Source organism: Agelaius phoeniceus, chromosome 1 (genome assembly GCF_051311805.1).
Source record: "Agelaius phoeniceus isolate bAgePho1 chromosome 1, bAgePho1.hap1, whole genome shotgun sequence".
NCBI lineage: Eukaryota > Metazoa > Chordata > Aves > Passeriformes > Icteridae > Agelaius > Agelaius phoeniceus.
Genome location: NC_135265.1, coordinates 66799669 through 66922646, shown reverse-complemented (window position 1 = coordinate 66922646; position 122978 = coordinate 66799669). Strand labels below are relative to the sequence as shown.

Here is a 122978-nt window from a genome sequence, read left to right as displayed (position 1 = left end):
CTTTTTGGGCTGCAGGCACACACTGCTGGGTCTTGCTGAGCAACCACCACCCCCAAGTCCTTCTCCTCAGGGCTGCTCTCAATCCATTTTCCCCCAAGCCTCTGTTTGTCCTTGCAACCCACATGCAAGACCTTGCACTTGGCCTTGTTGAACTCCATGAGGTTTGCACAGTCCCATCTCTCCAGCCTGTCCAGGTGCCTCTGGATGCCATCCCTTCCCTCCAGCATGCTGACTGCACCACACAGCTCGGTGTCACCAGCAGCCATGCTGAGAGTACATTCAATCCCACTGTCCTTGTTGCTGAACAAGGTGAAAATGCTCTTGGTTGCCTGTGGGGCATTCCCCCCTTATCCCCAGTCTAATTACAGCCACTTATAAGAGATCTAGCATAAGCAAGGGGTTGATGTTTAAATAATTTCTGTATTAGTTTTGCACAAGAAAAACATTTAAGTCTAAATTCTGTTACCAGGACCTCCTGTCTGTCAGTTATTGGTACTTTTTGTAATGGTCCCCAACATTTCACACACGTGAAAGCAGAAAAGCTGTAGACAGGACTTGCCAGTGTTTGAGCCAGGCTGCAACATGGTGTGGAGTTGCAGTACAAGCACTGCAAGCCAGTCACTTAACACTTCATTTTGTCATAAAGACAGGAGAGAGATGCTGTCCTGTGCTCTTGCTATGAACCAGGAAGCTGAAGGAAAGACAACAGGATGGAACAAAGAGACCCAGTATGTTTGTGAGCCCTGCTAAAGGACCTCTGAGAACATCCTTATGCACCTGCTTCCCTGCTTATTTTACAAAACAACACATGCAGACCCACTGAGTAATTTTCTGTTGAAAGGACCTCCTTTGGTTGTGGTCCTTGAAGGTGTTGATGCTATGCTCAAGTGCCAGCCAAAATACCTGAAACTGCCTTCTCCCTAACACCATCACAAGTACCAGCATGCATGTTGAAGCTTATAGGGATTGTGTAAACTTCATTTTTCTTGTTTGTTTAAATAAGGTTGAGCCAAACTAGCAGTGTTTCTCTGTGATACTTACTTGCACCTGTGTCATCCCACTGATCTTTGTGTCTCATGTGGACTCTTGCAAGCCTGGAGAGGTGCTGTGCTGAAATGCACTCTCCACTTTGCACGATCTCAGGTGTATCACTACATAAGCACTGCGTGGTTCACCTCCCCTTTGCTCATATGAGTAACAGCCAGGTACTTAACTTTAGGCAGCTAGAACACTAAAGGCAGGAATCCAGGCATGGATAACCATTGTATACCACTCTCTTTATTTCTCAGGCAGAGGGATTTTAACAGGCATGGAATTTTTCACTCAGTGTTTTTGGAGGAACCACTCCAGCACTAAATGCCTCAGTTCTCCCCTTTTTGTCTGCATGTGGCTTCTATTGATAAGGGTAGGAATGACATGAATTTTTCTAAATGCATCCCTAGAGCTGCATTGTGCATCCTGCTAAATGTTGTCTCTCAAGAAACATGCTCTACTTTGGTGAAAGCTGTCTCAGTTGTTTTAGGCAGCTTTCCCCCAAAAAGATACTAAGAAAAACCCCAGCAATCTAGAAGAAATCCCAGAAAATCTCCAGGACAAAAAAGTCTCATATTCATATCTCAAATCATATTCAACTCTGTTACACTCTGGTTTCCACTCCTGCAACTCAAGCAAAGCTTGTCTCTGCCTTTAAGGTGATAGATTGTACCCCCAAATGAAGAGATCAACTACTTCAGGCTCAATAAGCCCAAAACAGCCAAGTTCCTGCATGCCTTGTTTGCAGCATTTAGCACATTTGGAAAGCCCAGAGATAACCTGGTTCCGGAAGAGGAGCAAGGGCCAAGCAGATTGCTCAGACTGTCACAGGAGTTCTGTAGCAGGACTGGGTGGTGGTCATGGAGCAGGACAGTCTGCCAGGCTCTGTCTGCCCTCCATGAGGTGTTACCATGTGATGCCCACAGGTATTTGCATCTGTCAGGTGTGTGACGCCTGTGTACATTTCGTGGGTACATGAGCGAAAAACATTGTCACAGAACCTCTTGTCTCTGGGAGGCATCCATTAAACATTTGGGTTTTTAACCTTTGCCATTCTGGGGCTGCTGTTTTGGTACAAAGGGCATCCTCAGCATGGGTACAGGTGGTGCTTTACCTCAGTAGGGCCCTTGTAACCCATTTGAAGCCAGAGCCACAGGAGGCTGAGATTTGAAAGCATCTTCTCCTCCTCTCTCTCTGTGACTGTGCCATTACAACTGGAGTTTGTTAGACAAAGATACCTGTCAGAGTAGAGGGTACAGGCTGGTGAAGGGCTTCTCTCAGGTGCTCAATGCAGGACCAGAAACCACACTTGAAAGGGACAATTAATGGGAAGAGAAGGTGCTTACTCAGGGACCATCTTACTTCAGGATGCTGCTTTGCCTGAGGAACATGCTTTTAAAGTCAATGCTGCAGCTGTATAAACCTACAATGAGGCTTTCAATTTCAGCTTTTTTTTTTCTCTTTCTCTTTTTACAGAAGCTCCCATTGCCTTTACATTTATGGATTTTGAAGAGAAAAGCTGTCTACAGCTCTAGACTTTTTCCATCTGATTTTTTTGTCTGTAAATGTAACATACAGCTAATCTCATCCCAGACACTTGTACATGAGAGGAGTCAAGGTGAAGAAAGACTGCAATAACCTTTAGAGCAGTTTTGTTTGTTGTACTGCTCAGATGATGTAGCAAGGTAATCGCCATCATAACTTTCCACTGTGCTTAAACAGCTGTCATGTTTATTATAAATAAATCCACACCCTAAAAGTAGCATCTAAACACAATTGGCTGCATTTTCTTTACTAGTGTACAAAGTTCTGCTTTAAAAGCTATGTTTAATTGGAGAGCATAACAATTTAAGCATACAATTACAATGACGAGTTTAATACCAGTAATGTAAGCAGCATGCGCCCCCCACAGCTTGTCTGTTTTAATAGCTAGTAGTATTTTAATAACTCGTGCTTAAGTTGTGGTTGGCTAACTCCTCTAAAATCACTATAAAATAGAGCAATTTACAGCTTTAATATTTTCCTTGATTTTCCTATCTGCAGTGAATCTTTCCAGCTTTTTTAGTCATTTTGTTTTGCCTTATTCCCCTCTTATACTTTTCCCCCCCTTAAACTTACAAGCCTTGATTATTATTCAACATGTCAAATGCCTCAATATGATTTGGCATACAGCTGAGAAATCCCAGTTCTGTAAACAGGCATAGTGTTATATACTCATAAACTCTAAAATTTTGCATCAGTCTCTCTGGGTAATAACTCACAAACCACCTTTTTTTTTTTCTTTTTTAAAGGTTTTAAAGTATGTGGGCTAATTATCAGATTGATGTTGTTCACCTGAATCTCATCTTATCCGTAACTTAAAACACTTGGTAGAAGAATTACCCTAAGAGGTTAACAAAAGCTAAGGGAGATATACAGAAAGTATACTAGAGCTAAAAGACAAGGTAATCTTGCTGCAGGTGAATTAATTTAGTATTTTTGTGAATTACATCTTTGTCTGGCTTGAATTTTTAAAATGCTGAACAATCCACTGCTGAAACAGGATGTTATTAACTAAATTCCTGTGGGGCTCAGTTTGACATCTCAGACTGAACATGCTTATAAAAACATGGTTTTCATAAAAATATAAAAAGAAAGAAAATATACTACATCAGAAATAACTATTTTTAAATTACTGTTTAACTGTTCTTTGAAAATACAATTTGTTTACCAGTTTAATGACAGCTTCAGTGCATAGAACCTTATAATTCTAACTAGCCAGCTGCTCTCATTACTTTACATGGTGCCTTGCTTTTAACTGTGATTTCACATTTATTGAAAGACTACAGTAGTATGCTGCTTCTGAAAACACAGCAAAAATATACATAAGACAGAGGTAAAAAAAAGTGTTCAAAAAGTTAAAGATACTTGGTAAACTCAATAATGATATCAAAAGAAATTTTTTTACCCTGATCAGTCCTCTGTGCCTACTTAGCTCCCTTGCTTGGCACACACATTTTGGGTCAGGGTTCTATTCCCCAGTACTAGGTGGTTTTCAAAATATCTTTATTTTTAAACCAGTACTGCTCTGGTTTTTCTTCTTTCCAGATTAAAGAATAAGTTGTTTTGGGGATGAATTTGGGAATGCATTTCTTTGCGATTTCTTTTCTTACCTCAGTTTGGAGATTTTGTTTTGTAACCTCTCTGTTGGCTGATTGTTTAATTTCCAAAGTAGTGCTGTCATGGGGAGCTATGTTTACAGAGAGAAAAGTCCCTTGGGAGAGGGAGAAAGACCTGATGGAAATGGAGTGCAGAGAGGCAGCCAGGAAAGGTTCATTCAACACTGACCTGTACTAAGCAGCTGGGATGTTGCATTCCTAGACAGGACCAGCTGTATTCATGGGTAAAGAGAATTCTGCACCAATAACCAATTGGCCTGACCAGCTTGCCAGGCCCCTTTAAGCAAAAACCAGTTTCACTGTAAATGCTTTTCAGGACCACATAAGTTAACTCTGACAGCCATGTGATGCTGAGCAGGCTTGGTGGGGGTCGCCTGAGCCTTCCTGCTTCCAGGCTGAGTGTTACAGGGCATCAGTTCCTGGTGTGGCTTTTCTGGGTTGTCCTTATGTAGGAAGGCTGGGTAGTCTCTACTCTTGATACAGGGGATCAAAAAGCAACGTGAATTTAGCAAGTTTCATTTCTCAGGTTTCAGGTTTTTCATTTCTCATTTCAGAGAAACTCAACTGATCTTTCCATTCATCAAAAGGATCATGGCAGGTGAATGAACCATTCAGGTGAATTATTCTGCAAATTGTCTTGCTTCCAAATTTCTGTTATTTCTTTCTTTCCCTGCCATTTCCTTCAGTTGACCATAATCTATAGCCACCTTCCTTCATTTTTTTTCCATTACCTGATTAGTCTTTTCTTTCTTACAGATGGAGCATTTTCTCTCAAAGCTTGAGGCAGGAGTTGTGGCTGTAAGCGGATTGCACTTGCTGTCAGAGGAGGCTGTTGACTTCCAGAGGAGCTGTGCCTCCATATTACCTTCTCCGAGGTGTGTTTTGGGCTCAGTTCCTTGTGCCATTTTAGAGATTGTGTGGGGTTTCTTTGAAATTAGATGCAAAATATAATTCACTCAGCACATAGCTCCAGAAAGGTGCCTTTGGGAAAAAACTGTCTTGATGTTTTGCTTCCTTATTTCTCCTCAAATCCCAAACTACTTGACTTAGCACTCACACGGTCAGCACAATAACTTATTCTCCCATCTGCAGGTATTTGCCATTTAGGGACCATTTAGTCAATATTCAGCACTCTCAAACCTTAGGGCCTGGCCTTCATGCTCAGCAAAGCTGTTCCCCAGAGGGAGCCCATACCGATAGCTCTCCATCCCCTCATCTGGTTTGGATTTTGTGGGGATGGAGTCATGCTGGTAGAGCAATGCTGACTTTATCATCCCAAAGTCTTCCTGAATCTTCATCCCTGAATAGACAGCACCTGAGATGTTTTCTGCCACATGGGTGTAGCTCTGGATGTTTTTCATGTCGCAGAGGTTGTCGCTGTACTTCAGCACGGGTGGCTTGTAGGCCTGGTAGGACACCTTGGTGGTGGTGGTGATGACCGTCTGCAGCGGCGGGGCCATGGGAGCAGGGCTGGGGCTGTACCTGCAGGGATAGTCCCCACTGCAGTAAGGGTGGGGAGCACTTGTTGCCATCTGCCCATAGTCACCCCTGTCTCCGCTGACGGTTTTCCCCCACGCTGGTTTCAGTCCGTAGTGTCTGCCAGGGTTATCAAAGCTCTTATCATGGCTGGTCACAGCGTTGTAGTGCGGCCCGTTCAGACTGAGGGGGTCTGCATCAATGGCAGGACTGGACAGATCTTTGTAAAATGTTGGGTAAGGGCTTGAGCTTATAAAGGTAGGAACACCAAACTCGTAGCTGCATGGCATGGGCATGTAGATCCTTGGATTTGGGCATTTAGGGTATGGCGATAGCTGGTCCTCTTGGAAGTTGGCTGAGTCATAAGGTGCATTGTAGAGGTCTGTGTTCTGCAATGAAGGGTAAGACTGGGCTGGAATTGAAAAATTGGTGTCTGTGAAGATACTGACTCTTTCTGGGCCATCCATGCAGTGAAAATTCTGTAGGTTATTGGTGTAACCACTGCTGTCAGGGTACCTTCCTGCCTGACAAGGAGAAGTAGATCTTTAAGATACAGGCATCAATACTGCCCACACACATGTCTCAATACTTGTGCTATTGCTAGTTTCAGCCCAAAATTAACAGATGTTACTTTGTTATTAGCACACGTTAATAGTACAATGTAAAGCTTTGTTTTGCCCTGGGATCCCCAATATGTGCTTATCACATCTTTTTAATTGACAAAAAAAGTCTTCATTTATGTCACCTTTTTATTTCACTACTGACTTTGACTTACCTCTGAATTTAGAGATCTCTTTTTCTGGGAGTGGTGATAAGAGGACATTTGCTTCTTAATGGCACTTCTTCTTGCCTCTGCCTCCAGTTTGCTCTCTGGCCGGGGGTGGTCATGGACTCCTTTAGCCTAAATTAGGATTAACTGAGAATTAGGTGTGTACCTAGAATGGGGGAAGATTAGAGAAAATGCTCTAAGTAGCAGGAGGGGTAGTCACAGCATGGTCTGTGGCTTGGCATAAGAAAAAAGGAAGGAGAAACTAAACAAGGACAAATTAATTGTGGAAAGAAACATATAGCATAAAGCATGATTTGGATGTAGATAGAAGGAAAAAGTAAGGGAGAAGTCAGCGAGGACTGCAGAGCCGATGAAGGAGCAAAAGTGCTACCTAAGTTTGTGACATCCCGGAGTAGATAATTAGAACTAAGGGGAAAAAAAACCCAAAAAACCCCATAGTTTGATTGATTTTGTGCAGTCCAGTAACTTAGTTCTGCCCTATAAGCACATAGATATATGTATAGCATAAATAGGCTTTAAAGAGGTTTCACGCCACAAGATGAAAAATATTCTCTTAAAGCAATATACCTTCTTGAACAGGAATGAAAATTATATCCTGGAAAACCCTCTGAAGATGCTCTGCTGTTGAAACATCTGTGGGTATGCAGATCTACATAACCAAAGTTACACTGGCATATGATGAAGTCATGGACACTACATTTCCTTACTCATTTGTCTGAACAGAGCTACACACAGTCCCAAACACAAAGCAGGAAGCTAAAAATTTCTTTTAAAACACTATCCTTTCTCAAGCAGAAATTAACTTCTAAGCAAGGATTTATCAACTTTTTTGATAGTAAAGTCTTCCAGTTTTGCATGTCTGTAAGACAACATTTGAATAAGAATAATTTGGAGAGAATCTGGGAATATGGCCAGTTTTCTTCCATTTACTGACCGGAAAACAGAATTCACTGCTGTGTGAGTCAGGGGAAAAAATTATCCAGGAGAAAATGTAATCTCATGGAACAGAAACTTTTTTTTTTCATTTTTGTTCCAATATTGTTAGAAAAGAAAAATCAAGATGAAGTTTCAAATTTCAGCTAAGATTCTTATTTTTTTTTCTGTCAAGATTTTAAATCCTTCAAAATTCAGAGGCTAGTTTCACATGAAGTAGAATTTTTATGTTTCAACTCATGTGAATTAAGTAGGACTTTTTTTTTTCCTATTTATTTTAGTAGCAAATAAATATTTGGAAATAACATTGGAGACATCCACTTGTCATATGCACCAGGGTGCAAGACAACCTTTTTGTTCATATTTGTGTTCTGTAAAGAGGAGAATTTTACCCATCAGTTTTATTGTAGTTAAAATTGAATATTGCCAACCCATAAGTACCACTTTCAAAGAGATAGCCAAGTGTTATTGTTTTATTTGTTCTTATGTTTATACTCAAGAGAAATTTAGTCATGGACTACACCTCCATCATGCTCATCATGGTCTGTGTTACATAAAAAGAGAGGGGGAAGAGGAAGAAATATCTCTGAAGTTTCTCATTTTTTATGTAGTGTGAATAAATACATACAACTTCTTTCTACCTGGAAAAATATTGCCTTTCCATCAAGCCTCCAGAAGTTTGTGACTGGATAGCCGCTGTGTCCTCGGCAAGGAATCAACTCCAGTGCAGAGTTACAGTTGGGGCAGGCTTTCTCTGTGAACAGACAGAAACTGCTGAAGAGATTGGTTAAGGACAAGGATGCTGCCTGAGAGTAAACAGAGATCAAGAGCAACATGATCAGACTTTTCCAAAATTCAGATTAACACGTATTGTTCAAGGAAATGCAATATAGACTACCAAGCATAGCTAAATGGTATGAACTAGAGCTGCCCACTAGATGTACACACTAATAATTTAAGGGATTTAAATCCATATCGCCTTAAATATTTGCAAACAGACATTGATGAAATTTGGAATTAATCAGTCATTGCAATTGTGCCTTAGCCTGCACGCAAGTAAGAGTGACTCCAGCTTGGAAATCAAGCCCGGATGAAAGAAACGGGGTCCCTTGGGCATCGCAGCTCTCTGGGTGCCTCTCACTTTGTTGCTTCTGCCGAGCCTTGTCGCATATGGCGGGGCGGAGCTGCAGCCTGGCCCCGCCGGGCAGGGCGCAGCTCCGGGCGCACACCACCACGCCCAGGCAGGACTTCTTGAGGATCTGGCAGTTGTGGTTGTTGGTGTTGCGCATGGCCCAGCCGCTGAGGTGCCGCTGCGCGTTCTTCTCCTCGCTCGAGTAGATGAGCCGCACGTAGCCATCGGGCCACTCCTGGAAGGCGTCGAAGTGCTTGGGCTCCTGCAGCACCGCAGGTGGGGTGGCAGGGCAAGGCAGCAAGGAGAAAAGCAAGAGAACGTTTTTAGCATGTTATAACCTGCTATTTTTGCCTTGTTATAGGATACATTACAGAGGAGGAAAAAGCTTTTTCTATGACCAGCCAAGCAGCAGAAAAAGAAATATTGAAATAATAGCTTGTTCAGAAGTGCTCTCTATAGGGCAGTCTGAGATTCTGTATCTGAAAAGAAAGTCAGGATCCTTTCCTCTTTCGTATCACGACCCACTGTAGCACGGTCTGCTGACACAAATGCCTTTTACAGGGAAGTTATCAGCTGTAAGATGTCAGCCTTACTCCCAGCAGTTACTGACCAGTGTGCCCAGACAGGACACAAGCCACCCTGATCATGACTGCTATTAAGTTCTCCTTGTTGTGGGACAATGTAGCTGCAGGCAGGAAACTAGAAGTTTTAGCTATGGAATGGCTTTCTAAAGTGCATCTAATATGATTTGAATTAGGCTTTTCCCAAAAAATAGAGATAAAATAATTTGTCATTGTAAACGTACTTCCAATATATGTGTAGTGGCACAAACAGAGAATATTTCAATTTGGGATTTCACATCTTTCTGGAGTTCATTACAAAAATATAATTACTAGAGCTACGTATGAAGATCTTCAACTGCAAATATTTGTAATGCAATACATATTTAACATATGTATGTACATGTACATTTGTGGGAGCAATCCCAGCAAATAGAAGGGAACTACCAGCATATACAGCATTAAGACATTCATTAACACATAACAGCATGGGTTCTGTAAACTTAAATAAACTCTAAGATGAAAAAAGTTGCAAATTAAACAATGCATTTGAAACTCGCAACTGCACAAGAGTGGAGTGCTCATTGGCATTAAAGTGTTGCATCAATAAACCAAAGAAATAATTAGATAACTCGGGTAATAGTAAACAGTCAATTCAAGCTCCAATTCAACATTTCTTGAACGAGGAGGAGGAGGGAGAAAGAAACTGTCCAAATGGAGCCACAGGTTGTTATAGGAGTTCATATCCAGCTAGGCAAAGCTGTGCATCAAATCCATACTTTCATTATAAGTGACTTTATAAAGACTACAAAACAACACAAAGTGAAAAGAGAAGCAAAGCAGATGTAAAACAAAGCTTTGCTTAGCGCGAGGTTCCACTGTTCCCCAGCTCCGGGTTAGAGCTGGACGGAGACTTTCCCCGGCACCTCCCCGCCCACCCGGTACCTGCGGCAGCTTGAGATCGTTGATGTCCCAGGTGAGCTTCATGGCAGACAGTGGCCGTGGGTGACGGCTCCCGCTTTTTTATGCCGTCGGGGCGTCGCCGAGGTGTGGGCGGAACAGCAGCACCATCACCGAACCCCACCGCGGCCCTGGGTGCGGCAGGAGCTGCGCTGCCCCTCCGCACCGCAGGCGGGTTTCGCTACCCTCACCTGGAGGTGTGTGACGGGGGATGGATGCAGGGGTTGTGTACGATCCACCCCGCAGCACTGGGGGCCGTGACCTCGGCAAATTTGAGCTGGGTTTGGAAGTCTGACCTGGCAGCAGCCGCGGGGCTCTGCCGCTCGCTCCCGCGGAGCTGCCCGCAGCTTGTAAAGCCTCCGGAGAGAGGCAAAGATGCTGAATAACCCGTTCTTTGGACGTAAACGAAATCGGCGTTACTTGGCAGGTTGCCCCTTCACCCTGTGCTCTATAGCACCTGGTTTAAAGTGCAAAGTTGGTGTTGGTGCTGTTGTATTGATAGGCGCATTTTAACTTATTGATAATTTACAGTTTTTTTGTTACCTTTTTATTTTCGGAAGAAACGGCCGATGGGGTCTGAAGTTTGGAGCTTTTTGTTTGGTTGGTTTGGTTTTCGTGAGCTTGTTTTTCTTTTTATTGGTTTTGTGGTTTGTTTGTTTGGGATTTTTTGGCGTGGGGGGAGATTATCGGAGGGAAGAGGGAGAAGGAGGTTTTTTTTCTTTCTGTTTTACACACCAGAAATCAATCCACAACAGCACAGAGAATGAGCCGTTGAACCCCGAGCGCTGCAATCACCCTTTAAACGATCCCACCTGTTCGCAGCTATTTTTCTCATTCGCTTCCATCCTCTCTGGTCCAAAATTTACTGATCCTAACCCTCAGCTGAGCACGATAAAGCCCACCCAGCAGCAGCACACGCCGGCTGCGGTATCCTTCGGTCGAGAGCAGCCCCCTGGGGGGGCTCTGAGCTCCTCCTTTGCACCCCTGGGCTCGGCCGGGGCCGTGTCAGTGCTCCAGTGCCCGGGTGCGAGGGGCCCGTCCCAAGTGCCGCACAGCTGCGGCTTTTTAGGGCGAGTGCGAACCGGGCTGCTTGTCCTCCTTTTTTCCCACCCCCCCACTGCTGGGGCATAGAGTGAGGGCTTGCTGAGGAAAGGAGAGTGCTCGGAGCTGTGGGAAAGGCACCGTCCACCCAGCAGCAGCGGGTCCCGGCCGTGGGGAGTGAAGCAGCCCCCGCGCCATGGCCCAGGTGAGCGGAGAGGGGACAAAGAGAGAGGGCACCCAGAGAGAGGGCACCCCGCGCTCCCTCCGGGAGATACCTGCGGGACTCCCCGCGGCCGCCAGAAACCTCGGGTTGGGAGGTGTTGGGGGGGTTTTGCAGCTTAGGTAATGATGAAGGAAAACCAGCGTTTTGGAAGCGAGGGGATGAGTAAGTGCTCTTCAGCTTTGGGGTGGAAAAAGTTGTTTGGGTTTGTTTTGGTTGGCTGGGTTTTCTTTTTTGGGGGGGACAGGGAAAGGAGATTTTTTTTTCCTGTATTTTTCTCTTCCTTTTATTTTTATAGGAAGAAAGAAGTGAAGAACGAAATAGAGATGTGAGCGGCAATATGGCAGACAGAGCAGAAGACTATGTAAGGATCTTTTAAATGCATCCTTGGCTTTATCTTACATATATATATAATTGTTATTATATATATTTAAAGGTGCATTTCTTAAATGCATATAGCATGACCCAGAGCTTTTAGTAATTTTATTTAAAGTGGGAAGTGCAGTAGTCCTCTTAATCTTTTCTTTAGTAAGTGGGAAGAAATTATTGTAATAGTTGGGGGGCTTACAAACTGGCTATACTAAATTGCCTCTTTCCTTACTTGGTATCTTTTATGATTATTCAGTTTCAAGGGTTCTGTCTCTTTTGGACATTAAGACTGATGTTTCACTTCAGATGTAGGAGAAAAATAAAAGTAGAGAAACAAACAGTATAAAACAAATAAGTAGAAACTTGCAACTTTTAAAATAGCATTACAAGTATTTAATCATAATTAGTGCTGCTCCAATTTCAATGCCTGCTTATTTTACTCACTAATTGTTTTCTTCCCTCTACAGCTCGAATCATTGCTCATTGATGCCTTTAAAGGGAAGGGGTTTCAAAAAATTGATGAACTGCTTCAAGAGAAGGAAGTAGAGCTTCCCCAGAAATACAGTGAATCTCTCTTTAACCAGCTGGACAAAGCACTGAGAAAGGCAAGTACCATAAATAATCTCAACTCTTCTAACAGCCAACTCAGAGGGTAGCAGGCTAATGATGCATGGCCTTCTGTGTTTCTGTAGGAGCTGGATAAGAATGAATTCAAGAATGTTTCATTGCTGCTGAAATGTATTCAGCTCTACCTTAAAAGTGATCTTCAAGAAGGGAAGAGCTTGTTTATTGAGCAAGGACTGGTAGCAAAGATGAGTATAATACTGCATGCAATTTACTAATGTGATTTAAGGTTGTTTGCATCAGTAAAAGAACTCCAAGGAAGTGAAAACTAGAGGATGGCTTGTTGGCTACACAGAAAAAATATTTTTAACAGATTTAAAAATATATTTAATATGGTTTTTAAATATATATAATGAACTGAGTGGGGAAAAAATATTTACTCTCTTATTGCTTTTGGTGTAGCAGCCAAATTTATGGCTCCACATATTACCTGATTTAAAGGGTTGGGTTATTTGGGGTTTTTTTAAGGTGATAGTAGAAGGAGAGCATTAATTTCTATAAGTCCCATTAGTGAAATGATATAGACTTTCTAAATGCATTTTAAATGCTCCAGCAAAATACATTTTACTAAAATACAATTTTAGTAATAGAATTGATGAGTACTTTGTGCTTTTATGTTTTTAAAAACTGAGATATTCTTTATGAAGGTCCCTCTCTAGTTATGTAGCAAGCTTGATGCATTAAATCTGCAATTGTATTTTATCTTCTGGCACTATATTGATTTCAGCTGGTAATAGTTGTAGTAGCAGAAAGGCAATTGTGCTGAAGATGAGTAACACCTGGATCTAACACAGGTGCTAGGAAACAGCTAACACATGCTCTCTCTTAGCAAAGAGCTAACTGAGGAGTCTCAGTCCAAAATGCTGTATTCCTGTCTTACAGTTGCTCAAAATTCCTGGAGATATGGAGATAAATTAATAAATTTTTTCCAGTCTGATCTCCGTACTTCCAGTGGAACATAGGTTTCTAGTTCACTATTTGTGTGTGATGTTATGCAATGTTTAAAACAATAAAGTATTAAAATATTTACTTTGAAAAAGCTTGAAAAAATTTTACAGTGTTTTGCTGTGAGTTGATATCCTCTAGAAATGTCTACAGTAGTTTTGGTGCCACTAGCAGCATGTGTCGTGTCTGAGCATCACAAGTAGGTGCCTTGGACAAAAAAGGAGGGCTAGGGAGGGAAGGGGGAAATGGCACTTTTCATGTCCTTCTGGCAAAATTTGAACTCCTTAAAGCCATGTAGCTTTTGACACAGTACATAACTCTGAAGTTTAAAGAGTAACAAACTCTGTAAGGTTTCCTGCAGGCATATATAATTTAGTATGATTAATTCCTCTTCTCAGCTTTTAACTCTCTTTTTTTTTTAACTTTTACCTGGTATCTTGGTTTGAAAGAGCAAGAATGTTTGTGACCATCATCGACCCAAATGAGAATAAATTTTTGATGCTACTGCTTGAAGACTTCTTTGATTCTGCATTGGTATGTTTTGCATTTAAGGGGACAGAAGGGTTGCCTTTATTGGATAAGATAGCTATTGTTCACAAATAATTTCCTGTTAGAAAAGAAATAATTGCATGGACCTGGTGCCCTCGGGCTGAGCCTGGGAAGCAGCCTAGGTGGGAGTGGGTGGGCAGTGTCTAGGTGTGTGCTCCAGGCTGGGGTCTGGCTGAGATTTGACACACTTGGGAGAAGTACTTTCTCATTTTCTAACTTGAAGAATTTGTTTTTGTAGAAGAATTTGCAAGAAATGCTGATGCATTTTGTAAATAAAGGCTTGTGAGCCAAAGTTCTCTTTAAAACCCACAAGTTACTGACACTGAGCTGCACTTCATATGAAAATGTGTTTGCTAAGGTGGTCCTGGCAATTTGTTCCTACTCTATTTGAAACATATTATTTAATTCTAAAGAGTGATCTAACTTGCTTATAACTCACATTTAGGTTTCACCTTTAAATATTCATGACTTTAAGGGTGTTAGAGGCCTAGTGATGTAACACTTGTAATAGGAAGAATGCTTTTTAATTTTTTTTCTCCAAGCTGTTTTCTCTCAGTCTTATTGTCTGTAGCTTACTGGAACTGTGTCAGTTTGTGTATCAGAATTCATATCAATACCTATGGCTCTTTTCAGGAGCTCTGCTAAAAGATATTTGCGCAAAATCAAGCTTCCTTCTTTCTGTACTAACCACTTTGAAATTATAAAATAGCCATTTATTTTCCCAAAAATGGAATTTATTTTGAATTATGTCTTCCTGCTACATTTCTTCCACATACTTTCACTGTGGAGGATGAAGTGTTTTGTGTTATGGCATTGTTTTTAATTTTCCTCAAGGGACTTTAACACCATTCAGATACACATTGTGATATCTAGTACTGTATAATCATAAAATGTGCTTTCACATTGGCCCACATAAAAATAAGAGCAGGATGTCATGATGTGGGTTTTCCAGGGAACCTGTAGGCACTGCCTTCTCAAGTGCTGCTGAAATCCCTGGGGGAAGTGGGTGCTTGGCTACCTTTACCCACCCTGCATATTGTATGATCAGGGTGACCATATGTGACACACCTGGATCAGGTGGCTTTTTCTGATGTGGGTGCACTGGTGTTTTGGGTTATTCTGATGTGGATATGTACTGGTTTATGTTATTTAGCATCTGAAAGTTGGGGGGTAAGGAAGACATGCATTAATGGCTTGGCACTTTATGTACTGCTGTTCTCGGGTGGTGGTGTGCTAATGAAGGCTTCTTTTACTCTTTCCATCAGGTGATTTGCAAATGCAGTAATGAAGGTCAGTATTTTTTTTTCCTTCCATTCCTCAATATTGTGAATCTTAATCTCGGGAGCATATTTCTTAATTCTGCTTGAACTCTATCCCCTTTCTCTTTTCTCTTCAGCTTCCTACTTCTTCCTCTCTGCAATATATTTTTTAAAAATTCTCTAGCTGATTTCTCTTCAGTTTATTTTCATTAACATTTATATTGGAGCCCAAAACCTTTTTCTGTTTCTCTTTGTTTTCTTGCTATCTACATGCTGAAAAAATCTGCTTATGTTATCTTGTTTAAATGGTCAGCATCAAGCACTTCACTTGATCAGAGTAAGTGGCTTCTGAAAGGGGTTCAGTCTAGACAGTCTGCTCTTGCACATCTCTTTGTTCTGGCTTGGGATATCATTCCCTTGCTGAAGGCAACCATCTCCACAGAATAATGTGGTAACTCCTTCAGCCTTTTGAACTCAATAGAGGGATGTCTGTCTGTCTCTCATTCATTTCAGCAGCAAAATTTTCTGCTGTGGCTGGTTTTATGGCGGGGGGGGGGGGGGGAAGCAGGTGCTTTCAAAAAATATCCGTGACCAGACATCCAGCCTCACAATCCATGTGAAAATGAAGCATTGCACTGTAGGTCAGGTAATGTGTGCTTATTTGTCCTTGTACCGTATGCTAGTAGGAGCAGAGTGGCACAAGCATCTTCTGGCTAATACTTTATTGGTTTGCTCTGTTGACTTTGACAAAACCTGTATATTCAGATTTTCTCTGGTGGCTAGTAATTAGCTTCCCCTTTCTGTGCCTCTTTAAATAGTTACTCAGGTCAGAAGTTAGTGTATCTGGAGCAATTTTTTTTTAGATAGAAGTTACCAGTTCCCCTTTCTATCTAGGATTAGATGGTTGGAAGCTTTGTCTTAAAATTAATTTACAGCTGGGATGTTTTTATTCCTTCAACACAACAAACTGTTGTTGCTTCAACTATTTTTGTATGGACACCACCCATTTCTAGCTGTACCTTTCAAATTATTTTTCTAGGGAAGAAAGAGCTAGTGAATTTATTTTTGCCTGAACTAGGGCGCCTAGTGACAGAAGCAAATCTTTGCTGCGCTCTGCACCTGGAGGTAAGATTCTTACTAGGAGGAGAAAATTGGATATATTTGTGCAAAAGTTTGTGTAACTAGATAAAAATATGTGAAATTATGTTATTCATTTATTTCCCTTCATTTTCTACCCCTTCTCTTGTGGGGGGTGAAAGGCCTTGAGGACCCTCAACTCTATACTTGACAGTCTCCCACGGGAGGAGAGAAAGAAGTTCCCTCTCTCTGAGGAGATATGCTCGCTCACGTAAGTGATTTTCCCCTCCAGTTTCTGTACCTCAATACCCTCTTCTCTGCATTAGGAGTTACTTATTTCCATTTTAACTTGTGGCATTATGCTGTTTCAGGAAAGACCTTGCAAAAACTATACTGGAGGTTGGTGGTAAGTTCTCCTCATCTGCTTGCTTATTATAGATGAATTATAATTTAGGTTTTTGTCAAGAGTTTATTTTTAGGGAAGCAAGTCAAATGTGCTTTAACAAAATATAAATTAAAAATGTTAAATACAGCAATGCATTAGCTCTTTCTGGTTGATATTGATAATGCATATTGACTAATCAGGCAGGCTAAACTTATTTATGTAGAAAAGTAATTAGATCAGCTTTATGTATGTGTTTACAGAATATGCTGGCTGTTAGTCTTAAAAAAATTAAATTTGAATTGCTTTGTCATGATACGGACAAAATTTAGTTAACAAGGTTAATGGCCTCTTGAGTGAGATCTTTTTTGTTTTCTCCTAATAATAACACTTTCTAGAATATTGCCATGGTATATGGAATGTGGCCTAATTCTGGTGGGTTAGTGATGAGTCTCTGCTCTCATCCCCTTCCCAAGCACATCTCCCACTTAAGTGTTGTGGTTTGCAGTGCTCCCTATCTCTATCTCACTGAGCTGGGGGAGCTGAGGATGCCTGAGCCAACACTTAGCTGTTAGCCTCCCCTGTTCTCCTAGGAGGAACTGAGGCTGGAGGATGGATGTGACTGTGCAGTATAAAATGGCAGGAGTAGCAATGCTATAACCCTCTGATGTGCCAGAGGAATGATATTTATCCTGTGCTTATGATTACCTGGCAGATTATGACCTTCAGGTTGCCCTTTCAGAAGCACTTTGTAGGTTAATGATAAAAAAATGGAGGGATGACCTTGTTCACCACTGGTTTGAAGATAAATATCTTGCTGAAGCTTTCAAAGAGATCAAGGATCGAGAATTTGAGACGGTGAGGGTCCTTATTTTGAAAACAACATACTTGATAAGTGTGTATAGGGGCTAGTTTTGGTTGAGTTAAGCCAGGGTGTCCTTGCAAGAAGTTCCTACAAAGCTGATTTTATAAATGCACAAAGATATTTATGGATGGCATGTTTTACTTTTTTTTTCTTGTTAATATGGTAAATATTAAATGAGACATTGTTAAAACAGCTCCTACTTTTAAGTTATTTTACCTATAAAAAAATAAAATAAAAAAATATAAATAATGCATAAATAAGTTAATTTACAGGGTTTATATATGAGTTCTTACTGATCCTAAGTTAAGTCTAACCTTTTGTAGTAAATTGAGGGTTTCTTCCCAGTGGTCTTTGGTGTTCCACAGCTTAAGGCTTTTAATTGGGCAGTAGGGGTTACACAGCAAATATTAATCTACACAATAGAATAACTTTGCAAAGGAGAAATAGCTTGATTTTTAAAAAAAATAATGTGTCATTTGTCTTGAAGGACTGCAGAAAATTTCTTAACCTACTAAATGAAAGGCTTGGAGATAAAAGAAGGTAAGCTGGGAACCAACAGAATAAATTGGTGCCATCATTACTGCAGAGGGAATAAATGGAATTGTGAAAAGGGTTGGCTTAAACATAAAAAATATTTTATATCACATGTAAAATTAAGCTATTTTTTTAAGAAGGAAATTTTATGGATTTTTATGGTGATTCTTTTGAAAGTAAAATCAATGAAGATAATGCACCACCACTAAAATACTGTAGTCTCTAGCTTATCCAAGCTTAATTTACTTCTAGAAAATTTAAAAATATTCTTTGAACAATGAGATGAGTAACCAATCTTATTAAAAATAAAATAATTGAAGTCAGATTCTAATGTTGAATGTATCATGTAAAGTCTGCTTCTCTTCCAGGGTCTACTCATTTCCTTGCATATCTGCTTTTGCTGACATGAATGAGGTAATAGCTCTTAAAGCTCTGACATATTCTCTACAGCATTTAATGGCTGCTGAAATGTTGCTTTTTGTGGTAAATGTTTGATGTTTTTTCCCCTGCCTCTTTTCATTGAAGAGCTGAATTTCTTGGAGCATAGGGTGTAACCTGCTCTAGCTGGAAAGTTTGCTTGTTTGTCACTTAGCTCCCAACTTACTGTTGCTGACTTTGCTGTTGTATCAGCCAAGTGATAGAGGTAATGCTTCTTTTCATGGTGATGACAAAAGAGAGTTCTAAAAAGAAACAGGAGGACAGGACAACACTGAGTCCTCTGGCAGAGCTGTTTCCAGACTGCCAGGAAACAAGATTAGCCTGATGCCTTTGGAGAAGAGTTGCAGATCCTGCAGTTTGCTTCACTGGTCTTCTGTTGTATAAACTGTGGCACCATTCCTGACAGTCATATTGAATCAAACCCATGTAGATGGAAGCTGATTCCACAGTTTCTGCTTATTTCAAGTGCTCAGAAACAGAGCTTCCACAGCTTCTTTCCTGGCACAATCATGGGAGCATTTGTGCATTTCTACTCCCATGGCTGAAGCAGAGCCACATCTAACATGGGTGGGGTTGGGTGAGCAGTGGGCTGGCACCCCACAGTGTGATCTGAACTCTTGTTTCTGCAAGGTGTATGGATGTTTATGTAGGGTAATGCCTTCCAGTTTTCTCTCACTAAAGAAAACTGTGACTGATATAGCAGTTGTGGGGCTTTTAGGGGAACAGCAGTGCTGCTCTTTCTCCCCAGGTGAAGAAGCCGTCGGATGAGAAACTGGAGGAGTTTTGGATTGACTTCAACGCTGGCAGCCAGAGTGTGACTTTCTATGTGGATTGTGATGAGGTAACAGCAAAGCCCAGGTGGCCTTGGGTTTGCCTAAGCCAGTGGGCACTCCCTCAGCCCTTCTGACACGATGGCTTTGGTTTTCAAAGGGAGCTCTTTGGGACTCTGTGAGGCTGTCAAAAGAAAACGTCAACACTTACAGTGTGAAGGGTAAGATTTTTCCCAACATTATCCTGTTTGGCTGGGGGTCCAAGAGACACATGGAGGATGCCTGAAATCCCACCATCACCAAGGTGTTCCTGCCTATTCTCCTCCCTCTCTGCCTTGTCCTTTGGTCATCCTGCACTAACTCTGTTTGTTGGATAGAGTGTGGGCCCATTCTGCACAATAACACCCCCCCCCCCCCCCCCCCCCCACCCAAACAGGACACCTTGAGGTGTCAATTTGTTGGTGTCCTGGGGAACAGCATAACCAAGACTCAAAGGGAAGGAAATGAGCAAACAGAGTAACTGGAAATACACAGGCAAAATGTAAAAGGCTGTTTTTAAAATCCCAAACAATTACTCAGACATTCTGGGATTAACAGAAAAATGTCTTGATCTAAAACAAATGTAATTGATTGTTTTGGTTTTTTTTTTTACACAGAGAAGGATAGAAAAAAGATTGTTAAAATTTTTATGAAGATACCCACGGCTATTAACAAAACAGAAGCAAGAAAAGTCAAACTGGTTTTCAGTGATGAGTTTGAAATATTAGATGTACTTAGAAAAGTCCTGGGAGATGAAAGACTGATGGTAAGCTCTAATACGGGGTTTTTTTTCTTAACTGTATTTTACACTGGACAAAACCATTCACGTTTGTGGGATTTGTGTTTTGTGGTTTCTTTATTTTCTCTGTCTCTCTTTTCTATATATTTGCCTTCCCACAGTGGATTTATGACGCTTTACATAGATGTTCTAAGCTTTGGCCTGGAAGAGAAATTAGGTGTTTTAGGAAAGAAGTTTCAAGATACTCAAACTTATGGTTTAAAAGCTGGAAGGTTAAAATTATTTGTTGATTAATTCCTTGTGTTATAACTTTTCCTGAATTTCTGAAGTAGAAAATAAAGCCTATGGCATTTAATTACATAACTTTAAGTATGGACATGCTCTTATATATGGCTCCAAGTGTTACATTGCACAGGATGAGCAAATAGTTACACAAAAACCTGGAGGTGTGCTGAAAAATACAAATCTTAGACTGACTTTATAGACAGGAGTTCAAGACAAAGAATAGAGTACTTTTAAACCTCAAGGTTTTTTATTAGCTAATGTAAAAACATAAATTGTGTATGATTTCTTTTCTTTTTTCCCCCAAGTGTTAATATAGTTAATTTTTAATATAGTTAATTTTTGATTTGTAATTCATTCACAGTCTGTGGTGTTTGGAGAAAAGCTTACATGACAGTAAATAAGCATAGTATAGTGGCTGTCATTTGCCCTTAAAGGAGCTAAGATCTTTCTAAATGATCAACTCAATTAGTATCCACTGATTTGTTGCTGGCAATTAGCAACTGTTAGTTTTGTGTTAAGTAGCTGACTTTACTAGATAAAGACTACTCTTTGTAAGACCACTTTTCACATGAGATTAATTCATACCAACAGATATTTGAGTCTGAAGATGAGATTGTCCATTCTGGGAAGGAAGCCATGCAGAATGAAGCAGGTGATTTTTTTTTTTTTAGTGTTTTTTCTTTAAATTTAAATATCTGTTTTCATATTATCATTTTCACTTGTAGTTCACAGCTTACAGTTAACTTCACTAAAACAAAAAAAAGAAAAGGAAAAAAAAACACAACGAAAAACCAAGCCATGCCCAAGCTCAGTCTTCTGTTCCTGTCTTGTTAGCCTGGTAGCTCTGCTTGTGGCAGATGCTGAGTCCCTCTAGCCCAGGGAGTGAGGTCTGGGCACCATGGCCATGTGCTGCTGGGGTTGCACGAGCAGGGGAATGCTCATGGAGGCAGGATCTGTGTGCTGGCAGGTGGCCTGCCAAGGCACATTTCAGCTGCTGGCTGGCCCCTGATGTGCAGAAATGTTTCTCCATCTGCAGGTGTGGTGGGATGCACCCTCCTGTCCTCCCCTCTGGCTCGCCTGATGCATGGTTTCTGGTTTGGCCATGCCATGGGGTGGCCTCTTGCCTCCTGAAAGCACAGGTTCTCTGATGGGCCAGTGCTTGCACCTTGGCACTTAACAAGCTCTCTCCTCTGTGCAGTGGGGCCCACATGGTGGGGCAGCCTCCACTAAAGCTTCCTGCAGGGAGCCAACTTCTGTTTTTTCTGAACAAGGTGATGTTCAGTGAATGATGTGCTCCAGTGCCCTGTCCCCAAGTGCAGTGGATGATGCCTTGGAGGTGCCTGAAGCTGTCATGGAAGAATATCAGGGGGAGCAGAAGTGCTCACCTGCTGCAATCCCTATTTGTGGGTAAAGGTGAGCAGCAGCCCAGCTCCTCTGCAGGAGGCGACCTGCTGCTGTGAATACCTTGTGCTGCAGGGCTGTATCTGTGTGTGCCCCAGCTACAAAAGTAGCTGCCTTCAGGCAGAACAGGCCCTTAGCTGTACCTGGAATAACATTTATTTCCATATTCTCACCACCCTACAGTCAATGCTTTGTGTTTCTTTGAACTGGGCACATTAAGTTTTCCATCATCAAATGGTGGTGTTCCTGTGCTGCTGCTGGTGAACATCTTCCAGGATCATTTGACAGAGTTTTATTATGTTCTAAATTCAGGAGTTGTTGAGGTAACTTGGAGCCTGAAGTACAGATTTCTGTGTCTGATCCAAAGGAAGGTCTAAGCCCAGCACTTCCCAAGAAAAAGAGAGAGTAACTCCTTTCTTTCCTTCTCATGAAATTCTTCTGTAAATCCCCACAAAAGCTTCTTCAGCTCAACTTTGGTATCAAATTTTTTGGAAGGTGTTTTTTTTGTTTGTTTGGTTTTTTTTTTCCTGTATGGTGATCTTTTAACTTTGAAGGCTGGGATTTGCTCCTGCTCCAAAACTGGCTGTATTTCAGGTTTTAGAGTGATTCCATTTTGTGTGGATTCTTTCTTGGTGTAACTTGACAGACATTTCCCCGTCTTCTAAGGGTGTGAAATCACAGCTCTTCCTACTGCTATCACCCACTGTCTTGAAAACAAGTGAAGTTTGAAGAGCTCTTAGGATGACTGTCAAATTCTTTCTGTTAGAATATTAAAAAGAAATTTTTATTTTTTAATTTCTTCTAAGTTCCTGTGCATTTCAGATTTCTCCATACTCAAAAGAGCCACTTCCACCTCTAAATGTCTGGGGCAGCAACTTCTTCAATAGTCCTTCCCATTTTCCTCCAGTTACAGCCTAAAAAAAGCTAGAATGAAAGTCCTCCAGCTTGTGGAGATGCAGATGAGATAGGAGTTCTTTTATCAGTGCCCACCATGGAGCACAGGGAGGTGCAAGGTGGGCGCTGCTACTTGAAGCAGTCAAGGAGGATAAAGGGCAGAAGGTCTGCAGAAGTTAGTCTGCAGTGAAACAAATTTTGCAGTACCTAATAGAGATTCAGTGGAGGAAAGCATAGATGGTGGAAGATCCCCCTACTTTAGTCAGACACAAAGGCTTGTTCCATGTCCTCCAGAGCTTAGGAGTCAATGTAGCCATATAAGGAGCAGGATGATAAACTTGCATGCCTTCATCCAGTATTGATGAGCCTGTTTTTTATTCAGCATTGCAATTCTTCACTGGGTACTTTGAAGACACTTGGGTTTGCTCTGCTAAGTGTGAGCTTAAGATGTGCCTAGAAGGTTGTACTGCTGCAATTTATGCATGCATGTGTGGGAATGGAAAGAAGGGGTAGTGAGTGTGTTCAATTGCTGCAATGGCATTCTCCCCCTGGTTGCTGTTCTGCAGAAACACCTGTGTCCTCTAATGCACAGAAGAAGAAAGATCCTTCAAACTCTGAAAATGTGGAGACTCAAAAAGACAACTCAGCCTCTCAGCACAGACAGCAGCTAACAGGGACTGTAGCAGTAAGTGTTTGGCATATGATGGAACAGTCCTTGTTCCCCTTTTCCCTTCTTCCAGTCTGCTTTTTTTACAGGTGTGACTAAAACCTTCTTTCAAAGAAAACTGGTTTGTGCCTATTCAACTCAAATACTTATCTCCAGAGCTGCAATTTCGGCAATTTTTTTTTTAAAAAAAGAAAAAAAATTGCTTCCTCTTGTAAGAGGACAGTGGGATGCTTTTAGTGAGAAACCCGTAATCTCACCTACATGCAGCTTCAGAGGTTTTTATGTGTGGACAATGGCATACCACTAAAAAAAAATGTAGAAACCCCCACTTCTTTATTGATCATATGCATGTTTTCTTCATGGTTTCATATCTCCAAGCAGAAAATGGTCAACTCTGGTGTTACCATGGTTACAGCAAGTCAGCAGACTGACCTGGAAGATGCTAACCAAGGTTGGGCATGGCTCCCTTCAGTACCTTAAGTCTGACCCAATTAAATGTCACCCAGGTGACATGCTGAAGGCTATGATTTTGTGGGTCTTACAACAAAAAATAGATAAAGTTTCATAGTAGCTTCAGAGGGTAAAACTATAGTTTCCTTGCTTTCTTCAGAAAAAAACTCCAAAACTCCATCTTCAGGGATGAAAGCTAAGCCTAGGTGAGTGTTTTGCTGACAGAAAGTTCCAAAGTGAGTTTTTTGTGGCTCTTTTGTGTGTGTGTGTTTGGTTTTTTTTCCCCCTTTGGTTTTAATGCACATAACTTTGAGATTATTCCATCAATTACTAAATTGAAGATTCTGTTTTGCCACCTGAACATCAAGGCTGTTTGCCTGGAGTTACAATGCTTTGGAGTTGCTGAACAGTTTGGTTACTAGATTGGCAGCTGCTTTGGTGTGACTTTTTTCTCATCATGGATTTAGTCCAAATGCAAGTTGAGCCCACAGCTGATTTACAGACAGTTAAACCTCAGCTGTGAAACCTGAGCTTACCCAGTGTGGGATTGTTCCTTATGGGCACCATGACTTAGTGAAAAAATGACGTGAATTTGAATTCACCTTGGCTCAAATTCACCTTTTTAATCTCAGACCTTTGCAGGACAGAATTTCTTGTAGTTAAGGCGCTGGACTTCTGTAGAGCTATTGATTACCTTTCTTCCCTATACATTAAACTGTTGCTTTGGTGCTAATTGGTCCAAGTTTGGGTTTTTTCCCCCCCACTTAGTGCTTCACAAACATTTTGGTCTTTAGATGAGCAGCTCCTTTACATGTCCTCTTGTCCCCAGTGAGAAGCCCCTAGAAGAAGAACCCATGGATGAGCAGATGTCAAAGGTATGTGTGCCTTGGGGATCCCCCTGAGAGTCTCTTCCCTACCCTGTATCTCTTCTTTCTGGTGGAGCTGCAGAAGAAAGCTGGGATGGGTTGACCCACCCATGCCTTTGAGCAGTGTCCTGAGCCCCCAGAATGTCACACCTGATGTTCTGTGCCATTTAGCACCAGGTGTGAGCAGCAGAGGCACAGCTGCCAACCTCATCCTAGAGGGGCCCAGCCAAGTGATTCAAGCTCACTGGAGTTTATTCAGCACATCCACAGCCCCAAAGCAATGTGCAGTGCCTGTGTCCAGGAGTGCAGGGATATGTGGGACATTCTTGCATGTCACAAGTCTTGCACACCCTCCTCAAGAGGGAATTTTTGCTTCCTGAATGGAGGCAAGCCTTGGAAGTCTACAGATGTGTTCATTCAGTTTTGTATCTGGGCTCTAATGACTCTCCTATGTAGGAGCTTGCAACTTGGGTAAATTACCAAGTAACTGAGAGTCATTTGTAGTTGCACTTGGAAAGTTCTATTGGTGTGTCCATGTATTAAAACAAATAAGTAAATGCACTATGTGAGAAAAATTCAATTCCCAAAGCAATATTTTTGAGTTTGGGGACTTATATAAGAAATCCCATTTTAGACTTGTTCTTGGGTTTACATTTCAGGTGCTAGTTTCAAATTTTTTTTAAAAAATATTTTTTACTGTCAGTTCAGTTTTGCAGCACTTGCCCACTCTACAGTGAATTCAAAGATTTTGAGCTACTTTCTCTCCCCCCACCCGCTTTACCCCCTCAGTTTCATCTCTGTGAATCTCATACTTTATGGTAGGAAAGTACCACAGGCAACAGTTGCACCTGGAAAATTGTTGTAGAGGGAGGAGGGAAGTTTCCTAGCACACCTTTTCTCTGCTTTTGGCAGGCTCTAGAACCAGAACATGACTTTGGGTATTGTTGTTTTAGATCCTGCAACTCTCTCCTTTTCCAAGGGATGTTACCAGCAAAAAGAGAAACAGGAGATCGAGTTTGGCCAAGAAGAGGGCTGAAGGCAGGTATGACACACAAGCCCTGTGCCCATGCAGGGACTGGTGTACCAAATCATTTTAGACCTGTTCCACCACTCGTGGGGGTGGCCTGACTGCACCTAGAGCAGGCAGAAAAACAAAATGAGGCTATGAAGGGTCAAAACTTGTCTCTTGTAGGACCCTTTGGGTGCCCAAAGTGATAAAGATCTCAGAAGCTAACCCTAGCCTGCCAAAAATGCCCTCTACCCCTGTGATACTATATCATGGCATGTTGGCTTTTTACTTGCCCAACCATAATCCTCCATTGAGCTGAGTTCTGAACACCACCTTCTTTCACAAATATTTAAGTAATATTGTGCCAGTTCCTTGACATTGTTTCTAGGGTTTCAGGATGGCTTCTCTCTCAATTTGTCCCTTTCCCTTGCACCCCCACATCTGTTTGCATTTGAGGTTGGGGGCACTGCAGGAAGAAGCACTTGAGGTGTTGGGGGCTCTATGCAACCTGTAGCACTAAAAGTCTGCCTTTTTGAACCCTCCTCGTACACTCTGCCAAGTGTTGTGTTCAAGGTAAAGCCTGCTGCTGTGCCGGTGGGCAAATGAGCTGTGTGTGAGGATCTCTGCTCCTGTTCTGGGGCTTCCATGGGAGTCCTGCTTCAGCCCGCAGTCTCTCAGCTCAAAAAACCTCCTAAAACCCCAAGTGCTTAGATGATTTTTGACTGACTGCAGGCCAGAATAGGAAAACTTGATGCAGAGCTTCATAAGTTTTTTTGTTTTGTGTATTTTAAAATAATTTGATGCAGCAAATACAATTTGATGCAGCAGGTTATAAAACAGGAGCAGCAGTGTAGAAGTTAGGGATGAGGAACTTAGCTTGGTCATTCTGCTCCCTCTAGTGTTTCATCTTGAAATGAGTGTTTACTTCCTTCAGGAAGCTTTGGCGAGGATCTCAGCTCTTTAGTCCTCCCATTCTTTTACTAGTAAAAAGAAGATATACTGTATATTTAGCAATTGTTGTAATATTTTTTTGAAATAGTTACGATTTGGAGAGAGCTCTAAAACTACAGTTAAGTTTAAATGTTGGAGGGTGTGAAAACAAGATCTAGGTGTACACAGAGAAGAGATTAGAGAACAAATATTAAATACTAGAATTTTCAAAAGATAATTAAAAGGAATTTTTAAAATACTTCTGACGTTATATTTCCTCCTACCATGTACTACTATGAGTGATGTGAGAACAAAATATCCTCTACATAAACAGGGATAGGTTAATTTCTAAGTTTTGAATATTTCTTAAAACAGTTACTATTTAAAAAAATGAGAATCAAGACAGACAGCAAGAAGACCAAGTAGAAAAGGAGCAAGTATTTTTTAGAAGCTTAGAAAACAGTATTTTTAGGCATAGAAGGTATCTGAGGAGAGGGGCTCAGAAAGAAACCGCATTATCACCTCCCTGCTCTTAATGGAATTCTATGGGATGATTCTTCACTATTGTACATCACTGCCATGTTTATGTTGTCTTGCAGGAAGGAAGTCTATGACTTTGAAAACTCAGACTCCTCAAGTCGTGAAAAGGTAAACTTGAGACAGAAACTCAGCACCTAATGGTTTAGTAACTTGAAGCAGGGGGCATCATTTACTGCAGAAATGCTGTAAGAATGAACACGTTGTTATAGCAAGACAGACAACTGGGAACCTGAGATTTTTGTTTTCTTTGTGTAGTGGAAATGGATTTTTTTGAGTGGCAAGAATGCTCATCACTACGTGAGTTTTGTGGTGGATGATGCAAGATAACACCAACAGACATTTGAGCTGCTGCTTCAGTGAGGCCATGGGATGTCTCTGTGGTTGAAGGCTGACTTCTGTGCTTTGCTGAATATCAAAAGCAGATTGCTGAGCATTCACTTTGTTCTCCTAGGCTAAATTGAAGAGACTGAAATCCCCTTCAAGCTGTGCTTTGCAAGCTGGGAATCCCTGGTTAAAACTCAGTCCTCGCAAAACTTCTGTTGAGAATTCTGCTTGACTTACATTTGCAGACTCTCAAAAAAAAAGTAATCACTTTGACTGTGGGCTTTCCCAGGAAGCTGTGAACTTGCTCCTGACAGATGATTCCATCAAGGTGGCTGTGCTGGACAGACCTTTTGGCTTTCAGCCTCTTCCCTGATGTGGGGGCTGTCACTGGTGCTGCTAACTGTGAGGCAATGGGTGCTGAATGGAACACCCCAAATTTCTCTATTATAAACTAGACATGGCCCGATCCTAGCAACTGCCACTGGGTGTCAGCATAAATCTCTGCTCCATGGCACCCAGCCCTGGTCCCAGCAGCTGTCCCAGGGCTGTCCAGGGGCCCTGCACTGTGCTTACAGTGCTGCTGTCAGCACTGCTATTGATTTAAATGACATGTCTTGTGACGTTGGTGCTTAAAATGAGCATTATTCACAAACCAAGGAAAAGAGAAAGGAACTCTGTTAAAGGCTCAGCTGTTTGTCTATTATAATTTATGACACTGTTTCATTCAACAAATCCCATTCTGTTAAAAAGTGACATTTCTGAGCAGGAATGGTAATCCATTTCCCTTCTGAATTCTGATCTATTTTCAATATATAGAGTATTTTATGGGGTAACTGGGCTCTAAGACAACTCTCTGTTTTCAGGTTGCTGAAGCCAAAGGAAAGATTCTTGCCCAGAAAATTTCTTCACAAAATCAGAGGTACAGTGTTTATACATTCAGTGTTTATGAACTTTTTGCTATGTGAATAAGGGTTCATAGCTTTGGTTAAGATCTTTTACGTTAGGATCCAAAAGGCTGTGTGATTTTTTTTTTTTTCTAATACAGTAGTTCCTTGCTTAGCTACCACACTATCTGTGGATGTAATTGATACCAATATTTTAATTAGTACCTGAGAATATAAAGGTTACTGGAGAGACTAGTGACTGCTGTCAACTTTGACAATAATATGATTTTAACTCTTAAACATCATCCTTTTCTGACCGTATGCAAAAATGACTGATTTAATTTTTGAAAAATGCTGAAACTCCCTGCCTTGCTTTGGCTGCCTTCCAGTCATAGCAAGCTTCCAGGAACTTGCCACCTCTATGTATGCAGATTAATTTTTATTTTAAAAGATGCTGATTTCTAGATATCCCTGAATTGATACTTTCAAAAATCCAGGCAAAGAAAAATTTGGCTATTGTATGCTCTTTAACAGTTTGGTTCTTCTGCTGAGCTCTTAGGGGGCCTCCTGCCCCCCCTCTATTTGTCTGTGCCCATTTCACAGTGCTGTGGTGTGTTATTGCTGTGTTTGCTACTCTAATCTGGGTCTTTGTTACTTGGCAGGACTTATGAAACCAGAAGCAAGAGCAAGGAATCAAGCACTCTTGAGAGAAGGCAGGTAGGTTGTCTATGCTTTTGCATCCCCAGAGCCTTTGATTGTTGCCTATTTGAATGCTGTGTATTTCTACCTGTATGAATCTGTTCCACCCATAAAGAAGTTGAAGGTCTACCCAGTGCCGAGTTGGAGAAATGTTATTCTGACAGCTCTAAATACTCTGTCACTTTGAAAGCAGTGATCAGGATGCACCATCACTGCCAGACCAGCTGGTGAATTGTCTGTGTTTGTTACCTGTTCCCCCCTGATGTGCCACTGGATGCAGCTCAGACACACGGAGCCTTTTCTCCTTGCAAGAGTGCTCTTATTTTAGGCACAGGAGAGAGGGAGAGACAAGGAAGGAGGATACTGTAAAAATCCCATGCTGGCAAAAGGCAAGCATCTGCCTCTTGGTGTTTTTATACAGCTGTTTCAACAGCTGGCTGTGGCTGTTTTGGCAGATTTCACAGCTTTTTACGTTGTACTGTGGGGAGGAAGAAATGGGATAACTTAGTAGCAGCTGAAATGGAATGGCTGAGGGGCTTCTGAGTGAGAAGGACTTAATTGTGTCTTTAGTCCAGCTACAGGAAACACCTTTTCTCTGAAAGTAACAATGAAAATACAAGCCCTGATAAGAGTGAGAAAAGCTGGATCCTTGACTCTCAGATACAGCCAGTGCCAAAATCTGTTGACTATACCCGAAAAAGACCCAGGGTGAGAAGTAAATTAAAAGGTAAGCTTAGTGCCCTACTGACCCTTAGCTATGCATGATGTACTGTGCTGCAGAAAAGTAAATGCTGGTGATGGTTTGAAAAAGGAGAGTTTGGCCAAATCCTGGCTTTCCTGAGTGGGAGAGAGCAGGCTTGAGGCCAGCAGCCTGGGGTACCCTATAGAGGAGAGGCATTGCAAACCTTTGTGCTTGAACTGGGTTCCTGTCTCCTTCCCAAATTGGGGTTCAAATGTCCAGATGACATTTGGTACCTAAACAGACTCTGTGGGTGCAGCCCTCTCTGTGATGGTGCTGAAGAGCCCGTGGGCCCTCAGCTGATGGCAGTGTTGGTGCTCTTGACTGCACTAGGAGGAAGATCTCTCTGAAGCTACCACACCTCCTCCCTGCAGCTTTCCCCTCCTCACCTCCCCAGAAACATCACTGACTTGGCAAGTAAACCATGAAAATCCTCACAATTTGCAGACCAGGGCATTCTGCTCCCCTGTTTATGCAGTAATAAGCCAGTCATCCTCTGAGTGTCAGATGTGATTCTCTCTGATAGTATTCTCTGCTTGGGCCTGACCAGCAGCAGACCTGCCCTGCAGCCATGCTCCAGGGCTGTGTGCTGCTGTGACCACCAAGAGAAACCAAATTGTCCTGAATGAGATGGAATGCTTCTCTCCCACTCCTGGAGAAATGATGCTTGCTCAGGTAGCTGTTGGATTCTCCAGGGCTTAAAAAGCAAAAGAAAGTTGAGCTTCAAATTGTTCTTTATACTGTATTTCCATTGTCACTGCAGTGTCAGCCCACATGTCTTGCCTACGACTTGGGGACTGTCAGACAAGATGCTGAGCCTGTCTTTTTTTTTTTTTTTTTTACTTTTTTGGCTGCTCTGGACGCAGCGAGTTGTGTATGTTTGCATCGTTGCATCTGTCTTTGTTAGAGAAAGGTGTTTTATTGAAATTTAATGGAAGCATTGTGAAGTTTTATCTTGTAAATGGCTAGAAAACCAAAACTGAAAAGGTTTGCATTGTGACTCAGTTAACTGGATAAAGTACACCCTTTACATTGCCAGTAACCAGGGAAGTTTTTCTTGTTGCAGTGCTTCCAGTATCTTCTGCAAGTAGTGGCAGCGACTATGAGTCAAAGAAGGTAAGAAGGTGTCATGCTTTAGTGCCTCAGATTTAAAAACAATATGGATGTAAAATGTGTACCAATGAGTGAGAATTACATAAACTGGTATTATTTTAGTTCTCAAATGTTCTGATGGAGAGATTTGTCTGCTAAGTACTGTTGAGACTCTACTGGTCTAATGGAGGTGATCTTAGGAAAACATGGTAAACCTCATAGAAACAACTGTTAAATGCTGCATATCAAATATATATATATGTGTGTGTATGTATATTTGTATATACATATTTGAAACACAGGCAGTCTGGGAAAAAAATCCCCAGAACTAGTAGTCACACTAAAGGCTTTTATTTTCCCCTGGAAAACTTTTCTTTCTTGGCTACAGTGCTTCTATTCTGCTTATGAAAAACATCATCAAATGTACATCTCCAATGCCTAAAGGGAGAATTCTTGCATACATTACACTTCAGGGCACAGATCTCCTTTGGTGCTGGATAGATCCACCAGTATGTTAGGCATATTTAATGTATATATCCACTCTTAGTGTATTTAAAAAACAAACCATTCATTCAAAACTCTCCCTTCAAAACAACACCCCAACCTCTACTTCTGTAGTAATGTTTAAATAAGGCTTAGACTTTTGTCTCTTGTTTTGTTTTAGGAGGGAGAATCAAGGCAAAGAGCTCAAAAGGAGACGCTAAGGAAAAAAAGCCCATTTGGTTCAAAGGGAGATGATTTACCCACAGTGAATCTTGCTGGTATTTTTATTTTAATATTCTTCAGTGCATTAGAAGAGTTTTGATAAGTGTGGGTCTGTACTTTCTTGGATGAGTTCTTTTGGTGGTGGGTTTTTCTTTTTGATTTTGCCACTTTTCCTTCGCATTTTTCCTATCCCATAAATATTTGCTTTGTGATATTTCTTTGTGATAGCTATAAAGGGTAGATACTGTCTGTGTAGATAGTCTCTTGTACAAGGAGAAGATAAGCTGATGCTAGTGAGAGGTGAAGGAATGAACTGACAACCACTAAGAAAACAGCCTTTGGACTGAGTCTGAGCCACCATCTCTTCCCTGTGTGACAAGATAAAGGAGAGTGTAGAGGGCTTGGGTTTTATTTTCTGTCACTAAATTGTGATTTCCAGCCAATTCAGGATTCAAACTTTGTTGCCTGTGTTGTTTATTACTGTCTCACACAGATGAAACGCTCTCAGATGATCTTGGAGGGAGTCCACTTCTACTTGGTGTGTCTGCCAGGAACCCTTCCAGTGACGTGGAGAAAGCCACACAGGTACAGAATGCAGTGCTTAGCTTCCTCCCAGCCTGCTCTCAGGCTACCTCTGCCTGAAACCAGTGATTTGTGTCCCTTTGCTTCCCCTAACAAGACTAGACCCTGGCAGCTTGTCTGCAGGGTGGGTACCTTCTTATTTTGTTTCCTTTCTCTCCTTAGAAGTTTCATAGTACACCTGCCAAATTATCAAGAGAGGAAGAAAGTAGCAAGCGGAAGGACTCAGGTGTGTTACTCTTGATAACACGGAAGAGTTGGGTAAAAGCAGAAAGAGGTGGTGCCAAAGCTGTTATTTTCTTTCAAAGACAAAATAACCCTGACTTTTTTGAGGTTGCTTTTTTTTTTTTGTCCTAAATTCTGTTTCTCTGTTTTGAATGTCACGACAGACTGTGGTAAGATGCTTTTACATACATTCCTGAATTCATTGCGAACTCTTAAAACCTGTCCTTGATTATAGGGGGACTTGTAGTGTAGATTTACAAGCTAATGACCCAAGAGACACACAAAAGATAATTTGTAATGTTTCAGAAGTGAACTGCAACTTCAGTTTAAACAAAACAAGCATCCCTTCAAGTTGCTGAGTTTTTTAATACCTAAGAACATGGATGTAAACCATTGCTATAAGCATTTGTTAAATGGAGACTTGGATAATGCTTAATACTGCTGTAGCTTTTTTAATAGGTTAGTGGCATATCAGGATCTTTTTTTTAAAATGAAACTGAACTTTCATAAACTGACTCAAAAGCATAGCACAGTCTCTTTGTGGTTGGAAACAACTGAACTTCAAGTCAAGCAGCAATGGGGCTGTTTTCATCCTAATAATTCTCAGTCCTGATGTAGTTCTAGGAGTCTGAGTTACTGATGTGACAATGGAGTGAGTCACTGAAATTTTGGTCTTGGACAAAAGTATCCCTTTTCTCATAAGCTGGCTCTCTTTGTGTTCCCAATGTATCTTTTACCTGTCCAGCATTTTCTGGACGCACCCTCACTGCAATAACACATCTGTTTAATTTGGGAGAAAAGATAGATGCTGAGGACTTCATTTTTATCACTGTTTGTGATAAAATTTTACAGTTGGAGAGGACTTGTTTTCATGCAAGGGCACAAACAAGGTTATGCTCAGAAGTTTCGGGTGGGGTTTCTGATTGCATTTGGACTCTCTCTGTGAACTTTAAATCTACTCCATGGTGCTTCTCTTGGTCTGACTGTCTCCCTTGTTCTGGGCCCCACCACCTTCCATTCTGCCTTATGGAGACTTCAGGGAGATGATTTGTCAGACAATTTACTGAGTTCAGAAAAGTGCACAATGAGACAAAAAGATGGGGCCTAGTTTGTTTCTCTGGGTTTTAGCAAATTTTCCCTAAAGTAGAGACTGCAAATCCCCTGCAGCTTTGATTTGGATTGTTTGGGTTGATTCAATTTTATTTTCAAAAATTTTCTTCATAAGCAGTTTGAGAACTTGGGTGGAAAAGAGAATGGGAAGAAGCTGGACACCAGAGGTTTTTGATGGTTGGAGTAGAAGGCCAAGAAGGAGAAATTTCCTTAAAATTTCCTATCTTTAAGATGGAGACATGGAAGATTTCTGAATACCTGTATAACACTGGGCAGGCTAGTTCCCCGCTTTTGCAAGGGAAGATGCTTGCAGGTGAAGTCTTATCCTGTCCTATGTGATGCCAGACCATAAAATGAGGCTGCCTCCTTTTCTGAAGCATTGGTAATTCCAGTGGTGGTTTCTCCTTGAACAGGTACTGTCATGTACCTCATGCAAAAGGACAGATGTCTTCTGAAACATCTTCTATTCTTTTTCTAGATATACTGAGTGGCACTACCATAAAAAAGCCTAAATTTTCTAGTTTGGAGAAAAATCACTTGCCCTCTGAGATTAACCATACGCCAAAGAAAATTTCTGATTCAGTAGAAGAGGAAGTGGAGATCCAGAAAGGTAAAATCCGGTTGGGAATGAAGGTGAAGTGCTTAAATGCTTTCAGCTTTTCTTGTGGTAGAAATCATAGTCACGTGGAAGCTTGAAGAGATGTATTTGTAGAGAGGCCAACTTTTCCAAAATCCAAAAGTGAAAATTAGCAGGAGATATTGCAGCACTGCCAATGGCAGTGGATACTATGTATGTAGAGGTGTGAATAAGGAAATTTGGGTTTCACTTGGTCAGCTTCTCCATGACATCTACACTTCCTACTCTGAGTATGATTTTCCAGAGTTATTAAAAAACCATTGAACACAGGAGCTGGAAAAAAAGCATGCAGGTAATGGATGAAGTAACTGCAAAATACTGCTAACTCTGAGCACAAGAGGATCAGGCTTTTCCTGCAATGTATAAGTAGAAGACAGGAGCAGTGGTGGCCTGACTATTTTCTGCATTTACTCTGTGCATTTGCCTCAGTCTCTCTAGATAGCTGTGTTGCTCTATTGTGCCTATCCTTCCCTGCTGCTCTCTAACAAGTATTTGTCTGGGGATTTTTGAGCCAGTTTCCCTCCTACTTGTGAGCTCTAGAAGAATAAGCCCTAAATTCCAGCTCTCTAACAGAAGTTGTTGCACATATGAATGACAATCCCTTCAGTAGCAAGAAGATTTATATTCCAGCAAGCCTTCCAGCATAATGCTAACTGGGCATTTGCTTCCTCCTAGGTCAGGAAATGGATGATAGCCTAGATGATGTGTTTTTTTCCAAGATGCTTCACGAAGACTTGAGTGATTCAGGAGTGATTTTTGCCTTTGAAAGCTTTATTGGCCAACTGAAGAAATTGTTCTGGGTAATGTGAGCTCTTTCAACATGTGTGGCAATTGAGCATATTATGTGAAATTACCTTTTTATCTCAGAGAGTTGGTGCAAATATCCCATCTTTAGTTTGTGTTCAGGAGTAAGGCTTTGGTGGCAGTGTTTCTGTTAGTCTGGAGCTCTTTAGAAGTATTCTACAGAACTTGTGTATTCTGAGAAGTGTTACAGGGAAGACCTAAAGAAAATTTTAATTAGGTTTTTCCTAACACAACACTGCCCTGAAGTCACATAGGTTACATTGAGGCTTGTTGGTGTAACTACTGCGACTGAATTAAATCAGAGCATATCTGCAGCACTGATGTGTGCCATCTTACTGCAGATTAAATTTGATTTAAGATGGTTTTTGCAAAGATGAATAGCAAGTTCCTGCAGAGGAATATGTTTTCCAGGCAAAGGTTTTGCAAGTTAGGCTTCTAAGTTTTGACTCGGGCCATTGCCTATCCCTAACTCTGCATTCCATGACTAGTCCCGGTACAAAAGGATTGAGAACAACACACAGGATGCCCTGAGATCTTCAGAGAAGAACCTGTCTGCTCTGCTGAAGCAGATACATAAGTGCAGGTAAGTTTCTGGGCTGGCTGAAAACAGCTTCAATTTTGTGTCAATTTTGGTTGATAGGGAAAGCCAACCTGAGAGCTGGATATTGCACTTATGGTTTGTATAGCTTATGGTTTGTGTGTGTGGTTTTTTTGTTTTGTTTTGTTTTTTGGGTTTTTTTTGTTTGTTTGTTTGTGTGGTTTTTTTCTCCTTTTTTAGTGCAAGAAGATTTTCAGAAGTGTAACTCCTGGGGTTGATCCTAATTTTCCTGTAGGAGGAGAGGATGGGCTAATTCATGCAAAGCAAGCTTGAGTTACAAACAGTTGATGGAGCAGTCCTTGGACTGTCTTCTGGTTGTCAACTTAGTAACTTATAAATCTTTTAAGGAAGAAGCCAGGCTGTGACTTGCTTAATGAAGTGGAGGAGAAGAAAAGGAATCTCTCAGATCCTGAATTTCTTAGATAGGAGCTAGATAAAAAAATCAATTCTAATATTTATGAATTTGGTATAACTGAGATACTTACACTTAGAAGTACAGTATAGGATGTAAGTATCAGGCCTCTGTATCTATTGCACATTCACTTTTTAGGATTTAGATCAAATGTAGTATGAAATAATAACCTTTAAAGTCAAAAATCCCTGGTGTCAATGGGACCTCTATGAGCAGAATTTGCTGTCATTAAGGTACATGGAGAAGTTTGAGTTCCAAAAGAAAAAACAATTGGATGTTTTGTGGTATAAGATAAGAGTAGATGGCAGTGAGATACTTCAAAGCTTGATTGCCAAGTAAGTAACTTGGATCTAACCAGGATCACAGGATAGTGGATGCAGGGCTGTGCCAAAGTTTTCCTACCTCAGTGCAGCTGGGAATGGTGGTAAACCTAAGTCAATAAGGATGTTACAACCACAATCCTTCTTAAGGTTTAGAAATTGCTGGCATCCTGTACATATCAAACCTAAGGCAGGAAGAGCCTCCATAGAGACTGTTTGTGTCAAGAGAGAATCATAGAATGGTTTGTTTGAAAGGGACCTTAAAGGGATCTTCAGCACAGGAAATCTCTGCTGAACTCCCTAGAGGCTGGGAGAGCATGCAGTGCAAGTATTGCACTGGGAATTCATGTGTATCCTCTGTCCCAGTCTTCTGTTCCTGGCTGCTGTTTGGGATAGGCTATTGAGCTGTATTTATCTGCAGTGTGCCTTTGGTGCAGCTATTCACATGCTCTGTGACATCTGAGAACAAATCTGCCCCATGTAGCTCAGCAGTGAAATTTTCCTCTGCCTCAAGGTAGCTCTGGTGCTGAAGGGGTTGTTGTCCACCTTGTGTGACTGCACGTTAAAGTGGCAAAATTTTCTGCTTTCCATCACTAGGCTGAATAAATTTGAGACCTTCCGGAAGATTGTTGTTGAAGAGCTTGCCAACCTTGAGAAGGATACTCAAATTCTAGCAGCCATGGAGAAGGAAGCACTGGTGTGTACAGCTTCTTGTGTGCCAGCCCAAAAAGGTGCCTCTTCCCAGGTAACAGGGGGTTTCTTTGGGGTCTTTTTAGGATTTCTGGAATGCGCAGCTGCTCAAACTGAATACGTTCTACAACCAGCAAAAGGAAAGGTACGTCTCTGCCAGCTGTCCTGCATGCTCACAAGTCCTCTGATGGTCATAGAGGGCACTGGTGGTACCCTTGCTGATAGATGGGAAAGGATTCTAAACCTAGTATGGCATCTTCACTTGGTGAACACCACTACACTTGGTGTCCACTGATGGAGCTTTTGCAGCCTTGTGAGGGCTTTCAATTGGGATTAGAGTGTAATGAGGGAACCCTCTATGGGAAGTTGTGTGGGAGAGGAACCTTGCTCAGGAGAGCTGTACCAGGATCTGGAATAATGTGCAATGCACCCTCTCAATGTGGACTCTGTCTAGGGGTCAGAGGAGGTGGAAGGAGGTGATCATTTTCTGTATAAAATACACTGTTGGCATAAATGCTGAGTAAAAATCTGCCATTCTCAGGTTTATTTTTGGTGGTAAATATATCTGTTCAAACTCCACCAGTAAGTGCTTCATGAAAAACCAGCTAAGATCATTTTTCTTTTAGAATTGAATCAGTTGACTCAGCCCTGGGTGAAACAGCAAAGAGTTTTACCAACGCTGTCCAGAATACAACGGTATGTGTGATAGAAAAGCAGCTCCCTATGGATGGGGGACTGAGCTCTGGCCTGGCTGATTGGTGTCAAAAGTGACAAAATGAAGCTGAAATCCTGGGAGGGGAAGCCTTCAGTTGGCTAATTCGTGGGCTTGTTCTTTATGTGACCTCTGACCCTGATGCATGGAAACCATTGAGAAAGAAATGTTTGACAAGGGGGAAGAGGTCACACAGTACTTTCCTGGGGGAGAAGATAAAGACAAGGGCCATCAGGTAGTGATGTTTCTCCTGGATTCGCACTCTGGGGCAGTTTCTGTGTAGTTTGTGACCCTCAATGCATTTGCCCCTTGGAGTTATACATCCATGACAACCTGTGGCTAAGGGCTCTGCAGTCTAACAACACCTTGCATGCATTCTCTTATCTTCTCTTTAGGTCTGGTAACTTCTAGCCTTGAGGTATTCAAGTCTGATTTTTTTAGAAAATTTTTTTTATTTAACTTACATCCTGGTTAAATATTCTGTTGAAGTTCTTAAGCTCTCCAGTCTAATCACTATTTTATACCCTTGTTTTAGTTTGTAAATTAAGACAAATACTTCACAAACTTTGATACAATGCTTAGTTTCCATCTGATTCACCCCATCACATGGACATCTATTTTTGTTACTGCTGCTGTTCCAGGTCTATGTGCTGATCTGATGGCTTTGGGAGTTTAGCTTTTCTGCAGTAAGATTGGTGGATTACTGTCATGTGTGGGATGCCATGTGCCTGCACTTCACAGGGCTGAGAAAGCTCCTTGTGTTGAAGGAACAACTGTGCCTGTGGTCACCACACCAGACTGAGCCTGGGATTTTAGAAAAGATGCTGAAAACCAAGGGCTTGTATATTTTAGCAGTTAAAGTTGGAATCCTGGACCTTTCCAAAGGGAAAATTTTCCGCTTTGAGTTGCTGAGGGACACAAGTGTTCCTGAATTAGGACACTGAAAGAGCAGCAGGGCTGAGAAAAGAGCACTTGTGTCATGGGAGCTGCTCGTCCTGCAGCACTTGTTCCCACATAGGTGCTTGAGAATTAAGAGCTGAGTCTAAATGTGCTTCCAGGATCTTTGCAATTTCTTGTTTTGAACAGTTTCAATGTTTGTATAAATTTTTGTGATATTTTCTCTTACCTTTTTTTTTTTGTTCTTCCCTGCAGTATGAACTCTCAGTGAAGAAGGAAGAAAATGTGTTCATTGTTCCTTCTGACTAGCAAACTCCTGAACTCATTATTGCTCATGGCATTTGAGCACTTTGTGTGCAGCATAGAGAAGAAGGTTCTGTGAAGGATGCTAGTCTATTTTAAATAAAAAGAAAAAAGAGGAGGGAAAAGCATTATGTTGAGCCTTTTTTTGGCCTAAAAAGAATATATAGTGCTAAGTGGTCCAGTTGCGACCCTTGTGTTGATAACAAGTTTTTCTGAAAATTTCAAGGTTGGGTCCTTTATATATCAAAGAAATTTTAAAAATGAAGTAAAGATGATATTGCCATCAAATTGATGGATATATTGGCTTACTTTGACTGTTCTGCTAACACCTTTATCAAGTGTAAAAGTGCTTAACAATTGATTCAAATAAAAAGTTTTTTGCATAGAATGACAATCTCACTCTTTCCTTCAAATTGATGCACTCTAGAGTACCTTGCCAGATATTTAGAGTTCTGTGTACCTTGCATAGGATGTGGTAGGTATAGCCTCTCCTGTGTGCACATAAGTGTGGGAGCTGCTGGCTTGACACCATTGCCACTTAATTCTGGATTGCAGAGCTGAAAGCAGAGAGGGATCTATTGTCCAGATGCCTGTGGGCAAACTGGAGACTGCAGGGGCAAGAAATTTGGAGAACTGAATAGAAAATGGGAAGTGAAGCAGGAGAATTTTTTTTTGCCACCAGTGACTTTTGGCTCCAAGGAGAGTTCAGAATACAGTGAACAATGCTGGGATTAGATGAAATAGCATCAGAGGTCTCTGGAAAGTAAGCAGCAGATAACCCATGCTTATTAGTATTGTCCTCTGCTGTGACAGAATGTGACAGAGTTCCCCAGAATACAGTTGTTCTTCACAAGAGAATGTGTTCTTGCAAAAACAGCGTTAGTGCTAGTGCATCTTAATGAATTTGTGGGAACGTGGCAGATTTCCAGGCTTTGGGTTTCTATCTTCTTAGAGAACCAACCTAAGATTGCTGTATGGGTTAGAGTTGAGGGAATCCTCCCCTGCACAAAATGTACCTTTGTTACAAAAGCCCAAACCCTGACAAGGTTTGTTTCATAACTGAAGTAGGGTTGATGCTCTTCCTATTTGAGAAGGTCATACAGGGTAGCACCGGCATAGAGAATGGCAAGAAGCTGCTGCTGCCATTGTGTTACCGTTTTATGCTTATTTCTTTATCTTAAGTAGTCCTAACTAGGCTTGGCATAAGCTGAAGTTTTTTCATCCACATCAAGATGCACTTGGTGCTTTCTTCCTGGGGTGGTTTAAAAGAAAAGACCTCTTCAACCCTGCCCTTTCCAAAGGTTCAGATCTACTGGTCTACCCCTGCTGTTCCTAATGTGAAGGGCTGGTTTTGCAAACACTGGCTTGTGCTTGTTTCTTTGAGGGCTGGCCCTAGTGACCTGGCTACACTGGATCCTCCTGCTACTCTTCAGTGTCCTTGCAGCTGCTGTTTGATTCTAGGCTCTCAAAGCACTTAGCTGAAGCAGCCATGACTTTTGGGAGATGAAGCTATAACCTCTGTGAGCAGCTGTGCTTTAGCCTGGTAAAATTAGTTTTGCTTCTTGGCAACAGAGTTTTCCTCAGGCTCTGGTCCAACTAGCATGGTGGTATACTCTGATGGCCCCAGCAGCGTCATTAACCCAAACAGGCTTTAAGATATCAGCCTGAATAATCTGATCCCATCACTATCCTCCTGTCTGGATGAGCCAGGTCCTGAATTTGGGGCTTTCACTACTTCAGTAGTAACCCGAGGTTCTGGCTGTAGGAGTGTGATAAGGCTTGAACTGCCCTGCTGCTTCTTATTGTGATCCAGAGCTCACACTGGTGAATGTAAAGGGATCCTTTGTGCTGTGTGGCTCCCACTCCTCAGTTCCAAGGTGAGCCTTCCAGTAATTCCCACATAAATGCCTACATTCCTTGCTTTTATTCTCGTCTACCTGGCCCAAAATGATGATGCAACCTGGCTAACAAGGTGCTTGATGTGAAGCAGACCTAAGAATCGAGATGAGCTGCCTGCACCAGTTGCTCCTGCGCACTGAATTCGGCAAAGCCACAGAAACAGCGCTGAGAACTCACATCCTCGGGGCACGTCACCTCCTTTGGGATGGGTGTTGGCCTATTTAGGCTCCTTCATCTGCATCTCCAAGCAGTTTGCTGCCCAGAGGGAAGGTTTGAAATAGGAAGGGGATGAGATGGGATGTCTCTCTCTGATTTAAGGTGTGGGTTTTTTTCCAAACTATAACAGTAATGCTAGATTTTTTTTTCCTAATTTTTTTTATCAGATGTTTTGGATGGATTCATTGCTCTGTTAAGTTCAAGCTGCTAAGTGTTTAAGCTTTGTCAGCACTGTGAAGTAGATGTGTAGAAATGCTTGTTTTGCTACATTTCCTCACCCTTCATGAATATTGGCAGAAGGCTCTCTTGGTGTCTCGTCTAACTGTAAAAAGTTAGGAATACTTTTCATCTAAGTATCTTTGCTAGATAACTTAGAGTGCATTTCTGTATCTCTTATTGTTGCATCTCCACATAAAGCTTGGAAGGTGAGTGTTCAGCACTTCAGAGGGCATGGAAAGGAAAAATCAGGGTTCCTTACTTAGTAAAAATTGCCACAATGTATTTGTATGCACTTAGATTTGGTTTTAACTCTTTTATTGGAAAAGTCTGAACCCCAAAAGGGTGTTTTAATGATGGGTAGGGGAGAGCAGAAAGGGATGTCACACTGCTTAAATACCTTCTACCCCTGCACTCATCTATCCCTTCATATGAAACACTTCAGCATTTGAGAGGCTCAATATGTTCCAGCTTGATAACCTGAGAACTGCCTAAGGTGAAAACTCTGGACTTTACTAATGGTCTTTCCATCTGTAAGCAGTAGAAGTGTTTGGAGACCACATCTGGGACAGAAATGACAAGTTCTGACTTTGGACAGCCCATCTCATACCACTTCCTGCACTACTGGGTCATTTAAACACGTTTGACCTTAAACCTCCTGATGGTCTGAAGTCCATTTGGTTTCTGCAACAGATGTGTAATTGGGTTATCCTAAAATTACCTTTTGGAAGGTAGGTAGCTGACCTTGGCAGGTTTCCTTTGCCCTTCCCAATTCATGCTTTTTAAAGTGCTATTAATCCAGATATTTCTTTTATTTTCTTCCTTTCAGTGCAGATATAGATATAGCTCAATTTTCAACCTGTTCAGTTGCTTTGATGTGGTGGTGTTTGCAGGGGTCCCAGGATGAGGGAAGAGATGAGAATCTTGACTCCAGGTTTCAGAGGGCTGATTTATTATTTTATGATATATATTATATTGAAAGAAAATTAAATACTAAAACCATACTAAAATAATAGAAGAAAGGATTTCATCAGAAGGCTAGCAAAGAAAGGAAAAGAATGAAATTATAAAGGCTGGCTGCTGAAATTTCACATTGTGCAGGATGCCTCCCAGACCCAAGATGGCACCACTTGCAAGTAGGGCTGCTTTGACAGTGCCAAGTGGCTCCTGAAATCTGCAGGAACCTGGGATGGTGAGTTTTGTTTGCCAGGGAAAAGGGCCGGAGTTGTTGTTCAGGGGCCTGTGGCCCGGAGTGGTCTTGTGACTGACCTGAGTCCCAACACAGCTGGACCTGTGATTGGTCATCAAGTAGAAACAATTCACACAAGACCAATCGAAGATGCACCTGCCACATTCCACAACAGCAGATAATTATTGTTTACATTTTGTTTCTGAGGCCTCTCAGCTTCACGGGTGAAAAAATCCTGGCAAAAGGGTATTTCATAAAATATGTCTGTGACACCTTGACACTTCTGAACCAGAACAACAAAGATGTAGGTGCTGAGGTGCAAAAACTATGTATCAATACCCGGAAAAAGAAATGGGAAATAGAAAAGTTCCAGTTAAGGAGAATTGCTTTATGCATTTTAAGCTCTAAATAGGGTTTAATATTAAACTGACTATAACCCCTGCTATTTATGCTGCATCTCTTTTAGGGGATGATGCTGTGCCAAGTGCTTGTTTACCTGCACGTTTGGATGGGCCAGTGCAGTGGCCCATCCAAAGGCTACAGCTAATTCATGTCAAGGCTGTGTAAAGCCAGAAAAAAGGACATCCTTTGTGGCTGGAAATGGGCAGAGGAGTTGTCTGTGTTTACCCTGGCCCAGAAACAGCCCACCCTGCTATTGGTAAGGCATGCTGAGGTTAGCTGGAGCACACAGGGACAGGTCCTGCTTCTGCAGGCAGTAGAACTGTGTCTAAGAGAGTAATGCACTGGAAAATAGACATGTTTCTAGGAACAGCTGAGAGCTATTGTGTATTTTCAAAATTTGAGGTTTTGAGTTCTCTATTGTCTCTCCCCTGTTTTCAGCCATCATGTCCCAAGTGAAAACAATCTGATAATCAAATGAGATCTTGATGGGCAAGTACAAGCTTTGAACAAATGAGTCCTCTACTTCAATTTTACCTTTGTTCAAAAGCCCACATTTTTATAGGTAGAGGGCCAAAAAAACTGTATGGAAGCTTTACACTAATACCAGTGAAGGTGTTGTATCAAGTTATGGAGATTGTTTTTGAATCTGATGTGAATGCCCTAAAATGCTTCTAAAAAAGCTGGAGAACAAAAGCAGTCTCAAGTAACCAGTTACCAGCCCAATCTGATGCCTAAGGAGAAGTGGAGACAGCTAATAGTAAAATTTGTTTATTTACAGTGTTATGTATTACAGGAAAATCAGTTTAAAAAGTCAATGCTTCTCTTTCTTCAAAGTAGCGGCATTTTGAAGATGTTAAGACATATCTGAAGAATTTTAAACATACCTGATTCCAGCCTTCATGGCTGATCTGGATCTGCAAGGTCAAGGTCTGAGACCATCTGGTTTTTTCCTTTTTTTTTTTTTTTTTCATTTTCTTTTTTTTTTTCCCCAGCCCTTTGAATTTTCAAGTAAGGCATTTATTTTCTTTTCTTTTGAATGAGGTTTCAACAGAACAAAAGACAATATCTGTGGGTTTGATTGCCATAGTAAACTTTAACACTTAGCACAGCTGACGCTTTCCACCTTGATAGTCAAATGCATGCTTTGCCATCAAAAGATTATGGACTCCACTCGGCCTAAAATCCATGCTGGGCCACACAACCCTTGTGTTGCCTGCCTTAGATGAAGGGTCCAGCTCATTGCTTTGTTCACTATCTTGTCAGCTCCTTCAAATTCCTCTGCCTTTACCTGGGCTTCCAGTATTAAACTGATTTCTACAGAGCTCTGAAGCTCTCCCTTTACTCAGGGCTGTGTAAAACACCCTCAGTCAAACCCAGTAATTTCTTACGTCTTGGAATTTTTACAGTATCAATCAGAAATGCCTGTAAAGGTTCTGGAAGGGCCAGAGAGCAATAGCATATGCATACAGTGTCCAGGCTTTTGTGAATGCACGGTTCTTGGCTTTTTTTGTTCGGATTTTGTCTTTTGGGTGGCTGCTTTCCCCCTTATTGAGCGTTAAATAAAACAAAACACTGACTTTCAGTAAGTGAGGTTTCATGACCATCTTCATGAGGAGGGGAGCAAATGTGAATATGCACCAGTTACATCTAGGCTGGTGTGGTGGTGTAAAAGTGTTTGAATATTGCAGTTATTTTGGTCACCCAGTTCATGATGATGAAGTTCAGCAGTCAGGCTGCTAAGAGGTACTGTTTCTGCTGTAGCATTTTGGGAATTTCTGTTTTCTGCTGGAGCAGAAAAGTTTTGTCCACATTGCAATGGAGCTGGAACTGCCTGGAGACAGATGGCATTCAATGGGACTTACAAGCACACAGTCAAGCAGAATTCTGACACAAGACACCCTTCTTCATGCCCTTTTCTCCTCTTGCTTTTACTGGACAACCCCATCTGTTCTTCTTCCCCTACTGTACCACTTCCTCAGCTTCTTTCCTTCCTATCCACGAGCCCTCAGGTCTGTGGTCTCTCCTGGTGAGGCTGGCTGCCCTGTATCCATACTGCTCCCTGGGATAAACCTTCCTCCTGCCTTTATGCCTGCAGTCTCCAAGACCTCCTGACAGCAGATCATCTAAATGGGGATATCTGGAGGGGATAACTGACCCTCTAGAAGTGGAGAAAAATTGGACAGGAGGATTTGGGACAGCCTCTTCTACATGTGGGCCTTCTTTGGCTGCTTGGGCCCTCTGTGTTGGCTAGGTATGTGTTTTGTCCTCCTCCTGCCATGGGACTCTGCAGGGTGACAGGAGTGAGAGGACATATTTCCTTTATGGAACTGCTTCAGTTCAAGGGACTTGCCGGGCTGGAGTGACTCTAAAAGTTGTTTTTGTCAAGAGAATTTTATACACAAGAATGGAAGAGATCCGAACTACTTCACTGTGAGGAAAAAAAAGTCTGTGTCTATTTTTAGTAGAGGAAATTAAGTGGGCCAAATGAGAAATGGGTGAGGGCAGACTCATGAAATTAACTCTGGATATTCTTCATTTCTAAGCATTTAAGTGGGGGTAAATGCAGTGAACTGAAGCAACAGAGATGGTGATGGACTGTTGGGAGACACCTTTATAGCTGCAGACAGCAGAAGCTGTCTGCAGCTTGTGCCTCAGTCCCATCTGTTTCTCCAGCTAGAGACCAGTCTGAGTAAGGTCCACCTGCCACAGAAACTCCTGTATAACCTGCTTGGCTCATTGCTGAACTCACAAATTTTCTGCATCTTCTAGTCTATTAATATGTAGCATGACAGTTTGCTTTGAATTAGCAGTGTTTGTATAGGATTAACTTTACACACATTTACACTCAAGGGATTTATCTGCCTTAGGTTTACATGACCCTATTTCTTTCAAAATCCATTTACCTAGAACTTCTGTTAAGTTAGCACATCCAAAGTGACTTGTTTTGCTCTATGTTCAGAATTCCATTCTGGGCAGTGCCAGGGACTACCAGCCCAGCCTCCTGAAACAGAAAGCTCCTGCCAGCCTTCCTGGCATTTGAATCAGGTTGCACTTGTGTAAAGCAAGTGACTGTGAAGCCACAACTGCCTGAAAACTATGGGATGGTGCACCTGGGCTTTGCCCTCTATCATGTCCTTCCCCAGGGCTCCCACAAGATCAAATCCTACCTTGCTAGTGTGCTTTGGGGAATTGCTGAGAAGAAGAAAAGAGGGGTATGGTGATGGAAGAGGTACAATTCTCACCTTTCCTGCCCCCCCTCCTTTATTTTCCTGGCCTTGGCTGCAGTTCAGCTGGATGTACTGGGTGCACTGTGAAGCCTTGCCTCAAGACCTCTCACATGCACAGAAAGTGCTCACCATGTTAGTCTGAACAGAGTCCTAACCTTTTGAAGGCATTGATGGATTTATCCATCAAGTGTTTCATAAGGCGTTTTTGTGTCAGCATTAGAGATCAGAAAGGTTTTCTTTTTCATATGAGAAAGATCTTGGCTTTCTTTGTTCTGATGTTGATCTTTGACGAGACAAGTAATTCTACTCATTTTGTTAAAACCTAAATAGAAGTACATTAATAAGTGTCTGGTACAAAGAACTGATAAATGTAATCAAATAGGTTTTAAGCTAAAGCTTGTAATTCAGTCTTTTTTCTTCTTTTTCTCTTTAGAAAAAAACAAAAACATAGGAAACACTATACTTATTGTGCCTTCTTATTATTCTGCAATCCGTTGGCAGCAGCAAAGTAGTCCTTATGGAAACCATTCTTGATTTCTGTTGTGGCAGGGGTTTCCTTTACAGCTGTTCTTGAAGGTGCTTTCCGGTATGTCTATAAAAGCAAAATCCAAAATAAATATTTGGACTAGTTTAAAGCCTGCCAAAACAGTGCTTATGGTTAATTGTAAATGGAGCTTGTCTGCTGTTTGTTGATGCAGACATATGTATTTGCTTCAGACTGCATTAGGAGTATAGTAGCCTTTTCACTGCTGTGCGTGATTTTACTTTACTAGCCTTACTGTAATACTTCTCAATGTCAAAAGAGATTTCAAGCCTTGTACACTAAAAGCTTTATGTATGTAAGCAGGCTAGAGCACTCCCTGCTAAAGATGTTGAAGTAAACAAGGCAAAGACAGGGCTCTTTTTTTTTTCCCTAAGGAGGAGAAAGACTCAAAAATTTGCCCACCAAAGCAAATTCAGGCATCCTATGTACTAAATGCAGTACCTGACCTGCTATACAAGTGCAGAAGAGTTGAGCTGCAATGAGGAGGTCATCACTACTGAGTAACTCTCTCTCTCAGACATGACTGTATCTGTTATTCTTAAATGATGTATGTATTTTAAGACTAACATATTTTAAGCACTCATGGTCATTCTACATCTGAGTCCACCCAGACTGCTATCCAAAAAGTTCTGTTTTCCCCCATCTTTGTCAGAGAGCTCTCAGAAGACTGCTTACCTTAATGTAGAAGTTGATGAAGAGGATGACTAGTGTGGCCATGTAGGAGGACTGGAACATGAGGCAGCCAAATGGGAATCCACATGGCTTCACAGCTGCGCTGAGGGTGTGCACAACAGTGAGCAGAAACTGGATCTGTGGAGAGAAGATATGCAGGTGTATTTGCTGAGAAGAGGTCAGTGCTAGCTTAATCAGACACAGCAATGTCCCCTGGTCCTGCTCCATAAAAGTTTGAGTACTCTTGAAAAGTATCCCTTTATAACCTCTGAATGCATTGCGGGGGTTAAGTTAAAATGGTGCTCTTGTGAAATTAAATAAAATCCTAAGGGGTCAGAGGTTTCTAAAAGTAAGGTTATAGGTCTAGTTGACAAAAGGGAAGCTTTTTTCCCTCTGAGATTTAGTAGATTTTGTTCTATCTTCCAGTCCTTGTGACAGGTACAGTTGTTGTCTCTGTTGCTGGGCAGAAACTGGAGGAAACTCTGAAGATTCCTGGCAATAGCTTTAGAAGTCTGAGCAGAAAATGCAAAACTCAGGTCCAAGGAGTTCAGATAGGTTATCACTTGCATTAATGGAGTTAAGGAGGGGGCAAAGGAAGCAAAAATGAGACAGGGAAGAAACTGCAGAGACTTTTCTGTATTTAGAACTGTCAGCCATAGCCCACACTGATTCTCCTCAGCCAAATAAGTGTCCCCTCAAACCAGTGTACTGAGGTGCATTTCCAGCACTGCAGTGTTTCACCTGCAGGGATGGTCTCAGAGAAGCAGTTCTTGCTAAGCAAATTTCTACACAGGCATTTTAAAGCTCACTGCAAAAATCTCAACTTCCAAATAATATGAACAGGCTCTAAGATAAAAAAAGTAAAAGAAACTTTATTTCATATCAAGCCTTATATCTTGTTGATAGAAGCTTTTGATGTGGCTCAGCTCCCCAGGTACAGCAACAGGTGGAACAGACTTTTAGTAATCAGTCAATTTCTGTATCGCCTAAAGTTTGTTTACATCATTTTGCAGTTGTACCACTGTGTCATGGGTTAACCTGGCTTGGCTGCCAGCTGCCCACCCAGCAGCTCTCTCCCTTCTTCTCCTCAGTAGAGCAGGGGGAGAAAATAGGATGAAAAGAGTTTATGGATTGAGATAAAGTTAGGGAGGGTAATCGATAAAACTTACCTATTACTGTTATAAACAAATTAGACTTGAGTTAAGGATGATTAGTTTCAAGTGCTGCCAATTAATAACACAGAAGGATAGCAAGAAATAAAATTAAAACCACCTTCCTCTAAACCCCTGTTTCTTCTGAAGCTCAACTTCACTTCTGAACTTCTCTACTTCCTTCCATGTGGTGCAGGGGGATGGGGTTTGTAGTCAGCCCCTATTGCTTTGGCTTTGCTGTTCCTTTCTCCTCACACTCTTTCCCTGCTTCAGTGTGGGGTCCCTCCTATGAGAGAGAGTTCCAATGTGGGTATTTCCCATGAGCTGCAGTTCTCCACAAGTTGCCCCAGCATGGGTCCCTTCCTTCAGGGTCCAGTCCTTCAGGAACAGGCTTTTCCTATGTGGGCCCCCATGGGGTCACAGATTTTGCCAGCCAGCCTGCTCCAGGGTGGGCTCCTCTCTCCATGGGTCCATAGGAGCCTATTTCCCCACTGGCTGTATCTTCCTTCAGGGCAGACATGTCCATTGCTGCAGCGTGGGGTCCTCCATGGGCTGCAGGGGAACAGCTTCACCAGCATCTTCACCATAGGCTGCAGGGGAGTTTTTGGTGCTAATTCCCTCCTTCTGTTCCAACCTGGGTAATTGCAGGGCTTCTCACATTTCCTGTCTTCTCTCTCAGCTGCTGTGCTATGTTTTTCACCCTTGAATAAATACAATATCATGGAGGTGCTCCCAGCCTTGCTGATGGCTCAGCTTTGGCCAGCAGGGGAGTCTGTCTTGGAGCTGGCTCTGTCAGACATTTTTTGTGACTTTTAAATCAGTTTTTTCCACAATTAAGGAGCAGTCATTTTCTATGCAATGGTTCAAAACTAACAGAATTTTGTGGACTAAAGAGTTTCTACTGTTTGTTTTCTACAGAAAACACTTCTGAACGTAATTTCCTTCATTAAATTTTATCAAGCTGCACTAGTGACTCATGCTGTATGATAGTTTAGTTTAGATAGTTCAATTCTAACTGGGTTAATTGTGTAAATAACAATGTTTACCTATAGTTCATTTAGTTCTCTCTCACATTTTGAAGGATTTCTGGTAATTAAAAATGAGAGTAAAACAGATACATACCAGTTGTGCCTGAGTGAGGTATTTCTTCCACCAGAGATATTTGCGCATGGAAGGGATGACTGACAGTCCATAGTAAGAATACATAAGCACGTGGATAAAGCTATTCAAAGTGGGTCCAAAGAAGCCTACAAAAATCCATTAGGGAAAAATAATTAAGTACCAACTGCTAAAAAGTGAGAGAGGATATTATTGCTCGTTGTATTGCTTCTATATTGAATCTCTTGCAAATGTAAGTGTTCCTGTAGGGGGATAGAATATAAGAAAATAAAGATAGTGTAGAAAGTAATCCTACCCCTAAGGAGTTGCAGCTGGGCCAATTATTAAAGATTAGGAGCAGGCCTGACTTTAACAGGCCACAGCTGTAACCCATGAGAAGAAGAGTGCTATACAAGAGTGGGTTGGCTGCTTTGTGAAGAAGAAAGAGGCAGTGCTCTGAGGAGCTGCCTGTGAGAAACACCAAGAAGGTGTGAAACTCTTCTGATAAGTAGACAACAGTATGGAATCCCTGCAATAAGATGACAACATATTCCTTCCATGCTTATTTCTTGCTAAAGACATTCCTGATGTGTAGAGGTGCTCTCCTAGGGACAACTGAAAAACCAAACGGTACTTCCTAGAGGGTTGTTCTTATGCTGAATTTTGTCTTTTTATCTGGTATTTTTCTTCTCCTCTACTTTTTCTTATTCTGTAGTTTACAGGCTATTTTTCCCCTCTCCTAAAGCTCTTCTTGCTGAGTCTTTCCATTATTCCTGTAAGCTTTAAACAATGCTGCTGATGTCTTTGCTGCTGGTATGTAGCTTAGGACCCTGGGAGGCTTCTGTACTCCTGCTCTCTGATGCAGTAGCAAGGGCTTTACTCTGAATTAAACCAGCCTTTTGTGCCTGTGCTTGATCACCACTCTTGTTTTCTTCATTGACTCTTCTGCTAGATGCACGTTTATAGAATTTCATCCCCGATAATACCTTGCTGCTCTTATTAGTTACATTTAGTGAATACTAGTTCTAGAGGAAATTAATTATCCTCTGTACTTTGCAGACTGTGGAGAAGCAGCAGCACTACTCTCTGCTGTGTGCTTGTGAGTTTGATGGCAGTGCTACAACTACAAGAGGGACTCACCAGTTGTTCTGATTTTGCCACTGATTAATTACTTAGCTGCTGGTTTAATTACAGTAGTGCAGCACTAGCGTAAAGCATGGGGACCACACATTACAAAGCACGAACCCCCACTGATTTGTTTACACCTCTAGAAATAGCTCCTAATCACTATGAAATCTCTGATCCCTGCTTCCAACTCTAATGCTGATTTACTTTGACTTTTTGCTGTCCACAGTAAGTGCCAACAAATGTGAATTCTGCTTTTAGCTCCAAAAAAGACCTGCACAAGTTTCTTTACAAACGTTGCAATGGGCTGAGGTAACTCACTCTAATAGGTTGCAGGAAAACTGGGTTTTTTCTCAATTTTGAAAGCAGTTCCACAGGAAGCCTCTAGCTGTGTGAAGCCCTGGAAAAGTGTGCCTGTTGTGAGACAGCTGAAGTAGTTCTCTGCTGTTTGGACTTATACAAATGCCAAGTGACCAGCCTGTGGTACCATAGATCCCTTCCTAACAGGGAAGATGATGACAGCTACTATAACCTTCTGAGGATGTATTTTCATAAGAAACAGAACAAACTCAAACTGGTATTTTAATTAGTGACTAAGTAAAGTATCTTGCTAAAGCAGAGATTGATGTATACAAGAGTTGAGCCTGTAAAAGGGCCATTGATTTTATTTGTTGTGATTGATAAAGGCTTTACCAGGGTACTGACTTCTTCCTGCATCTGCTTTTAGAGTAGGTCTTGTGTGCGCTAGCTCCTCTGTGCTACTCAGTACTGTGATGCTTAAAAGCGGTTTGAAGAGAAGTAAATACATGGGTTTGTGGCAGCTAAGTGAAAAGTCTAAAGCCTAACACTCAGGTATTTTTGGCCTGAACTTTTAACCATGCTTTTAACTTTCCTGTGTTCTGCAGGTGGTCAGCAGTTCTGAAAGGCTCTGAACCCTAAAGGTGCCCTCACATTGCACAGTGACACAATTCCTTTGCATGGTGATGTGATTCCTCCCCAGCTGCAGCTGACTTAGACCCCAGGTGATGAAGCAAACAAAGACTTACTCTGCCCACAAGGTATCCAGTTCAGAACACACCACCAAATGTTAAACATAGTGGCATGGTGATACACATGAAGGAAGGTGATCTGGCTGCTTTTCTTTCTCAGCACAAAGAAGATAGTGTCCATGAATTCAATTACTTTGGAAAAATAATACCACCACAGCACCTTGGCTACCTGTACATGCAAGAACAAAGGAGCAGGAGATCAATATCTGTCCATACAATTGCTTAAATATTACTGTACTTCTTCACTCCCTAGGCATGCAACTTCCCAGAAGGCATTAGTATGCTATTAAAGGAGAAGCACAACCTCTGTCTTCAATTTTAATTTGCTTTTCAATGAAGCAGTTTTGTAAAAAAAGACACATCTTTTAAGAAATAGTATAAATATATAATTATCAAAATATAATTTAAGAAAAATAAACTTTGAGAAAGGGTTTTCTAATTGTTTTGTTGGATTTTTTTCCAAAGGTGTAGTTTTGTGGGTGAGTTTTTGCTTCATTTTGGGGTTGTTTGTTCAGTTTTTTTAAGGGTGCTACCATTTCCTTGACCCTGAACAGATTTTGCTGCCAGATTCTTCTTTTGAAAAAAAATCTAAATTTGATACTCAATACAATGAAATCTATCCTCTAGAGTAGAGACATTTTATCAGAGCTCAGGGTATGTCCTAGGACAGTTAAAGACAGTTAAAACAGAGAGGATGCTGGGGGCTGAGCTGCTTTTGTCTCTCACCCGGATATCAGCCTCCCCTGCACTGTGGAGGTTCTGGCACTGCAGGTTGTAGCCGCCTTCCCATGTGGCAAGGATGAGCTGGAACAGAAAGCAGAGGAATTACATTCATGAACAGATGGAACTTCCCCCTGCAGTTGTTCTGTCCTCATTGGTGGGTACCCACTCCTTCCATGAACTGATGCTGTTGAACCAGACAACTTGCTAATATCTTGTATTTTGAAAGGGGAAAGGCATCAGTTAAGCTGGAGAGATGAAATGATGCATTTCTTCTCTTTCTCTGGCTTTAGAGCCTTCAAGGCATGCATTAAAATCTCTCATTATTTAATGCACCTCTAAATCCTTGCTCCAAAGAAAATGCTGGAATAGTGTATCTTTGTCCTGAAGCAGTATGAACAGAGCTGCTTATGCAAAGCTGTCCTTGAGAAAAATTCCCTGTTTGCCAAGCAAACAGAAGGCAAATGCAAAGTAGTGTAATGGGAGAAATATTTCCTAATGCCATACATGTCTCTATCCTCCACTGTTAAATGCTGGAGGAAGTGAAGGAGAGCAGGCACGGTGCTGAGTGGAGGCGTGGATAGCACACAAGCAATTTCTTAGATTCTGCACATGTCACACGGGGAAGCAGAGCAATGAAATATCAGAGTGCAGCATTGGGATGGAGCAGGTTTCTAGAAAAACCATATGGTAGTCTCCAATATGGAATATTTTTATAGCAACAGCCACCTAAAGCACTCAGCAGCCCTTGTGGAAGAGGGAGCATCATCTCTTGCTTATAAATGCCATGTAGAATCCGTTGATTTTTAGAAGGTCTTGCTAATTTTCAAGTAAGTGCAAAGTGGGTTTGGGGACAAACTGGGCAACTTGTGTTCTGGAGTCTTTCTCACCCTCTACAGACACTGCAGAGAGTGAAGGTGGGAGAAATGCATCCAAGTGCTATGCTGTAAGCAGAATTGCAAGATGCTGAGAGAAGGGGGTCACTTTCAGCTCTGGAGCTACGTTCACAGGAATGATGTGTGTCAGCACAGAAGTTTTCCCTCTAGTTCACAATGAAAAGAACTGTTCTGTGTTGAATCTGTGTCAGTCTATATAAAAGTGAAGCAGAGACATCCTCAGTGATCAAAATAAATTAATTCCTAGAGTAAATACATTAAAAAATTATTATTGATAATTTCCAGAGGATTAGAAAGCAGCCTACAATGCTTATTATAAATTCACATTAAAATGCACTGAAACCTGGAGAACCACAGTCTTTTACTATTTTTCTTCTGAATTCACACTCTGTCATTGTCCCTGTAATATGAACTTAGCTGTTTTAGGTGGCCAAAACAGCCCATAGAAATTGCAGAGAGAGATGACAGTATACAGCTAATGAGTGTTTTATAGATAAATTATATGTAACAATTGAAACAAACATATTCCTTTATATTTTTCTGCTTTGCTGAAGAAACTTCGCCTCAAAATTTTCTGCTGCAGTAGGTAAAATATTGGTTCACAGAATTTGGTGGAAAATGTGCAATTTTCAATATTTTGATCAGTCTATTTTACAACTGTTCCAATTTGTGAATTATTACAATGGATTGATTTTTGAAAAATCTTTTGCATGTTGTCTCCTGGTGTATTAAAGGTCAGGAGTGAGGGCCAGTTGATTGCCCAGCAGGTCCTAGGTAAAGCCCTGAGAAAGGAAGGTGGTGTCTTACCACATGTCAGGAGCTGCAGTCTTCAATGGAGATACCTTGGGGATATTTTTGTTCTGGATTAATTGATGCTGGTTTTTTGTTTGCTTTTTTAACCATCTGGTAAGTAGTAGAGTGAGCCTTGCCAAAGAACTCTGTTGTGCTTTCACTTCTATATTAAACCTGTTTTTGATGATACCTTTGCCAGTGATTTGTTAAATGACCTTAAAACAGGCACTCAACAAAAATTGGTGTAGTCAGCAGGTTTGCAAGTAGTATCACTGACTATTTACAAAAGCATGGAAGAAGTCCAAGTCCTAAGTTCTCAGACAAATGGCTCAGGATAACTGGTGTGATTGGAAAGCTGTGGAGAAACATCTATAAGTTGCTAGGGGCTGTATAAAGGCTAGGAAGAAGAAAGTGGTCATTTGCAAAGTGTTAGATACCTTTCCAGAAGCTGCCTGCCACTATAGAAGAGATAATATTAAAGATAAACAAGGACTGGAAACTGAGAAGGAAAGCAACTGAGTTACTACTGTCCTTTAAAATAGAACAGCTCCAGAGACAGCTACAGGAGGAACAGAAAGAAAAACAGAAGTTGAAGGAAAAACAGACCTTTTATGGACCCTTTGGACCCCTGTTTATGCGGGCTCCAAATCCTCCTGACACTGTGCGGATTAGTGAACTAAACTGCTCCTCCACAAGACTGGGAGGGTAACAGATGGAATGGTCCCTGAGATAAAAAACCAGAGTTCTGTACCTGGGGCAGAACAACCCTGGCTGTACAGACAGACTGTGGAATGAGAGGCTGGAAAGCAGCCCCATGGAAGGGGACCTGGGGGTCCTGGTCAATGGCAAGCTGAACATGAGCCGGCAGTGCCCTGGCAGCCAGGAGGGCCAACCCTGTCCTGGGGGACATCAGGCACAGCATGGCCAGGCAGGCAAGGGAGGGGATTGTCCTGCTCTGCTCTGAGCTGGGGCAGCCTCACCTCCAGTGCTGGGGGCAGTTTTGGAAGGCAAAATATGAAAAAGATAGCAAGCTGTTAGAAAGCATCCAAAGGAGGGTAACAAAGATGGTGAAGGGCCTTGGGGGCAAGCCTTACAAGGAGAGACTGAGGTCACTCAGTCTGTTCAGACTGGAGAAGAGGAGATTGAGGGGAGACCTCATTGCAGTTACAGCTTCCTTATGAGGGGAAGAGGAGGGGCAGGCACTGATCTCTTCTCTGTGGTGACCAGTGACAGGACCAAGGGAGCAGCATGGAGCTGTGTCAAGGGATGTTTAGGTTGAATATCACTAATAATGTTCTCACCCAGAGGGCGGTTGGGCACTGGAAGAGGCTCCCTGGGGAAGTGGTCACAGCACCAGGCCCAACAGAGCTCAGGAAGTGTTTGGGCAATGCTCTCAGGCACAGGGTGTGACTGCTGGGGTGTCATGTGCAGGGCCAGGAGTTGAATTCAATCATCCTGATGGGAGTCTTCCAACTTGACATGTTGTATGAAGCTTTCCTGCCAGCGCTGAACAGGTGAGCTCAGTAGTATCTCAAGGTTTTGGGTTTATTTTTTTCAAGTATTTCATTCAAAGGTCCCATGTTTGAAAATGAGATGAAAAATCCCTTAGAGGCTCATAAAGAAAATATTTCTTTTCAATGTCCTAACTTTTTAATTTGGTCATAAGTTAATCAGCAACTTCTTACAAATGGTCAGCATGTAAATGCAGAGTAAGCTTTGTGGTCAGAATATCATTCTGTCAGACTGCATGATTTTATTTAATTTCTTTTGTTCATTCTTCCCTGAATTTAAAAATGCCAGATTTTTCAGACCATTCTGAAAATGGTCTGAAGACTATTTTACTTGGCAGAAGAGTTTCCTCCGGTTTGTGTCTGCATTTCAAAACGCAGTAACTTAGGCTGGAGATTTTTTTTTGCTTATTTTAATCTCAGTCTTTCACATGAGCTTTTCTGTAGCTCAGCATTTCTATTCTCTGTTGTAGGTGCCTGACATACTGCTGTGTCTCCTTTAAGGAAAATAATTCACTTTGAGATTTGACTCCTCTGCTTTGCAAGATAATTTTCAAGATTTCTGGCTAACTTCCTAATTAAGAAAAAAAAAAAAAGGAAAGTGGAAATTTGGAAAGCAGTGAGTAATTTTTATGGGATCCTGGTGATCCTAGGCCATCCCATTTTTATGGGATCCTGGAGATCCTAGACTCTCCTTTGCAAGTCTAGCTGGAAGAGGTGGAAGGTAAGCAGCTCACTCCATGGTGCCAAATGAGCCAGATGCATATCTGGAACAGAAGCCAGCACCTTGACAGAAGACATTTTGGTCTCAGATCTCTTTCTTTTCCGATACCAAACCCATACATTACTTGTACTGTTTTGGTGCTGTTCCCTTTTGTATACTGAGCAGTCACAACTCTGCAGAGCTGATGGTGTATCAATCACTCAGAGATGGTGCAAGTGCAGGAACTATCAAAGAGATGAGAAATCCCCTCTATCTTTTGAAACACAAATTCTCTCCCTGTAACAAACAATTCTTTGGATTCTTTGCATTCTTGGTAGCATATTCTGAAAATAGTATTAAACAAGTATTGTTTGAAGCTATTTGGAAAAACAGATCACGTAAAGAGCAAAGTGCTGACTTGTGAAAAATTTCTGCTAAGTAGCAACATTCTATTAATTAGTATAGTTTTCATCTTTTGCTGTTTGCCCTAATGTTGTTCTTAACAGATTCCTGTTTTCACACTAATTACTTCTATTCATCTACTCAAGTACAAACAGCACAAGAATTCACGAGTTGTTTTGGCACTATAGTCCAACTCCTGCCTTATTTTTGTAAATGGGGAATTAAAGTGTTCAGAATTGAAAGTTGGCTCCTTTGTCAGAGGTTTCAGGGGTGGGCAGCAGGTACCAAAAGATGATGCAATCCTCTCACCTCACTGAGTAGCAGACTAAGCTCTGACAGCCTGACCCAGGGGCCTGTGCCCTTCTCATTTTAAGCTCTCAAATTCAAAAATCTCACAGCTGTAGCTTGTTTTTCATCTGTTCCCCATAGGCTAGAAAGGAAAGTGATGTGATTTTCTAAATGGATATTGTCATTTCTACTGACTGCATGTTCTCCATGCTCTTTTGAGCTATAGAAAAATCTCTGTGCATGGTTGGACTTTCTCAGAGAGGAAATGCCTGGAAGCAATAAGATATTCCCCCTTGTCCCAGGGCAGGAGGAAGGCAGAGGGTGAGGCAGCAGCACTGGGCCACATCTGGCTGGTGAGCAGTCACCAGAGGTGTTCCTCAGGATCAGTTCTAGGGCCAGTGCTGTTCAAATACCTCTCAGTGATCTGGAGGCAGGAATTGAATGCCCCCTTAGCAGGCTTGCTGATGGTATGAAACAGGGAGGTGCTGCTGACTCTCCTGGGGGACAAGAGTCTTTGCTGAGAGGTAGAGTGGAGCATTGGGCAGTCATCAGTGGGATGAAATGTAACAAATCCAAATGCTGGATCTGAATGCTGGGATGTCCTTACTTTCTACTTCTTATGTAACTTTTCTGCTGACAAATCTTATGGCTACTGCTTAGCTCTAATTGCAGTTCTGCTATCTCTGAGGTCTGCCTTTGGCAGCTTTCCCAAAACCCTCTGATTTTAAGGATTACCACAATTCTCCATCTCAGTCCAACTAAAAAGAAACTTTTGTGTTGTTTATTAACTGCTTTGTGTTTTATAGAGCTTTACTATAGTATATCTGTTTAGTACTTGTTTAAAGCATCTTTTTTGTTTGTATTAAGCATTACTATATTACAACACAGCAATTTTAATGTTGCAAAAGTTTAGTTAGTTTAAAGGGTATAAGTTATATTTGATAGTAATTATGATTCCTTGTTTGAAAAAATCTCGCTTGTTTTAAGGACTTAACTCAAAACTTTCCTCCATGTCTATACTTTTATCTACTGTCTCTGTAAGATTTTGAGAACTTTCTGTGAATCTGTTTCTTATTTCTCTCTCTTGTATGATGAAAACTTTTTTGATAGTTTTGTCTATTATTTGTTGCACACACTTAAGTATGTAAGATATTACTATTAGTATCACCCTTAAAACACTTAATACATACAGACCTATTTTACAAAGTTCCCTTAGCTAAGGTGTAAAGCTCCATTCTTTGAATAAATCATTGACTTATGACTTATTGTCTTCTTTAATTTGAGTTGTTAAATCTTTTAGTTTTTATATGTTTTTGTGGATGGATTCAGAATGGTTGGATAGGTTCATATAACACAATCCTTTAAATTCTAAGTGGGGGAGGAATGGCTGGAGATCAGCCCTGTGGAAGGGGATCTAGGAGTGCCACTTGGTTAGTGCCATGGCTTCCCCAAATGTAAAAACTTAGTGGTGGTGTTGTGCCAAACAGACCCAGGTGCTGAATAGGAAACACTCCACAAGATTTGTCACAGGGGAAATATTTTGTTGTTCCTCTTTATGATGCATTCAAGATGTTTTTCATGGGATAGAACTGTGAAAAGTGTGCTTTGGGCAACTGCTTGGTGAGGCTCTCCAGCTCTCCATGGGTCTGGTTAGAGGTCAAAAAATTGCAAAGATCTGCTAATTCTGTAATCACCAACTGGAGTTTGCTATCCTGACCTGCAGAACGTACTGCTGGACCCAAGTTGGATGTCTCCTCCCCCTGGAGCATTGTAGCTAAAAGGATACTGGTTATTCCAGATGGAGGAAATATGTGGTCCTATGCTTTCTTCCTGTTTTTAGGTCAGAGAGTTCATAACATGGTGACAAAAAATAAGAACCCCTTCCCAAGTGAAGTTTAGATAATTGTTTGAATTTTTTTATCAGCAAAAACTCTTTCAAATGTAAAGCCATATTGTTGAGAAAGTACCAGACGGTTCTATTTAATACTCCTTAAGTAAATGGGAGCCTGATAGAAGGATTAGTGAACTAATGACTTCAAAATTACTTATGAATAGTAATTACTTTGAGTATTGCTGTTGTCTGGGATAGTGGGACAGGCTAAAAGAAATCCTGTCTAGGCTTATTTTCCATGAGTCTTTTATTACATCTGATCTGAATAGCTCCCCTATCATATTTTGTAGTACCAGTGGTGGTATTAGAAGCTGTGCACATATGGAAAACCTCATCATATGAAGTTTTATTCCTGATTTCCCATAAGGTTCTACTGAATTTTGTTTGAATGTGCACAAGAGATCCAGAGCACTGCATTTTTCCATGATCAGGTTAAATGTTCAACTGAAATGCAGAGCTCAGAAAGGTCAGTATGAAAGACAAGAAGAACACAGGGGATGAAAACTGAGCTGTGAAGACAACATGCCCAGCTGGAATAACTGCAGGCAAGGACAGCAGAGTCAGCTCCTCAGCTCTTCAAACAAATTATTTGATTAAGATAGAACACCTGGTAATTTAACTCCATTCACACAAAGTTCTTACTTGATCAAAAGATCAGTTTGCTCTTGCCCTAACATTTCACTGCTTTACAATGCACTCTTGGTGACCTTTTGCTCTCTAGGTTTTTCTTTTTCCCTCTTCTCCTTTTCTTCAAATGATAGAAGAGTGCATCTGATCTCTTCTGGTTTCTCACTTTGTTCTTTTTCTCTTTCTGCCCAAATAGTCTGTACAAATAGTCTTTCAGTACTAAATAATTGTTTCAAAGGAAGCCTTCACTTCAAGCACCAATACTGATGGATCTAGAATCTTTCCATATTTCTGTACTTAATTTACATTTGTTGACTTCTGGACACTTAATGAAGGAGTAAACAATAATTTATCACAATTTTACAAACAAACAAACAAACCCAAAAAACCCCCAACCCTGAAACAAAATCAAAACAAAACAAATACCAAAAGCAAGATTATGTTGAAGTTGTATTCCTACAGTAAAATTCCAGGACAGTTCAAATTGATTAAGATCTTTTTCACCTTTCCTCATCGTCTGCACTGTTGAAGGTTTACTTGGAACTTGTGTTAGACAAGCTCCATCTTCTCAACACTTGCACAGATAGGAACTAAGTCCTTCTGATATAAGCCATTATAATGATGGAATTAAACAGAGTTTTAGTGCTCCTTCTATTTTTTATTTGTTCATTTTGTTTTACCCCATTATGTCTAATTCAGGCATTATACTTTCTAGTAATATGTGAGATATAGCCTCAGTTGCAGTGTGCAGGGCTAAAAGTGGTGGCAGATGGCCCTGATCATTCTGGCACTCCTGGGAATCCTCTCACCACATTGGCATCTATGAATATGCAAGTTATGGCTAGAATTCAGAAACTGGACTTAATGTGGGATGAATTTTCAGCTCCTAGAAACAGCTAAAGTGCATTTGGCTTACTGCTTTTTATTTTATTTAATCCTGCAAGGTAGAAGACTTTTTTTCTGGCTCCTCTAGAAAGGTTAATGCACTAGGCTGGCAATACTTGTGAGTTCTGTTCTTTTCCCTTTGCTCTGAAATGAGGGGTCCTCACAGGCAAGTCCTGCTTCCCCACATGGGTGTGGTTGCTTGCTTACAAATCCCATGGATTTGTAATAAATCTGAGAAGCTACCTGGGGATACAGACAGCTTGAGACATCACGCCACCCCTCTGCTAATGACACATATCTCTAGATCTCCTTTTTAATCTGACCCAAATGGTGCCAGTGTCCTGGTTTTCTCAGTGCCTGATCAACACAAGGACTTGGGTGAGACCTTGATGACCAGCTGAGATTTGATTTAAATAGGGCAGAGGTGATACTGCTGGGGAAAGCAGCCTAGGACTGTGGCAGAGATTATGTCTATTCCTATTAGTGAGAGAGAGTATCCTCACCTGAGTAATTTCAGAATTCAGAGATGAGCATCAGTCTCCTGTGTTTCCAGTTTCAATTTATCACTGAACTTGTGACAGTTTGGTCTCTGGTGCCTCAGGATGCACCCCTGAAGTGTGGTTTGTAAGCATATGAAACAATTCTGAAATGTGCACAGATGTGATGTTTTTTCACAGTAAGCTGGTTTACTGCTCATAGTGGGTAATTTTAGCATCTTAAGCAAAGATTTGTGCAGAGAAAAGGCATATATTTCTTAAGGGAAATTGTTAAAAGTTTTGATTTTTGTTGAAGTAAAAAGGTGCTGGCTGTTTTTCCTAATACAGAATTTGACAATGTTCTAGAATTTCTTAATGTTGGATCAGTAGAGTTAATCTGGGTCTATGAGCACTTATGGTACAGAAAAGTGCACAACAATAACAAACTTCTGATGTGGCTTTCTTTGGTAGCAGTAAGAGTGGAAGGAATTGTCTTTTGCCTCCTCAGCAGCCCACCTGCAGCCTGCCCAGTTTAAGCACAGGACCTTTGTCTAAGCTTCAGGTACTTGAGAAAAGGTGTGCTCCAAACCCAAGTGCCAGCTTCACCATATTCAGCTGGGGAAGGTAACGTCAAGGCAACTTTGACAGCTTCAGGAAAATCTATCTGCCTAACTCAGAAGTCTAAAAGTCCAACAAGCTGCCCTTCTGGGAGGCCTTCAGAGGCACCTAACTCTTTGTTGACTCAAAATTTTTGAGATATCTCATTAGGATGAGGGCAAAGCCATTTATCTTTAGACCTTGTCCCTGGGGGATCCTAGAGGTATCTGGCCTTATGCTAATGGCACATCTTAGAGCTGCCCTGGAGCTGTTCCTCCAAGTGCTTTGCGGATTGGTTGACCTCAAAGCTCAGAGATAAAATCGGCTCCCAGATAGTTCATGCCCATGGTGCAGTGCATGGAGCTCTGGCTCAAAAGAGGAATGTACCCTTGGAGATTTAAAAACAGCCCTTTTGTTATGACTCATTGCTGTAATCTCCGCCTTCTTGCCTTGAGGTTGCACAAATCAACTGTCATGAAGTGCCAGCTATAACTAGTCAGGAGATGAGGGTGAGGAGATGAAGAATTGAAGCACAAGTACACTCATCAGCAGGTTTACCATGTTTCTCATTAAATCCATCATGTGGGACAGCCTGTATTTGGATATACACCCTTGTGAATGAGATATTTTTTTCTTTTGAATGTCTAAGAAGCAACCCCTACATTCTGGAGCTATTGCAAGAAATGCTGTGTGGCACCCTATAAACAAAACAAAGAAAGATTGTTGGTTATGGGGGTTTCTTTTGGTGGGGTGTGGGTGGGTGGAGGGGAATGTGTTTTATCTGTATTGTAGAGCTTCTTATTTTGTGATTGTTCCCCAGTACAGAGACCAGAGGGATTTAGATGCAGTGAGAGGATGGAGGAATAAAACAATTGTTGTGGATGTGTCTAACCAGGAATTGATCCCAGATCACAGCCACTGGAAGGATCAGCTGTGTTTACATAAGGAACCACTGTGCAGAATGTGCTAAATATAGGTAACTCTTGCCTTAATGAGCTTAGTGTCCACAAAAGACTGAGAGAATAAGGGGCATAGAGAGAAGCTTTGGAAATTAGACATTTTGAAATATTGAATCACCATGATTTTATTTGGTAATGAAGAGAATTTCTGCTCTCCCACTTGCCTGTTTTTCTTCATCAGGGATGTGCAGGCTACCTCAGGCAGTACAATACTGCAAGTATTAACTTCCATTCTGCTCCTTCACAGGAGAAGCTGTGATGGAAGCCAGAGAAGTAGACTAAGAGAAAATACAGAGCCAGTAAAATGGAAGCATGTTTTGTACAGTGTAAAACCAGCCTAGCTGACAGTCCAAAGCTGAGAGAGAAATCTGCATTAGAACAGCTGGCAGTGCAGATCAGCCATCATGCTCTCTGGTTTCCCAAATTTGCAGAATGTGAGCTGTGAGCTGGCACTGCCAGCCATGCCCAGCTGCCATCTGGGAGGTGTAAATCAGCAGCCTCCAGCCTCAGAATCAAGGTTTCAAGGGACTAATCTGAGGACTAACACAACTCAGCAACTGTCTGCAGCAAAGCTAGCCTCAGGAAGGATGGAGCAGGAAGGCAGCTGAACAGGAGGTGGCTAAATACAGTTCCTACCAGGATGTGAAGGTGGCTAAAACTAAATTTGCTTAATTCATGCAAATGAGACCTGCTGAAATTGTCTTTGTTCTTCCATTTATTTACTTGTGGCAGGCCAGATCAGACTGGAAGGGAAAGGGGGCAGCAGTATTGTTTTCTATTCAGTTAATCCTTTTTGCTGAGTCCTGCTACTGCAGCCAGTTATCTGCATACCTCCCAGCAAAATGGGGATTTAAACATCAAAGTACTAATTTATATTCTGGAGGACAATCACTGTGGAATCATCAAACCTTCCAGCAATTGTCCTGGTTTCTGCTTTGCTCCAAACCTTATCCTGCACTCCCAGACAAGCTAGAGCAGCCTCTGAAGCAAGCTGGAGCATTGACCAGGATAAAGCTCTGTGTAATACAGTCAGTCCTTTGCACAAAGACACAAACCTGAACTGCTCCTCAGCCATTTGACCAGGCCAGTCACTTGCTGTTTAGCTCAAATTAATTTAAAACTTGAAGTCTTTGGGTGTCCTGTTTGGCTTCTGAAAAGTTTCTTGTCCAACCAACAGAATAAGGTGGAAACTGTGGCTGAGAGAAATGCTGTGAGGCTGTGCAGGTAACAGAGCAGTGTCAGGCACATGCTGGCACTGAAATCAAGCACACAAAGTCAAGTACACTCTTCAGCCAGGGCTTCTCATGCCCAGGGTCACTCCTTTGGCAAAAAAAAAAAAAAAAAAAACCAAAAACCAAAAACTAACAAAAAAAGGTTTTGTGGGTTTTGTCTTCTATTTTTTGTTTTTTAGGGCTTCGAGTAATGTATGTTAACACCTTAACATTAAAAGTATCACAGTTATCAAAAGGCTGAGAATGGGCAGCTCCCAAATAATATCCAAATAGTGACTTTTGATTTCTGCTTCCCTGCAGAAGCAAAACCACACATGTCTGCTGAGGGGCACTGTTTGAATCCTCTGCTGTTGCAAAATCATCAGAAGCATTCAAACCTCTCTTCTGATTCTAAATATATCCTGAATTATATGAGCATGTGTTTTTGTGATAAGTACTTGGGAAATAATCTATGTGACCATATTCAGCCTCCAAGCCCCACAGCCCTTGCTTTTGGATGAAGTGCTAAGTTTTTAACATCTGTCTTTTACTGTCTGACTGTATGAGGAAAGCTTCTTAGCCACACAGCAGAAAAATAGCACTGAATTGCCAATGTCATAGAGAAATCAGTACTTGCTCTCATTTATAAATCTGTTCATGCTTAAGCATGGGCCTGGAAAAATCATTCCACAGTCAGTCATACAAATTAAACCCAATCTAAGGCATTTTCACAGGTGCTGAAGGACAAAGTATAGGCACATTTGAGCAGAGTGACTGCTGCAGATTCGAATTTATGCTTGTGGACACAGTCCTGGCCGCAAAGAGCTGTCCCCAGGTCTGGAGTGTAGCTCAGAAAGGACAACGAAAATGTGCCAAGATCTAAGATGAGAAGGAACTTTTTAATATTATTTTGCTGTTGATGTAAACTTTCCAAGCAAAACCACCTGTCACTAGTATATTTCTGCTAAAAAACTGTACCTTGGTTGCCTCCCCCAGCCATGCTGCACGGCAGAGCACTTACCTCTATCAGCATGTAGAAGGAGAGCAGCGTGATGCCCAGGTTATACACGATGAGGTGAGGTCTCAGAGAGAAAGGAGGCCTGTTCTTCATGAACTTGTTGCCCAGCCATATGCAGAGTAGATATGCTCCAGTAAGGAAAAACGTGGGAAGGTAAGAGTCCAAAAGGAACCATCCTCTAACCCTGGTATCTAAAAAAAGAAACACACGGAGCGTGCAATTAAGAAAATTATGGTAAAGTATTGCTAAAATAAGGCAGAACACATAATGAAAAGAATCTGCTAAAAGTGTGAGATGGAATCAGCCATTCTTTCCTCACAAGAATTATCCATTGCTTTTAACTTATCAAAACTGCATGCTAAGTCTCAGAGAATGTGGGCTGAAAACTGCATGGAATTCCCTGATAATTTAAGGTCACCTAAATCATCTCATTTTAATTGTAAAGAGAAAGCAAAAGGGAAAATCCCATTCTTATATGCTTTTAAGAAATTATTTAATGTTTTCACTTAATATTTATTTAAATCCTATCTGAATCTGCTCAACAGACAATTTGCAGACACTATTAAATCCAAAGTATGTAATGTTGCCAGCTCATGTGTTATTTTAATTCTGCACATACCATACAGGAAGGTATATAGCATTGACTAGAAAACGTTCATACATGGGGAAGACATTTCCAAAACATCAAATATGAAAAGCAAGTGGCAAATGTTTACTTTGATGGTTATCAAAGACTTTTAGCTGGGCAAGGGCTTGCTTTCTCACAGTTTCTGTCCCAATTGCCTGGTCCTGAAGTGAAATATTAAGGTCAAATCCTGCTTGCCTTATTCACACAAGTAATCCCATTGGAAGTAATCAGATAGTTCAGTGTATATGAGCAAAGCCTAATCCCAGATGCCAAGCTGGAGGCACCACTTTGTTGTCGTATGAGCAACTGGATGTCATGAGTGAAAGGGGTGTGATTTCTTTTCTCCTTTCTTTTTCCAAGACAGAGAAAAATCTATAGTCAATTTTCCATAGCAACATTCTTCAGCCATTTACCTATGGAAAGAACAAGGGGGCATCATGGCTTATTTTTAGAATGACTTGTGGAGTAAGTGAAGAAAGAAGTCAGTGAGGAGTCATTGTGCAGGTCTCACAGAAAGTTGTTCTTTCTGCTCTTAGAAAGATGTTTTTGCTCTTGGAAAATATTTTAAATTACTTAGATTACTTTTTTACAAAGGCCAAGATTGTGTTAAAATTGTAAAACAAAAGCTATTCACAGTGCATGAAAAAAACATTTTACTGGTTTTCTGCCTGTGCTGAAATTGGAAAAAACTGGGCAATGGATGATGCACCAAGTAAATGTGCCCAAACAATTAGTAATTGATTGGAATTTTGCTGTACTGTATTATTTCCAACAATTCCTTCCTCAGATATACTTGCATACAAGTATATGTAAAGTGAAATTTTACATATGTTGGAGTAACCTGCATATGAGCCAGGCTTTGAACACCAACTTTCTTTCTCATTACATTTTCCCTCTGCCTCCCCCCTCACTTCCACTGCAGTGGCTGTAACAGTCAGCTGTTGAGTTTGGATTCCATGAGGCTTGTTAGCCCTTTTCCAGGAAAGACTTTCAACCAGGCCACCATTGCCATGGAAATCCAATGCTCTCCTGCTTTTGACTCTCCCTTTTGAACTTCCAAAAACCTCTGGGAGCAGAGAGGTGTAGGATTAAAGCAGTTACAACAGCACAATCCTTCCTTTTATGGCAAAGCCTTGCTTTGTTGAGCATTACCAAGCTAGAACGCCTGTTGTCTGTCTTCAGATCTCAGTACTTCTTAGGATCACCTCAGTGTGAGAAGGAAACACTTCCAACAATCTCCTAAAGCTCACAAGCCATGTGTGAAGCACTGGAATGAATATTTTAGAAGTGATTCTGCTTTCCTATGGGCTCTCAACATGACACAGGAGTCACAGGATAGGCAAAGGTTAAATGTTTAAGTGTTGATGTCTTAGGAGTGTGTGTTTTAGGAGCATAAGGACTTAATTTATTTAATTGCTATCCTAAATGAAGATGTAGAAAGCAGTCATGTCAGCAAGACTGCTATCTAAGGAAAGGTCTCCCATCCAAGGATTGCAATACTTGGTGCATAAAGGTTACATGCACAAAGGTAAATTGGCATCAGTAGATAGCAAAGCTGCAAGTGTGATCAAAAAGGAAAAATATTCAGAAGCATTCAGAATACAAATTAAACTACACAGAATAAATTCTGCCCCAGTGTGCCCTCCGAAAGTTTTCATTCTGCTGTGAGTGGCCACAAGCATGTGGCCTGATCCACACAAAAGCAGAACTCATGTGCTTGTTCAGGTCAGCATGCCAAGTATTTTAAAGTTCTATAGTATTCCAGTTTCAAGAGAAATTGTTTAAACATGTACCCTTCCTGAATATTTCCCACCACGACCTCAATACCTTGAAGAGTAAGACAGTTTCTGGCAGAAAGTGGTTTATAAAGGGCAGCCAAGGAACGTGACTCTTTTGTTTCCACTTCCACTTATCCCTGAATGACAAGCAGAGGGAGGTTTTTATGTGTCAAAAAGGGGGAGGAAAGGGAATGTATTTCAAAAGAAGTTATCAGAAGAATGAGAGATGAAAAGTATTTCTGTTGACCGACAGTTAAATCTCCATGTTCAAGTACTATAAAGTTACACTGTCAGTAGGAGAAAGGATTATTTTTACAGTATTGAACTTGCACAGCATCTGAAATTGAGACCAAAACAGTGAATAAAGTCACAGTGGGAAAGCACTGGACTACAGCAGGGGAAGGAGCAGGCGCCCGCAAGCTCCGATCGCTCCGTGAATAAGCTCATTCACGGTCACTGGCCATGATGTGCCAAACCCTTGGGGTGAAATCCTGGCTCCCTTTAAATGAGTGGCAGGCCTCCCAGGCTCTTTACATATCAGGCCTTTATCAATGAGGTTTAGAAACATTTTGATTCAAGTTTCTGTATAGCTTTGGCCACTCAGTGTCTGAGTAGATTCACTCCTTTTTAAGGTGCAGAGGGTAGATGGGTTTGCCCCAGTGCCTTGCTAGTGATCAGAGTCTATTAAGGAAAAGTGCTTTTTACTTTATCATAACTTTATCAAAATACATCTCTTCTTGACCACCTCTGTTTCATTCACAGATAAAACAAACAACCAGTTAACTAGATTTAGCTCCTGCAATTCAGTATTACTTAATTTTGCATAACACCAAACAATACTCTGCAAATGAAGGGTTGTGGTGGTGTTCACAGGAGTCCCAAGATAAAAGAAGAGACAAGAATCTTGGCTCCATGTTTCAGAAGGCTGATTTATTATTTTATGATATATAATATATTAAAAGAAAATGATATATTAAACTTACACTAAAAAATTGAAGAAAATATTTCATCAGAAAGCTAGCAAAGAATAGCAAAGAATGGAATGATAATAAAATCTTGTGACTAACTAGAGTCTGAGACAGCTGGACTGTGATTGGCCATTAATTAAAAACAACTACATGAAACAAATCAAAGATGCACCTGTTGTATTCCACAGCATCAGATAATTATTGTTTACATTTTTTTTGAGGCCTCTCAGCTTCTTAAGAAAAAAGATCCTAGCTAAAAATTTTTCATAGAATATGTCTGTGACAAAGGGTTACCCTGGAAAAATTATCTCTTACAGAAGAAAATCGCTATTTCACTCATTCAATTTGCTTTGAGCATAAGAACAAGAGGGACCAACACCAAATTGTAAGACTACCCCTTACTTAGGGATGAAACCAATGGGCAGGTATATGGCTGCTGTTCCCTGACCCAAAGGACTTGTTCTGCTAGCTTGAAAGCAAACACAGAGGTTATGTAATCTACAAAGCCCAGCTGATACCAGTGAATGAAGGTACAAAATTAGCCAATATTTATAAATCAAATTCAGATCTCTGATATTCTGTCCCTCATTGTGGTAGGGCAGTACTGCAGCTTGTGTTAACCTGGTGCTCCCCATGTGACAGAGATAGCCACACTCTAGTTCCCAGAGGCATTCTGTCCCTTCTAGTGCCCTCAGACATATCTGTTAGTGATGACAAAGACCTGCATAGTGACACAAATATCTCAGGAGTTACTACCTAAAATACAAACAATAAATAGGGGATTAGTTTTTAAAATAATAGAATGCTGTTATCTATCCTTTTAATACATCTTGCTGCAGAATGAAGTGTGTACTGTGGATGAAAATCAGTAGAGAGAAAGAAGAATGGTTTGTGGGTTTAGATGCTTGGGGAAGCTCTCAAATTCATTAGATATTCATCTGTGGGGTCGTTTGATTTAAAACTGATTGCAGTCTATCGTGAATTATTTATGTGAATTATTTATGTGGATAAACACACTGGAGGGAGATAGGCTATTCAGGAAATGTATGATACTGTGTCATTATACCACCAGTTAAATTAAAGATCAGAGTGCAGAGGCATGGACAAACAAAGCTATCTTCAGCACTGATGTCTGGAGAAGGATGGTGATGTACTTGGCAAGCAATACAAATGATATTTGTTTAATTGAAGGGCTTTCTAAAATCCCAAAGGGATCTCTGTGCTATTCCAAATTGGATCAACTATAGCTTACTCCTTCAGACAATTTGTCTGGACCAACAAGGAAAGAGGAATAGAAGAGAACATCATTTTTATTTGGAAAAAAACAAAACCAAAATAAACCACCAAAAATAGTGCTTTTGTTCTTCTGATCACATTTCTTTGTTAATATTAAAATGTACTATTGTAGAAGCCATTAATAAAACCTATTCTGCTTTAATCACTTCTGCTGCAGTTCCCAAGCTATTCAGTGTTTCTTCACTTGAAATCTTTCTTTCAAACTTCACATCTACTGTAGACATGATGGAAAAGATTTTGTAGCCAGCCAGCCAGCTAAGAAAAATTAGAATTTCTTGTGCTTAAGAACACATCTTTCTCTTTTACTTCCAATTAAGCAAGAACTGTTTCCGTGACATGGAGAACACTACTACAACAAATTGGGAATCCATAATCATGCATCCATCCCCACAGCAGCAGTTCTGGACTTTACCATGGATAGAAGTTTGCAAGGCAATTCCTGAAATTAAACCCAGCCCTATCAACAGCAAGGTGGCCTTGCAGGGGCCTACTCTGAAGACTGTGTACTTTCTAAACTCCTGTCTCATCCCTTTCTTGTATTTGCTTGGCTCTCTTAGCCCTGACTTTGATGCTTTATCCTTGGCTGCAGTTCTATTTTAGGATTGGTTTCTTTTTTACTTACTTGTTTCAATCCTAACAGAGCATGAGGCACCTCCAACCTAAAATTATTTAAGTTACTCTTGTCCAAACTGCTCCAGAAAAGCAATAATAGGAAGTCAAAAGATGACTCTCACCCAACCAATTGGTTTATTGAAATTTTGGATGTGATCCTGCAGGTTGCTTTTGCTCCAAACATCCTTCTGAATTAGGCAATTTAATAAGTAGCTGGACCAAACAAACTGGATTATGAATGACAATCAGTCCCAAAGCAGACCTTACACTTTCAGAAAGATCCAGCCCTTCAGGCTCTTTATTCCACATTAGGATGAAAAACTGAATTTTTCTGATATTCTCAGAAACCAAGGAATCACAAATCATTGTATTGATAGATTTGCTACAATAATGGTGTCTTCCTGATAATACTGCGATTCTGCCTAGTTTACATTTTTCAATAAGAAGTTGCCCAACAAATTTATTAGAAGTTTTTTGGGTGGTAATCCCTAGAAGTATTTCCTTAAAGGGCTGTAAATGGAACAGCTTACCTCGAGGTCCAAACATATAGTCCACAAATTCATTTACTTCCCGGTCAAAAGCTTTCAAGGTCTCCTAAAAAACATGGAAAAGGCCATGTGAAAAAGACATTATCTCAGGGTCACAGAGAGAATATGATTTAAAAAAACCTCCAATAAACTTGTAAAAAGTTTGTCATGCGCAAGTATTTCCAAAGTACACAACATCATGAATACTGAAAACCCCCAAACCTCTTTAAAAATTAATTTAGGGCAGATTGTGGTCTAGATATCAATACAGGTCTCATTCCTGGAAACAGCCCAAACTAGAACTCTTTAGGAAGGGAAATTAAGGTTTATGAAATTCAGCAAGTATCACAGTAAACCCATCTGTGATGGGTGTAGTTTTCACTCTGATAAAGATGCTTCTTTGTTTTTATTATGTTTCCTCAACTGAATATCTCAATGCTTTACACTTAAAGAAGGAAATCTTTAAGTGATTGAAGTGACGGTGGGCCAACTGAGATTTCTCTGAATGAGGTCCCAAGTTCCTATAAAGCAAGCCTACAGAAGAACCTAGAGGTCCAGTGACGAAGTTCAGGCCATGTAGGGTGGCAGGAAGAGGCAGGTAACTTTATAGAGATATTGTGCTTTGAGGTCTTGGTCAATGAAGCTGCCAAGCTGGCAGGTTTAGCAAATTTGTGTCTGTTTTTGACTGAGTTGGGAGCTAAGCCATGACCTACACAGTCCTTTCCCCAGCTGGATGTGGTGATCTCTTCCCAGACTGCAGCTCTGGGCAGTGGCTTCCTGCATGCCTGTGCCTGAACAATTCCTTGCCACAACATGAGGTCAGCCAGGTTCTCCCGCTCTTCTTCCCAACAGCATCCTACTGTGCTTGATGGACTAATTTCAGCACTGAGAAAATGCTGCCAGGCTGAGGAGAGGGACATAGAGTGATGCTGAGCCTTGCTGCAGGGCAGGAGCTGCTGTGGGCTCTGGATGCCTTTGAATGCCAGATATCTCCACACCAGCCTGGACTGCTGACACCGTTAACAGATTTGCCTTATGAAGAACCATATTTGCACACTGGAAGTTCCAGCCCTGACCCCTCCATGCCTGTACTAGGACTGGGTTTTGATCTGGGCAGGGACAAGCTCCTGGCACTCCCAAGCCCCTTCCTTGTGTTTCTTCTGCCCTTGATTTTGGTCCTCAGACTGTTCCAAGTGGACAGATTTTGTGTGAACAACTGGTAATGAGAGGTTTCTTTCAGCAGCTTGGGCTATAAACCTCTGTCTCCGTAAGAAGCTGCTGCATTGAAGTTTTCTCGGAGAAAAATCCAACAAAAAACCCCCAAATGAAAAGTATATATTTTTCTGAACAAAAATCAAACCAACCAAACAAAAAACCCTAAACAAACAACCAAACAAAAAAAGCAACCAACCAACCAAAAATATTTCCTCAAAAGAAACTGATGATTCACGATACAAAAAGGTTTCTCATACTTCACAGCACTGAGGAAATTAAACTAGCTTTTAGGAAGGTGTCCTGGCTACAGCCCATAAAGAAAGGCATTTTCTGAATTTCAGACAATTACCTTAGCAGCCTAATGATGGCTTCTGTCACAGGAGGTGACTCGATTTCTAGGTGTGGGACCTGTGCAAAAATCTGCTTCCATTTTTATCCCCTTGAGCTATACAGTAGTTCTGTTATTATTTCATGACAATGATACTCCCTTTTGGGAAATGCCACTGCTGCCTGTCTGTGATGTGCCCACCTGCTGCATTAATTTGAAACAGACCTACTCCTGTGCTTCATGGTTTTGTGGTTAGACTTAACAGATTGCTTTGGAAAAAATACTGTAATGGATTTGAGTGACTTCTGGGAATGAGCATGCAAAGCTATTTGCTTTCATGCTTACATTACATAAACAAATCTTACATGTCCAGAACAAAGTAAAACACCATGTATATTTCTTTTATATTAAAATACTGTAGACAAACCCATTCTCAGCTGCATTGAAATGGAAATTAGGTACTGAATGCTTCTAACAGTTAGATGGAGGAACAGGAATTGTAGGATATTAAGAAGAGCAGAATAAAATAAAAGAATCATAGAATTGTTTAGGTTGGAAAAGACTTTTAGGGCATCAAGTCCCACTGTACACCCAGCTCTGCCAACTCCACCACAAGACCATGTCCCTGAGTGCACATCTACACGTCTTTTAAACACCTCCAGGGATAGTGATAAAACCTGTGACTTCTCTGGTCAGATTGTTCCAGAGCTCAACAACCCCTTCAGTGAAGAAATTTTTTGTAACACCTCATCCAAACCTCCCTGGCACAACTCGAGGCCATTTCATCCTTTCCTTTCATTTGTGACCTGGGAGAAGAGGCCAACCCCCACCTGGCTACAGTCTCCTTGCACACAGTTGTAGAGGGTGATAAGGTCTCCTCTGAGCCTCCTTTTCTTCAGGCTAAAACACCCCCAGCTCCCTCAGCCACTCCTTATGGGACTTGTGCTCCAGACCCCTCCCCAGTTTTGTTGTCCTTCTCTGGACACACTCCAGCACCTCAATGTTCTTGTATTGAGGGGCCCAAAATTGAACACAGGATTCAAGGTGTGGCCTCACCAGTGCTGAGTACTGGGGGATGATCACAGCCCTGCTCCTGCTGGCCACACTATTGCTGTTACAGGCCAGGATGTCACTGGCCTTCCTGGCCACCTGGGCACACTGCTAGCTCACATTCCACTGACTGTCAGCTGGTCAAGGTCCTTTTTCGCAGGGCATCTTTCCAGCCACTCCACCCCAAGCCTGTAACACTGCATGGGCCTTGCTGGACCTCACATCATCAGCCTCAACCCATCAATTCAGCCTGTCCAGATCCTTCTGCAGAGCCTTCCTGCCCTCCAGCACACCAACACTCCCTCCCAACACAGGTCACTGTCTTCACTGATCCAACCTGCAACCTCTTACACCTGGTTAGGATGAGCAGACAGCATGCTGAGTAGATGAGCCAGCCTGAAATTAAATCTACCTCCTCATGAGTGTGCATAAATGACACAGTGAGAACTTATACCAGCTGACAAACTTGTTCCCCATCTATCTTAATTAGCACTACAAAAATTCGGTGCCTGGTTTGCTTTCATTGGTAATTTGAGAGTAGAACTTTTTCTAGGAGGTGCAGCAGAGAAACAAATATTCTTCTTACAAAGAATATTTCAGCCTTTGCCTCTCTTCCAACATTGAACAGCTTATTTTAGTTTACAGGAAGAAAAATAGAAATTTACAAGATACAGATTTATAAGCTTGTTATAGAAATTATATTTGTTTATATACCTAAAATGAGTAGTAATAGTTTGGGAAAAGAAATTCTTAAAAAAGGTAGGTAATTTTATGTGACTAGTCTTGACACCTTCCTGTAATGCTGCTACAAGAGACTACGCTGTGTTTCTGGGTTTTAGAACATGTCCTTAATAGTACCTCTGGGCAGATTAGATGCAAATGCCTTGCTCAACATGATCTGTCACATTTCTAAAGAAAAGAAAATAAAACCAAAAATCCATGTGCTCAGACAACTCACTTCTCTCTGGCAAATCACAGTAGTAGCCTTTATCAATGGAGGTATTTGGGTTACAAGGCCAAAGATCAACATGTTTTTCATATTGTTTCTTTTGTTGTACAGGACATTGCTCTGGGTATTAGCAATGTATATTCCTTGGTAGGATTTTGGACAGATTTGCTGAAGATCTATTTACCTAAACCTATTAAAAAGACAGTAGGTTATCTGAGCAAATGAAATCACCCAAATGGAAAGATCTGGAGAGAGTATAAAGTCAATGATGATAAAGCAACTGAGATCTCTCTAATGAGATATTTCAGTACTTTTGCACAGAAATGTAGGTAAGTGAATAGGTAGCATGGTGCACATAAGTGAATTAGTTTTCATGCCATTGCACCTAAAACACAATTCAAAGTCACTGGGTATGTAAAAAATATATCACTTCTTGTTATATATTTATATATCTTTGTAAGACATATTGAGAGACCAATATCTACTGGTTTTCTAGTAGTTTTAGCAAAAGTAGTATAAGCTATGTAAAAATTAGGTAAATGCTATCTAAACAGTGCAGATATCAAAATAACTTTGATTTGTCAAAAATAACTTTGATTTCTCAAAATACCAATGATTTGCCATTAGGCATTATTTATTGATCAGTGAAAACACTGCCTCAAGTGATTTAGGCTGGCTCTTTCTATAGTCTTATAACCAAACTACTTGGATCCAATAGAAACACAAAAAAACTCTCTGAAATAAAATTCTTACAGATGAATAAACTACATTCAATCTTACTTATGCTATCTGGATACCTTTTGTATTACTGTTGGTTTGTTTTTTTTTTTTAATTCAAAAGCCTTGACTGTCATTCACTGCCTCAAAAATCCGAGATAATTATTTGCTTCTTCTTACACAGCTACATAGAAATTAGAATACTCTGTACAAAACAAGATCTCATTTCCGACTTCAAAGAAAAAGTGGAAATGGGTGCCAGCCTCTGCTTTCTGATACAGCTCCTGTAAGTAACAGTGATATTTTAAAGTACCCTGATTGAAAATACATACATTATTTATTTTATTATTTAAATGGCAATTTTTCTTTGATTCCCTGAAGAGTTTTGCTCTGTACATAGTCCTGTCTGCGAAATACTGGAATGAATCCAAATTTAGCAGCATGTTTAGATGCCACCATGCATATATTTAAATATACAAATATTAAAGAAGATTTTGCAAATGGTAGTGTTGGCTCTAGAATGGCTGAAATAGTGGATGAAATTAAGCAAAGTTGAGTCCAACTCAAAACTGCTTATAGATTAAATTGTTTAGCTTTTTATCTCTTGAAGCATTTAAAATTACTCTTTAACAAAGATGTACAATGATGGACAATTTTCCATTGCTTCAGACAACCTTCCAGGATTTTGTCATCTTTACCTTCTATGATTTGTGTGTTATATCTATAGGGGTAACAGATACATATAATTTTTAATTAAAAAATCCAAAAGAAAGCACTTATTTAGGGATTTATACGTGAACTGCAGAGAAAGTTGAAGCTGAAGGCAGAAAGGTGAGGCAGATGTTTCTATGAATTGTGTCTTATAAGACCAGAGATATTTAATGAAATTGGGAGGCAGGACATCCAGGAGCTGGCAATGAACAGCTGCTTTGTGTAATTTATGCTTAATATATTGATCTCACTGCTAGATAATCTCACTGAGAGTAGGAACAAGCTGGAGTGAGCTCGTGAGAGAAACCCAACTAGATGAGGCATGAGGCTGCTGCTATGTCCCATGGATACTGGGAGGGAGGGAAAAAATAGCTAGAAGAGACATTATCTTAGATCTTCTTTATTAGCATTTTAGACTAATCATTTGAAGAGACAGAAACTGGAGTCCTTACTTGCCATGGTGATTTCTGTGTCCCACAATCTGGGACATTCTCTCCCCTCGGGTGGCTGACCAGGATTAGGGGCTGAGCCATAAAAGCCTTGCCCAGCAGAGTGGTGTTGCCAGAGCTCCTAGGAGCTGCACAGCCCTCTGTGGTAACCTGGGCTGACTAAAGGGCTCTTTTGCCAACATGAGATGGATCCATGGGAAAGGTTTTTGCTGCTGCAGCAATCTCACTGCCTGAATCCTTCCACCTCTCCTTCAAAGGCATGTAATTTAGTGTGACAGAAGTGACTGAAGTCAAGGGAAGAGAGGGAAGTCCTGCTGGAGGTCTGGGTCTGGAAAGATGCCCATATAATATGTGGACAACATTTGGTAATGCTCCTACTTTGCAGAAAATAGCCAAGAATGGCTAAGAAAAGAACTATGTGTAAACTACTCCATCTAAATATATAGTCATTCTTTTAGAATTCCAAGAAAAGAGAGAGCTGTATCTTTATTTTGGAAATGCAGGCTGTGTAATATGTTTTAATATAATGCAAAAATCTCTGAAAAATATGGTATGGTGGAAAAAAAAATAAAGGAATGCCATTCCAACTTTAGCACAGAAAAATAAAAAATGAATAGTCTTTGTATGTTTCTCTTCCTCTTTCTTCTAAAGGCTTTCACATTAAACTGTAAGCACTCCAAGAAAGAAAGATGTTGTTACTGTGATCAGTAAATTATTTTTAAAAACTTCAAGAGCATCTTTGAAGGTAGCATAGAATAGCGCTATGTTTGAGAAAAATACAATATTTCTAAAAGGTCTTAGTGAGAACCATGTCTGGTCTGAAAAATTTTATTTGATTTTCAGTGTCTTTCAACCAGATCATATTTTACTCCTATTATTTTTTCATACTATGCAATATATGATTCATTCCACTGATAAAGCTTGCATGCATTTGTGCAAATGTCTGGATATTTTCCCAGTTGATATTACCAAATTCAGCACTTTTTGTGACAGATGTTTGCAGTTGAGGGTTATTTTTTGCATGTATTTGGAAATGACTGACTGCAGGTTGGCAGCCTAGGTGAGGCTGGGAGCTTGCAGGCCTGCCTGTTATCTGACAGAGCAAATTGGTGCGGGAACTGATTCATCAAATAGGTTGGTTTTCTCTGGAAGGAATTGAGAACAGCTGTTGGAACAGGGATTACAGCCAGAAGTGCTGAACACCTTCTCTTGTGCTGATTTAGTCACTGAAGAGAGAGCTGAGTTGATGATGGTGTTACTGAGGATGTAAAGACAAGGGGAAGGTAGCTGAAAAGGGAAGGCAGGCTTGCAGGTTTTCCCTGAGTAGCTGCTCAGGTTACGCTGCCTGGAAAAAAATGCAATTTTCAATGGGTTCCTCAACAAGAAGACTGGCTAGCCATTTCTGATATAAAAAATGAATGGATGTGAAGTTTGGTAACCATGGAAAGACACAGCTAAATGTAGCCAGAGATTTTATCTGGCATTTAAGCTGTCTAGGTGGCTTGACTTCAGATTCTCTTAATTTATTGCTGTCCAGAGAAGTTTTGCTACAGAGCTTAGCAGTGCCTGAAGGGAAGCAGGAGGCTGCCAGCAGTATTTGCACCAAACCTGAAGCAGAATATTTGACTGCCTAAATTACCAGGAGCATGCTGAAAGATGCTCCTTACACTGGCAAACTGAATTTGATTTCATCTTCAATTTTACTTCTGTGTTCTCTCTACTCAAACTGATCTTTCACCTACACAAGTATTTCCCCTTGCAACCACAGCCAAGATAAGGAAGCAGTACCTGGATACAGGCAGTAGCCAGCATGCCAGGTGTGCCTGTGATACAAGTGTTCACACCTGCTCTCTGTTTAATCTTCCAGTGGACCTTCAGCTTGCATTCTAAATCTGCCCTGAGCCTCAGACTAGCAGTTAACTCTGGAATTTATTTTTCTGCAACTACAGCTCTTGTGTCCCTATGGAAAACACAAGTATGTGTCACAGCAGGGACTACAATCCCGATGCTGAGATGAATTATTTCAGTTGCAATTTTTCCCTTTTCTTTGATGGTGGTAATAGCTGACTACCCTCAAAAAATCAGGAGGATTTGCCAGCTCAAGCAGTTAAGAAAGTCATAAAAAGATGTCAGACATGAGTTCAAGTTAGGTAGAAGAGTAGTTTGACCTTAAAAATCATTTAGTTCCAACCCACCTACCATGTGCATGGACCTTCCACCAGACCAGGTTGCTCAAAGAAGAAATCCTTCCTCTTGATAATGTTCCTCTGCACTTTGGGGAGTTAGAAATTGATCTTTTGGCAAACATGCACCTAAACCAAGTTTCCATGCAGATTCCATGTCTCTGGTGAATAATGTCACCTTTATGCAGTTCCATTTGTGCCAATGGTACTTTTTGTGGTTGTTTCCACACCCAAACCAGACCAGAACATTAGAAATAGGAACAGTGGAGCCAGCAAACATCCCCTGCCATTGCCCACAGTGGAGAAGCAGCAGAGTCAAACCAACAGCTCTCACAGGCAGATAGAAACTACCACAGGAAAGAGCAAGGCCAGAAGGGACTTGGCACAGACCTCCCCTGACTTAATTCCCATTTTCTGCTAAAGCAGCTGGTGGCAGAAAGCCAGCGCCATCCTTCAGTATCTGCTGCTGTGTTATCTTTCCTTCTGGTGAAAGGGAAGCAGATGACTTTGCAGCTTGAAGGTTGAGAAACTGCCACACTTTCCTCTGTGGAGTGTGAGTTTGAGTGGCCTCCATATGAGTCAGAGCACAAGGCTCCATTTAAAACCCATCCTTAGGCATCTTAGGCTCTCTGAGTATTATTCTCAGAGAGCTTTAAGAGAAACAGTGGCCTACTAAAGGCAGAGCCTTTGCCTTGCTGCCACGTGGCACCTGTGAGTACAAGTCGAGGGTACAAGTGTTCCTCACCCTGAGGAAGGAGATCCCTTTGAGCTTGCTCATTGCCCCCAAAACATCAAGCAGAGTGACCCAAGGAGACCTGCTATGCTTGTTCTTTCCCAAAACATGCCTGCACCCCATCCTGCTCATGGCTGTAACCACAGTGCCCCACACCAGCTGTAATCCCTGTCATCTACAGCTGCAGTAGACACCTTCACTGCTGAATTTTTTCTCGTTTTTTTACAGGTGTGAATCTATAGACAACCCTTCCTGCTGCTGCTTGTCTGAAACAACAGCTTAGGGATTGGTAAAATTATCTCACACATAAGGGAAAACACAATGGATAATAACGCAATGCAAGGAAAGAAGTAAAATTGAATTAACTTCTGGATGTTCTAACATTCACCTTTCTATAAAGTTGTGATACAAAATGGAGATCAAACTGTAAAAGCTTTGCATTTGTGTTTTCATTCTCTCTTCCTAGCTAACAAAAAATACCCTGCTTCCTATTTTTCCCTTGTTCCTCCAAAAGTCCAGGTTTTAACTCATGATACTGAGGTATCACAAAGAGAGCTCTTATGGCTCTTTGAAAATGCCAGATTTTAGCTGTACTGAAGCAGAAGGGCAAGTTCTGCCTCGTACTGACAAATTTATAATAATGCATGATGAAAGCCCAAAGCCCAGCATGTACTGCTTTAGTGCAGTTACATTTGAGAAGTGAGTTGTGCAGCACTTCACTTGGTGTAAAACTCCTAAAAACTGATTGCCTGGCTTTGGGGATTGCTGCCAAAAGCAGGCACTTTGCAAGCACCTCAGTTCTGTGTGACAGGTCTTTACAACCAGGAGATGCTGGAGGAACAGTTTTCTCTCAAGCCTGATCGGTTGTGGGTTGATGGTTGGTGACTCACATTGGAAATGAGAGTTTCAGCTGTTTTCAGCTGGGGAGCCAACATACTTCACTTCTGATGAAAGGGTACTAATATTTAGCTCCCTTCTGCTTTGGGATTTTAAATTTTGTTTAATAAGAGGTCTCTTTTCACTTGGTTTTCTAGTCCTACTCAGTGTTGCACCCACTCATCCTACACATGGGAATAAAGATGGAGGAATAGCTGTTTTATGGTTTCCATCAGAATTCAAATCAGCTTAAAACACCATCATTACCATAGGTGAGAAAGCACTTAAGAGGCAGAAGAATTTTAGTGAAAACACTGTAATTATGTGAGTTATTTCAGACATCAGTCTTGTTTCTGGACTATGCAACCTGCTAGGAGTCATAGAAGATATTAACTGCTCACATAAAATGAGGCAAGACTTGTTTGTTTTACCAGTCACACTACTGTCAGATCAGTTATTGTGAGATAAATTGCTTTTGCAAATTTAATCAGCTGTTCAAGGTTTGTTTGGGTTTTTTTAAGTACAAGGAAAAAGCATTTGGAAGGTTTCTGCACTACAATTGTATGGGTTAGAAGAAAGGTGATTTAAGAACCCATTAATATTTACTTGACTTTACAAAACCCTTTCATAATTGAAGTGCTTGAAAGCATTCCACCCTTTACACATTTTTAATTTCTCAGTCTTATCAAAGGCTGAGGGTCACAATGTTTCCGAGTGAAAAATCCCCTTTCTTGAATGACTGCTTGCATGATTTCCCTTCTACAATTCCCAAACTTTTTTTGCTCTGTTCTTTGTGAATATGCTAAGTAATCACTAAAATAATGCAAACCAATTTCAGCTCTTAAAATAGATCTCATATGGCCTTAAAAGAAGAGTAAAAAGGAAGAGTTGCTGCTGTGGCCCAATTTGCAGCATCTGTCAGTCATGTACACTCCCAAGAACTGTATCTTTATAATCCATCCTCCTGCTTGTTATCAGAATTTCAAAATGAAACTGTCACCAAAGCAGATCAGTGCAATCCTTTTAAAAGTAATCCTGCTCAATTCTACCTGCTACACAGGGGAACATCAGCTTAACTTGTAATTAAAGAAGATTTCTCTAGGGAGACCTCAGATGCAGCCTGGCAGTTCCCAAGAAAATGGTAGCAATTATTGACCTCATTTTCCTTTGCCCTAACAATCAGATTTAAAACGACAGAATGACCTGAGTTGGAGCATAATTCCTGACAGTGATGATGTGACAAGAATGTATGATGGTGAGGGAATAAACAAAAAGGAAATCAGTTAAAAATGAAGCAGTAGATAAAAATTCTGCCTCCTTCTAACAGCCTGAGTGAATACATCACTTTCTCAAGCAAAGCAACAATCCTTGGGAATGGGCTCTGGCTTGAATAACAGAAAGTTTCATTTGGAACAGGCAGGTCTTAAAGTCACAAACAAAAAAGCCCAATGAGTTTTTTTAGAGAGAAGTTAATTTTGTTTTGGTTGCTTTCTTAATTGTTTGTTCAGCTCTTGTTGACTTTACAAGGTGTTGGGAAGACAGATCAGTGTCAGAATTAATTTTACATCAGCAATATGAAGGCCTGCACAGCTTAACTTACCTGCTTCCAAACAACTAGGCTTGATAAAGGATGCCCAACCAAACTGGGTCTGAAGAACCAGTGTACAATTTCACCTCATATAAGAGCAAGATAGCCAGCTGCACTTTGAGAAGCACAGGAAAATAACTCTACCAAAACAAAGGAGACAATCACCCTTTTAAGGCTTTGGATTTACCAGATTATTTAGCTTTGGAACAGAATATTCCCGAAATATATACTGGGTGTAAAGTGTTTGCCCAAAATTTGCCACATGTGCTACTACGCTGTTTTTGCAACAAAGATTTTGCATCCTACATCTAGACCCATACAATAACTAAACCAAAAGGGCACAGGGAGCAAATGAAATGGTAGAGGAGAATTACAGCAACAAGTTTATATGGCAGCTCCATTTTCTCAGTATGTCATATCATGATAAGTTTGTTTCCCTCACTATTTGCAGACAAATTTTGTTGCTGCTGAGAAGCTGATTCCATAAGTTAGTATAATGTGTGCAGGACTTTATTTTGTGCTTTGCATACACAATTGATCATTTTTCTGGAGAAAGAAACAGGGACAAGCTGACAACATGTCCTTTTTAGTACTGTGAAAATCTCTTCATTTTCTACAGCAACAAACTTCACGATCTAAGATGAATAGATCCTCAGCCTCTGCACACGATCTCATGGCTTGATGGACAAAGAACCTTAAAAAAACCCAAACTAAAACAAAACTCCCCCAAAAAAATACAAAAGCAAGAGCTCTGATTTTCCCACAATCCTGGCGGTGCAGGAGGACAAAGGGCACTCTATGCCAAAGCAGTAGATTTCTTGGTTGCCGTCCCAGATGTCTGCCACTGTGTCCCCACGGCAGGGATTAATGTGCAAGGGACTGCCTGCCCCTCCTGATAGAGGCAGGGGGATCAAAAAGGATTTTATAAAATGTGTTCCCTGGCTGGGGCTTTCCCCCAGTGAACAGTTTTGCCTGAGTTTCTTAATCAGCTCATACCAGTGCTGGGGGGTCCTCGGCTGCTGGCAGAGGAGACAAGGCAGGAGTATTTGAAAATCTGTGTGGGTAGCATTTCTAGTTCCTCTGGGCACACTTAAAAGTAGGGCTGTATATTTTTCTCTTTGAAAGACAAGAAATTAAATTAAAGTACCAAAATGTAAAAAATTAAATAAAGTGTTAGGGTGCTTTTTTACATATTGTAATCTTTGACAGGCAATTGTCAGCAGCCCTTCAGAAAACTGTAAGTTAAGAACTCAACTTGTAAAATATTAACTAAATAATTGCTTAATTCAGACTTTTTCCTGCAGTCTTAATTCCCTTTACAGACACACTTTTGCCAAGGACAAGAATGGTAGAAGATTGAATACAGCCTCTGAAGCATGTAAAAAGGAAAACTGTAAGAGATGCTGGAAAAACTGACAGCTCCCTACATAATTAACACTTGTTTCAAACCAGTTACAAAGTCTCATTGTCAGGATGTATGAATTAGAAGGCACTTCTAACATATAAAATGCTACAAGTACTGTATGTAAGAAAATGAATGAAATGCATCAGATTTTGTTTGCATCACTTAACCATGCACAGTACATGTAGGCAATATCTTATGAATTTGTGAAATTCACTAGTATTAATTTCATACTCCTGAAGTACTTTAAAGTTGCAATAGCTAGGGACTGCGTACAGAAGCCTGTTTTAAATATTAAAGGTTCCATGCATAAACAGAAAATTGTGACATAGGATACCTTATTTTTTTAGTAGCAAATAATGGTCCTCAAAATACTTTCATCCTCATAGGTGAAACAGTCTCAAGTTGAAGCAATTATTTAACAGCCCTGAACTCCTTATAAACATACAGAACAACTAAATCAGAGCTAAACATCTGTGTCATTTTAAGTTTTGCCTGAGTTTTTTACCATGAAAGCCACTGTGCTGGCTGGAGAGTTGGACTGCCATGCCCTGGCTTCTCAGCTGTACTTCCCCTGGGCTGGGAATGGCACTGCAGGGCTGTTGGCAGTGCTGGTTTTTGGTTTTGCTGGTCTACAGCTCTTACCATTTCAGATAAAGGGATTGGTTAATTGAAACTATCCAAACTGGAGCTCTTAAAAGACACTGTACCAAGTTCAGGTGAGCTGTGCAGGACAGTGACCTGCAGCAAAGTAATGGTGCTGTCTGCCTGGGAGCTGGCACATATGGAACAGGAGCAGAGAGGTGTTCAGATCTTTGGCTAGCTTTTGCAGTGACTTCTTTACTATAGATCCCCCAAATCAAACCCCTTCTGCCCTGCATTTTTACTGAACTAAGCTACCAAGTTCTTGTTTCCATAAATCTACACAATCTAGAAGTTAAAGTCATACTTTCAAGCTTTTCACAGTAAGAGTAAAACCAGAATTATATTTAAAACCAATACCTCTAAATGAAGATTTTTACTGACCTCTGTAAATTCAGAAAGCTGAGAAAGGAAAAAAGTGGGATTAAAACCCACAAAAGCACACCTATAATAAAGCTTATTATTAGAAGTTTGCGCTTTTTCCCCCCAAACCCTCTACGGAGTGTCTTATTTATACATTAAATCTAGTAAGATGAATTCTGCCCAGCTGTTTTTCCTTTGTGGAAAATTGCACCTATAAACACTTAGTCAAACTGGGCTAAGTACCTGCCCAAAGGCAAAACCTACCCTGATACATACTCTGTCTAACCTGCTCAAGTTGTTGAATTATACAAGGACATTAAACCAGGACAAATTCCCATCCCCTTGCCCCTGGAAGAAGCAGGAGATTTATGAGGGAGCATGTCCATAGCACAATTATAACCCAACACATTATGGGAAAATGCCATGCTGGCTGCTGCAGGGACCAGCAGAGTTCCACATGGATGTAACACTCTCCTTGGCCAGACTCACTGGACCCACTGCCAGCAGTGCAGTGCTTGTATCTTAATTTGTATCTTAGTTGTATCTTAATTTCTCTTCAAAAACAGGGAATGCAGGACTCTGGCAAGGTAAGTAAGTCTGAGGTATGTGTGTGCATGCTTTCTATCTGTCCCATGCAGGGACTGGTAACATAGGTCAGGTTGTATCCTGCTTTAGCCACATCCTTAAAAGTAACAGCACTTAGCTCCTCTTGTTCTTACAGCTTGGGTGAAGGAGATCTGGGTCTGTTCTTTTGCCCACTAGAGAAACATTTTTCCTTGGTGTGCAGCCATTTGCTGTGCCATTTCTTTGGATAGTTTTTGCCCAAATGGATAGAACCTTTCCTGAGCCATTTTAGGGATGTAAGTTGGAAAAGGTGAAAGAAAAGAATTTGAAGGAGGGGGAGGTGTTTGTAGCATGCTGCTGAGGATTAGAGAGTTCACATCCCAGCTTCTAAGGTTTCAGCCTTAATCTTCCAACACATGCAAAGCCTTTCAATTTCACTTCGAGGTCATTACCCATGTACAAAACTGTCTAACTGCTGTGTGACAAATGTGGACACAAAACTCAGTACAGGAAGCTTTTCAATTTGGAGTGTAAATTGTTCTGGGAAAGAAGCATGAAGTTTTCAGTAAAAATACCTACTTCTAAAATCTGTACCTTAGATTTTAAATCAAGCAGATTTCAAGCTTGTGAGTTGTAACAGACATTTATCTCCTAATTTATCATTTGATGGTAGATATCATTTACAAGTAACTGCTGACTGAAAGAAGAAAAGTAAAACCCGAAAAATTCTGAAGAGTAAGCATGTCACAATATCTAATAATATGTAAAGCAAACATGACTAGAAAACATGCAGTACTTCAGTGGGTATTTCTGGTTTTGCAATACATCTTGTGTCTTTGTAATTATGTCCAGTATTAAAAGATCAGCTTTCTTGGTGGAGGCTTTTCACACAGCTAGCTTTCTTCAGCATTCAGGAAGATCATCTGATAGGATCAGCCTAAGCTGACCTGGAAAGTCAAGCACCATTGAAGTTGGGAATTTCCATGTGCCATAACAGCTCCATGAGAGCCCTGCACCGCTGTGGCTGTCACACCCATCCAGACTGAATGAATGCTTCTCGGAAGAAACAGCTATTATAAAGACACATCATTTGGAAAAATTTTGGTTCCCTTGATAGTTAAGCATCAATGAGGTTCAATGCTGCTCCAAAGTGGACAGATAGCAGCTGGGAGAAAAACTAGGGTTGCTGGCAAGGTCAGCTTGAAGTATCTGAGACCTGATATACATCACACGCACTGATCAAGTACCGCTTTCCAGAAAATGAATATCCTTACCAGCTTAGGTTTCCAAGAGGGATAAGCATCACTTCTTACTTTGCATCATGTGTGTGCTGTTAGGAATAACTATTTGAAGAGATGACAATTTCTTACAAGTAAACGCAATAAATACGTTTGTTCTGCGGAAGTTAGAAACAGCACTGATGAAGCTTGTAGCTGATTTGTTTCAGTACAGATAACCTTAAAAACTAAATAAACAGATAAGATAATAAAGATAAAATGAGAACCTTCTGTACTCAAAAAAACCTCCAAAAAACACTAACTAAGGGAGAAAAACCAACTAGCAGACACAGAAAAATTGTTTGCTGGTGAAATGCATTGTCTGAAAGAGTGGCAAAAGTAATAATGGTAAATCTAGTTATTTAATATCATACAGTACTAAGATGTTTTAGACAAAAAAGCAATGCTAAGAAGCTTTCCCATGGGAAACCAACTATAGCAAGAAATATATACCTCTGTTTAAGTTGGTGCAATCTATAAATGTGGTGAGGGAGTAAATGTGGACAGTTGTGAGAGTTAGGTAAGCAGGTAAAATAAAAGAATTCCAAGTATCACTGATTTTAAAGAAAATCCACCTACTTAGAATTATTTCTTTTATGAAGGCTATAAGAAAGAAAGCAGGAGGTGATGACTGAAGATGTCCTCTGGTACTTTTCCCAGCTAGGTATAAACATTTGAGGGTTCCAATTGAAATCGAAAGCTTCCTTCACTCTGACTGTGCATATGTCTCTCTCCTAATTTAAATTCAGTTACCTGTGGTATTAACCTGTGGAGTTGATCAGCTGTATATTGATCAAAATATATCCTAAACTGGCCTATAGAGTCAAATGCATGATCATTTCAGGTAACAAATTCTCAAACCTCATCTAATGCTGGATGGATAATGAAGTTTCACAGGTATTTAATCATCTCACGTTGCTTTCTACTTTGTTATTGAGTTCAGTGTTCTTAATTTACACTGACTCATTATTTGAATAATATTGCATCCTCTTTGCTGAAACAACCACCTTATTGCATCCAATGAAAGCCTCTGAGAATTACACTTACTCCAGTGTCTTATCAGTGCTGTTCATTTTAGAGGTGGAACAGTGGGGGGACACCTTTGTAAAAGAAGCAAGAACAAGTGAAACCCCAAATTTCCTGAATACCAGGGGACTAGCATGGGTTTCTCATTTTCAGCTGATCAGGATGTTCCTTATCCTATTGAGTGCTCAGGACCTGTTAGGTTTACTAAGTGCTTGCTGTATGCATGTCAAGCTTCAGCAAGACCTGAGGTTTAACAAGCCAGAATATTAAAATACTCACACTCCTTTAAACTCAGGAAAAGACATCTGGGGGAAAAATGGGATAGTGCTGTCTTTTTTCTCTTCTACACCTGTCTTACTGACACTGCTCTCTGTCTTGGCTTTCAACTTTGTACCTTTCCATCAAAACACTTTCTGATCTGAATTCTGACATCTCCCAAAGGCGTCTGGCAAACAGAAGAAAATTATTTTGTGATTGATGAAAAAGAAAATATTTTGTGAAAAAAAAATTCTATTAAATGTAGTCCTGAAGGGACATTCTAGTTATACCAGATTTGAATTAAAATGATGCTCCTAATTTAGTAAATGTAAAATGGGAAAAAAAATTGGTTCTCTTTCTCCAGGTAGGTTATGAGAGATATTTTTTAGTTTTTCTTTAAGTTATTGTAATCAAAAGAACTCTTATCTAGCCTTTTATCTTTGAAGGGTTTTTGCAGATACTATTAAAATGCAGGCTTACAAAGCCTACAGCAGTAAGGAAGAAATAACTGCATTGAACCCAAAGGGTTTTCATTTCAGTTTTCACTGAAATGGAGAGGTATTTCTATTTTGCTGAACAATAAAGCTAAATGCTACCTCTTCTGTTGCCTTGCACAAATTGCCAGTTTTAAAGACAAGTTTCAAATGTGTTTCAGCATCAAGAAATCACAAGCTGTATCTCAGCTTTCAAAGGAGAGCTTGAAGATCCTGTGATACTTTTGCCACATATCAAAAAAAAAAAAATCTTAGAGAGAATATGTAACTAAATTTCTGCCCGAAAAAAGAGCCCTGGAAATTGAAAAGAATGCTGTAAAACTAGAGATGTGATGTACTTCATTTTTCTGGTTCTGGGGAAGGACTGAATGAGTAGTCCTTTCTCATGGTTCTTAATCATCAAGCTGCCAGATAAAGCCAATAGCTCCAGTATTTCAACAGGAAAAATTTCCAATGTTGCTTTTAAGAGTGAATCCAGATTCTTTTGTGGATGTATCCAGATTTTTCAGTGGATGTACCTAATTTGTGGGAGAAGATTTGGATTTCTTAGGTAACTCACATAAATAAGCTGTCTACTACTTGGAGAGTGATGATCACTGCTGGCTGGAAGACATCTCTCATTTCTGCTTTCAGTAGCAGAAGGAAGTGGGAAGAAGAAAGGCACCTATAAAGACTTTGCTAATCTGAACTGGTTTCTGATACACTTGTTTTCCAAGTATTTGATTTTTCTTTTTCCTCCATTAACTTGAAAATATGGAGTTTTTGTCTGGCTTCATGCATACTTTTCTGTCAGTATTAAAATATATGCCTTGGAAAGAAGTCAAGTCAAGGTAAGTGGGTTCTCCTAGGTAAGAAGGGCTGATTTTAAGATTTAAATCCACAGTACAGTCTGGTGTAACAGCAAAGCAACACTGAAATGCTACCCTAGGATGACACATAATACTAACAGCTGAGAGGACAGATGCAGCTGGTTCTAGAAAATATCCCATTGCATGGGATATTTTTCATATCACACAAGCATCTGAATTTGGGGAGGAGGATAATTTTGAGTAGCCAGTCACAAGGCAAATTGTGTAAATTACTTAATATATAAAGATATTTAAATAATAAATTGACAAGTATATAAATATAAAAACATATAAAGACTTAATGATTTTTACCCCTGGAATTGCATGGACTACTGACAAACTCTGAAAAAAATTACACCTTGTGCACAGTAAAACATGGTTCTGGCACAAATACCAACTCCTATCAGATCAGAACTTGCACAACCTCACAGTTAATCTTTTAAACTCCAGCAAAAGTAACTTGGCTGGCTGCAACCAGCAATGGGAGAGAAAGCAGGTGTGGACAGTAATATTCAGAACTGCCTTACCAAGAGATGTGCCAATTCCCTGACAAGGAAATCACTCTCAAAAAGTTTGCCAACCATTTATTCCTTGCCAATTTGAAGGCACTTTGCTTTTTGGAACAGTTTTATCCATGCTTACAGAAAAATGCAAGAAACAGTCTTGTTTTACTTCTAGTTGGATGTGAAAATGCAAGTGTAATATAAGGAAATAAGGAAACAGAAGCTGATGCTTACTTTCCAAAGTGTCACTTGAGAACACAAAACAACAATTAAAGAAGCAAATATCTTCTTCTATAAACTGGTCCTTAACTTTTTTTTCTTCCTTGCATTTCTCCCTTAAATCCTGGAGGGCAAAACCTTGCATTTCAAATGCTAATTCATTATTTGGACTTCAGTCATGTTTAAAGAAGACGGCACAAGGAGAGGAAAGGAAATGACAGTTGATTTTCAAGCTTAATAAAGAAGAAAACAGAGGGTATGGAAGTCCTCTTATGTCTCCTCCTCCAAAACAATTCTAAATTTACCTCTTTTAAAACCCTAAATGAACCCTAATGAACTCCAAGGACACTTTTTCTTAAAATTGTATGAAACCCAAATAACAGAGCACTGTCTGCTGGCACAGGATAAGACGGTGCCCAAGCTAATTAGCTCCCTTTCTCCATCAGCCCCAACAGTGGGTATCCTAGAGTTTAATCCACACATAACTGGAATTTTAAAGCCCAGACTCTTAAACCCATTACACCATGGAAACACCCAGACCGACACTTTCCTCAGAATAAAAATGCTAATGACTGTGCTGCATGGTAATGCCCTAATGATACAAAATGTCTGTAAACTGCCCCAGTTATTGTCACCTGGAGGAAATGACAACAGCTGCAGACTTTTTATCATGTGTGTAAGTCAGTGCCCCTGTTAGGCTGCTGTACCACATTGTCTTCACTGGCTAAAAACTTCATGAATGGTGACTAGTGACTAGCATCCTGTAGGAAGTTCTTTAAGAACTAGGGGAAGAATGGTTTGGTTGTGGCTCCTAATACTTGGGCTTAGGACATTTATTTGAAACTTGGTCACCGTATTCTAAATTTCCATTTCTTGCTGTGTTTGGTTTTCAAATGATGACACAGAATATGAACTACTTCTTAATTCATTTCCATATCTGTCCTCCTTAGGGTGAAAAAAATCAAAATCTCTCCAACCAATAGTGAAAACTTAATGATCTTGATTTTTTTTTTCTCTAATTATATATCTTTATATACAAATTTCTACTAGAGAGGGCTTGATTTCCTTCACTATGGGGAGCTGACCACTTTACCACAGTCAGTTTTGAGTGGAAAAAAAGGAAGTTCAGGGCAGTTTAAAAGTCATTACCTAGATGAACTCAATATTTAAAATTATCACTCTGTTCTTGTTAGACTGACATCAAGTCAGAGTACTTTCAGTATTAATGCCAATATAATGCAGTAATTTCTTGAAGATGTAAAGAATTCTAATTACACTCCTAAATCTGAATTTACTTATTCCTCAAAAACTTAAAGTGGCTTTTGCTGTTAGTTAGGTAGATAAGATGCCCCACAGAAGTAATAAATATTCACTTCATTTCATATTGTTCTCTACTTGTCAGCTGTGCAGCAGTCCCATGGGTAAAGATGCAGTCACTCAGATAGTGTGGCCCATGCATTTAGCATATGAGAAGGGAAGCCATGGAGGGTTTATACAGATAATGGATTTACAAGCTCCACTGTTGCCAGGCACTCACAAATTGGCTGATTAATTTGGTGTGCTCAAATTCTGAAGTGTGGCATTTATAATGTGACAGAGCTGCACGTCCCAGGGTGTTTCTTCTCTGTTACAGCTGGGCAATCCTCCCTGTACCTTTCCACCACTGCCTCACCAGGCAGGCTCATCCCAGCAGCTCTCTGGCTGGAACAAGCAGTTGGACACTTAATTCCATCCCCATAATTTCCCTCCCTTCTCTGTTACATTCTTTAATTACAAATCAGACTGCACTTGTGACATATTATTTTATCATTGAATATAGACTTCAGACACTCTTTGTAGGATGCTTAATAATGTCTCAGCTTTTAAATCAGTTTTACAGGCAGTGTTTAACAAAACTCCATAGAGCATGGCATGAAAGCATCAGGAAGAATATGATTTTATTCTATTTATTTACACTTGAATTTTGCTTAGATCGGGGAATAAAACAGGCCTTTATATTTGCCTTACTTTGGACTTTACTAATACCTCAAGAAAATACTACTGCAGGTTTTTTCCCAACTTTTGATTGAGTCAGAAGTTCAAATTTAAAGTGTTTGCCTATGATTAACCTTTTTCTTCAATAAAGTCAACAAGAGATGCTATAAAGTTAAATGAATGTAAAATCAAGTTCCTGATGAACAAGAGGACTGTGCTTTTTTTCACAGATCAGACTGCTTGTAATGAAGATACAATGATCAGTCTTCAAGAATCAGAGGATCTTCCTAGAGATGAGAGGGATCAACACCAAGGGCATGCAGGTTTTGGTAAGTGCGTATCTGTAACTATGCAAATGAATTGGTGGACTCTTCCTTCAGTTCCTGGAAGGTTTTTTCCCTAATCAATTTCACCATGTGCAAAAGGATTCAGTGTCTCTTCTTGAGTTTCTATGCAAGTAGAGCCTATCTTTCCTGTTCTATATGCAGCTTCTCAGCATGTTTTCTCATAGCCTATTAATTCTGTGTCAGCTGGCAAACCCCTGCCTTCCTGCTCTGGTTCTGGATGGCAGGGCTGCTACAGTCCATTCCCTCTTCACTCTGCTGGAGCTGGAGAGATCTTGTGGGTGCTGTAGCACTGGATGTTGTGTCATCAGGTATTTGTGCTGAGCTGATCTCTGTCTGCTGAAAAACATTCTCTTCCAATTTGTGTGCCACTGTTCAGGGGCTAGAACATTGTCTTTGCAATCGTCCTTCTCATGCAGTATTCAGAGAAACTAACAAACACAAATGGACAATGAGACAGGTTTATTTTGGCTACAGTCGACAAAGAAAAGACATTTTTGCTCTCTCTCAGGCTCTTTGCGTATGTTCTGCAATCAGTGTATGCCCATACCAAGGTCCATATCCGGATATGGTGGCCATGATGCTTATGAATGCTTAGAAGAGTTAGGTGTCTTTCTGTGTTGACTTCAGGGTCCAGGGGTACCAAAGCCTCTGAAGGAAATGAAAAGCATATTCCAGCTTCTGTCTCTCCTCTCCTTCTACCACGGGATTCTTGTAGAGGTATAGATACTGGCAAAGGATCTATAATATCTAAATACAGTCCTCATGTTTATGCTTACCTTAGTGCTGCCCAGTCTCCTTGTAAGCATAAGTTGCCATGACTGTGCAATGCTATACACCCTCTTACCCCATGAAAGTGGGATTTGACCCCATGGAAAATACACTGACAAATCAAAATGTGTAATCGGTTTAAAGTTCAAGGGTGCAGCCAAATCCTGAGCCAGTGTAATTTGACCTAGATTTACTGAAGCACGGAGAGCTGCAGTGAACTACATAAACAGAAGAACCAAGCCACTGTGGTTGCCCTCCTATGGTGAGGATGATGAGGAAATACTTAATGCTTTATGATGGCAGTAGTTTGCTGCTTCAGCAAAATGTAGTTTCAAAACAAACAAACAAAAAAGTTTTCTTATTCAACTTTCTACAAATAATAGTGATTATTGAACACCTAGGATGCTGAAAAAACTCTCAGTTGAGTTTAAAGGACACTAGCAACATAAGCCTGCTTATCTCGATTTCTATACAAGTGAAGGGAATGCTCAATGTTCCCACCACCTGGGCCAAAAATCTGTTTGTCCTACATTTGCTCCTGATACCTTTGGCAGTATTCTCCGCTGTCCCCATGACCCCTTGCCCCCAAGCTCCAGGTCCATCTAGAAATCGATGTGCTCTAACTTTTAACCCTGCATTAGCATCATTGCAACAGCTTTCATCAATAGCTCAGGTATTTGTGTCAGTAACTATTATTCCAAAGACACTCTTTCGAAAGTAACCTTCAGCCTTTATACCACTTCAAGGACTTTCTCAGACTGGCAATTCTTTCCTCAGAATGCCTTTATGTATGAGTAACAAAGCTTGGGAAATATCAGCAACTTTTGAACGCTAAGATTACTGGACATACAGAAGCGCAAAATTTGCTAATCCAAACCCACGTGAAGCTCGGAATGGCAACTTCTGGTTATTGCTTCCAGCCATTTCAAGAAAAATGTCAAGGTTAATTGAACAGCTCTAGGAACCAGAAAGAATTAAGGGTAGGTCTCAGCTATAATTTCCATTGGTATGAGGTTGCCAATGCCTATGTTACCAATTAATGCTTCCTTGATTTGCACCAGTATAACTGACTTCATCTCAGTCCTGGAAGGAATCAGAATGTAACATTTTAACTAGTTCTGGGTATTTTACCTTTCTTTCCTGCTGCCTCAGTACTCCTGAGCACCTGGGTATTACCTGTACCAATTACTGATAAATAATGTACAATACCTTCTGCAACACCAGGTATCTTTGTAACCTTCTTCCTCTGCCACAAGGGAGACATTATCAATGGCTGGTATTCACTTAGTCTTTGTGCAGCTGTGGTAATTTAGTCATAGCTTTTGTGTTTGTATTCCAAATTGATAGGAAATAGAAATTCCATTATGTCACTCTAAAGGGCTCAGGCAGCATAAACTACTGCACCATTTTAGGTCTTTTCAATAGGGTCTTCTCATATCTATCATCCCAAAGCTGAGTTGGTGGCAAATAGAATACACAGAAGAAACAGATTCAGACTGACAGCAGGTGTACACATGACTTTTAGAAAGAGGACTGAAGTTAATTCATAGAATGACTATTCGGATATTATTCATGTCTGGATTTATGGGGGAAGGAAGGGTCCAAACCGATTTTGGTTCAAGGAAGGCAGAATTCACTATATGTGATGCAAAGACTTTTTTTGGGGGGAAAAAGTATTTTTGTTGTTAAATCATATAAAACAAAAACTAGGCTCAGTTAATCATGTCTCAAGCTTCTGGTACAACAAGCTTTGCCAAATTATTCATCCCAATGTGCCTCAAAATTTAAGGCTGCAAAACACTTCTTTGCTAGTGTCCTACTTTGTAAGGTCGGCAGTACACTTAATGCATTGCTGTTTATAAACAGGATGAGCCCCTTTGGGAAAGTTACTATGACTGCAAAGACACAATGTGCTATGGGGAATCGGCACTGCTCGCTAAATAGGTGACTTCATTGTTCCACTTTAACTCTTTTAAATGCTGAACTAGAATCTAAAACTCCATTGTTCATTCATTACATGGAGAAAAAAAAAAAAAAAAGAAAAAAAAAAAAAAAAGAGGAAGTGTTCCACTACAGATTGCATGGATAAAGCAAGAGCTTCTGTTAAGATAACAAATTACCGGGAATAATCGGTTTATGTAACACGCTCAAACGCACCTCGGGGTAGAGCAGAATGCACCTGCTAGGAGCAGGGCAGGGCGCAGGGCAGCCGGGGAGATGGATGCCCAGGGGCTGCGCATCTCTCGCTCCCTCTCTCCATCCCTCCCTCCACCCAGGACCGCGTGGCTCCACGTGCCTGTCCCCGCACGCCGCCGGGCTCCCCGTGCTGCGCGGCTGCCCCCAGGACTCCCTCTCCCCCATCCCTTCTCCCCCGCTCCCTAAGGGTCCCTCTGTCCCTCCTTCCTTCCCTACAATGCCCAAGCTCAGCCGCTCCACCCGACCCCCGCCGGCGGCTCGGGTGCCTGGCGTGGGGGCATCTGAGGCCATGCCCCCCCTTTCCCCCCGAAAAATCACGCCCCGAACGCGGCCCGTAGGAGCGGGGGTAGCGGCGGGGGACGAGGGCGGGCGGGCAGCGGGGGCTCTCCGCCGGCCGCGGTGGAGCGGGGGGCAGGGAGGAGAGGGGCAGGGGGCCCGGGGGATGTGCGTGTGCGGGGAGGGGACGCAGGGGGTCCCCCCACTCACCATGGTGGCGGCGCGGCGCTGTCCAGGGTATCGCCGGGCTCGGCGCGGCTCTGCAGGCGCGGCCCCCGCGCCCGCCCTATAAGGCACCGCCTTCTCCCGGCCCCGGCGCGCCCGCCCCCGCCGGTGAGAGGGCGGGCACGGGGCCGGAGGGAGGGCCGGGGCTCCGCCGGCGGCGGGCAGAGCCCAGCGGGGCGATGGGGAGGCGGTGGGGAGCAGTAGCTGGGCAGGGGGAGAGGCTGTGCGGTGCTGTTCCATCACCCACCCAGCTGTCACGGCAGATGGTGGCCGTTTGCCTTTGTTGGAATCCACCCTGTCGGGAAGATTCAATTCACTGTCGGGCCGCTTTGGGAGCAGACAGGGTCACTGAATCTGTTGGATTCAACTTGGGTTTGGTCTATGGCCCAGCACTCGTTTTTACAAGATGAGCTTCTCTAATCTGAAGCCCTGAATCCTGCACACACTTTGCCAAAGTGAGATCTACTACCTGGAATGGTTACCGGTTGGTCTCAATTATCTCAGAAGTCTCTAAATGATTCCATGATTCCAACTGTGGCATCTCCAAGGAGATCTGTCTGTTACGGAGGGACTGCTAAGAAAATGTTTAGGCTGGTTAGGAGGGAAACACAAATCACACAGAACAGGAGCTACTGATGCCATCACAACTTAGCCTCTGACACCCAACAGAAAGAGTCAGGGATGGAAGTGGCTTTGTGCTTGGTGCAACAAGCACAAAATCTCACACCTTCAAAACTCATTTTTGTTCTAAGTGGTAACAAATTCTTACAGCTACTATAAAATATTTATTCAAACTATCAAAGTTGGTTGAAAATTTCCTGCTTCTTTATATCTGCTTTTAATAAAGAAATCAAAATAATATTTCTTATAAACTATTACTATTTTTCATTTTCATTTTCTAAAGGAAAATTTTTCAAGAAATTACATATCCATACATGCACTTCCATAGCTGCCTTCTCAATTCTGTGTTCATAGTTTGGTTTACCAGAGCTCAAAGATGTGTTTCCATGTCAGTGGGACAGTGGAAACACAGTGGAAATAAGTCAAGGAGAGCATGTGTGGTGCAGGACTGGTGTCATCTTCACAAACTAAAGCGTACATGATGTACAGACATGCTGTATTTGTCCAAAATGTAGCACTGATGTTCTGGAATTTGAGATTTCCTTCCTGATTGGCTCCTTGTCCATGTGCTACTTCAGCCCTTGCTTTCTCTTAGATCTAGCACAGCGGTCCACCAAAGGCAGCGAGGATGGCGATCTTCCCGGGGCTTCTGCCTGCCCAGAAATGATACTGCCAGGAGATACATGTGAAAGAGTGTCCTTATGTAATTTCTAACCCACTTTTACAGACACAACCTTGTTTGCTCAAGCTTCCAAATTCCAGCATGTTAGTCCAAACTAACTGCCCCAATTCCTGAGGTTGACCTGCCAACCTTTGCCCTACTTCATCTTTTCCATAGGTTATTCATTTAATTCTTTGTGCGTCATTACAAACAATCTTGAAATATTGAGGAGAAATACTTTCTATACCTATTTTTTCCCCAGAGAAATTGTTCACTAAACAGAAAATTGTCCTGTTTGTCCAAAAACTTGTCACTCTTTAGGTGCTGTAGAGAGAGGAACGGTTTGGAAGCTGACTGACAGAGGAACATAGAAGTGACACAGTGCATTGCAATGCTTTGGCTTCACAATTTTTATTCCAATTTCTTTATAGTCCAGAATAATCTGGGTTATTGTGCCAAGCCAAATCTAGACCAAAGAATATGGTAAAATACAAGGTATTTTTGTCTTTATTCTTGTTATTCTTTGTCTAAAACAGAAAGAAAACCTAGGTTCAAGTTTGGTAAAGATGTCATATTTCTAATTTATTCAATTCCTTGTTCCTGAAAAATTATATTCATACTAATTGATACTTTTCTTCCTTAACTAGTTTCCTTTTACAATAGCAACTTTATTTTTTTTTTAGAAAAACAATAGTGTCTCCAGTGAAGAACAAATAGGATTCTGGTGGCATCTAAGAGAAGCTGTAATAGCATTATGGATATTTTTAACACCTCTCTAATGACCTGAATTTGGAGATTTAAGGGCTGTGGCAGGATTTGGATTCATCTGTTTTGTAGGGAGAGTGATGCCATGCATTTAGTTGGACCCCAGGCATAAGCAGAGCAGACCTCTGCCAGCCAGCTTCCAGTGATTGTTGAGCGGCACATTGTCCTGAGACAAAAGGCAGAAAAATAACTTGACATATGGACAAATAGACTTGCTTAGTTCCAGCTGAAATTCCCTGAAAACTGGCAGAGTAAGAGGCAGTTTAAACAGCATTTCATTCTGGGGCAATGCTGTTACACAACCACCACTGTTCAAAGTGCAATACTGCAGGGAGTTAGCTTGAGCACTGCTGGTCTAGGGGTGGTTCTAGGTTGTACTTTATCACAAACTACCTAATTTACAGAATCACAGCCTGGTTGAGGTCAGAAGGGACCTCTGGATATGATCTCGTCCAATCAACCTGCTCAGGCAGGTGGTGTCCGTTCAGGTTTTGGATATCTCTGCATCTTAGGAAAAGCACCTTTGAGTTGCAATCAGTTCAAAGCTGACACTGGGCTTACAGCTCAGTAGGAAATAGGGTGAACAAGGTATCACTGATCAGTCAACTACCAGCAACACTCAGCTCCCACTAAGTTTCAATCAGCAGGAAAAAGTTTCAGTTCAGGAAAGAAAAGCCTTTCTGTCTCCCACTACCATGTCATCTACTAGTAGTCACTGCTCTTGACCTGACCATGACCTCTTCCAAAGCTTGGAATTTAAACTCAGGACATGCCTGTTTCACAAAATTATTCTGCCAGCAGCCTCTATCTAATTCACTGGCAAAATGTCTTTTCTGTCTCTGAGATTCTAGCTCAGATGAAAGAGGATACATTTCTTCTGTTATCCATTCTTTTGCTAATTTTTTGGCACAGGACAATGGTTATGTACCTGCAGATTTCAATTTTGCTAGTAACACCATGGAGAGTTACAAGACCAGTGTGACAGAATTTTATAGAATCATAGAATGGGTTGGAAGGGACCTTAGAGATCATGTAGTTCCAAGCTCTCTGTCATAAACAGGGGCACCATTTCTCTAGAATAGCTTGCTCGAGGCCCCATGCAACCTGGCCCTAGCCCCTGCCAGGGGTGGGGCATCCACAGCTTCCCTGGGCAACCTGTTTCAATTCCTCACCACCCTCACAGTAAAGAATTTCTTTCATGTATCTAACCTCAATATCTCCTCCTTCAGTTAACTTTTGTTATTTTTTGTTAATTTTATTTACTCAGAACTGTCAGTAATGAAACTGCATGCAATCAAATCTGAGTAATTAGGCTGAAGTGAAAATTTGGAAGTTTGTTCCCTTGTATTCCTCTGGTACGGTTAGTTTTTTCTAAATGTTATTTTCAGCTTTGAAACTACAGCTGGTGTAATATGTCCATAAAGCTAATGTCTGCGTTAAATTGCCAGCTACAAGCAAGTAAAATAAAAACTAAGTCAAAATAAATTTATGCAGGCAGAAGCACTGAACTGAGCAATTGTGGAGCTCTGAAGTTTTTGTGGTAAATATTTTGTTTTAGCACCCTCTCTCGGACACAAACCATCACTGCTGGTGTTTCCTCTTAAAGGGCTTGGCTAAAGCTGGAAAGCATTTGCAACAGGAAAAGTGCTCAACTGCAGTCACAGATACAGCTTAGTTATGTATTTTTGTATTCTATAAATTAACATAAGTAGAATTTTCTCATCCCTCTTAGGCTTATCATCTTTATACAAATAGTCTGTGCTGTTCATTTAAGTCAGCCAAGAACTGGGAAAAGTATGAGGGCTCCAAAGCAAATACTGAAGGTGAGTTGTTACAAAAGACCATAGCTCCTCGCTGTCTGCATGTCTCCTGTGAGGAGCCTGCTGGTGTTAACTGCTGGGAATTGAGGATGAACCTCAATTTTCTCTCTTACAGCCACCAGTATTTGGTGTTAGGGTGGCTCGTGGAGGTCTCAGTTTGGGACCATGGTCTTGCTATCCGCAAGATACATATGTCTACATACAAGAGTTCACAGTGTCATGAGTAACAGTGTAACACAGAGGGAAAGGGGTGGGGGGAAGCTGTTTCTCTGTATTCCCACCACGGGAAAAGAGAAGTGTATTAATACCAAAAGAAAATCAGCAGTGGGAAGATCAATGAGTATATTCTGAATAGCAGAAGCGGCTACATTTGCACCTTCTGCATGAACTGTAACTATCTGCCCAGCTTCTGGGGTACAACTGATAGGCAGTCAAGTTCCTATACATTATTTTGGCTCCAGTTGTTGATATGGTTGCCAGTTACCTTCAGAGATACTATATGTGCCAAGAGAAGGCTTAAAAAATTAGGACACTGTAGAACAAAAACTGCCTGGATTACTTTAACTTGCTCTTCCTGCCCACATTCATTTTACTAAGCCTTATTTGCAATAATAGCCTTCGGCAGCACTCCCACTTCATCAATGCAGGGTGCAGATGATAATAAACAAACAGGAGGCCAGAATTGATGCAAGGATCTGGAAAAGGACAAAAAAAAAGAAAAACCCAAACCAAACTTAAGTGGCTGAAATTCTTTTTCAAGACAAGAATAAACACCTTATATAGAATAATTTCTATGCTGTTTACATATAAGTCTTTACAGCTAGTCAATGATTTCATTCTTCCTTCTGCTGTCTCCCTCTAGGTAACCAAGTATGGGTTTGTTGAAGTGCTGAGCACTTGCAGCAGGACCCGACATCAGCAAAAGCTGTGCTACAAATAAAATGAGGCATGAGATTTTCCCCACATGCCAGCTCAAAAGCAGGCCAGAAGGGGCAATCAAAAATCAGTTGACATTTCAAACGTGTCTGTCTGCCTCAGCCCTCTCCCAGGTGAAGGAGGGATAAGATCCCTCCCTTTGTCCTGTTACGCAAACACAAACAGTGCTTAACTGGCTGCTGTGAAACAACTGGTTGGTCTAGATGCATCAGCTCTCACACCCTGAAAATAAGGTTTGTGTCCTCAGCATCTGCACCCCTCTTCCCTGAGCTAAAGAGTCTTTATCTTTCTTATTCACAGCATTGTGGGGCCTCGTTGCTTTGTGGAAATATGTCAAATGCTGCTGCAGTGAGCCAGCCCGTGGTTTGGTGCACTGTTGGGCAGAGGCCCCCTGAGTGCCCCCTCACTGCAGTCTGGTGCTGCTGCAGTCCTTCTGCTGCCTGATGGCCTGAGCATACTCTTTTCCCTGCCCCCAAAATATATCTTGGTGTGTCTGTGGTTGTACACGCTGAGAGAAGATGTGGGAAGATCGATCAGTGTTGAGCATCACAGGAAAAAGTGTTCAATGTAGAATATTGATAGTATGCAGCCAGCATGTAATGAGAGGATGGAGAGAAGGTCATAATGTCATGAGTGAGATTTTTCCATCCTCCTCAGGGAATGGATGAGCTAGATCCAATTTTGTGACTCCACATCACACATATACACTTAAGGAACTGGATATGCCAAGATTAGATTTGTATAAGTAACCTTTTATCTGAACTTCTGTGAATAGAAAACCTCATGAGTCCAACAGTAGTTCTGCTTTCTTTTGTGTAATTTTATGGGGTTTTGAAAAATAACCATGTCCATATTGCAGCTCACCTATCCCAAGTGCATCACCATTGGTATTGTACAGATTTTTGTACATTAGCATATGAAATGATACCTAGTGGGATAGATGTCTACTTATTCATGTTATTTAACTTTCATCTGAAGAAAAGTCTTAGGTAAAATACATGTAATATGTTTGGGTTTTTTTCATTCCTATGGAGATCTGCATATAAATCTTAACTGACACAAAGTGGCTCAGTTTGTGTTTGAAAGAAAGGGTTTATTTCATGTATTGGGAAAAATAGAATAACAAAGATTGTGTTGACCAAATGGTTGGAGGAGGAAAAGTTTCTTCTTGTATCTCATGACTTGGCTAAAGTGTAACATCCCCAGTTACCCCCCCACCTATACATCTATCTCCTATTGAAGTTCCCTGGCCATTATGCCAGAAAGTTCTTTTTATGTCTGTCCTGAGGACAATTTCAGTAGTTCACCCATACAGGCATTCAGCAGTCTCAGGCAAGAGATTAGAGGGAAAGTATAGTGGAGCAAGGCAGAATTATTCCCAGTGGAGGAGGACCAGGTTAGGGAACACTTACACAAAATGGAAATATCTTAAGTTCCCAGGGCCAGAGAGGTTGTGTCCTTGAGAGAGCTGGCTGATGTCACTGCAAGGCCATTCTCAATTAGCTTTGAAATACACTGCTGACTGGGAGATGTTCCAGGAGAATGGATAACACCAAGCATCTCTTCTATCTTCAACGGGAGCAAGAAGGAAGGTCTGGAGAACTTCAGGCCTGTGAGCTTCATCTCAGTTCCTGGAAAGGTCACAGAGAAAATCCTCCTGGAATTCATGTGGTCTCTGAAAACATGAAGATCAAGGTAATTGTGACTAGTCAAAACAGATTTATAGGCAGGAAATAATGCCTAAGTCACCTGATGGCCCTCTACAACAAGGTGACTAGACTGGTGAATGAACTAGAGAAAGGGACAACATAAATAAGTAAAATTAAGGTTTTCCAAACTGAACATACATTGATTAGAAGGTGTTCAACCTGTACAGACATATTAGAACTTTAATTGCTACTTGTTTTCATTTTTTACTTCCTAGTCTGTTAGAATCTCAGAATATGCTGAGTTGGAAGGGACCCATCAGGATCATCAAGTCTAACTCCTGGCCCTGCACAAGACACAGGACACGCCAAGAATCACTCTGTGCCTGAAATTCCATATTGACTTGAGCAGTACTATATATGTTTGAATGCATGATCCATATATATATCCATGTATATCTGAGGCCTATATACATGGATCATGTATATTTATTGCTCCAAAATTACCTGATTGCAAAACTAATTCTTTCTTCAATTCTGAATGCTGTGTGGTTCTGCAATGCTTGGGGATGTGATGTGAATGAATCTATTGCTACTATTATTATAGCAGTTTGGAACCATAGAATGGCATATTTGGATTATTTTAATAGCCCTTACATCTGACAGCTATTTTACAGAAATGAGAAGGTAGTAGTCCCATATCCAGAGAACTGCAGATGGTAAGAAAAAAATCAGAGAAACAGAACACTGTAGCTAGGAGAAAGCTTATTTTTCAAAAATAATATGATAGCAACTGTTACCACTTTGCTTTGCTTGTAATACAAAAGAAACCTTGCTTAAGTATATGTAACAAGTGCTGAGGTGAGAATTGTAATAACATGTAAAAATCAGGGTCATGTCAAAGTTAAAACTTGGAAAATAACAGAAAGCATGTTTCAAATTAAATGATACTTGCAAAAGACATGCTAAGTGGTTTAATACTCCAGGAAGAGTATTAAACAGGGCTTGGAATGTTGGGAAAAGAAGGCTAGGATCGGAAAGAAAGAACTCTAGGTCGTTTTGGTGAAATCACAGCAGATTTAAGGATGTGGATGGGGGACCACACATGCAGGTAATTTTGGTTTACAGGTATGTTGGAAGGAGGAGGCATGTGGCATGCTCAGAGTCCAGGAAAACAAAGAATTCTTAGCTTCGCTTAAACAGGAAGATTTTTAAATACTACATAAAAGAAACAAAGAACTGGACTAGCATTCTCTGACGTGTCACTACAATGCTGGCATGCCCATGGGAAACTAAGCTTCTGTAGTAGTGGATTTACACACGTTTCCAGTAGTTTTAGAAACATTAACCAGCACGCTACAAAGGAAAATTTTAACTTCATTCCAGTGCTAACAGCAAAGTCCATATCACAATCAAGATCATATCACAGTTCTGAGAGATATTATTTCCTCAGATTTCTTTTAAGTGGGAAGGGCCAGCTTTGATATGCCACTACCACATCATCAGAGGGCAAGAGCCAAGGCCAGGTGGAATTCGAGCCATGCCGGGTTCGCCAGTAAAATCGCTTCCTTGACTAAGGCCTGGATATTCCTGTTGCCCCTTTATACGATCCCACTGGGTCGAAGCGCAAGAGGGAGAAGGAAGGCAGGAATGGCAAGAGTGAGAAGGAGGATTAAGAAATCAGTTTGCCCTATCCCTAAATCTAAGTTATAGAGCAATGAAATCATAGGATGCTTTGGGTTGTGAGGGACCTTAAAGACCATCCAGTTCTACACCCGCTGCTCTGGGCAGGGGCACTTTTCACCAGATTAGGCCGCTTAGAGCCCCGCCAACCTGGCCTTGAGTCACCGCTCCGTGGGTCCTACGGGACCTCTGACCTGCTCAGCCACCGCCACCGCCCCTGGGCTTTACCCAACTCGCCACTCCCCCCGCCCTCACACAGCCTTCACCGCCCCCGCCATCACCACCATGCCGCAGGGCGCACCGGGACTTGTAGTCCTTGCTGGCGGGGATTGCCCTTCCGCTGCGACCGCTGCGGAGGAAGACGAACTACAGCTCCCAGCACATCCCGCGCACCCCCCGCGCCAGCGCGATGTTCCGCGAGCACCGCCCCGCCTGGCCGCCGGCTCCTCGGCGGCGGGAGGAGGAGCAGGAGCAGGAGCGGGGCCGCCGGCCCGGCCCGGGTCCTGCCGGCTGCCCCCGGCCGCGCCATGTGGCAGAGCGTCGGGCTGACCCTGCTGGTGATCGTGGCCACGCTGGCCTGCGTGCTGCTGTTCATGCTGTGCGGTGAGTGCCGGGGTGCGGGCGGCGGCTGCCGGCCCGGCTGTGGCGGGCGGTGCTGGTGCCCCCCGGCCGCCCTCGCAGCGCCGCGCCGGGCTCGCAATCTGTGGTGGTTCCTCTCGGCTCGGATTGACTGGAGGAAGGAAAAGGGCACCGTGCCCCGGCCTGTGGGCGAGCGTGTGTGCTATGCAGCGCCCTCTTCTCTTTTTCCCGAGTCGTTTCCAGCCTTGAGGTGCTCTCAAAGCCTAACTTCGGTGTTTAATTCGCTGTTTCCTTTTTTAGTGATGGGGCTCACTAAAAAAAAGCAGTCACCCTGTGCATGGGTCTGAAATGCCAGTGAGTGCGGGACGTAAACTTGGGACTGGCATCCCTCACGTTCTGACATCTGTTTGCTTGAATTAGCTGAAGAGAGCTCTCAGGAGGTTTTTTTCTTTCGTGGATGGAGAGGGGGTGGCTCAGGGGGGATCTCCTCGCCCTCTACAACCACCTGACCTGAGGCTCTAGTGAGGTCCATCTGCTGTGCATGCAGTGAGAGGCCCAGGGGAAATGGCCTTAAACTGAGACAGGGGAGATTCAGATTAGATATTAGAAAATATTTTTTCACTGTTAGGGTGGTCGGGGATTGGAACAGGTTGTCCAGGGAGGTGCTGGAGTCACCATCCCTGGAGGTTTTCAAGAGATGTCTGGATGTGGCACTGGCAGATGGTTTAGTGATTTAGGGGTTACAGTGGCGATGCTGGGTGAATGGTTGGCCTGGATGATCTTAAAGGTTTTTTCCAACCCTGATGATTCATCCAAGGTTTTATTATTTTTTGTAAATTTATTTATTTAATTATTTTTAAATATGCAGAAAGAAGGGTTATTTCAATGGAAGGAATGACTTGCAGGTCTTTTGGGAGTTCCTGGAAGAAATCAGCAAGGCAGTGTGTGAATATTGTGGCCAATACACAGAACTTGCAGCTCTCAAAACAAACAAACGAAAAACACACCAGCAAATTCAAACTATGCCATAATATGTGATGAGAGGCTTGTGAGACTTACAACCACTTATAAACCTACCTGGCACCTTGCTGACACGTGTGTTTACAAGGGGTTTCTGAAAAACGGAGGGAGCAAAGCAAAGACTGATGTTTAATAGTTTAAAAAATGCTAATTGTTGTCAAAGTGACAAAGCATTGTGGAAGGAGTTTGCATTATGAAGGGACTGGATGGTGATATGGGAAGTGAAGTCCAGTATTAACATGTATGAAGTAAGGCATGTAGAAACTGTGAAATGTTTACACGTGTAATTTGTTTGGAGAAATACAGTGGAACCAAACTGAGCTGCTATTATCCCAAAGAAAGGATTAGCTGAAGTAATTGCAAGCATTTCTCCAAAATATCTCTGTAATCCTTTGTAGCTACCAAACAGGCAATCAAACTTTAGAAGCCTGAAATAGAAAATGTCATTATGCTGCTATAGGAATCATCCATGTGCATGTGTCTCACACAGTGTATTTTCTTGTTAAAGTGTATTACTGCATTAAAAAACAAGATCCTAGCTTCTTTTTGAAAATACAGGGTTTCCATAGCAATTCTTAGTTGAGAGCTTTGAAATTATTTCTGCTTGAAGCAACTCTAAAGAGGTTAGATCTGTCAAGCCTGAAAAATAGGTGACTGGAGAAGGGGTGATGGCTATATCACTGACTAGCGAGTCAAAAGTGAAGTGGGAAGCGTTGTGAAATGTCATCATTGCAGAGGAGTTGGAGTACATGAAGTTAAACGGTCAAGCAACAGGCTGAAAACAAAACAATTTCTTTTACACAATGGGGAAATAATATGCAAGCTCATTAATAAGGAATATTTTGGATGCTGAAACTTCTGCCATTTAAATTCCTGGAAGAGAGGTCAATGTCTTGGTCATGATCTTGGGTGAGGAAATCTGTAAAATGCTGATAACTGGAACTGCAAGGCTGTACTTCACTTGGTCTCGTGCTCTTTTCCTGCATGTCCTGTACTGTCTGTTGTTACAGACTAAACAGTGACCTGAGCAGATATTTATTCAAGTTTCTCTACCCTCATTAGGCGTTGACTGGCCACTTTTCAACCTCTAGAAGATGCAGCATGGTAATTGCTAGGGCTTTTATATCTAAGTATGAATACAAGATCTTTGTTTACCATCTTACTGAAAGTGTAATACAATTGTGCAACTGCTGTTCAAACTTAGAAACAAGCATCATTTTCCTCAGGCCCTTCTGCCTTTGTCTGTATATGACAAATGGAATTGGAATGCTAAGCATTAACTTTGGCTGATAACATAATCATTTGCCTAGTGATTTCTTGGTTAAAGAAAGCAGAAGTAATGAATAACTTTAAGTGGCTTGTAAATACTTAGCTTGTTTGGAGTTACATATTGGACATTCATCTTAAATTCCATAAATATGTTGCTTTGAATCCTTCATTGTATTTTACTTTAATCAGTGTCAGACTTTGTAAAATGATTGCTAAAAGTCACCTAGATTTCAGGTGTACTGAACACAGGAAGCTGACACATTAATTGGATTTTTTGGGGAGGGATTTGAACTATTACCATGCTAAAAGTGACTCAGTGGGGTTTGATAGTGATTTATAGTATTTGTAATTATTTTTTCATCACTCAGCATTTAATAATTAATTAATATTGGTTATACCACTTAACTTCTCTTGCACGGAAAATATTCAAGGAAAACAATGTCAACACCACTACTGGAAAAAAAAAAGAATACTTTGAACTTAATTGTTTATCTGTGCTAGTGACAGGCAGTTTTCCTGGGAAGGCTGGAATAAGTAGCAACGTCCAGGTGAGAAGGTGATGGAGAAACTGCCTAAGTGCTGTGTGTGACAGGATGTGAGCAAAAGCCAGCCAGTGAGACATACAAATTAATGGACAAATCTGACACAGGAAGGGCTGGGTATAATCTGTAGTAAGCCTGATCTGATGATGAGAATATTTTCCAGCAATCTGACAAGAGGTGTTGAAACAGCCTTGAGAGAAAGGGTCAAGAGTGTAAAGAGCTGGGACTTGGATTTTGAATGGCTTATAAAAGAACTCATGGTGTGATTGCCTGTAGAGAGTAATAAACTTAAATATCCAGGATCACGTGGATTTCTGCTGTCCCTCCACATATAGTGTGATAAGGGCTATTAAACAGTGAGTAAAACATTCACTTCACCTTTTTTTTTCAACTTGAAAAGACAAAATTCAGAGCACAAATTATCAGAAGTTACTTTGACTGGTTCTTCAGCAATGTGAATTAGGCATTTATGTCTATAAATGTACTTTGAATAAATGGCCTGATTTCCTTTTCTTTAAAACATGTCTGAATGCTGGCAACTGCTACTTTCAGTGTTAATCTGAATTAGTTGAGAAGCAGGGGAGGCTTGCAGCTAGCATTTGTAAACTGATCACATCTGACACAGAAACCACTGAGGTACTGTAAACAGTGCAGATTTTCAGTTGCTCTTTTAAAAGTGGAAGTAAGATAACTTGGTCCCACTTCTTTCATTCCCACCTTTTCTGATTTTGTTTTTCTGGTGGTCTTATTGCTGCTTTTCTGTATTCCATGTACCTCTGAGATACCTCTGAGATGGGAGGAACTTGTGCCTAGTCAAGGATATAGGATAAAATAAAATACCAGCCAAGGTGAACTCTAGTACTGCTTACCTCTGTGTATTTTTTCTGTTTTCCCAGTGTAGCAATGCATGAAGCCAAGTGAAATTGCCAAAGTGCCTTCACTGGAACAGATGGAAGCATTCATCTCATTTGTCAAAAGAGGCTAATGAAATGCAGGTTGAGACATACAACCTTAAAATAAAAATCATGTAACTCTAAGTGCTGAAATGAATGAGTGGTTCACTTCAGAAGTATGAATTCAGTTGCAGATGGGAAAACATTTCAGCCCTAAATTCTGCCTGAATAACTTTTCTTTAATGCTTTGCTTAAACAGTTTTGTAACTATCTTCAATGAGTGATTTTTGGGAAATACCTTAACAGATGAGGAAAGTCATGCTTGAGTAGACCACTCATAAAGAGAAAATATCCTTTAATTTGAAGTTGAGTTTTCAAACAGTTGTAAATGGGAGATGAGAAGAGAGCAAGTTTTTTTTTGCTCAGTCAGCAAGCAGCATGTGGTAGTGTTGCATTAAGTGGGAGCAGGTTTATGGAGCTGTGCAGAGCCAAGCACCATGTCACCTGATGTCCTCTGTTATCCCAGTGTCAGAGTAGTGTCTCCTGCAGGCTGATCCTCTCCATAGCAAAGCTATCCACTAGGGTAGTGTACTGGTGCTGCCCTGTTTCAGAGATGTGGATGAAGTGACTTGTGCATGGTTGCAGGAGTTATCTAACAGAGCTCAGAGAAGAGCCCTGTTCTCCCAAATCTCAGGTTAGCATCTCAAGCTCCATGCTCTTTTTTTTTTTTTTTCCCTTCTTTTTTTTTTTTTTTCAGCTGTAGCTGTTCAGGATTTTCTGCGATGGACACTTCAGCATTTGAATATAGGCAACATTCACCATGGTGATACCCCAGTTTTAAATTAGTACCCATGTTCTGGCATGGTAGGATCCTGTTTTCAAATCAGTAGGGACAAAGAAGTAAAATGATCTTGCAAGACTACACAGGAATTCCACAGCAGGGTCAGAACTGGAAGCTCAGTCTTCTCTGTGCTGTTCTTGCAGTTACTGCATCACCATCCTGCCTTTCTTGATTTCATTTGTATTTCACATAAGAAAGATCAAGTTGCTTTTACCCAGAACTCCATATTAACCCTGGGGTTTTTCTTTTGTTTGCTTTTCCTGATTCAAATGGAAGAGGAAAATGTGCTCCAATAAAGAAAACTCAGCTGTTGCATACATGCCAGTGAAAGGTGAATGAAGTAGATGGGCCTGAGACTTGTAATCCCTCACTTTTGAAGTGGGAGTAACTTTGTAGTTGGATCACTGTTTCTTTCTCCTTTACAAAGAACCAGGAGCTGATGTGGGAAGTAACAGAAAAAGTAGTTTTGATGAAGTTTAGTCAAACCATAAAATCTGTTTAACATCTGAATTGCATGGATGTTACATACATCCTCTATGAGTTAGTCAAAGGCTTTGACTCACAGCCCCACCTTCACAAATACATTGCATCGTGATTTATTAGAGGGGAGTTGACATACTGATGGCACGGTACCAGATGTGTCTTTGCATGGCATCTGGCTGTGGCATTTTTAAGTGAGGTGGTGACACCCAGCTTTTAATGAGTACTAAACTCTGCAAGGCTGAGTTTTGCCTAGCTGCGAAACACTGGTAGCTTGGATTTTGTAACACTGGATGCAGGTATGTGCTACATCAAGGGCTGGATCCCCTGCTTTGCACTGTGCTGATGTATGTTTGATCTGGCTTACTGCTTTGAGAGGCAACTTCTTTAATCAGTTAGTGTAGAAATATTATGTGTTATAGTCTGCGTGTCATCACTGCTTGTTTGCTGAAGGCGTGTTGCGGGTGTGCTGTTTGGCTTCCACAGGCTCAGTCAAGGTAAGGATGATTTTAAAAGGTAAATCAAATACCTAAAGAAAATAAAGCAAGCACTGAAGGAGTGATTCTACTCAAATGCTTTGTGTGTGGTGAAGCTAAACCAGTAGGACTTCTTTGAGAGCAGCTTACCTGAACAGAGTGGAAGTGTTAGAGGTGCAAACCAATGGTGTCACTTACGTGTCCAGGAAGAGCTCTACAGCAAAAAGCCCACAAAGCTAAACTGAGCCAAATACAGAAAAGAATGCCTTGAGATGCCCATTTTCCATTTCTTGTGTGTGTATTTTAAATTAGTGTATAATTATTTTGGTTTTTTTAAACACAGTTATGTAACTTGCAGTTCTTCAGTATGGCACAGTGATGGGTATTACCATTTTGCAATGTTCTTAAGAGAATGTATCAGAAGACAATGCATTTTCTATTAATTTCTCAGAGACAATGTGAATCTGCCTCCAGGCTTTGTGTGGTTTTGTTTAATGATGTATTTAGCTGATATTGTTGCTGGAGAGATTTTTTCTATACCCAGAACAACTTATTCTTTAGTAGTCTGGCTATTTCCAAGGAAATTGTTATTTATTTAGGGTCAGGGAGGCTCAGCTGAAGAGGCAAGTCCAAACTTGATTTGTACAAGTGTGTTTGTTTATTTATTTTTTAACCTTTCCATCCAAGCTGGTAACTAGAGCAAATGAAAGAAATCTTTCTACTTTGATTACTTTATATCTAAAGGTTTCTGGTACAGGCTAGGAGACCTTGAGAGGTTTTTTATTCTGGTTTTCAAGCATGGTTGCCCTCTCACTAATGCCTTTGGCTTACCTGTTGTAATTTTCTTTTCAACCCGCTGTATTGTGGTTTGTTTCACCTGCCTGTTACCCCTGGTCTGTTTGTTTGCCTGCTAGAACCAGTCCCCTTGGCTGTTATTTACACTGTCTTGTTTGTAGTCTGAAGCTAGAGAGCTCCAGAATCGGTTTATTACTTGGGGTTTTGGATACTTAGAACATTCCGCTCTGCTCTCTAACTCAGACCAAACACTAAAAAGAAATTAGTGCTGTTTTTCTTGAGAGTGCAAATGAACTTCCTATGTTCTTTAGTATTTCCCCAACACACACCCCTTAGTAATTCTGGGTGTTAAGTAGCCTGTTTGCAGTGATAGAGGAAGCATGTAGTTCACTTTATTTAGCTTAAGTTAAAATACCTCCTTTGATGGAATATCTGTTTACACCAAATATACTCAAGTCATGCTTCTGTAAAGTGCCCTAAAACCCTTCTGGGAATGCCCTGAATATTTTTGCCTCATCCTCCTCCCTCTCTTCTTTCAATGGAAGCAACCTTCAAAGAGCTGCTACCTCAATTTTTACTTCTAGTTCTGAAAGAAATGAGAAGCCAAACCCAGCCATCTACCATCATTTTTTTTTCTAGGTGCAAGGGAATGTAATACATTTGCAGGTCAGCAGATTCGATTTAATACACAAGTCATTTAAAGGGTTAGGTATTCATGGGAAAGGAAATATTTTGTAGGCTCTAGGAATTAATTTAGATCATTAAAGGTTGTCATATAGAAGCTTTTCTTCAATATCCTCAGGAACAGAGAAGTTACTGAAATTAAAAAACCGCAGGATGTAAAAAGTATTCCTGGAAGGAGGAGAAGGGTGGGATCTTGTTTTTGTCATAAGGAATGGATTGCCTGTATTGACTCTGATTACAGAAGAGGAAGAAATGCAGAGGTGCTGTGGTTATATAAGCGTTATTTATTTATTATTTAGTTGGTAGTCTTTCTCCCCTCTTTCTACTATGTCTTGTTATCCATTCCCAGAAGTCTGCATCTGCTGGAAGCTGTGTAATTGGGAGGACAGTTTTCCCTAGCTCTGTAAAATAGGGCTCTTTATATCTGAATAGGTCAGCAGTATAGGCTTAAATAGCTGGCAAGACCTTCTGAATGGAGAACGGGACTATTAAATATATAGCTCTGTGCAGGCCAGATGGGTGGTGGTGTTGCAAACAATGTTTGTATAGCATTTATTTTCAATGAGCTGTTTAAATTTTGCTCCACTTAACTGTATTTCACAGAGAAATTGTATTCCTGTTTGGTGGGTTCTCTTAAAATGAAGATTCTGGCTTAGGTTTAGATATATTTATATCTGCTTTTTCAAGTTTTTTTGGCTACCGGTTACAAAAACACTTAGACAAGACAGAGGAGGAGGAGCAGGTGGATCCTAAGTATTTTTTAAGATAGATTCTAGAAATGTGGCCATCTCAGCTCTTTACTTGCATAATTTTGGGACCTAGAGTATTTTAGCGGTGGAGCAGAACATAGATTTATTGCAGAATGTTAATTTTACTTTAGTGGGATTTGGGCACGGTGAGGGATCTCATTGAATTTGGGGGATGTGGTCTTTTAGTGAACATAAGGAAGACCATGTCCATTTCAGAATAGGATTTACTATAAAATATGATATTAATTTGAGGCTCTGAGTAAGTGTGCTTAATAGTGATTTTGTAATGCAACTTTTAAAACGTGATTTCCAGAATGGAATGTTTGCTGGGTGAGGGGAGAAATTCTAGTGCTTTCACAGACCCTGTGTAATGAATCCTGAGTCCTTGTTTGAGATATAACCACAGGACTTCTTTTTTTCCTGACAATTAAGACCTTTATCTGTGTGATGGTGGTCACCCACCTACTTGCTGTGGCAGTTCAGTTTGGAATGTGTAGCGCTTTTCCTGGAGCTTAAATGTTGCTTCTGGATGAGGACGAACTTTACGAAATTGAATTGGTTTTTACAGGACTGTAAAAAGGAGTGGATGTGCTGTGGAGGACGTTTGGGGTTGGCAAATGGAGGATGGGAGCTGATCAAAATTTTTTTCGCTTTTGTCATGTACTTTGCCAGCAAGCTGACTATCAATTTGTATGAAGTAACTAGCAGTATCTCTTTTCTCTCTCCTGCAGGATGGTATGTGGTCTGGCAATTGTTCCTGTCTAAATTCAAATTCCTGAGAGAATTGATAGGTGATACAGGGTCCCAGCAGGGAGACAACGAGCCTTCAGAAACTGAAACTGAACAGGAAACTCCACCCTCGCCTCACAGAGGGAGACAGAAATCGGCTCGGCAGCGAAGGGCACCTACAGAAGACACGACTTAAAGTACTCCATTGAACTTCTGCGTAAACTATGAATGGGTAACACCTCTGCACTCTGTCCTCCAGTGGTGTGACCTCACTGAGAAACTGACCTAAGAGGTACCATTGATTCCTGTGGACCTTTACTTCTGAGCTACCAATGGATGATGCTCCTGCAGTAGAGGTTCAGGGAGGGCTTCAGCAGCAAGTCACAGAGTACTGGAAGAAGGGAGGGGCTGAGAGAAATCTCCATCACAAAAATGCTGAGCTCCTGTATCTCCGGTCTCAGGTCTCAGCACGCAGATGAAGAACAGGTCCTGGACCATAGGCTTAGCCTTTGCATTAGTCTGAACATAGTAAATATCTCAGACTTAAAATAGTTTATAAATTATTTTTTCTTGACAGCACTGTAACTACATATAATGAAATTGAGTTTTATTTCCTTAGCTGTATATTAATATATATATTTTTTCAACCTTGAGAAAGCACGTGAACTAAAAAATCAGTTGAAAGAATATCCTGCTTTAGAATGTGTTCTAAAGTGAGATTTTTGTTAAGTTCTTGTGTATATAAAAAGTATAAATGAAATATGAAAAACCCTATTAGGTGCACTTGATTTGGAGGTTTTTATTATCTCCTCTTTTTTAAAAAAGAAGGAGATGCAAAGAAAGCAACTGGATAACAAGACCTTTTTTCTTGGTTTTGGTATATAAGAAGGATTATAGTTTAAACAGTCCTGCTAGGCTTCTGAATGTTTTTCCTGAACCTTACTCCAAGTCCAACCTGTGCTGAAGATGGGAAGGTGTCTGGGTTATGCACTGCTCACTGTTTAGTATTCTGAAATGTCATCTTTGGTATTTGGATATTGAGCCCTTCTCTTAGCTCTCCTTGTACACCTTTATGTCAGGTGTTTGGTATCTAACCTAACTTTTTTCCTAGAAGCAGTTAAGGCTCTCTTAGCAGTTTGTCAGACATTGCTGGGACATTTCTGACAGTGTTCCAGCAGGGAATTTGATACCTCATGTTTGCTGGAGGACTTACAGATTTTTACCAGTAATCAGCAGTTGCTCCTGTTTTCGCTGAGGATTGGTTCTACAGCTGTTTTGACATTGCACTTCACGATGAAGTGCTCCACTTCTGTTTATCTAGGAACTCTGAAGATTGATGCATGAGATTTTGGAAAGATGAGGAGCATGCATGTAACCACCTCTGTGTGTATGAAAGAGAACTACCAACAGGTCTCATCTTAAACAGCTTCAGTTTTCTCTCAAAGTTTGGATATGTGGTAGTGTTTGGATCATTGTTCCGTGTATAAAAACTTAATCAGGACTTTAAAATCAATCTTGTATTTTTAGCTGTTAAGAAGTTTAAACCTGTGACTTCCAAATTGTGGTTTGGTTCAGTTATATGGCTGAAAGCAGCAGCATTTAGGTTTTTCATCAAGTAGGCCTACATCTGGGAAAAGAGCACTCTGTTAGTGCCTTTATGTTTAAATATGTCAGTTTTGGATAGTGATCAAAATCCAGTGAGGGGCATTCACTTCTTAAAATCATTTAGATGTTTCAGTATTAAAATATATAAGACAGATCGGCCCTGACTTTCCTTTGGAGTCTAAAAGACTGTTTCATTTGCTAGCATGTATATATTAAGCATAAGGTTATGTTTTGAAGCATGATTAGACAGTGGTATGCACATATCCTGTAAACATGTTGAAATACTGATTGTTTCCTCCTCTGTCTTTCGTGCTGGCAAGGGAATGTCTAATGATGGTTGATTGTTTTTTCTTTTTTTTTTCCTTTAATTAGTAAACTTCCCATTTATTCAAACTGAGCAGAAGCAATCAGATTCTATTCCCTGCTGCTTCCAGTTTGCCTCACATAACTTAATGTCACAATTTTCTTGTGTGCTTACGTCTTGTCACATGGTGAGACTTCCAGTCTAGCAGTGCTAATCAAATACTGGGATATTTTTCTGAAGAAATTAGCATCTTTGTCTTAAGCTTTGCTAATACAGCTTACAAATAAACTTGCTCTGTACTGACATAGGATATTGACACTCCACTGCACTTCACTTTATTTAGACTTTAGTGTACAGAAGACAGCAAAAGGCTGATGTCTATAGTGTCCCTGGCAAAGAAACAGTAACTTAGTTCCTGCTTCTAGGAGCTGTGAAGAAATGTGAAATTATGGCAATATACATGGCTAGTTTAGGGTAGCTCTGAAGGTGCAACAATCAAGACTCTGGAGCAAGATAATGAAGGAGAAATCCGTATGGGTTTGAATGAGACTGATCAAACATGCAATAAAATGGACACGAAACCTCTGGATGGCTCACCTGCTCTAGCCAAACAATTTCCTTCTCCCCTCCATGCTGTCTGTAGGTGTTCGTTTCACTCCCCAAGTTATTTTCAGTCTCTTTCTTTTCTTAAACAGCTGATGCTATTTTTTTAATGTTGTGACATAGCTGCCAATAATGCTGTCTCCCTAGTGTGTAGCTTTAATGATCTTACTAGTAGCAGGCCAAAGGTATATAATATAAAGTGGTTTGGAAGAATTTTGAAATGCTAATGTCTTCTGTCAATGCATAATTTTTCTTGAAGGAAACTGTAGTGAAATCTTTGTATGGGGCACTTCATGCAAACGTGTAAGGGCGAAGCTGCGTGTGTGGGACATGTGCTTGTGATAAGACCTGGGTTGTGATTGCTGGCAGTCCAATATACTCATGTCTTCAGGTGTTCTTACCAATGTCCTTCTGAAACGTTATGGTGGGTAAGCACTTAACTTTGAACTCACCCATCCAAATCTGAAACCTTATGAAGGTAACAAACAGGTTGGTCTTGTTTTGTTTAGTGGGATCTATTTTTAAAATGATTGCCTTATTGTTGCAGCCGTTATCTTGAATGTATTTTGGGTTCTTACTTTAAATACAGTCATATCATCTTTGTTGCAGGGGCTGTGTAACTTTGAATAAGCAGTAATTTCCTGTGTTGTATGTGACAGTGTTGCAATTTGTGATCACATTGCTGCTTAATATCAGGTTTTACACTGAACTAGACCTGTGTATGTCCTTCTGTTTCATTTGGAAATGACCAGCATAAAGAATGTGTTCAGTGTGGTCATTTGCTTCTTCAGTGTTACAAAACTGTACCTAAAGCTTCTGTGGTTGTCTGTTTTCATCATTACTGTTCTTTTAACTGACGGCACAGATGAAAAATAAAATAACCAGTCTTGATATGAATATTTGACCTGAGTGATTTTCTGATTACATTATTTTGTCTATAGAATTAGACTGCTTGTTTGAGTGTGAAGCACTACAAAAGGGGACTTGTCAAAAGTCACATTCTAGCTGGTGTAACACCTGCAGATGACTTCATTGTAGTGGGCAGGTTTGTGTATATCTTTTAGAGTAGTTGTTAGTAAATGTGGTTTTTCTGCCTTATACCTTGAAAGGTGTAATTTCATTTTAGCAACTAAAAAACCCAAAACAAACAACAACCCCCCTCAAAAAATCAAGCCTCCTCCCTACTCTGCTTTTTTTGATCTTTCTAAGACTGGTTGTAGACTCTAGTTTTTCTAATGTAAGTGTCTTGATGAAGTAGGAAGTTCTTATTTTGGAAATGAAGATGTACAGGAGAAGGAAGTGAGAACATGCTTCATCCTTTACTGCTTCTGTTGAGTAAAATACATTGTATCCTGGGTTATTTTATTTAATAATGAGACATTAAAAGATTCTGAAGGAAAATCTGAAATATCTTGAGAGAACAAACTCTTCTGCTGTTGTTCTACTTTTCCTACTTTTAAAAACGGGCTACTAATGGAGTACTGCAAAATGTCTTGGTGTTATGTGACTTGGGCACCTGGATCTTTTCGCCTTGGAAAGTTGGATTTCTATGTGGTGGTTTGTGTTGTGGGCTAATATAAGTGAGAACAATCAGTGAAGGGCAACTGGTGTCAAGTGCACATGAAACACATGGTTGCTTTTCTGCTTTGGTGCTGATCCCAAAGAACCCCTTTGTGGTCCATTCCAATGGGATGAATGAAGGTGCCATTGTATAAGTTTGCCTCAGGTTCCACCAAAAGCTGTTTTAACTTGTGCTATGGGTGCTCGTGTGCTGTCAGGGGTCTCCTGTGGCCTTGGGTCTATGTAATTAAAATACAGAATCTTTATAAAATATAAGCAGTATTACATCTTGTTTGGGTTTCACTTTCATGAACATTTTTTTTTCTGTGATCAGACTGGAAGTTGGCAGTGTCAATATGCTGGGTTTTATGTTAAATGTTAAGGACATGAATATTGTTGTTTTCTTCATGTCGACCAGAAGCTCTTATGTTTTGATCATCTGTGGGTGTTTGTAATCACCATGTTATTTCTGAAAGTTGGGTGGAAGGGAGACACTTTGGCACTGCTTCACAGTGCCTGGGAGAAGGCTCTCATCTGGTCTAGGGCTAATATTCATGTCTAGCAGTGTTGGACTCCAGGAATTATTTTCGCAAAGGGGGATACTGCAATTAGGTGCATCTTGGGCTTTATTTTCTGTGTTTCTATTCACAGGGCTTTTCAGTTTCCACAGCAGGATATGAAAAGCACAAATGTTCCTTTAACTTTGGTAGCCAAGATTCTACCTTTCCCTACATTCTAATATGTAGGGAAAGATGGGGTAGGGCCATAATGTGGCCACTCTGGTCACTGTCCAAGTATTGAACACATAACCTACTAATTGTGGTGTACCTGCCTCTGCTGGCTTGTTTTGTGTCACTGCCACTGTGACTCATCCCAAATGCTGGCAGTGTACTTGAACTGAGAAAGCTAAGAAAATGTGGGATCTGTGGCCTGAGAGATATTGCCTGTGAATCTTTCTCCCTGGGTCTGGGTGTGCTGAACAATTCAGGCAGCGTACTTCTGTCCACAGTCTATTGAAACATCCAGCTTTCTATGCAGGTAACAGTCAAGTTTCAAAATGAGAAGTTACATGTAACCTGTGTCTTCCTCAGAACACTACAAAGGAGAATACCTTGCTCTATGTCATGTCAATTTCCTCACCTCTGCACTAGAGTATTTTAGCATCTTTTTTGGGGAGTCTAAAGCCTTCTGGCAGCAAATTTGTTTGTTCACAAGTAACACAGGCTGTGGCTCAAAGCAAGTTTTGCTACAACTGTGTGCTGAGTTGGACCACTGGGGCTGTGTCAACACTGAATTTTTATTAAAGTAAATTTTTAGCTCCCTAGCACAGTGCCCTGCTCCTTCTTACTTAATCAGGAGCCTTCTGTCTTTGTGAGAACTTCTTGTTTATTTTGGGTTAATTGCAGTTCCTGTGGCAAATGAATCTTTTGATGCCAGATGATCAGCTGTTGGTCTTTAGCGTGTTTAAAAATGTTAGACAACTTCCTTGCCATAGTGGAATGCATCAAAATCTATCCCTGCCCACCACTTACTTCCAACATCGGTGGTCTCAGTTTGTAGAAATATAAAGAGTTGCTCCCCTCAGGTTCTGGAAAGACCCTGCTTTGAGAAGATCCTCAGGAGAAGCAGAAGATGCTGCCTGGTGACCTCTGGGTGGTTGCAAGAGGGCTGAGCTTGGTGCAGGGTGCAGGTGTCTGCAAGGCATAGGCAGAGGATGTGCTTAGCTTGGACATGCCAGGTCTGCAGCATCTCTGCAGTGATGGTAAACCCCTAAAGTCCTTGTGGTGGCTGGGTGGCACCACTTCTGCTGTGACTTCTGATCGTGGCATAGCTTGATTTTTGGTTTTCCAAGAACAGAATCAGTCTGATCAGCCTCTGGTGTCAGTGGGTTGGGGGCACATTGGCAAACACAAACCACCATGAGTACTACATCCACTTGGGGAAATGTTCATCTTTCCTTCAGGCCAGCAGAGAGGCCATGCCACAGCAGGTAGCTGTGAATTTCACTTTGTGGCTCTGATTTGCAGGTCTTTTACTGAATTTCTTTGTTAGCCTCTCTATTTTCTGAAATCATAGAATCACGGAATGGTGTGGGCTGGAGGGGACCCTAAAGATCATCTAGTTCCAACCCTCCCTGCCACGAGATGGGGTTGCTCAAAGCACCATCCAACCCAATATTTTCAAGGATTGGAGGTATTGACAGCTTCTCTGGGCAAAATCACGAGGTTCATTTAACAATTGTGGCACTGAAGTACCAGCAGTGACACTTTTTGCAGCCTTAGTTTTACATTTTCCAAAAGATTCACATACTGAGGGTAGACTTGATTTTGCTTTTCGTTGTCCCTGCTTCCAGGATGTTCTCACGTTTCTCCTGAGCCCTCAAGTGATGTCATGGATAGTGGAAAACGCTTATCCCTGAACCAGACATTGCAGATCCAGTCTGAAATACTAAATAAAGAAATTGTAAAATCCTGGAGGCTTTTAGTATCCAGTTTGGGTGGGAAGAGCACTTGTCACCACTAGATGGCACGGGCCGCCCGGCTTTGGGGACGGGCCCTCCTGGCAGGACCGACGCTGCTGCGCCCCTTTGCCGATGCTGTCGCTTTATTTATTGTTGTTGTTGCTGTTATTTTAATTAATAGTGATTCTGCTGTTGTTTGGTGGGATTGGGAAGTACAAGGGCAGCTGCTTGTAGGTATTGAGCTTGGTTCTTGTTTGGCTGTATACTGCATACCTGTGGGAATGCATGGAGCCTCGAGTCCAAGGGCACTGGTGCGGTGCTTTACTTTGTAAAGGAAAGTGACCTCAAAACTGTCTGCTTCAGGAAGAGAGGTCTCAAAAATGCCAAGAGAGGTCTGTTTTTTTCTTAACTCTCACCGTGCTTGAGGAGGAAAAAAAGCCTACAAATCACACCACTTCTTAGGGTTACAAACTCACTGTACCAGTGTCTGCAGCAGCTTGGGAAAAATATTGGTTTTGTGGGGTTTTCCCCCAGTCTGATGGCTAGGGAAAGCTGCCCGCTGTCCAGATCTCTTCAAAACCAGTTCTTGATGTTGCATCCTCATGCTTCTCACAATTGAGATGCAATGTGACATTCCATCCCATCAAAGCTGGTCTAAATCCTGCTAGTTACTGAGCAGGTAAAACAAGGGCTTATGATCAGCTTACTTTAAAACCTTCTCCCAAAGTCTAATATTCGTATTACTCCAATAGTAGCCTACCATTAATATAAAATATAATATTTATAGCACAATATTAATATTAGATTTGGGGACAGAGAGCCTGTGTAACATTTTCCTGGAATTAAAGACCAAAATTCTTGAGAAAAGCTAGGGGATAGAGATATGGTGGGAGCCTTGTTGAGTTACACTGCTGATGACTCTATTCAGGCTAAAGGAGGAGGAAGCACTTCGTTGCACAAAGAGAAGGACTTTGGAGAAAGTCATAGGGCTTTGGAGAAACCTATTTTCCCCTTATTGAGTACCTCATTTATTACTCAAGACTTACAGTGAGTCCCCATTAGCAAATCTAGCATTTACACTTAGAGGGTTGTTGGCATTAAAAACAAGGATAAAACCTTTTTTTTTTTTTTTTCAGTCTGTGTGGCTTGCCAGGGAAATTCAGGTTTATTCCAGCTGTGCAGGTGTGTGCCTGAGGAGTCTTCATCTGCAGTTTGGGTCTGAAGGGCTGCTGCTCTTGTGTTAGTGATCTCTAGTGCTTGCGAGACTCTCCAAGTCAAAACTGGGATGAAATGCTGGGATTAAAAACTGGGCTGTCTGTAACACCAAAGCAGGGCTGAGGGTGGCACTGGCTCTTACACCACTCCTCTGCCTGGCAGCTGGCAGCTCCATGGGGAGCACAAATGCCACTGGAAAGTAGGTGCTTGCCAATGCTCTGCACCACTGCAGCTGTGGCCACCCACCCATCCTGCAGGAGCGTGGACAGGAGGAAGAAGCCTCTGCCCTGTGGCCAGCAGGAGGAAGAGCTGAAGCCAACCTTTTGTATGTGTGGTATTTAAGGCTAAAAAAGACAGGGCCTCTCTTTTTCTCTTGGCCAGACTCCAGCCCGAGGCTGACTAGCCAGGATCTGTCTACAACAACAGTAAATACTTCAGTCACACTGTATTTTCTCCATTCTCCAAGACCCCTGCTCTCAGTTCATGTTAGGTGAGATGTGCTTGTCATCAACACTTTAACCAGGACTGGTGGGTACTTCAGAAGTAATTGTGATGGAGAGAGAGTGAGCCTGTTCTAGGGAAAGGAAGAAAGTGTGCTAGGATGAGGGGAGTGTGGAGGGACTGGGGGGTTCAGTGCAGTGGGTTCCTTCCCACTCAGGAAACACAGCACAGCAGACTAAGGACACCATTTCAAGGTACAGGTACATGACAGGAGCAGTATCTTTTCTAGGATCACCAAGTACTTCAGTAGTGGCTGCAGCACCAGGTTTCTTGGGATGTCCCACATGTGGATAAACACTTCACACAGTAGGTAATGAAAACCTGCAATCTGCTGCCACAGGACATCACAAAGATAAGGCTGTGAACCTGCAGCTACCAACTAATAGATACTTCCATGGGCAAATCCCAAGTTTATAGGATAATGAGAGGTGTAGTCAGTGCTGAGCTTCCTAACATCCAATATCCAATGACTGTGAACACTAGGGAGAGTCGGCCTGCAAATGTACCCTAAGCAGACCAACCTGCCCCATCAGAAATAGAATGGCCTGACCTACCTGGTAAGTTCTTACTTAAATGTTGTCAGGTTGATAGCTAGAAATGCTTAGAGAACAAAACCAATGGAATACACACACATTCCCTCAACTAAAAAAGTCTTCCAAGTTGAGAATGAAGAAAATATGTTTCACAAGTAGCTGTCATATTTACTGCTCTGAACAGTCAGTAAGAAGCCAGCACTCAGTGCAGCACATGGGAGGAGATGGCAGCCTTTCCTGCCTGGGATGCCCTGCATACTGAGCAGGACCAGCAGAGATCAGAGCTGGGCTCTGCCTTTGGGCTTTGAGCTGCAGCCAGCAGGCGTGAGACTATCCCACCCTCCTGTAGCTGATTTCACCTGTGTAGGGGAACTTTGAAGAGCTAATTAGTTCCTATTCGTGCAAAAAGTATTATTTGTTCTTTACCTAAAGTGCAAGGGCTAGAGAAAAATCAGGTTTGGAGGACTTGCTTCTGTGTACATGGAGAGAGCTTTAAAAATAGATATCAGCTGGTGATGGAGCCACAGCTGTGGCACGTGTGTGTAAGGCTTGTGCCTCCATCATTGAGCCCGTGGAAAAGCAGCATTGCTGAGGAGCAGAGCCTGCTTAAATGGCCTCCTAGCTGCTTGTCACACAATGTCCTCCTGGGAAGCCATGGATGCATTCATGTGGGAAACACTGAATTTCACTTTTCTCCTTGATTGGTTTTTTCATAGGATGAGAAACTGAGCAATGATCACAGGGCATAGAGATTTTATGCTCTGTTGCCTTGCCTGGAAGTAGAGGTTGGCATTTTCTGCTGAAGCTATTACTTGTGAATAACTTATATGGATCAGATGAGTTGCTCCAAAGATTTTGGTTTGCTGTAGAAGAGATGCTACAGGCTCCTGTTTCTGCCTAATATGGGAATTTTAGCATAAAAACTTAACTGTAGCAGAGCCCCTCTGATAAGTAGCTGATGAGCTGTAATGGCTCCATATGAAATATATGAATGATGGGATTTCCCCCCATGCTTGAACAGCCTGAGGCAGAATCACTTGCTGGAAAACCAGTCAGCTGCAGGGCTCTGGATTATATGGCAGTACAGGTATCCTGTGCTGGCCTCCAAGTGGGTGTGTTTGTTTTGTCCAATAATGTGTTGTTTGTTTGTGGGACACAAGTAGGTTAGGAGTATCTTGGCACTTCTCTATCTGGTTAGCAGCTAATGAGCACAAGGCCTAAATATGTGACTCTTTATTCCTGTGCTGCCAGCTGCCACTGCTGGTCACTGCATAGGCAGTGCCTGGCTGATGCAGCACCAAGAATAAGATCTTTAGAAGGTTTTTTTTTTTCTCAAGAAGAAAATAAAAATGTGACATCTCTTTCAGCTGGATCTACATACTCACCATGTAAGGTACTTACTGTTTGCATTTGTGTCATCCTCATTCCCATACGAGGAGAAAAACAGACAAAAATGGGATAAGGCATATGTGCTGCAGTGGAAAAACATTCAGAGTAAATGAAAAAAGACTTTCACAAAACATTTCTAACTAGAAGAAGACAGCAAATTCACTTTGTCAGAAAATAATTTTGAAACCAACATTTCAAAACTAAGAGTTGTTCTATCATTTGACTCTCCTTTCGCCCCTCTTGGTGATTCAGCCCTTCCTGTGCCAAAGCCATTTAACCTGGCGTCTGGTGCATGCTCTCCCTGGAAATGAGTGTCTGAAACTGCAGGTTACACTTTTCAGCAGGGCAGAGATGTATGCAGATTACTTATGGAGGGGAGTTACACTTCACCTATCAACCAGCCCTGTGACCTTAAGGAAATCTGCCTCATTTTCCTCTTCTCCTGTGTTTCTCTGCTCTGGTACAAGGAAGAGCAACCTAACCCAGGAATCCTTCAGGCTGGGAGTTCCTAAGGAAGGAGCTCTGTAACCACCTGGATTTTGCACTGCTACAAGCACAAGAGCTGGCAAGAAAACTGCTGGGAGAGTGGAGGCACAGAGCTGTCAGTTACTTGCATGTCCAACTTTTCCCCGATGTGGCACAGAGCATGTTTTTGTTGATGAGCCTGTAGAGCCAGGGCTGATTGCAAAGCCTGAAGGCTGTCTGAGGGCAGGAGGAGGAGGTGGCAGGATTGGGGGTACTCAGCTTGGATGCAGGTTGTGACATTTGCTGGCTCAGGCTCCAAGAGTGCCCTAACTTGCTGAACCCTCAGGACCAGTGCTTTGATGGTACCAATACCAGCTTTGGGCTTGGTGTGCCGGGGGAAGTCCATGAGTTTCTACAGTGCTTTAGTGTTCAGATTGTGACTTGAGCTGTATCTGTGGCCCCACCAAGTTTCAGGAGGCAGGTCTCCAGGTAGTATTCATCATCCTCAAAATTTAGGAGTGTATGATGTGGTCATTTGCACCTGTGCTCCTTATCTCGGCTGTCTTTGAAGATCTAAGAAGACGCAGTCAATCACTGGAGCATGTCAAGGATTTGTCTCATCCTAAAGTAGATTAAATCATATAGGTTGGACCCTGAGCAGCTTAAAGAGGATTCTGATGATATTTCTCACAAGCAAATGTCTTTAGATAGGCAGGATGGATTGCCTCTGAGGTGTCT

At 41.2% G+C, this 122978-nt stretch overlaps 4 protein-coding genes and 1 long non-coding RNA gene across 5 annotated transcripts; 2 read left to right on the top strand and 3 right to left on the bottom strand.

The window, feature by feature from the left end:
• Positions 1 to 5308: 5308 nt before the first annotated feature.
• Positions 5309 to 10068, bottom strand: GCM2 (glial cells missing transcription factor 2). Its single transcript, XM_054648642.2, has 5 exons — positions 10027 to 10068; positions 8531 to 8783; positions 8031 to 8143; positions 6442 to 6567; positions 5309 to 6190 (listed from the first exon to the last, which is right to left on the bottom strand). The coding sequence occupies exons 1-5, from the start codon at positions 10066 to 10068 to the stop codon at positions 5309 to 5311; spliced, it is 1416 nt and encodes a 471-aa protein (XP_054504617.2).
• Positions 10069 to 13681: 3613 nt separating this feature from the next.
• Positions 13682 to 38774, top strand: SYCP2L (synaptonemal complex protein 2 like). The gene is made up of 32 exons (XM_054648364.2): positions 13682 to 13774; positions 15055 to 15079; positions 16088 to 16173; positions 16308 to 16396; positions 16497 to 16531; positions 17223 to 17365; positions 17860 to 17912; positions 18275 to 18320; positions 19093 to 19185; positions 19275 to 19335; positions 19771 to 19919; positions 20769 to 20829; positions 23039 to 23151; positions 23521 to 23590; positions 23750 to 23795; positions 24419 to 24464; positions 25409 to 25497; positions 26994 to 27042; positions 28122 to 28177; positions 28805 to 28859; positions 29412 to 29568; positions 30647 to 30696; positions 31337 to 31433; positions 31871 to 31962; positions 32122 to 32185; positions 33770 to 33901; positions 34604 to 34728; positions 35221 to 35315; positions 36660 to 36759; positions 36839 to 36897; positions 37379 to 37448; positions 38617 to 38774. The coding sequence occupies exons 1-32, from the start codon at positions 13697 to 13699 to the stop codon at positions 38668 to 38670; spliced, it is 2538 nt and encodes an 845-aa protein (XP_054504339.2). The 5' UTR covers positions 13682 to 13696; the 3' UTR covers positions 38671 to 38774.
• A 4564-nt stretch (positions 38775 to 43338) lies between these two features.
• On the bottom strand, positions 43339 to 94670 carry ELOVL2 (ELOVL fatty acid elongase 2). The gene is made up of 8 exons (XM_054630544.2): positions 94401 to 94670; positions 70238 to 70301; positions 64429 to 64616; positions 52179 to 52256; positions 51450 to 51621; positions 49303 to 49427; positions 47033 to 47167; positions 43339 to 46405 (listed from the first exon to the last, which is right to left on the bottom strand). Exons 1-8 carry the CDS (start codon positions 94653 to 94655, stop codon positions 46277 to 46279), a joined length of 1146 nt encoding a protein of 381 aa, XP_054486519.2. The 5' UTR covers positions 94656 to 94670; the 3' UTR covers positions 43339 to 46276.
• A 5620-nt stretch (positions 94671 to 100290) lies between these two features.
• Positions 100291 to 102958, bottom strand: LOC143694430 (uncharacterized). The gene is made up of 2 exons (XR_013182911.1): positions 102849 to 102958; positions 100291 to 100893 (listed from the first exon to the last, which is right to left on the bottom strand). It is a non-coding gene; the product is annotated as an uncharacterized LOC143694430 (long non-coding RNA).
• On the top strand, positions 102954 to 115013 carry SMIM13 (small integral membrane protein 13). The gene is made up of 2 exons (XM_054646476.2): positions 102954 to 103150; positions 111607 to 115013. The coding sequence occupies exons 1-2, from the start codon at positions 103075 to 103077 to the stop codon at positions 111798 to 111800; spliced, it is 270 nt and encodes an 89-aa protein (XP_054502451.1). The 5' UTR covers positions 102954 to 103074; the 3' UTR covers positions 111801 to 115013.
• Positions 115014 to 122978: the final 7965 nt, after the last annotated feature.

Coding starts and splice junctions, on each gene's coding strand:
- ELOVL2 (XM_054630544.2), bottom strand. CDS start 94,655: ATGGAACAGCACCGCACAGCCTCTCCCCCTGCCCAGCTACTGCTCCCC. Junction 64,617..70,237: donor CTATATGTTTGGACCTCGAG/GTAAGCTGTTCC, acceptor TTCTTTTTTTAG/ATACCAGGGTTAGAGGATGG. Junction 51,622..52,178: donor CAGGGGAGGCTGATATCCGG/GTGAGAGACAAA, acceptor TTGCATGTACAG/GTAGCCAAGGTGCTGTGGTG.
- SMIM13 (XM_054646476.2), top strand. CDS start 103,075: ATGTGGCAGAGCGTCGGGCTGACCCTGCTGGTGATCGTGGCCACGCTG. Junction 103,151..111,606: donor GCTGCTGTTCATGCTGTGCG/GTGAGTGCCGGG, acceptor TCTCTCCTGCAG/GATGGTATGTGGTCTGGCAA.
- GCM2 (XM_054648642.2), bottom strand. CDS start 10,068: ATGAAGCTCACCTGGGACATCAACGATCTCAAGCTGCCGCAG. Junction 6,568..8,030: donor GAAAGGCAATATTTTTCCAG/GTAGAAAGAAGT, acceptor ATCCTAATTTAG/GCTAAAGGAGTCCATGACCA. Junction 6,191..6,441: donor AGAGATCTCTAAATTCAGAG/GTAAGTCAAAGT, acceptor TCTCCTTGTCAG/GCAGGAAGGTACCCTGACAG.
- SYCP2L (XM_054648364.2), top strand. CDS start 13,697: ATGTTTGTGACCATCATCGACCCAAATGAGAATAAATTTTTGATGCTA. Junction 23,152..23,520: donor GACAGCAGCTAACAGGGACT/GTAGCAGTAAGT, acceptor ATCTCCAAGCAG/AAAATGGTCAACTCTGGTGT. Junction 30,697..31,336: donor GCGACTATGAGTCAAAGAAG/GTAAGAAGGTGT, acceptor GTTTTGTTTTAG/GAGGGAGAATCAAGGCAAAG.